Below are 143434 nucleotides of genomic sequence, written 5' to 3' on the forward strand. Positions count from 1 at the left end.
AGAAGCCTTCTTGCTCGTTTCCTTGTTTGTTTCTCTAATTTCGGCGCTGGAATTGTCTCCCAGCCGTCATTTAGTTCAGGTCACTGAGTACGCTTCAAATATGGCGAACAATATCAACATAGTTGCTCCTTGAAATAGCCCTTGGTCAGAAGTGAGTGTACTTAGAGGAATATTTAGAGACAGGAAAAATGCAGAGGCCGACTGAAGGGGCACACAAGTATGCTCTTTGTATGATGTCAGAAGAGGTAAAAAAAAAGGGGGGGGGGGGGGGGGCGGGGTAGTGCTACAAGCGACGGTAAAACATAGGGAGCGAGGATATTGCAATGAATTGGTACGGTGAGCTGCATGCAATACAAGTAATTGTCATTGCAATATCGTCACTCTCATGGGTACTTCAGCGATATTTACTTGTAAGTAAATATCGCTCCTTCAGCACGTCTTCCCTGGACTTAACTTTGTTCAGTAAAACACCGCCAAAGAGTAGCACATTCGCGTATGCATGAATATCCAACGCTGAACGTTCATGCCATTTAGCATTGCACCACAGGCGGCGTTGACGCACCAGTTGCCAGCACGATTATGTAGCAGTGCAGACACTGGATCACACACGTCCACGTATACTCTTATCTCCATACCTATACTCGCAGTCATCATCACCCGCTGCTCTGACACATTCCCTACTCTATTACTACGCCCGGTTACACAGCCACGGAGACCTCGAGACCTGCTGTCGGTCGGTTGTTAACTCCCTTAACAACCGGTCATCAACAGATTGCGATGTCACCGGCAGTGTTTATAACGGTGTTTGCAGTTCTGCAAGCCCTCGGAAACCTCGATGCCGACTCGCCCGAAACAAAGAGAGCAAGAGCATTCGCTAAGAAGGACAATGCTTTTCCAGGCTTTGCGCAACCGCTCTTACGCCATGCGCTCAACTGCATGCCCCAGCGGAAGTATGTATATAGAACGGCGTCTCGAAGCCAAAGAACTACTGCCTGCTACCATTGCTGCCCGGGCGGGTCTGAACGCGCATTCATTAGGGAGTGCCGGGGGCCCATAAATAAACGACGTTAGCGTGCACACAGTATCCTCGCTCCGCGCAGGACCGACAAGGGCCGTACACATGCGGTCCACCCGCACACCACGCCTGAACGGGCAAGGCGGGAGCGGTTTCCGGCAGCGGTCTTCCTCTTGTTTCAAGCGGCTACCTACACGGCGCATCCGTTGCGAATTGCGGCCGTTTTGTTGCCTCGATCCCTCAGTGGTTCTTACGCGGAATCTCTGTGTACCGGACGTCTTTATCTGTGCGGCCGCGAAGTGACCTTTTCCTGACCCATTAATCTTATGAACACGAAGTGCGTTACACCATCGCAGGAACAGCAGCAGGGCTCATCGTAGACAGTATAGCAGGTGCGGAGAAAGGCCTGGGAAAAACCACTATGTTGTAGCGCGCAGGCATTGTCTGAGCCTTGGACGCGGGAAGGATGTGGCGATTATTATGCTTTTTTTTTTTAGGCGCGCGATGAGAGGCCGATACAGTGGCCATGTTCGGCCCTCGAACGGCTCGCTGAAGTGGGTCACGCCGATTCCGAACTTGACACGGCCTTCTCTGTCGTTGTGCGCCTTGCGTCGGATGGAATACGCTGATGCGGAGGCGTAACCTGGCGATGGACAAAAACGTTGCCGGGAAGCTGTTACCTCGATTTGACTTACCATAACAAAACAAAAAAAAAGCGGCGGTTTTTATTATTTGTGACATGTCCTTTGTTGTTTGCTGCATTAAGCAGCATAAGGCCTGTCATGCCGGTGCCAGTATGAGAAAGGGCAGATTAACCTCCTTAGTACAGTTCAGAACAGGCTTATTGGAGAGATATACAAAGACAAAAGCGTTTTTGTGTTAACCGGGAGGTGCTTTTTTTGATAGACAACAAGATTATCAGTTCGCGTTAAATGTGCAATAGAGAAATGAGGTTATGGAGACGTAAGCATGAGGGTTGCATCGGTGCAACGTGCACTTGTGCCAGAAGTAAGATGATATCTGAGCATCCGTGAACAGCTTCTGGAAACATGCTTTGTTTCTTTCTATGCAAACCTTCGTAGTACAAAGTATAGTCGCAAGATTGCCGACTCTGGGGCTGCGTGCGCCTATGCGCCCCAACTGGGCGTGCGCGCGCGCTCTGCGTTCGCGCGACCGGTCCCGCTCATTGTTCGGCCGACTTTTGCGCAGTGGCGATGGCGAAAGTAGATCTAAGACCTTCGATATTGGCGCGAACCGCGTTCTTGCGTGCGTGCAGGAATCGGATACGGGGCTGGGCGTACGCACTGCGTCACTCGGTGAATTATGATGGGAGCGTAGAAGCAGGAACAGCCCTCTTAAAAGCGAAACTATACGGCGTATAGACAGTCACTTGCAAAAAGGGGGCGAATAAGCAGCAAAATACGATGACAGAAACAGTAGTCAGTAGTGGTTAGGATAAAAGCGTTGCTTTATTTACACCTGCGATACCGCATTGCTGCTTACCTTCACGGTGTTAAGAAGTAGAGCGTTATTAAAAAACGTATACATTTTTGCGGGTGAGCTCGCTGAGGCGAGTGAATCTATAATGCGCCTCATTACGCCAATCTGCCTTTCCTTTATAGCTTCTGCCCTCTGTTGGTAAGGTTTCAAATCTTAGCACTTTATTCTGTTGCAGCTAAACCTAGCGAACATTTTTATTCATCAGACAGTATCTGGTGCCCTGCGCTGATGCTCAGAATTTGACTCATTCCTCCAGTAGTTTTGCTATAGTATATAATGCATGGGCATTGGATTGCGTGACCATAAAATATTATTGAAGTGAATGCAACATTGACAAAAAAAAATTTCTACGAATATGGAGAGGAAGCAACATAGACGTCGACACAGGAGTCTACAGCTATATTCCTTCTTACTTTCCTCATTTCTTAAGACGATGTGGACTCCCCCTTACTCAGGAAGAAAGCCACTTTTGTGGCAAAACTGAGCCCCAGGGTCGGCGGAGTGCTTGGAGCAGCCGCTTGAAAACAGTGATGCGTCAACCCGGGTGCAACGCACGCAGCTAAAAGGATTACACGGGAGAAGCGCTACGCACAAAAGGCGAACCCACCTACCCAACCGTTCGCGACACTACTTACAACGGCGCCGCGCAAAGACGCGAAACTACCGGCGGCATGAAACGCGGTTCGCAACAGCAAGGCGTGGGTATATGTGCGTGTCCGTCAAGCCCTAAGCGCCAGCCCTGTTTCCAACTTCTGGAAGCTCACCACCGCCGCGCGTCGAGCTTAGCAAGAAACTCTGCGAGAACCCTGCGGTCGCATCTGCAGATAGCGGACGCGAAGGCCGCTTCTATTCTCCAAGTTGCATGCAATCCGCTTCCAATTACGCAACGAGACCCACCAGCTTGACGCGGTGCACTGTGCGTGCTTTAACAGAGACGAGCATACAATGCGCCAGGTGTTTTTGAACGCCGCGCAGTGAAAACGCGCTGGCTTGAGAAGAGAAGAGGGAAAGAGTGCTCGGGATCCCGCCGCATGCAATAGTACGTGCAGCCGTGCGCGAGTTGCAGTACATTGAAACGGGTCGGGATTTTCTTACCCCGACTGTCGCAACTTTTTTTCTCTCGCGAGCGCAGGCGCAAAAGGCTTTGTAGCCACCACAACGACCACAGCAGTCTCAGGCGGTAAAGAGCAACACCAGATTGGCGCTGACGGTGCGCAGCTCACCGCACGCGCACCTCGTAAGCGAGAAGCAGCAGCGGCAACAACAGCAACAGCAGCGGGAACCATGAGTAAGAAGCCATGATGCCGGCATAGGAGCGCTGCCGTTGCTAATCACCCACAACAAAGCATCTTCCCCGCCGCCAACCGCTTCTGCTTGATGCTGCCACCGGCTTACGATCGCTGCGGCTGCCAACGGCGCTCTTTGTCGTTTGTGCCTGCGTACTTGGTGGAACACTCTTCCACGGCGGTGCTTGGCGGGTTGCGCGCGCGTAATGGACGGGCCGGTCGCCGCCGTAAACCCGGCGCCCGACATCCTGAAGAGAAAGCGCCGTTAATCCACTCCCCCCCACGTGTCCACTATACAGCCACGTGCGAGGGTTGCAGGCGGGCGTACTTAACCCGTTAAGGGCCTTCCGTTTAGCACTTGCTAACCCACTTCGTACGTAGGTACACCTCGGGGTGTGGCCGCTCGTACGGTCAGAGAACAATCGAAGAGTCAAGTATATAGTCAAAAGAGCATTGTTCGGAATTCTACGTCTTATTAGGAGTGCTGTTACGAGGACATGAGTAATGGGTTGTCCTATAGGTGTCCCGCTTACTCACTTTTACTGCGGAGGCAAACAAGAAAAAAACAATATGCATATTAGGGTCAGTTTTAATGGCCCAACGTATGAGGAAGAGGTTCGAAAGCAGCCGGTCTTGCGCACTTCGTTGCTTTTTTTCTTAAAGCACATGCCCTGCGGCCTTCACCGAGGGCCATTTCGTTGATGCGGTCAGCTTCTACGTCGGCGTTCTTTTCGTTTGTTCTTCCTTTACTGCGCGCATTTGATTTATATTTACCGGTAATAAACAAACTTCAATGAGTCCGGCTGCTCGTTAAGCCAATAAAAAGTTGTGTGTCGTAAATTTGCGCGTGCACATGACACGGGGCAAGGCACCGTGAAGGTAACATCGAATGCTTCACGCAGTTGTCGTCGCGCTGCTGCGAATGAAGGAGAAGTGAGAAAAAAGGTAAAATATAAGTGCAGGTTTCCAAGCTTCGCATACCTTGCAAGTTCCCGCTGTTCCGCGTAGAAATGTGCATGCATGGCGGTAACGAAGAGTCGGATTCGGTAGAACAAAAAACAAAACGACTGCCATTCCGATAAACTCCGCCGTTTCTTCCAAGTGTCGAAACCCTACCGCCGAAACAGGAAGAAATGGGCGTTTAGCAGCTGCACGAGCATCTTTCCCTATAGGGAGAGATACAACTCAAGAAATAAGTGGCAAATGCCCCTCAAAAGAGGACATCCAGCCAATGGCGTCCACCGATTGTCATGACCACGCGACGTGACGAAACTCCGTCGACGATATTGGCTGGAGAGCCTCCTTTGAAAGTTGTTTACTGCTTCGTTCTTGGGTTGTATGCGACCACAAGTGAAATCGATGCAAATGTTGCTAAACAAATGGGTTCAAGAGAACTTTGCTTGAGTGGTTTCTTCAGTGTATCATTGTACATGATTGCAGCGAATGTGGCAAGGACATCTTTGTTAACGACGGTTTCGCACTTGCGACGTGGAATGTGCTGATACGGCAGTTTTGAAACTGCTGTTTCGTAGATTTCCTCGGCGGAATTCCAGTGGCAGCGAGCAGGTCCGCACGAGAACGTGTGAAAATTCTACGTGTCACACTACAAACAAAACTAAGTAATGGCGAGCATTGCTTCCACGCCCTGAAGGTGTGGAAGCTCCATATTCCATTTAGTTACGGCTGCGCTGTTGGCGATAGAATCATGACTGAAGTGTGCCTCTGGGAAAGACAGAAAGGGGCGAAATGAAGGGGTGAGCCGGTAACCGAGCGCTGGCAAGGGGCCGCCCATTCTTGAAGAACGTTCTAATTGCTCAGTGCCATGTATTAAGTATGATCTTATTGTTATTGTTCTCGTCCCCAAAGGTCTGCTCTTCGAGGTCGTGAGTGGGCGTCGCATTGAATTAGTGCGGAGTGCTGGCCCATCTAACTCCAGGGGTCAGGTTACTGGCTGAGCAGAAAATCCGGCGTAGTCATCGTCATCCGCGTTGTGAGCAAAACTTCTCGGAGAAGCAACCTAGGTTGGACACCTAGGCCACGTGACTTCGTGGCGTCATCTCAACTTGTCCACCGTATTTTGGAAGCTAAATTAATCATTGGTAGCGAGAGGTTGCTCGGGAAGAGCGACATTGGTCGCACAAGCCCCTAAGGTGGCACCACGTGCCATCGCAAGGCAGAGGCGCATCGCTCACTGCGCCAGTTGTGATATGAGGAGTGCCAGAGATCTATGAACGTAAAGTGGATAATGACCGATTCTACGTATGCGGGCATCGACCCATTAACACTATCGCGTCATACCCTTAAGGCGGAGCTTAGGCTTGCCCTCCATTTTTTTCGTGCCGAAACCGACGAAGTCAGCAACTCCTAAAAAGATAAGGAGAATGAATGATTTAAAGAGTGAGTCCGTTTCTCCATTTATCCGTGCAGGCAAGTCAACAAAAGTCTCCAGAGGTGACAGCGACGCTTAATGTCGATCCTAAAAGAAACAAAATGCAAGATGCGAATCTGACAGACAATTGGCCCTAATTTTATGCACCGCCCACTCGCGACCTCGAGCAGCAGGCCTTTGGCTACGACAACGACAACAATGAGATCATACTTGAAACATGGCGCTGAGCAATCGACAATTATAACGTCCCGCTTGCATGGGAGGCCTCCTGTCAGTGCTCGACTACCGGCTCACCCCTTCATCTCGCCCCCCTTTGTCGTTCCCACAGGCACACCTCAGTCATGGCTCGATCGCCTACAGCGCAGCCGGATCTAAATGGCAGACGGCAATTCTGCTGGCTGTCACGGACAAGCCCCCACGCTCAATCTCATCGCCGTCCATATCTCACGCAGCGCCACGCAGAGAACAACGAGCAGAGCCGAAGTAGAACGCCAGTTCGTGACCTGCTCCGCACCGTCACGTGACCTCTACGACCTTCCCCTTGTTCTTAGCGCTGCCGGTGGGCTCAGACGCACCCGTGCAACACTCGCACAGACGCGCGGCCTCCACGACATGAGCGGTCCGCATGACCGTGCGGGGCCCGAGTAGTGACCACCTCTACCCCACGTCGCATGCATAGAGTGCGGCCGACGGAGCGGATGCGGGAGCCGAAGGGTGCGGACCGAGGCCGGTCGCATTCGGCTCGCCGAAGCTCGGTGTTCAAGGCCGCACATTATAGCCCATTGTGTCCCCTTCCCGAAGAAAGTCTCGAGCGTCGAGTGCACACTATTGTTGTCCGCCGGGCGATTTCTTTCTGGGTCTCTTTATTCTGCTGGAGCACATCGATATGTCGACCGGCATGACGCGGGTGATTGCATCGTGAGCGTGTGCGTGGAGACCCGAGTTCTTCCGAGAATGGGAATAGTTGGCAAATACGCACGAGTTGCTCGGAGAGAACAGTGTAGCGATAGTACCGAGCGTGTACGTAGCTTAGAAAGATCAACAAATCGTTTGCCGACCCTTAGAATGAACTGTTGTCCGGCGTAGCTTGGGTAGACTACACTAGTATTCCAGGTGAGCACAAAAGATAAAGAAGAGGAACAAGCGGAAGAGGAGGACGGTAGAACACAACTTTATTCGGGACGGTCTTGAAGTAGGAGAAAAAAAAAACAATAATCAACGGGGATGCTCACTCGGCACATAGGAGTAGTATTACGGGACCGATAGACTAGGCGGGCAATGCGGACCGAAGCCAACACTGAAACAGATGTGTGTTCTGATATTTGCTCAGAAAGCACTTCTTACGTGTGCGTTAATGCCCAGTCCACAATCCACTTTTACATGAGCGAACTTAACAAGAGTTAAACATTTAAAGGGAACCTGAAGTGGTTTTAGAGTTCGATAAGTTTAAAGGAATCGAATGAGTGAAACATGTCGGGAAATCAAACGAAGTCTTTCTGCGCCTGCATTTGAAATGGTCAATGGCCGATTAAGGCAACGACGGCGTTCAGGCTTCTCTGCAATGCGCTGCGCTGGGTAGGGGGCGCGTGATGACGTCATCCCAGTGGCACGGAACATTTCCAAGGCAGGAGCGCAGGAGCGCTTGCTCGGAATGAAGTGAACGCCATCGCAGTCGACGAGGTGCGGAAATGGGTAGGCGAAGGCACCGGAAGTCTGAAAACCATCCTTAATATGACATAATTACCGAGCTTCTCCGCACGACAAAAAGCTGTCAGGAGAAGCCTGCACATCGTCGCGGTTTTGGTCGACGTTTGCGTCACCGTTTTAAATGCTACCGCGAAAAAAATAATTCGCATGCGTTAGCTACGAGCTACATACATTCCAATCGTTCAACCTCTTCTAATTCTTTAAAAAAAAAGAAAAACGCTTCGGCTTTCCTTCAATGCCTTTGGAACATTCCAGAGGGGCAGCTCTTCTATTTTCTTTTTCCTTCACTTTAATCAGTACACATAAATCACAACAAAAATCCTGTCGCAACGATGAGTTTACTGAAGCTTAAATGTTTAAAAATGCGGACATCACAGCAAGAATGATTGTATACGCATCCAGCTATAAGTTAATATATTTGAGAGATCAAGGCTGCAGTTATTAAGGTACGTTAGCGTCAGGGAGACAGTAAACGTTCTTCAAAGATCGTTTTTATGGCACGTGATATGAACAGTCGATCACGATCCCGAAAACGAGATGTTTTCGCGTTAATTATTACACATGTTTTCACCACTAAACAGCAAAATATTACCCAGACAACCTACGTAACCGATTCGAAAACAACGTAGTATACGAATCCGCGCATACAAGTAACTCGCGCTTATTTAATTGTTGCCCAGATTAAGTGGTCACTGAAGAATAGGGAACTCAGCCGTAAAACGCCATAGGTGCATAAATACTAGTAGATTTAAAACTGCCCCTGGTGCAGATGCTTGAGGCGAACTTGCGTATGATAGACAGGTTACGAAGCAACCAACTTATTTTGCGAGCAAATGAAAGCATTCTTTGCAGAGCGTTTTGCCGACTGCTAGACAAAAGAAAATTGCGAATGTCTTTGGAAGAGCGCTTCTGTATGAAGGGCACCTTGGAGTCCAGGTACCTCGGCTGCGCGTAAAGGACGCCTGTCTAAGAGATCTTGATGGCCACACTGGCGCCCTTGCTGTCCGTAATAACACACGCATTCAATGAGAAGGTGTTCCAAGCAAACGTCCGGGGCGTAACAATGACACAGAAGTTCGAACACGTCCTCGCCCACAGCCTGTGAAAGAAGCGAAAAGCGGAGGTCAGATGAGAGCGGAAGAGGCAAGGTAGTGGGGCCAAGGTAGGGGCGGCCATTCCGGCAGCCCGATGAAAGTCCAGCTGCTTCTGTTTCAACGGTGGAAACAACCGCTGTTGTCAGAGTTCCTGCAGGCTGCGAAGAATGTATCTCGGGCCAGATCGCCAATATTGAAAATGAAAATTGGTTCTTGAGGAAAGGAAATGGCACAGTACCTTTTACATGACGGCGGACACCTGAACCGCGCCGTAAGGGAAGGGATAAAGGAGGGAGTGAAAGAAGAAAGGAAGAGGTGCCGTAGTGGAGGGCACCGGAATATTTCGACCACCTGGGGATCTTTAACGTGCACTGACATCTCACAGCACACAGGCACTTTTTGCGTTTCACCTCAGTCGAAACGCGGCCGCCGTGGTCGGGTTCGAACCCGGGTACTCTGGCTCAGTAAACGAGCCAATATTGAGCATAGAATATTTCAGCGCTGTCATCTTATCGCGCCATTACCGACAGCTAACAAGGTAATCACCATTAAATCCTATTTGCGTTAAATCCTGAAGAATAGTAAATTTGATTATGTCACTATTAGATCATGGTCAAGCATTGCCGTCTACATGCCTCGAACGTTTTGAAGGGGACTGCATTGTCTCCATCACCGTTAAAACCTTTGACCGACTACGACGACGACGCATTAAATGCGAAGTTCATAAACTGTTTCCACTACGTTCGCCCTCATCTTTTCGCCTGCCCTGCGTGTCGAGATAGCATCGAGGCGCTATGCGCGAGTGCCAAAAGCCGAACACGAAGCGAACGAGGCTGACGCAACAACGGACACCGCGTTACCTAAGCCCACTCGACGCCGGAAGGCATCAGTCAGACATTTGAATAACAAGTGAGCCACGTAATGGACCTTCGCAAAGAAGTACAGGCAACCCCCATCGCTTGTTGGCTACACAAAGGGCGTCCCCTCTAATGATAAGCATCGATCGCGTGTTTACAGACCGAGGATCCACCGTCGAGCACCTACGGTCGACGCCAACACGGGTAGAACCACCTCCCTTCGTGACGCCGGTCTTTCGAGCCGCAGGGGGGCGCCGCGTGACGAACAGTGCCCGCACCCGCGCCGCCCTGCCCGACCAGCAGCTGCTGCCGCCTCGCACGCATTAGAATGAACGGAACGGGTCGCCTTGGGGTTTCACGCTGGCGCTTTCTAAACGGGCCAGGCAAGGCGCGCGCTCCTTTGCGCGAATAAGTGGCGCGAATGTAATACATATAAGTATGGTAAAAGTCAGCCGAGGAGACCGGCCGCACCTATGCAGCGCCCCTACCCTACATCTCCTTTGCTCCCTCTCGCCACTCCACTCACCTTTCTTTATTTCACCTGTGGGAACCACAAGGAAGCGTCTTCGGGGCTGTGGAACCTATGCACGCGCCTTCCCTTCTGCCTGGCTGCCAGCTCGTGATCGACGACGATGTGTCCCGCAGCTCGCGAAATGTGCCGCGTGTGTCTGCGGGCGCGTAAAGAGGATTTGTATGGTTGGTACGTCTCGTCGTTATTTGTGCGTGGCGAAGGCCACACGTCTGCGAACATTGTTTTAAATGAGTGCTGGTCGCACCAGCGATGACAACACGCGCCGAAAGCGATTACACGCCAGCTTATCTATGCGGAACTGCAGAGAATAATTAGTAGCAGCATATTCGCGTCCTAAATGCCCAAGACCCTTCATGTATACCTGCTATTGAATTATACATTTAAGGTACTCGTGTGTTCCTGATGTGGCAGGAGATCAGCAGCGGCAGGTAGCAGCTTCAGGTGGATAAATAGATGCCATTCAGCGTCCAGTAGATAGCGAGAACAGATTGCGGTCAAGATAGCAACGGAATTCAGAACATGCGAGCCTAGAGGCACGAAAAGCTCAAAGAGATCAAATTGAACTTTGAAGCCGTGTACAAAAACGTCGACTGAAAACAGAGCAGCAGGCACGGCGTATTCGTAATAACGGTATGTTTCGAGGTCGTTCCTTTTCTGGGCAAAAGATACTAGGCTCCTTCTGCGGAGTATATCTACCCGCTGCGGTGTCCGTGGGTTCAACTCCCGAGCTAGTGTGCAAGGGTTAGATCACGGATTTCGATAGCAGCTTAAATGCAAAAAAAAAATCGTCTGCAGCAAGATTTAGAAAGGGTTCGAAATTAAACTAATCCGGCTTCACAGCCCATATTTATTGCTTAATTAAGCCCGTAAAAGTCCATTGGTTTGGTTTACATTTACGCTCGCCAAGCGAATGCAAGCACACCCTAGACACAAAGGAGTAAAAAAAGGGAGTAAGCTGTTCCCTAGTGCACTCGCTTTGGCGCTAAAGGGCAGCGTACTCCCTTTTTACGCCCATACAGGCGTATTCACGTTTAGAGTGTATAGTCTTGACACGAGGAGAATGCACATAGGCAGACCACTTTCACACCTTTCTTTTCTTTTTATCGTCTAGCGACGGCTAATTTCTGATTGTCTTTTCTCTTGCCAGTGCTGCCTCTATTTCTTATCCACAATAAATTCTGAAGTAATGCTGGTTAACGGCTTCTTCGTAGTAATTAATTTTTTTTTTGCTTGAGAAGCCTTCGTAACTTGGGATTACTAAAGACGTTATCTTGAGTGTCGTTTATTTCTTATTTTCAGTATGTTTAGGACAAATCTGAATTCGCACCCCACGCATTGTTTCGATATCATGCTCGTAAGATTATGCGGTCTGTGCACACGCAACTCGCCTCAAAAACAAAGTAAAAAACAAACCCAAAAACTTCCCTATGGAGAAAATCGGTTCGCGCCAAGATCCATTACCTGTCTTTCGAAACACCGTCTGCAGAAAGCTACCAATAAAAAAACAGCGAAGACAAGAACAACAGGCTTCCCACCGACATTCACGTCTCAACGTCGAGCGACACGCCCTCAGTGCCAAGACTCCACTGTTAAGGTGAATGAAAGCCAGCGATCAGCATACTGTAACAAACACGCGGCCGGAGCCAATTCCAGCATCCTGTGGCGACAGCGCCGACAGCAGCGACCAGGTTATCTGTAACCGGAAATACGTGCCTACCCACCGCATTGCGCAACCGGCCAGGCTACCCAGCAAACGGGGCCCGGCAGTGCGTTCTTTTAACTCGCTTCCAGATCTCAGCGCGCTCGCTGACAAGCCCCAGCACTTCCTCGTTATTAAAGCGAGGCTCGTTATTTCTGCGTCTCAAGAAGAAGAGCGCTATACTTACACGCGACACGTTTTCTTAGTTTCTTTTTATGGCTCCCCATACGCAGAAAGTGTGGGAACATACGTGTACCTCCCCTGATGGCGGGAAAGCGGGCATCATTAAACGGAACTGTTCCTAGGAAACCTCGCGGCCTTAGCCCTCGGCTATTACGCGAAGATGTGTGCGAGCGTACCTGCGCGCGTATAACTATAAGGTTGAGTCTGAGATTACGCCCTTCAGAAGGAGCGCATAGGTCTACGTGTAACCAAGGAGTAGTGGGCGTTTGACTAGCCGGAAAATGCATTGCTGCAGCAGTTAATTATGATTGTAGTTATGAATCAGTTTTCACGCCTGAGAGCCAGGCGATCACCATCTGGCGGAAGCCACAGATCATAGGTAAGCGAAAGGCTTAAGCATTGATTTCGAAAAAAAATCAGTAAATAGGAGCTTCTGTGCATGTTTCTTCAACCGAAATACCTAAGCGCAGCTTCAGAAGTTAAAGACTCGAGCTTATGGCATCAGAAACGGTGGTCAGTGTGTTCCAAAGAGAAGGCACATTTCATAAAATTATTCTATGTTTATGCAGCCCTGTTGGTATACACAATCGAAAAGGGAAATCTGTTACCGTTTTTCATCACGAGCTTAGGGCTAACCGTACAAGGAGCACAATCATCATATTATTTTGTGTCACATCCCTAACGGCTGAAGGCAGATGCGCAGCTCTCAACTTTTGAAACATATCGGGCCGGGAACTCAATGTTGAAAAGTTTGGTTTAGGTTTGGTTTATAGGGGTTTAGCGTCCCAAAGCAACTCAGGCTATGAGAGACGTCGTAGTGAAGGGCTCCGGAAATTTCTACCACCTGGGGTTCTTTAACGTGCACCGACATCGCACAGTACACGGGCCTCTAGAATTTCGCCTCCATCGAAATTCGACCGCCGCGGCTGGGATCGAACCCGCGTCTTTCAGGCCGGCAGCCGAGTGTCATAACCACTCAGCCACCGCGGCGGCTGCAATGTTGAAAATTCATCCCAGTCCTCAAAGCATTATAAAGCCCGCTATGCATCAAGGTTGTGCGGCACACACCTCATGAGAGAGGAATGTTCACTACTGACTGTGGTTCAACCTTAAACAATGCACACAATTCATTACCAGTCAAAAAAAATAAAAATCACTCCCTACAGCATAAACACTGTTCTGCATGAAAGCAACACTGTCGCCATTCTCTCGTGAGACGGTCTGTGTTGTCACTTTCCATCAAGGCATACGCGCTTCCATCGAGACTGATGTAGGGCGTTTACGAACGCTCAGCGTGTTATGTATCGCAAGGACTTTGGAACCGGAACGTTGTACGCTGTCTCTGCCCAGTCGCGGTGACATGCAATCGGGTGTTTCCCCGAGTCCAAGGGCGCGGTTGTTGACGAGACAGGTTTGCCGTCAATCACCTGCCTATGGCTGCAACGCAAAGCTCAACTCGCCCCGCCACACGCAGTGACTTCTCGTGACCGCTTAAGCGAGAACCGCGAGCTTTATTTCAACTCCATGCACGCAATATTCGCTGTCGTGTCTTTCGTTCGCTGTGAAAACTCCGGCAAGCGATGGTGAGCAGATGGTCACAGCGAGGCAGTGGCCAATAGGGCCAGCGTCCTGCTTCCCACCTATGATCCGTTAACCCAATTCGAACCTTTCAAAAATTAAAAAGTGCTGGCACTTTTATATGATACTGGGAACAATTCTGTAGTTATTAAATTGTATCACTTTTGTTTCTCTGACTCTGGAAGCTTTGCTTATATCGAGCGGTTAAAGGGCTAACAAAACATTGTAAGAAATGAAATTTATTGCTGTGAAGAAAAGCATATGTCGCTTTCCTCTGGACGACCGCCAGCAATACATTTTAGGCTCCATTCCTGTAGTATGCAGCCTGTTTTCTAGAACATTTTTCTCATGCTACGCGGAATTCTGAGGCAACCAACAAACATGTATGCCCGCTCGCCGTAATTTACCGGCTTTAAATTTACCAGCATGACCAGCACGAGTAGCATGTTCACATGTGCACTTGAGTTGCATTTAACATTTGCATTGTACAATGACTGGGCACTTCAAGGCGCCTTATAACCCCTGACTTAGCCACGCAGAACGCAAGCTTAAAAGACATTCATGTTGTGCTTCTGAATGCGAAAGTTTGCCGGCTTGTTCGCTCAAACGATTCGCTCTGCTTCTGATAAACTGGCTGGTTTATTCTTGCGATAACCCAACTTTTTGTTGTTTAGTGTCGCCGTGAAGATTATAAGTCCATGAGCACGTGCTCTTCGTGTACCTGCCTCAGGGGCGAAACACATTTAAAACGTGTGTATTTTAAATCGACAGGAGGGAAGGGAGAAATCGGATCCGACACTGCGCTTTCAAATCAATATTCGAGGGATAAAACGAATTTGCATGCACTGCGGTACAGCCTCCCTCTCATCCCAGACTTTATCTCACTGCCGCTTGCAGGAATGTGGTTTATTCATTAGACAAGTCATTAGACTAAACATACGCTGCAGTGGTCCTTTCAGCAGTGTCCCAATCAGGAATATCTCTTTAATATGCATATATAATTTGCATCAGCCGTGCGTTCGGTACACTCTTATTCGCTACTCACACAAAACTTGCGCCTTCTATCCCCAGTCTTAGACCTAAGCAGTATAATTCGAAAACAACCCAGCCCTGGCCTTGGAAGCTCCATTTAGGCCCGATCAAAAAGGAAAAAAAAATCAGTAGCGTGCTAGTTTCTCCATGAGCGCTTAGGGACCGATGCGAGTCGACCAAGATCAATTCGGTGTCCTCCATGCCTCATAGAGCGTGGTGTTCTGTTCTTCTGCAACCTCAACGGGCAAGAATTCAGCTAATTTTTCCACAAGTACGGCGTAAAGGGTCGTTAGAAGCTGTTAAGTTTTTATTGGCACTCATTATTAACTGCGACCATAATTCGATCAGACAGTTGCCATTCTATTAGAAGCAAATAAGTGCGAGTTAGAAGCGTCTTACGATGGAGTGAAAGCGTGTCCTATATCTCACTCCATCGATAAAAATTAAAAGTGTAGGCGAGCGCCCGCCGCGGTGGCTCAGTGGTTAGAGCGCTCGGCTACTGTGTCGGAGTTCCCGTGTTCGAACCCGACCGCGGCGGCCGCGTTTCGATGGAGGCGAAACGGTAAGGCACCCGTGTGCTGTGCGATGTCAGTGCACGTTAAAGATCCCTAGGTGGTCGAAACTATTCCGGAGCCCTCCATTACGGCACATCTTTGTTCTTTCACTTCCTCCTTTATCTCTTCCCTTATGATGCGCTTCGGGTGTCCGCATGGATATGTGAGACAGTTACTGCGCCATTTCCTTTCCCCAAAAACCAATTTTCATTTTTTAGGCAATGGGAGAATTGAACCCGTAATATTCAGCCGAGGCCAAAAGCGTCAGCTCTCGATTGTTGCTTGAAAATAACCATTCTTTTTTTAGTTTTTTTCGTTACTTTCATGGTGTCTGTTTTGAACAGATGTACAAAAACGGGGATGGCACCCACGAAGGGCATAGAATTCTTTTACTGGAATCATAAAATTCTTTCACAGAGATTACGGCTGCCGGTTTACTCTGTTTGAGAGTGTTTCAGTTTTTGTAGCTATGCAGATGCACACCCATTAGTGTTTATTTCAAGAAGTCAGTATAAATTAAGCTCTTTTTTTTTTTCGTTTGGCGAGGTATGTGAGGTTTAACTCCCCAATACTGGACGTGGGCTTTGAGAGATGCATGCCGTAGTGGCTTGATCCGGATCAATTTCGACCTCCTAGGGCTTCTTTAAGTACACTGATATGACACAGCGCACGGACGTGCGTGCGTTTCGCCTATATAAAGGTGGGAGCTTTGCAGCCAGGATTAAACCTCGCGACCTCGTGCGCCGCAGCAGAATGTCTTAGCCGCTGAGTCATCGCAAACGACCATCTTCTTGTTAGGTTCGTTTCAAGACTACGCAGTTTTATTCATAAAGCTAGCTGTTTTCTTTGTTTTTTCTTTCTTTTTTCTGCCTCGTTTTTCAAGAGAACAGATGTATGTAAAAGTATGAGTAGATGAGGATAAAATGATTCTCAGCATAACGACAGGGTGGGGCAGTGTTACTGACGCAACTTTTTCATATAGTGGAATCGATAACGAGAGGGGAGAGAGAGAGAGAGAGAGAGAGAGAAAGAAAGAAAGAGAGAGAGAGAACAGACTTTATTTTAGGCACGGTATTGACCGCTTAGCAGATTTAAAAATACAGGGAGAAAGACATGTCTTATGATTCACAGTGCTGCTGTGCAGACCAGTCTCTTGATTACATTTGTTAAAGGACTCAATGCGAAGCAATTAAAATAGTACTCGTGCAAGCGGTGAAAAATATATTGCGACGGTTTTTACGAGCTAAATCTGCCCTGCAGGCTAAGGTCACCGCGGTAGAGGAGTGCCTCGGGTTAATTTCGACAACGTTGGTCTCTCTAACGCGCGAAATCGCATGACATGAAAGTTCTTGGCCTCGACTCCATTGGAAGTGTGGCCGCTTTGGCCGGATTTGAACCTGCGACCTCGAGTTTAACGCTGCGTGTAGGCAAAATTCGTCACGAGCCTCGCCAAAAACCACATGCTTCGCTCACATCCACTGTTAACCACTGCTTATCGTCCAGGGTCAAAACAAGATGCAGCATTTTTTTTACCTCCCGTGATCCAACGCTCATAGTGCACACAGTTCGTTGGTAGAATTAATCGCATTACCGCGGGCTTGCCGATAGAGTACTGCACCTGTTGAGGCCTGAGTAAGCGAGCGCCTCAGACTGCAAGGAATGTGGGCAGGATAACGCGAGATATATAGAGATTTCTCACGTATGAGCCGTAAAATTTGGGTTGCTTTATGTGGGTTTAACATCCCAAAGAAACTCCGGCTATGAGGGACGCCGTAGTGAAGGGTTCCGGAGATTTCGGCACTCTGGGGTTCTTTAACGTGCACTTACATCGATAGCACACGGGCCTCTAGAATTTCTCCTCCACCAAAATTCGACCGCCGTGGTTTGGATCAGACCCGCGTCTTTCGGGTCTTCAGCCGAACGCCATAACCATGCACTGAGCCATCGCGGCGGAAAGCTGTATAGCTTTCCTTTGTAGCCGTATGGCTGCGTTCGGGTGGATGCCACTGAGTAATTACTCCGATAGTACACAAGTTTGTCTTTGACAATTTTTGTCCAGCATGTTAAGTTATCTAAAAAAAGATTTCTTTATTAACATTAAGAGTACATGCAAGTTCGAAAACAGGAGCATATGATCGCCTACGATTGCTTATTAGCGTGTCATGGCCCATCACAGTAAGTGAAATTTTGGTTTGACGCTGATTTTTTTTTCGAGACTAATTACCTCAGTTCCTATCGAAACTTCACCTTGCTGCGATGTTTGCCAAGTGTGTTGCTGTGTCGAATAGGCTGAGTTTAAAGACTCAGAAGAGAGGTGTGCGAGAGTGAACTTGCCGGACTTTCAGGTTGCGTCTCTTGGAAAAACGATATGACTTTTGCGGCGTCGTGAATACTGCCGCAAGAGCCGCCTCACATAGGCGAAACAGCACGTATGCACCGGGCTACCGGCGTTGCCCGCGTGACGCGCGTCACGCTTACTTCACGCGTAGCGCGTACCCCTCAAGCATGCAAATCGTTTTCCCTCTACCTCCCCCTGCAAGAGGTTTGATACGCGCACATAGCCACACCCCCTCCCCTTCAAAGTTCGCACGCCACCACTCAGCGAACGAACAAAAGAACGCCTACATCTTCCTGCCCGGTGCGTGTTTCGCAAATCAAGGAACGTTGTCCCAATTCCGTTGTAACCGCCTCTGGTATAATTCGCGTGCTGTCTGGCACCTCAGAAGCGCCCCACAGGACGTGCATTTACTGTGGTTCTTGTCTGAAGGCACTTGCGAGATGCGATCATCATCGCAGTGTCGTGGCTAAGCAGCTTGCTTCACTGCTAAGTCATCTTCGCCGCTGCACACCCCAAAAATCGGGGCGTTCAATAGCGGAGCCATGAAATTCGTCGAGAAACGCCGGCTGCTCCTGCTAACCGTGGCTTGAAAGCGTTCCACTGGCTTCCGCGCTTGGAAAAATAAATAAAACTGTCGACGGCCAGTAGACCTGAGGAGCTACTTGCGTCCAGTGGACGGGTTTCGCAGCCTCCGCATATCCTCCACCGCTAAACGTGTCGCGTTATTCCGGTTTCCGTTAAGTATAACCTGCCTCGGCGGCACGTGTCGAGCGCGTCTCGATCTCGTGGCGATTACGCGAGCACGATAGTGCGCATGTCCGCGCGTCCCGACCTTGCTATGCAAAACAATAGAGATTAGAATGCCACCTTTCCATTGTGCGCATAGCAAAGTCAAAACTCGTGACCTTTGCACTGTTGCAGAACAGGGAGAACGAAGTGGTTGAAGGCAATCAGAAGGCTGGCTGAGCCACTCGTGCGCTGGCAGCAATATAGCGTTCACGGCTGCGACACGCAGGTAGGCTCGTTTTGATGTCCGAATTTATGCGTATTGTCAACTCATGGACATCTCATTAGCTCCTTCAGTCATACATAGAGTCTACGTATGGAGCAGCCAATTGCTTTGTCTTTTTGTTTCTTTGAACGACAGCAAGAAAGCCGGTTGCAGAAAGGTGTGGCTGGTTGCTCATGTTCCCTAATAACATCCGGCTGCGATATAGCAGGGTTATGTTATGAGCTCATGTGCATATATATCGTCCCAAATTAATGCTACCGCGAGCATTGTGTTAACCTCGTTCTTTAGTTGCCAACTCCAACAACGCAGCGGTTACCAGGTCAAATAGCATAACTCATGGACAGGAAGTTTCTCTTATTATACTGTGACAGCAACGTTACAAACTTATACCTGTGCCACACGCGCACAAAAAAATACAGTAAATGCGCAACGTCTTTAGTTTGTTAATGCCATTATTTTCGGCCTTGGCACTGCATGCTTAGACTTAATGTCATTATGCAAAGTCACGATGACGACAACACCTGCAAGGCAGTCAGGAATTTGACCTTGAGTATAAACAGCGCTAATGTGCACAAAACCTCGGTGATATATAATATTGCAGAAAATAGCATGTTCTTGCGTGAGAAGCCGAAAAAGATAGCCACAAATTCACATGACCGCATACGAAGCGAGAGTATCTGGCAGAAGTGCTGGTAAAAATCGCGCCTTTCGCATCGAAAATGCAGTAGAGGTGCGTTATCTGACTGAAAGTAATGAATAAACGTATGATGCTAAAAAACGTTGGTTTTCTGCAGTTGGAACGGAGATGAGAGTAGGCATATCGGGCGAAGGAGTTCCGGCTAACTCAGTAAGCAGGGAATGGCAAGCAGTAAGGATATAATGTTATTAAATCTGAGAGTGGCACCGTGCGAATATGGCATTAAAACTTAAGGCAGTAAGCACTTAATGGCATTCAATTTGTCCATGCAACACGGGTATTAATCTACTAAGTGAAATCCAATAATGACAAGCGTGTGAAATCATACATAATGTACCCTAACAAGTCCTCTTCATATCAAGGTTGTAATTGGGCTGAATTATCATTTTCGGTCTTGCAAATTCGTCCGTGGTGATGTTTGCTTGAGGTCAGCGAAAGGGCGAAATATTGGCAGCAGAAAAAATTTTTGTACCAGTTAGCAGTGGAACAAACACAATGACTACACAGTACCGAAAAGTGGAAAAATACTTGTGTTTCTTCACCGGTGTTTCTTCACCGCAATTTCAAAACCGTTCCCCATTATCTGGAAGAAAGAATTGACTTCTCAAACGTTTGCTCCATTTTGGAGTACGCGTGCACTCTATGGCATCCTGACAGCACAACATTAAGAACGAAACTTGAACTTACCCAAAACCGTGCTGCCCGCTTTGTGTGAAGTAAATATAATAGGAAAGTGAGCATTACTCGTGCTAAGCAAAGCTTGGGATGGCGATAGCTGAGCCACATAAAAAAATGTCTCCGTTTTAAGTTACTACACAATATATTTCATGATTCCACTGGCATCACAAAAGTAAACTACCTTCAACCCCCAAGCTATTTATCCCAAATAAGGGACCACGAAAATAAGGATAAACCATTTCAATGTAAAACTAATTGTTTTAAAAATTCTTTATTTCTGAAAATGGTGGAAGACTGGAATAATTTGCCAGTTTCCGTGGCTTCTATTTTATCCAATGACGCTTCTTTTTATCATTGAGCCCTGAGGACTTTATTTCCCTTGCAGTGCCCTTTCTTTGTATTATCCTTTTAAAACAGTCTGTAAAGTCAATGGCTGCCCTGTTTTGTCGAGTTTTTAGTTGAAAAATTGTGTACTGCAATCGTGCAGTCGTGTATTGTCAAGAGGCACTGTGATACTTGCTACATTTGTGATTGTATCTTGCTTTGTAATATATCCTCACTACTGTAATGCCTAACGGCGCTGTAGGACCATGCATAAATAACAAGAGACAGTGCTCCACGCTGTGTGAACATTTTGTCCGCGTAAGATATTTCATTCCGCCACTTAGGCACTGTCTATGAGGTCCCTCTGCCTACCGGGTTGTAGGCCACCTGCCCTAGGTGGCCCTCCAGGTGGCAGGTGGACCACCTATGTCAGGTGGTCTTGTGACGTCGTCACAACCTGCCCACCGCATTGGGAGCAAACTGTCCACCGTGGAAGGTGGCAGTTCAATTAATGATTTGTCACGAGCTAGGTTGCTCGGGCAGAGCAACCTGGGTTTCGCAAGCCTCACCGATGGCAGCACCAGCCATCGCAGGGCAATGGCGCCTCGCTAAACCACTGCACCACTGCGCCAAGGGTATTAGGACTCCCATCAATCTATGAATGTTGTAGAGTAGAGAATGACCAATTCCGAACATACGGTCCCACTAACGCTATCGCGTCATACCCTTAAGGCGGAGCTTAAGTCCGATTTTGCCGATTTTTGTCTGAAGCCTGCTTGACCTTGAAAACCGAGCCTTGAAACGAAACCAAAGTCCTAAACACCTGACTGGCATTTGACCTAACCACGCTGAATCGTCCGCCATTTTTTTAATATACGTCGTATCAGCACATTTCAAAAAATCTGATCCCTGCTTTCTCAGCACCCTTATCTTCACTAGTTGACAGGGAAAGAAAAATCTCGCAAGCGCTTTTTGCTAACAGCCACGCAGATTGTATTGAGGGTCAAAATGAATCGGTCCGATTGCTAACTTTGTCGAGGTACCTAAACGCAGTTTCTCCAGTCTGCAAGAACAGCCAAATCATGCGTTTTTTGATGGTAAGGAACACGTCCCAATGGATGCAATCGCCGTTTTCACAAAGTTGTACACGCAAGAAATTAGTTTGTAGAAGCAGATGGTGCTTCCGTATAACTGACGCGCTCTTCTACATTCTGATAGTAAGTTTGTTTTCCTCACTACGCATCAAGACAGGCTGCAATGTGAGGCTGTCACTGTGACTAAATAGCTTTGTTAGCTTTGTACGAGGACCTAAAATCGTTAAGTACGCAAAAGCGGCATTAATTACCAGTAACGCCTCAGAACCGGCATAATATAAATTCCAGGAGAGGTAGAACCGTTGTATTTTCGCTATATAAACATCTAAAATATAATAACATAGGTATTGCGTACACACGAACAAGGACGTAGAGGATACACAACAAGCGCACAAGTGCACAGTCCTTTCACGTCCTTGCTGGTGTGTGCGCAATTACGTATGTGATAATGAACGACCGACTCGACCGACCATGTGCTCCCTTAATCGACGATATATCTAGTCCTGTTTCAGATACGGTTTTGCTCAAAGTCTACGAGTTCTTTCCGCTCTTTTCGCTTAGTCTACTTTACAAATATGAAATACGAACAAGTCCAGAAATGCATGCATTGTTCCGATCATAATTCATGCCTTTAGGGCCCTCTTCCAGCCGTTGAAGCGTGGAACTCAAAACGAAGAGGAATTGAAGCAGGGCGGCATGTTACATCACAAAGGAGAAATATCATCACGAACGTGTTTCTACAAGTTGCCATGGACAGATAAATTCTTCTTCGCTCTAACCAAGTGGCTGCTCATGGCCACACCATGGCATCTTTTTTTTTCGCCGGACACTTGTGCGCCGGTCGTCTCACTGTTGAGCATCATTGAGAAAAGAGCCCGCGGTACACGTCTCTGCAGTGAGATAACAATCCATCTATTTACTTTCCTAGGCTGCTTGAGCAGCGATTGTCCGAGTGCCCGAACCCGAAGACCCAGCGAGATAACATCATTAGGAGTAATAAAGTGCTCGACGGCCAACTCGTGAGTTCTCGCAATTCGCGCGACGTCGCGGTGCGTGCACCGTTCTTTAAAGCCTTGTTCGGCAACGAGGGAAGACTCCGCGTACGCGGATGCGGTTGGCGTCTCGGGGCCAGCTAGGAAGAAGGTGCACTGGCGGCGTCTCTGGCTGTGTGTGTATGCATCGTGCCCCGGGCGGAACACAATGCGGTTCGCGACCCCGGCGTGATGATGAAGTCGGGCCAGCAAAGGTCAGGCGTTGCGCTATAGCTGCGGCCCTTTCGATGACTGCAGTGGTCCGCGATCTGCAAGACACCCGGATGAGGCCTGTTCCGGCCCGGTGCCGCTGGACAAAGACGCTCCCGTTGGAAGCGTGCGCTCCGCCTCAATAATTCTGGGCTGTAATCCGGATGTTTTGCTCGGCTACGCCGTCACGTGGTCGCAATGCAACACGTGGCACTTGTCCACTTTGCTTCCTGCGGGGTTATTTTGTACACCCCTCTGTCAAAAGTTTGTGGAAACCGTGGGTACTAAAGAAAAAGCCTACTTTCTCACCATCTTTGCCAGAGCCTCGAATAAATACATACAGCCTAATCCTCAACATGTCAGTCCTACAGAGCACTATCAAACCTCTAGTCATGAGCCCTGGATGCAAAAGGAATCAATTTTTTTTCTCGGCAAAATCACGTTCCATAAAATTTCGATGGCGGGCGTATATGAACGATTGCATTATTTACAGCATTAACTCCTCTTTTTTGGGCTAGTTGGTGCATACTTGAATTAGAGAAAAACTAGCCCCAAACCATGCGAACCACAAGAGAAGAGCGAAGACCAGACACAAGCATGGTTTGGCGCTAGTTTTTCTCTAATTCATGCATTATTTACCGCACCACGAGCAACCACCGATACGACTCGTAGAACTTTCAGCGTCTGAAACGCTGTGTGGGAATTGTGGAGCGTTAATACAAAAATAAACAAGAACAAGGAAACAAAATGCTTGACAAACAATGGCAAGAAAGTACGGACGCGAATAGCGGTACAGCTGCCTCCGCCTACGGTCAGTTTTGTTTTTGTTGTTTTCCTTGGCTGAATTTTCTAGTTAGGACAACGATCAACACTAACCAAACTGTAAACATGAATTACCCTATAAGGAAGAAACAGGGAGTAAGCCTTCCTCTAGCGTAATCCCTTTTAGGGCCAGAGGGTGTGCTGCACAGGTTCCACGGTCGATTTCGATCAGTAAATATAGGGAACGTTTACCGTTGGCAACAGAGGCACGTTCCCACCCCAAAGCACAGTAACTTGAAGCAATTAGCAATAAAACGAGACTTTTAAATGTGGCACCGGAGGTCTTGAGGTTCTCAAATAGAAAAGGTCGAAACCTCGGTTAAAATCTCAGTAACTAATAGCGCTACTCATGTTTTGAAGAGGGAATCTGCTTCCGTTGCCGACCGTAATTATTCCGTATTTTTAGTGATAAAAATCTACCGCGTGGCATGGCCAGTATACCGTGCCCCTATTAAGGAGTGCGCTAGAGGGTTGCTTACTCCTCTTGTATTCAGTTTACAGGTAATTCCCGTTTAGAATGCATCCTCACATGCTCTGAAAATCTGTTTCAGTTAGCTTTATTTATTACCTGTGTGCGTTCACTTTAAAGCACACAAAAAAAATTAGGTGGATACCCACCCGCCGGCCGTATTTTTGCATAGATAACGCGTGACTGGACAAACGCAGCTAACAGATTAGAAGAGGAGGTCTCTTTGCGTGCATAGGTTCTCCGGGATATTTTTTTATTCTCCTGCGTAAACACTCAGATTAAAAAAAATGGACCATCGCCTGATGTTCCTCCCGTGTTCAGTTCTGTTTTGTCTGCCGAAATTTTCTAGATTTACTTCAGCAACTAATACATTTGACCGTGCTGTACTGTGAGGACGCCTGAATCGAAGATAATTTACAAGCCGGTCAAGTACTGCCTACAGCAGTTCACCTTGCGACAACACTGGCTACGAGTTGCGTAGAAAAGATGTATCACACAACCTGAAAACTGGAACTCGTCTGTTTTCGCAGTGGTGATGAGAACACATTTATTTCAATGAGCCCTCGTGCAGAAAAGTATTGCAGCAGTAACTCCACCGACGTGTGCGGGCCTCACGCTTTCGAGCGTTTTTTTTTTTTTTCAGTCAACTTTTTTTTTGTCGTTCCAGCCACTTCTAAGTGCTCGGCGTATCAGGATAAGTCAGCGCGGCTTCTTGTCACAAATGCGAACAGACGACAAGGTTTCTCGGCAGCTACGGCAACTGCGGTGATGATCAAACGTGACCCACATTGGTGTATCGAGGCACGCTAGCGTGACTGAAAACAAAAAAAGCAATACCGCCAAATAAAAAGAAATGACGGATTTACAGCGCTCGACACAAATACGGTCATTCCGCACTTATAAGTAAGCTAGCGGCAGACGGAAAACCTATAGGACATGAGGGTGCCTAAAAAAAGAAAGAGACTGACCGCTGATCCGCTGCTGCTTTATCGGAAACCTGCTTTCGCCAGCAACTTGAGCGGCCAATTAATAGCCGATAACAGCTGGGACGAATAGAACGGAGAAAATCACAAAAAAAAAAATAACTGCGAGAAGTGAGAAATGAGACTCGCGTTGGGACAAACATAGCGCATGTCGCTACAAGGACGCCCTCTTTTCCGCATATATATGCGCGCGCCCTACAGGCTGATGTTGACGACCTACTGACCGATCCTACGTCACTCGATCGAGAAACGATCACGCGAACATTTCTGCAGTTTGACCGCACTGTCGATACGGAGCGCATACGGGACTGGATCGAGAGTCTGGAGGCTTTTGTCGTCTATATCGCCGTGTCTGGGAGAGAAAGCAGCTAGGCGCTGAGCGGGAGTCCGAACGTTTAAACGACACAGAACAGCCAGGCGGCACGGTTGTCCTCGACTGAATATCACCGCTTCGGGCGTGAATCGTGCCTGCTGTATACAGCGCTCCATAGCATGCGTGCAGTTGGACAGGAAAAAGAAAACAGTAAACTGAAAACAAAGTGAGTGAGAGAGAGAGAGGGAAGAAGATTGAGAAGTGACGACGTAGCGGCCAGCAGCAACGCCACGCCCTTGAGGTGCAAATATCGTGCCGGCTGGAAGTGGGGAGGTCTGCACTGGCCATTACGGAGAGCACGACGAAGGCTGTGTGTGTGTGTGTGCGGGCCCCGGCCGTTTCCGAAGGTGCCCGCGCCCCTTTGTGGTGGAAAAATATAGAGGACAAACGAAGTCAACGCGCGTACACACAATTCGGAGCGCGTGGCCGTTCATTTCCTGTCGACAATTATTGAGGAGCAGTTGTGGTGACGATGGTGGTGGTATTTAGGCAAAGGGGTCTAGGTCCCGTGACCCATGCGGTAGCCAGGCTGGCCCACTTTGATCGCCACCTGGCACTATTTATTGAGACGCTGTCGCCGTAGCCTCCGGCTGTTTCTGTTTTGGTTTGTTGATTGACTCTCGCGCCCGTCCTTGCTGCAGTGGAAGGCGAAATGTCATTGTCGTCGTCGGAAGATGCTCCATCATGAACTAATAACGCGCGCAACCTGTACATATTTATTATTGCGTAAGTAGTTTTTGTGTACATTACCTCTACAGCCTATCCTCTCTTCCTGTCCCCTCGCCTCTTTCATTTCATTTCTCCCTTCTGCCTGCTATCCTCTATTTCTGCTGCCTCAGCTCAGGTGCTTCAGTATGGATGGAAGATGCCGGGGCTAGCAAAAATCTTTTCCTTCTTTTTATTATTATGTTAATAAACCACTTACTACGACTATGTTGCAAGCCTTGTATAGTAACTCATATGAGGGAAGGAACCGTTATTTATTGCGTCGACCATGTCACAAAAAACGAACAAACGGTGTTGTGATGGACCATAAATGAATGTTTTTTTTTTATTCTTATTCATGTTGTGACGATACTGTTATAGCGATGGCATTACGGAGTTATTTACTTGGAGTTATTTTAAATACTTGGAGTTATTATCACACAGAATATGCTTTGAGACATGCACATAGAATCGATATTGGGAAAATTATCTCGTGTAGTTGGCATGATGGTGCGGCTGAGACCACTATTACCTTCCAGAATCAAGGTTCTTGTTTATAACACCCTATTTTTCTCTACACTTTATTACTGTCTGCTCATGTGGGGTACCACATCACGTACGAATCTAGAAAAGATACATATACTTCAGAAAGAGTTTTTGCGAGTACTATTTAACATGCCTTACAATGCCCACACATCAGACTAATTTCCGAAAGCAAATATAATACCCGTGTTTAACCTTTATCATTACAAGTTAAGTCAAGCTTTCAAACGGGAGGTAAAAGAGAATTTACAGTTCCTTCATGAGTTATCTAATCTCACCAGGAACACACATTCTTACATCACAAGGTGTACGGAACAGTGGAAGGTAGTCACTCCGCGTGCCAATTATTCTACACAAAAGATATCATACACACTACCAACACTTTTAAATTTGTTTCTGAAATCAAGTCTTGATATTTATATAACTGATGTACGAGCTTTACGTCAACACTTTGTCACTCATTCTTTCTTAAATAATTGAAGAGCGTTTTTCAGGTAATCTGTGTTTTTGTGTTTATTTTTTGTGCAAATTTCACATGTGGTCAATTGCTATGTATATCTCCTGCTCTATCGCTGTGTGCCTTGTAAAGGAGGCTGCGGGCTCTAGTCAAGTCGCTTGCCTCTAAAGCGACTTTTACTCGCTGTCTCCTCCATCACTGATGGAAATAAAGAAGTTTATTATTATTATTATTATTATTATTATTATTATTATTATTATTATTATTATTATTATTATTATTATTATTATTATTATTATTATAAATTAACGGTCGGCTGGTCCAAAGCGAGCGCTCCGCTCCGCGCCACAGCACGCGTCGCCGACTGCTGGCTTTTAGCACGAACCCAGGGCACCGACTGATCGGCCTGATCAATGGTCGGAGATGAAACGGATGGCATTACGGCACAATGTGACAACGGCTGCCATATTTATTACAGGTTGCGAGGCGGGCGCTGGAGACGCCACGTCCGCTGAGTCCCATAGCCAGATGCGTTCCCCTTTAGGCTACAAAAGCACACCAAGCAAAAATTAAAAAAAAGGACGACGTTTCAGAATCTACTCTGTTCCTTCATCAGGCGTGACGGCGGGCGAGTTGCATCTTGCCTTTTCAAGTCCTCGTTTTGTCAGCGTCCGGTACACTAGCCATAGACCGCGGATGTAAGAGGGCGGAAGGGTTCCCATGGAGCCGTTAACAATTCTGCCGTGTTCACTGAATATGCCAAGACTCGAGTAAGAACATCTGCGCGCTCTTTTCAAACTACAATTAAAGTCCTTTTCCAACCAGAGAGACCTCTATAAAATGTTTTCTTTTGAATTTCGCCACAGCCTGTTCGTCGTCTTCGCGAGCCCAAGCGGTGGCGGTAAGAGCTAATATGATCGAGAGGGGGCGGACGGCTTGCCACTGCGATGGGGGGTGAACTGGATGATGCGGATGCTAGGCCACGGAGCTTCAGGTTCATCGGTCACCAAGAACAAAACGCCAATGCTCGCGGATGTCTGGAGCTGCGCGGGAGAGGTAATGTGTTTTTCTTGGTGCATCCGTCTTGACAGGAGCATTTTTCATCGTGTCGCTTTGGTCCGTACGTCGCGCCTAGCAGTATGGGGAACTTGCGCTGAAGTTTGTGGTGCCGATTGCAGCGCCATAACACACAGCCTAGAGAGAAGAGCAAGCAGTTTTGGGTAGTACTCTTAGCACTTTTCCGCGCCACCTTCAGGCGCTTATTGGCGTGAGCCTCCGCGCTCTGTCGAAGGCGTACGTGCCGTGCGTCAGCTATCTGGGCTACGCCGAGAGAAGCTAGGCAATGAATGCTGTCAGCCAAACGCGGGTATCTAATCGCACAGAATGTGTTCTCGCGTTTGCAGCGGCCCAAGCGGCTGACAACAGCAGTTTTGTGTCACCGAATGGAACAATTGCAGTGCCACCTTGGCAGCGCAGGTTCCCCATAGGCTGGCGACAAGGTGGGGAAAAGCCTAGGTATACATTCAGCTGTAGTTCGGCATGATCCACACGGCCGGTTCAGACCGAAAGCGCTCGGCCAATGACCGCGATGCGAAATGCACCGAACCTCATGGGCCTGGATGGCGGTGAACCGCCAACGCCTTCGCCAAATGTTGCGCGATGGCAAGTCGAATGACATGATAACATGAGAGATAATTATGACGTATATTTTGTAAGTAGTTGTCGCTCTTGCTGTTCGACAGATCAGCAGATCTGTTGAACGGCGGTGGGGATTTTGTGCTAGAAAAGCTACCCATCCTGTGTACTCAATGTCTTATGACCTCGAGCGTATACCCGAAGCTAGGAAAAACGCTAACATCATCTTAATCCATACGATGGGGGATGTTGTTACGTTCTTCTGCCAATAACACCCTCTGTCACGCGGAACATCTTGTTGTGTTTTCTTGCTCATGATGACGCGCATGAAAAACGCTGATATGGGGCGCAATATAACCGCCATGGCGGAGCGCTGCGGATGTTTTTCCTGCCCGGCTGCCGAGATGGAATAAAGGCATTCCTGACAAGCTCAGTGTCGCCGCTTGCTCTTCGTTCGTCGAATCGGCCGGAAACGTAACAATGTCAAGAACTTGAAAAATTACAGAGCAATCGGCTTACTGTCCATTTCCTGCAAAGTATTTACTAAGGTAATCGCTAATAGAGCCAGGACAGCCTTACACTTCAATCGGACTAAATGATCAGGCAGGCCTTCGTAACGGCTACTCGGCAATATACCATGTTCACACTGTCAGTCAGGTGATAGAAAAATGCGCAGACTGTAACCAACCCCAATAAATAGCCTTCATTGATTACGAGACCGCACTTGACTCAGAAGAAACATCAGCAATCATGCAGGCATTACGGAATCAGGGTGTAGATGAGCCTTATGCAAACACACTGGAAAATAACTATAACGGCTGCACAGCCCCTATAGTCCTTCATAAGGTCAGCAATAAAATTTCAATAAGGAAACGTGTTCGGCAGGGAAACACGATCTCGCCAATGCTATTCACGCCTGTCTAAAGGAGGCATTCAGAGGCCTGGAGTGGGAACAGTCGGAGATATGAGTTTGTGGAGAATGCCTTAGTAATCTGCGATTCTTTGATGGTATTGCCTTCCTGAGTCACTCAGGGGATGAATCGTGATCAGGCAGAGCAGAACGGTGGGTCTAAAATTTAATATGCAGAAAACCAAAGTAATGTTCAACAGCCTCGGGAGGGAAAAGCAACTTTTGATTGGTAGCGAGGAGCTGGGTGGGGTGAGGGAACACTTCTTAGAGCAGGTAGTGTCCGCAGATCCGGATCACGACAGTGAAATAACTGGAAGAATAAGAAAGGGCGGAGCGCATTTCGCAGATTCTGTAAGAAATAAGATTAGAAAGATCGCATTAAGATTTTGAAGGAATTTTGAACGGAGCTAAAGGTAATCTCCTTGGCAAAAATACAGATCTAAAGACGCGGGCGCGTGGTAGCAGATCACGGCTTCGAAAAGGGCGAACAAGCCATCTCGGACGAGGTTCGTGCTAGGAAGGTGGTGCAGCTGTGTTAGTGCAGAAAGCGCCAGTGCTAAGCAGCCGCCGCCCCCGAGTACGATTAGAGACTGGATATCGGCTCTCTCCGGTTCTTTTAACTAAGTTGTAGTCTATTTTCTCCGTTTTTTTTTCGATCATACCACTGAAGGCACTGTGGAGGATAGAGGTAGGTGCGATGGTGGTGGGTGGCGCTTCTGGAGGGTGAAAGTGTAAGGCGGAGGCTTCTCGCTTGGGCTGGAGGCTTCACTTCAGCAGACTCGAGATTTCAGGGGGAGGTACAATAGCACTGCTCTCTCAGTAATAAATACGTAATTATGTATGGAACCCTGCACCATAAGATTGTCATTGACCTGGCCTATTGCCCCTAGCCACACGAACGAACATTCCACGGGAAATAGATAAACGCCCTATTTAGGGCGTAGTAGGGAGTCACTCCTTGTGGCGTGAAGCTGCTGGTAACGTAGAGGATGCATCACTGTCGATCGTCGAAAATAACAACGCGAACGGACGAAAGAGGAATGCAATCAAATGCAAGCTGCATTCTACTTCTGTTAAACAATGTTTTCTGTTTTGCGCCAGTTGTACGTTTACCTCTTTGTAAAACTAAACGGGGGCACGCTATTCATCTATGGTATGTGCATGTTGGGAGTGGACACTAGTGCGTTTTATCATGGACAATGTCTCTTCATTTCAAACAGGGAAGGAGTGATTGCACTTAGAACGAAATTGCATGCTCCATTTACTTATGGCCGCCCATGTACATCGCAGTTCGTGTGTTAGCCATGCACCACTTACTAGCCCTGAATAAGCGCATTATGGCAATGTAATAATTTCATTCATATCATTATTTAATTATATCGTGCAATTGTGCATCAGTGTACGCTAAAGTTGTTGCAGTCAGCATCTAGCCATGACATAAAGGTCCATGCCGTAATATAGTGGCGCCACCTTTACGCGGTACTATGAACTGCCCACGAAAGCGCGCTCGTTTCAAAGATAGTATAGTGTCCGCAGAATCCGACATGGTCAGACCTCTCTATAACGAAAGGTTTATAACGAAATAACGGATATAACGAATGAAGAGGCGTTCCCAATTTGAAGCTTCCATAGAAGCCCACGTATCTGATACCTCATTTTCACGAAATAATTTTTTCTTGCAGCGGAATGCAACGAACTTCCCGTGATCCCCGATGACCATTTCGCGCTAAGTACGCCGATTTGTAACGCTGCTCTAGCGGTTCGATGTGGCAGACTGAAAGCACTGCGCATACCTACCCTGTCGAGCACCGCGAAGAACACGAGGAAAACATGCCGCCCCAAGCGGGGCCTGCACGGAGCGTGTCTCTAGACGATTCGTCAGCGTGGTTTGACGTTAGGTTGGACGCTGGCTTGCCGAAAATTGGGTACGTGGCCCTCTGAACAATGCAACGCTGCTCAGTGCGCACGGCCCGCTGCGACATGCTGCACCTTTATAGAGCTGCCAAGGTCAGTGGAATTCGCGTTCTCTGACCTCCTCACTGCACATAGCCCACTGCGAGCGCATTCTGCTTCCGTGGTCCATGTGGAGCTTAGTTTAAGTCGTAAATTTTGGGGTGTAACGTCCCGATGCGAGATGCGGGCTATGAGGGATGCCGTAGTAGAAGGCTCCGCATAAATTTAGACCGCCTGGTGTTATTTGACGTGCGCTGGCACCGCACAGCACACGAGCGTTTTAGAGCCAGAGTTCCATTCCACAACCAAAGCTCAAAAGCCGGCCCATCGATGAAGCTTTGACCTTGACCTTGAATAAATAAATAAATAAATAAATAAATAAATAAATACTGCCGCAACTGGGATTCGAATCCACGAACATATCAGCTTCGCTGGCCACTGCACGACAGCACTATGTCATTGCCCATGGCTAGAACCCTTTGGCAGTGCGCTTAGCGCATTTGCCGGTATCAACGTCCTGCTGATTTCGAGGATCGATTCGGAACAGTCGACGTGCAGCCAACGGCAGCGGTTGGTTACTACTGTAGTGTACTACTATATTAGTTGCTGACATGATCTATCCGCGATTCGGATGCTTAGCGGTCTCTCCAGATGCTTAGCGGACTCCCAAACAACCAAAATGTACACCAAAATTGCGGCCACTGAAGTCTGAGTAGGTACTAACGTGTTTTCACGGGCGCTGTTTTGTTGTACAGCATGCATCTTCAGCGGTGCAGGCCGATAAGACACGTGCGACAGGCTTTCGCCGTGCTCCATGCATGAACAACAAAATGGCGGCCACTGTGACATCGGCGCTTACTCCCTATTGATGGCGCGCTCCTGCATATACATATGGGCCGCCGCCTTCAACACAAAGGGCTGTATAAAGCAGGCTGACCATGAAAATCGCTCATTAGTGTCATTTAAGCTTGATGGAAGAGTACTGGGCTCCCAACACTAAAGGTTCCAAAGTGAACAAAGAGAAAAGTCCGAAAACTATAGCCTTCCTTCAGAACGTTGGCCGCACTTGTAGGAGGCTTTCCGGCATGGATTTTGCAATGAGATCACAGGGTATACCGTCTGTAGACCTGCTCTGCGCAGCTTAATCGGAACGCGAAAGCTTACTGCCTTATGCAGTAAGCGTCTTGCTTGGTGCAGTAGTTGGCGAGGCTTCTTTCGTCCTGCACAAGCCTCGTGATAAAACGTCACGCAAGGCGGTCACACTCCACGGGTTCGCGATTTTTTGGAGAACTTTTCCCGATCGCTGTATAAATACACATCTTTTCTTTTGCATAGTGCTTATGGTGCGAATCACGGAAAACGCTCGTTAGCTTACTCTGACGGTGGCGAAATTTTTCGCTCCAGGCGTCAACTGAATTTAGCCTCCGTACTTGCAAGTTCTGAATGCTTTTTACGTACGTTTTATTTCCTTGAGGCCAGGCATCCTGTTGCACGTCACTGCCGGGAATGAAGCCTGAAAACGAACAGTTCAAAAAGGTCAGCCGTGCCGTTCACATTCGCTGGCCCATAAAGCTCTAACTATGCCATAGCAGCATAAAACTTGTCGGTCACCATCTGCGCGAGTCGGACGAAGCAGTAGAGAGTGTGGCCAGACATGCTTGTGGAAATCCACTCATGGCTGTCACACTTCACGAATTCGATGCTATATATGGGGTCGCGCTTGCTGAAGCATTTCTTTCCCTGGTAGCTGCAGAGGTGGCCGTTTTTTGCGCGCTGCTTTTGATGCTAATCACAGTGAACACTTGCACGTCGGCTTTGCCAGTGGTAACAGTTTTCGTGCCAAGAGCTAGCCCATGTGAATATTATTTCTGCAATTCGCAAGTGCACAGTACTATCTTCTTGCAAGTCACTGGCGGGAATGAAGTCGGAAAACGCACCGAACTTCGGTCTCGCTACTATTTCACCCGTTCGTCCTGGAAACATGAATTGTGCCATCGCAGCATAAAATTCCTCAGTCGTCTGCGCGAGCTGATCGGAAAACTTGAGCGACTGGACATACGTGCCCGCGTCGACTGTCACTTTCAAGCTTGCACCGTGCCTCTGCATAGCCACCGGGGCAGACGGAAATTCCACCCGAGACTATCATACTTCACTGATAAGAATGCTAAAGTAAGAAGAATGAACAAGATTAACAGCTGGCTCAGAGCTGTCGCCGTTTCAGTGTTGTTGTTGTTCTCAGATAATAAATGGCGCATGCCCCACTGTAGGGGGATTTGACAAGACAGAGGCGGCAACGGAAACCACACCCAACAATTCTGGACGAGGAAAAGTTTATGAACGCGATTTTTTCATATATTGTAAGATTTTACTATGACAATCAATATATCCGAAGATCTCCCGTAGGCAGGCTTACATTCTTTCTTTTTTTGATATTCAAAAGAGAGAAACCCTTTAATGAAAAAGCAGAGAATTTTAGCCGGCGGTTAAAAATCGCTGGAATGCTACTCTGCGTGGGAAGGGTATTTGGGAGGTAAAGACGGAAGAAGAGGAGTGCGGGAAAGGTTAAATTAGAGAAAGAAAAAAAGAAGGAGAACATAAGATGCGGCCATTAAGTGCCTACTAATCGGCATCGACGAGTAATGATGTAACATATGAAATGGTGAGGTGCAAAGTCTGATAAATGGCCTAACAAAGTTCTACGAAAAAAATGCATGAGATCAACATACTAGATGAAATTAGAGCTTGTCTAGATGTCCAATTTCCTTTAAGTACGAAAAACAAACAGTTCATTGCATATCTCTGTTGCCTATGGTTGCCATTGGTTTTATATGGCAGTCTTAACTGCTCCATGCGAGCGAAGGAAAAACTTAGAGAGATTGTGCTACACAGCGGTAGAATATGGGCTATTATATATACCTTCGATATTTCCTAAAAGTACCTTACAATTTTTCAATATTCAAAACTTTTGCCAAGAATGTTGGACATGATGGGCCTGTCGGAATATCTCAGTCTTTCAGAAGTTTGATCTATTTAAGCAGGGGGCTATGGAACTTAACAGTTAATCGTTAGCACGAATCGCATTCCTTAAGCGCCAACGCCTTCGTGAGCTTATATTAAATGACCTGCACATGTTAGAACGAATTAATCCAGGAGCTTATATTGATGACACACAATATTAAAGCATAGTCTCAAGAGTTAACCGAACAATATCGGGGGCTTCAATTAGACCTCGGGCGCTTAGATTCATTCTCGCCGTGCATTGGGTGACGAAAGGCAGGCTGCCCTTGCAAAATGGTATTGGAGATTCCGTACGGTGGAAGTACCTACAGTGATACCAGGAGAATTCTCATGGCTTTCTATGACTATTCTGCGCATCTTTTTGGAGGCTGTTGCTAGACTGGCGGGTCAGACTTTAGCAGTTTATGCATTTCCTCGACTTTCCTCGTAGTCGAGAGTCCTCTCTCCTTGGACGCGCCATAAAATTTGGCGCTCAAATGGCAGTAGACCATCAAGAGGCGTTGCATATAATCGCTACTACCACGTTAGCAAAAGTGTGGAAAGGGTGTGCAGGGGAGCCCGGCTGCCACTTGTGAGCCAGGTTCAGTATATTAACTCCGTGGCTGGTAGAGGCCTTTGTCCTTCCAACGCCTCTTGCATTTTTCAATGCCTGTCACATGAACCAGAAATAACGAATCAACCCCTTTTCCGCCCCTTTCTTCTTTCCTTCCTCGATCGCAAGCTTCTCTGCATATCCCGGCTCAGACTGGGCACGTAGGATCTTACGCCTCAGCCTTATAGGGTCTCGTTAGACTGCGCCACGCAGCGGATTCTACAGGAAGCACCGCGCGGCACTGTAGCCCGCGTGATGTAACGCGGGGCTACTATAGCCAATGGAAAATTTTGAAAAAATTGTAATTTTCCGGTAACTGTGGGGGATACCGCTGGACAGCTCCACATCGCGGATGACCATTGAACGAGGTCACGCTCCTCCCATTGTAAACCGGATGATCTGACAGACGTTGAGGATACAAGAGGCGTTGGTCCTGCAGTTGACTCAACTTGGCCAATGAGTATGAAGCGTCTGCAGCAGAAACTCCTTTACAGCCTCAGCTGCGGCGTTAGCGTAACCGAGCCGCGGCGATTGATGATGTTGCGATGATGATGATTTTTTTGGTGCAAGGGGGCATCTGTTGCCAAAGACTGCCATGGCACAGGGTATATTCTTCTACTCGATGTGGGGTCAACGACCCATTTCCCAAGCATTTCCCCTAAATAAGCCGAGCACTAGACCAGGGGAAAGCTGACGGTGATTGGTCAGCATGCAGTGGCATCACGCGTGGCGCCACTTCAACGCGCCACGCTGAGCGGTTAGAACACAATGACGCCACGAGTGACAGCTTGTTAGGTCAAGCTCACTCTACGACAGAAGTGATTGGGAATAAATTATACTGCATTCACCAACGCAAACAGCTGTCACTGAATCTCGCGTTAAGCAGTGGTAATCACCTTGCGAGTTTTTTTGTTTTCCTGTCACGCTACAGCGCAGCTTCTCGCGATGGTCGTGAGGAGACCACGCATTGCGTCTCAAGCGAAGGATTGAACCGCCGACCTCTCGATTGCATGAAGGCCGCTCTCCGTACAGCTACGACTCCTTCAGTGTCAGTAGAAGTTAAACGCTTTAAAAGAAGCAAATGGTTCTGGTGTGTACTCGGCTGTTACACTCTGCACATGCCGGGCAACATCTGTACAAAAACGGCATATGGCTGCGTGATCCAACTTTTTTTTTTTTTTTTTCGTCTTGGGAACATGGCCGGAATTCAGGGCTACGTGGTGCCGAGGTGCACACACACAAAAAAAGCGGCTAGACAGTTGCGCCAGCCGCAGATAAGCGCGTCTAGTCTTTTTGCACCTCTTCGGAGCTGCTATTTTCAACTCTGAAAGCGCTCCAAAGGGACAGCAACGTTTCCCCGTTGCCACGAACAGTTAGTCTAAGCACCGCGTCGTTAACGGCGAGCGAAAGCAGGTGAGGCTCCAAAGCAGCGCGCTATCCCTCAGCCTGCTGTCTCGCAGCCCTTCGAACCGATTTGGCCTTGGTAAGCTATTGGGATATGGTGGTGGTGGTAGTGGTTTATTTAAAATAACATAAAAGGAAGGTAAAAGATTTTTGCTAGCCCCGGCATCTGCCATCACGTGCGGCGGCACCTGAGCTGGGGCAGCGGAAAGAAAGGATAGCAGGCAGGTGGGAGAAATGAAATAAAAGAGGTGAGGGGACAGAAGCAAGACATGGGGGGGGGGGAGGTAAATAGTACACTACATAAAATAGATATACACTGCATAAAAACATTAAAAGTGAACACTATTGGGATATAGCACGCTCCGCGCTTTGGAGATAGATATGCTTTACGCCGTTTATTCGCGGCCTCGTTCTCATCGCAGTTTCCCCATGTCGGGTTCAAGTTCTCTTTAGGTTTTGTAGTCTAAATCGAGCTTGCAATACCATGTCGGGGCTTCAAAGTAGCCTCCCAGGCTCATTATTGTCATCACAGCTCGAAGTTTTTGTTTCAAACTTGCCCGCTCATTGTGATTCGGATTGCACCGGAAATGGGCACTGTCTTTAAGCTGCTATAGCACCGGGCATTGAACCGCGAAAGTGTACTAGAGGCATTCAAGAAGCGCAGCTCATAGTATGCGGCCAGGAAACTATACGCGTCTCTCTTGTACACGTTGAGCCTGGCTGACTTGCACAACGAGAATTATTGCAGCCTACTGCGCGCCGTGTTCCGCGGAAGTCTGAAGCAAGGCTTCTCATTTCGCAACCGGAAAAATTCGTGGCAATACATCCCCTCCCCCTTTTCCTTCCCCCTCACTTGCGCATGCCATTCCACACGGAAAGGCTGTTCGAGCGAAGTTGCTTCAGAGCGCCGCATGCACGACTGCCAGCTCGGTCTGTCGAAATGATTCCGGTGGGCTTGAAGCCTGTATAGCTCTGTATTAGATTGTGGGCGGCTAATATCTCGTATTCTTAAGCGCACCCCGGGCAAGAGTAGACTAGAGGAGAGAAGGCGTAGCAGCGGCGCCCTCTGAAGTTCAATTTACTCAAGCATATGAGGATAACTGCGAGCATAACTGCCCCTTGTTCGGCCCTCAGTTACTTGCTTCGAGATAATGAAGAAAGCGAGACAGAAGAGGCGGAGTTTCGCAAGCAGCGGCAGGTAGTATCCACGCAGTCTCCGCGACCTTTTTTCCTCCAGGCTCCGTCAGAGAAACTACGAAACGACGGCGACACGGGGAGTACCCGAGTCGCGACTTCGAGGAAAAAAAGAAAAATCGCATAGTCACCCGCGGACGCCCAGAATACACGCGCTCTCGTGACGAACCCTCTTTCGTTTTCTGCCTTCGTTTTCGTGAACTGGACGCCAGCCAGCCTGGAGGGTTCCGACCCGACATGCACTTGACGCTGAACCACGAGCACGTCGCGAGGGTTGCGTAGTTCGCCCCCCCCCCCCCTTTTTTTTTGTATTGTTAGACCTGCGGCGGACTTCCAGAGCGTGGAGCCGACAGCTCACTGTGCCAACCCGGAGGGAAATCGGCAGACAACAAAGGCTGGATCTCCGCGAGACACCGCGAGGGCATGGCGCGGCGCGCCCATGTCTCGTCATGCGCGCACGACCACAGCGTGACGTCACGCGTGTTGCGTCATGCGCCCTTTGCGCACCGCCCGTATGTCGTGCAAAGCTCGCATTCACGGCCGCTTCCTGAGAATAGCTTTGCGGCAACGTGTACAACAGCGCAAACTGGAACGTCAGTCCGTGTAGTCGGAACGACCATTTAGACGAGGCCTTATTCTCAGCCGAAATTGTCGTCTAGTGCCAACAGGAACTCGCTTCACCCGCGAGAGCGCTTCCCTCTTACGTCTTCACAAACTGTTCTTTCCTGTGACCTTCCTGAATATTCGACGTGGGCGCCGACGCCCTCCGCGTACACAAATGACGACACATTCAACCGCGCGATCCTCAATTAAAGAGCGTGACGGGCTGGCGCCTCCTCCACCCCCAGCTGGAGTTAGCCACGGGGCTCTACGTCGTCAACCGGGGCAGGGGCACGTGACCTGCGGCGCCGTTGCGAACGAGCTGCTGCTGTCGGTTGCGCTAATGCAATGACTGGCGCGTGTCATCTCTGCCTCGCAGAAGCCAAGGAACCCACCGGGCCACTTGGAGCTCGCGCCGTCCAGGCTTTGCACGGAACGCTCCGTAGCACGGCGCGGCCTTAGCCTGTTTCCCGGAAACACACTGTGTGTGCGCGAGGATTGTTTCGGAGCTGTACCCGGAGGTGTGTGCGCCGATTGCGATACCCGGAACGAGAAGCTGAACGCAGCGACGCCACGATGAATATGAATATAGATCGGATGCGCTTCTGCGTCGGCGGCAGCGTCTTCGCCCACGGACTCTACTGGGTGCTCCGGTGAGTATCGGCCGTTGGTCCTATGTGCAGCGTGATAGACTGAGAGCAGGGGAGGGCGATGTAAGGCGGGGGGAGGGGGGGGGGGGAGTAAAGAAAAACAGAAGAGAGAGAATTTGGGAACCGCGTCTGTTGCCAACTGAAACAAACAAAGACTTATCCGAAGTGGCAGTCATGGCTTCTGGATGGACAAGTGTTGGCGCCTTGCTGGATAAGCTGGGCGAACGTTATGCGAACTTCGCTGTTCTTGAAACGTACTATTAGCTACACTGTCGAGAATGTCAAACAGTTATGGCACCAGTGCTGAACTGCCGGTCTGCGTTCCTTTTTTTTCTCTCTCTTCTGTTCTGCACTCCAGCCTCTGTCTTGAGTTCGACGTGTGAACTCCACGAATATAGTCGGTGATACGCAGTCCTTCGCGCGTTATTTTTACGCCTAGGCGGGAACGGTGCGCTAGCAATGGATCGCTGCCACCGCGATCTTCAGACCCCGCTCCTCAAGCGCTAAGTGATAAAGCAGAGCGCAGACTTCAACAGAGGAATGTTTATTTCACGTCAGTGCTATTTCTCTTTGGTCGACTGTTTTCTCCTCTTTATACAACTGCAATCCCAGAAATATGCTCGCGATTTTAACGGTAATTATAGATTAACAAGCGAACATGTGCCGTGGTATAACGTGGAACATATGACGCTACGCTGACTCGCAACTGAGCAGTCCAATGAGAGATAAAAGAAAGGAACGCGGAAACGACATTGCACTGAGCACTTGAAACCGTATGCCACAATTAATAAACTAAGGGAGCAAAAAACACAAATCCTCATATCAGCTGGTATTGTAAACAGCCGCGTCTGCTCGGAGCTTCTATTTGCTATCCCTAAGGGGAACGGTTGCACATCTCGGGTGTTTTCTCACAGGGAACGTGTGAGCGCCTCCGCCTATAATTTAATCAAAACGCGCACGTATACCTATAAAGCGGAACGTCAGGTGCCTTCGGGCCCTGGAAGTGCAGGTCCCTGCAAGATGAAAGTATACAACCAGTTTGCATAAAAAGACAAATTTTTCGGTTATTTCTCCACTAAAGTTGAAAATTACTTTCGCCATTTTATGCCAATCGGAAAACTAGTTAGAAAACATGAAAAATTGTGCCTGTCGCGCATAATTATAGAGTAATCATTTTTTAATGCTCTAACTTTTTTACCTTTTCAGCTTCTCTGCGATCCGTTTATGGGGCAGAAATACAGTTCAGAATAGTAAATATTTGACGAGAACTATTCTCAAAATACAGAATACTATGTGAAGGCGGCTACGAGCTTAAAAGAGACCCGCTGATTAGAGCCGACTGCGTGGTCAGAGTACTGTTGATATGTGGCTATGTGGCGTTTAACGTCCAAAAGTTGCACGTGGTCTACGGGAGATGTCGTACGACTAATTTAGACCAGGCGGGGCTCTTTAGCATGCACTAACATTGCACAGCGCATTATGCCCCCAAGGAAATAAGGAAATGCGGCTGCCACGGTCGGTATTCTTACACGCGACCTTGAGTTAGTAGCCGAACGCCATAATTAAGCCACCGCAGCGGGTCTCTGGTGATAGTGAGCCCCCCTCCCCACCCCATTCCTTCAGCAAAGAGAAATAAAAACACAGGCCCATTCTTCTTTTCGTTCTGCGTTGTTTGCGATTCGCAACATCAACGAGAGAGGGTTTGGCATTTGCTTTCGCGCGACATCTGTCACCATGCATACACGGAACGTAGACGGTAGACACGCATATACAACGACTGACTCATTCGCCGGAAATGCAGTCGGTACTGGTGCGGACGTATACAGGCGATAGCATGGCGCAGGCATCCCCTTCCAACGTCCCTTGTTTTCGCTGTGACCAAAATGCGGGTATGCATGATGGAGCCACCTGCACGCCTTCCTGCACTGTACGCATTTGCTCATGCCTGACGGCCAATGAGCCGCGGCGTGCATAAGTACAAAACAAGGCCGAATAACGAAAGCGAGCAGCGGAAAACAATCTCAAAGCGAACGACTATTGTAAGGCAGCTAGTATTACATATACTCAAGGATTGTTTGGAAGGAGAACGAGGGAGAATTAAGAATAATGTAATGTTTTAAGATAAAATATAGGGTGTACCGTTTTTAGCTTCTTTAGGCTCTTTCACTGTACAGTAATAGCTGAAGTTTTGTTATGTTTCGAAACGATGACTCATCGGCACAGTTGTCCTAAGGGTGCGCCGAAAGGAGCGCTTCACCAAATGCTCGCAGCCCGTCACGATTTCTTGGTGCATGTCAGTAGTGAGCACAAGTATACGGCCAGCTGCGACACCATGATCTCGACCACAAGCAGGTTAGGCCCGCTCACGGAGCTCCTCGATAGCTAATTCTCAGGTAACCAAGGATCACCAGCCTAGCATGACTGCGAGGAGGCATTTTTTTTGTTTCATTCTAAATAGTCTTCCTCCGAAAGAATGACCCCTCCCTCCTTTTCTTTAATGCGGATTCCGCACAGAAGTAAATATACACCTGCCTCTTGGGTGTCATACTGCCGCTACCTGTCCCCGCGCACTTCCGCCTCATCCCCCGTTTCCCTCAACTCATCCTTTCCTCGCACCTCCTCGCCTGTCTGGCGCGACGGTGCTGCATGTGACTCCGATCGAGTGCGGTATGCGACGACGTAGTACTCATTCGCCGGAAATACTGGTGCGAATGTATACAGGCGATAGCATGGCGTAAGCATCCCCTTTCATCGCCCCTTGTTTTCGCTGTGACCAAAATGCGGGTATGCATGAGCCGGCTGCATGCCGTCCTGCAAAGGGCACGCGTGTCGTGGGGCTCTTGCAGCATGCGTGAAGTATTTCTGAGAGGTGCGGACGAGAGTTACTTTCACACGAGATTTGGAATGGTGAAGGATGCGTAACCCACGTGACCAGTAAAATAAAGACAAAATTTCTACCGAAGGGGCAGGGAATTTAAATCGGGACTCAAACAGCGAACACGTAACTCATAGGCCACAAAACCGCGTTGCTTCTTTGCGAACAAAGGTGAGTCTAGTATTGCGTTTCCTTGCGACTGTATGCTAATGTGTACGTGTGTCATTATAAAGGAGGGGAGAAATAATTAAATAATAACTAAAAGTAAACAAAAAAAAACAAAACCAATGCTTTCGCATTCAAAGCACGTAGTCTCAAGTGCCCTCCTTAATTTTCAGTTTTTACTTGCCTATTCTACTCTGTTTTCATGCATGCCCGTCGTATTTTTTTTATTTAGGCTGCCCCAGTCTAGAGTTTGTTTCCAGTGCGGCAAGTACAGCTTTTGTGAGAAGGAATTATCTGACTGTCTCTGCGCGTAGAGGCGTTTTGCGGCGCATGCATTTACGCGTTCCTGTATGAGAAACTGCTGTTGTGCCTAAACCTTATGCATTAGCAGCTGTTGTATAATCTAATTGCAGCAAGACTCACTCAAGAAGCAATGCAGTGTTCGGTATCGCGGCCAACGTAACAAATTATTCCGGGAATATATCGGTCTATGTGGGAATGGTTCGGCGTGTCCACTAATCTTATGGCGCATTCCAATTGGTGCGAAACTAAACAGCGTGCTGCAATGGACGATTTGGATTCAGGTCCTGATTGGACCGCGACGGACCTTGCACTTTCGCGGATTCGGAAAGCTGCTCCGGATCGCCGGTTGGAACAGGCCATTAAAGGAATACGAAACTTCCGGGGCTGCGACGCGTCTTCGCCGCTGCGCTTAGTCGGAACACCAAGCTCATGTCACGCTCGAGCTTTCGGTTGTGTACGAAAAGCGCAATGTAATATAGTTAGGGGTTGGACTTTTCGGTTTGAACCACGGTGTCAGAGTAGGTTGTTTGAACCGGAAAAGAAAAGAAAACGACAAACGTACGCCGAATTCAGTTCTTGAAACTCGGTTTTAACCGAAAGATGTCAGTATTCTTTAATATACACGCCACTGCCAGCTGGCTATCGATTGGAGTTACACACAGACACAGGTGAAAATTAGCAAGTCAAGTGGCGCAGTTGTGCATTTAGAGGTATCATAGTACTTGGCTACTTAACAGCCTCTGCCAACTGGGAGGCTCCAGCAGTCAAGTTGGCGGGCCGTTGTGCAGAGGTTCATAAAGCAGCCAATACCCAGACGCCGTCAGCTCAGTGCTTTCTTTACCTGTTGTGTTAAACCGGTTCGTGCACAATAACTGAGTCCCAGAAGCGTTTGCCACAGTCCATAGGCCACACCTGTAAAGAAGTGAAATGGGCTTCTTCTAATCTGCACCCTCCGCAACAAGCCGCTTGAAACAATACTAGAATGGTCACTCTAATCTAAAGCTAATGGCCGGGAAAGCGACAGCGCGATAAAGGATGCGCCGAATGCATGCGGACAGACAGCAGTATGCTTTTGAACAGAAAGCGCGCAAGTAGGAAAAAAAGTTTAAATTTGTTTCTGTTTTCTCTTGAGAGCACACTGACGTGGCTGAAAAGGTAGTACGGCAACCCCCGTCTTTTTTTTTTTTTCTGTATGCATCCAGGAAACAAAACAAGAAATTTGTAGTTTTACCGGTAGCGTTGGGGTTGGTCGCCAAAAGAAAGCAACCCGCCGCTGAGGTATGCCAGGCAGTGCGCGCGCCATTATTCATTCCACGGCCCAGTTCCTTGGGCAACGTCTCCGTAACCTAACGACAGAGTACAAAGCGGGCACAAAGCTCGTGCTCTGCAGTTCAGATCCCGAGCGAGGCGCCAATTCAGCGCGTCTGGTCTTCCCTTCAACGATGAGCCGAAGTGGCGGGGCGCCGCGCGACGGCCTGTCGATCGGAACATGCAATGGACATAACCTGTAATCAATCCGGCGGCCGGCGCATAATCAGCAAAATACGGAGTGCTGGAATGACGAAGCAGATGAGCGCACTTTGCTGGCTTGCTCGTCGGCATCGCCTATACGAGTGTGTGTGTGCCAGTTTCCACGAAATTAACGGTTTGATGGAAAGACCGCCGGGACGGCGCACAAGTCGGCACGGGAGAATATACGCGCGGAACAGTTACGCAGAGTTCGCGTGCCACAGAAAAAAATCTTTACTGCAGAAAAACTAAAAAATTCTCAGGTGAAATATTTCAAATGTGCCAAATATTATTTCTGCGATTCAGTCACCGCATCGCCGGTCCTTTATCGAACCTAATCAACTTATTTTTGGCGGCATTATCACACACTGATCTGGTCTTGTGACTTTGGATGCGAAGTCATACGAAGTTGTTCGCTAAGTCCCCTACAGTACGAGTTAGTCGTTAAATATGTTATTAGCTGTAGTTTTTCGTGAGCAGCTGGATCTAGACTGCAAGGTCTGCACTCGAAAGAAAAAGAAAAAAAAATCGGCACAGACTGCTAAGACTGCTTACTACGCCCGTGGGAATTCGAAAGCATTACAGTCACTGGGTGCACTGAATGCCACCCACAGACACGCGCGCTCGTATGACACCACCCGGAACGCTGTACGACGAACAGTTGCGTCACAGTTTCGATACAAAAGTCTGGGAATACATATAATTGAAGGTGCGTATGTCGTACGTTCGGATCCCTTCTAGCCTCCAATTTGACTAGCACATTTAAGCTTTAAGCTACGTGGAACCGTATGACATATTCCTGCTTGGCTTGCTCTGCGCGTCTGTCTTATGGCCGCTTGATGACGTCACCATATTTTTCTTGCCATTGCTCGGACTTTTTTGCGCCGTCTGCGAGTACACACACAAGCACACACCGCGGGCCGGCAATTTTCGTAATGGGACAGACAAGTAATGCTTCCGCACTAGAAAAACGCTACTCAGAACGGTGGCCCAAACCGACCAGGAAGATGCCTTGACATCGGCACCTGCTGAGTGTGCATGTTGTGTAATGTTGTCCGCCGCTAGAGGCCACGCTGGAGCCACTTATCGCCATGTGTATATATCTTATCTGAGGTTACAAGGAAGCAATCGCACCGACAGCATTCGCGGCAGTGCTTCCACGGTCAAAGTGTCGAGATGACTTGCGCCCGTCTCTGTGCGATCCTGTGCTTGTACTCCGTCGCTTTGTGGCATGCTACGTGGTATGTGTATACGCTCTGTCTTCATCAATTTTCGTCAGTAAGCAGCGCAAATGAGCGCTCCGTATTTTGGCGTTTTCATCGTGTATGATCGGCTGAATATTTCTGAGCAAAATACCTTTCTTTTCTCGCTTATTTAAGGTTTGTAATAAATTTAAGGACACTGCGGAACAGCCGTTATCTGCTCGTAGATGTTCCATGCATTATATTTTGGCGTTCACTCGCAACGAAACGGTGAATTTGAAGTGGGTAGCGCTAAATCGCATGTTGCTTATGGAAATAGCTTGCCACCGCGAGAGTCAATACTTGGCGCGATTTTTTTCGCCCGTATATGTATACGGCTCAGTAATCGTTAACAATTAATGTGCACTTAATTCTTATTCACTCGGTATTTATTCGCCATTGTATCACGTTCGACAGCCGGTTCCGCATAGCACTTTAGATTTGTCGACTTACTTTCACGGCACGCGTGTAGTACTCCAAGTGCGTTTCGTCGGGCCGTCATCCATAACAATGTTGGACACCAGCCTCGGATTACGCAATGACATCGCTTCTTGCGCGCGTTCGCACGCGCCATGGAAGGTTGCGCGTCAGGGCGGTTGCCAAAATGAAACCGGACCGACACCCATTCCCGAGGCACGTCCGCAGCGGTGCCTGCGTTTGGCTGCGGTTTACCGGTTGGTGAGCGAAAGGCACCACACTCACACGCATTTCATCCAGGCTGCCAGAAAAATTTGGTGCAGGTGTCGGGCAGAGATGTTCTCGCTATCGGGGAGGGGCGTTGGTGTTTATTTTTGTAGGGAGACGGGTATTACAGCGTCATTAGCCATCCGTCCCTGACTGGTGAAACTATGTCAACACTGCCTTCGGTTGAGTTACCCCATAATGAACCGCACACTTATCGGTGAGCGCAGTTTGATAAAACTGCATGCTCCCGCGCGAGTTAGAAAAAAAAAAAGATGCAAAAGGCTATGCCGCGAGGACTAGACTGGCCGAGCGGAAACGGGGTGCTTATTTATTCGGCATTTTCATGGTCGTTACAAAAGCAGCCTCATTCGTACTCAGTTATAAAAGCGCGCGCCAACTCGCGGATAGGAATGCCATCGTCGAAACAGCGCGAAAATGCACAGAACGTTGTACCCCATCGTCGATGATGTATTGCGATCAGCAAACAACGTCTCCGGAACCGTAACAAATAGCAGTAGCAGGTATTCTGTGGCACAAGAGGTGCGTACCGCTGTTGGTAGCGTTCCAAGTTCGTTCCAAGCCCCCACCGCCTGGCTGCTCCTATCCGCGGTGGTGGCGACACACGCGGTCAGGTGACTCCATCATATGTTTCGTGACGTCACGGGGGTTCAAAGAAAATAAACATGGCTGCCGCGCAGAAGCGGGTGCTCGAACTCCTCGCTTGGTCGAGAGAACTTGTGCGCAGTGGATTCGAAAAGCAGTTTTCCACAGTTCATCGAAGCGAGGATGAGCGAGACACTTTGCTTTTGCGTGTGCTGGGACCATTTGAGGCCCATCTGGTCTCGCTCCAGAGCCTTCTTATCTGGGAGAGACCCTACGTGAGCGCCGCTGCCTTTGTCGCAGTCAACTGCCTGTTTTGGTGAGTAGGCTCCCGAGATGCAATCAACGAGTTACCGCTGCATTCGGGTATACATACTCACAGCGTTAGACGGGAAAATTTTGTTAACTGTACGTGTGTGGCCGTTCGGTGTTTGATGAGTTTACCCCACGGCAACAACGGCTGCGCCCATACAAGCCGCGTTGTTTTGTCCAAATTCGGTACTAAAATCGATTAAAGCCCATATACATTCATACTAGTGTACTTATCTCCAGGATTCCTGGATTAATTGTTGATTTGTGACTCAAGAGTGTTCAGATCACTGAACAACCTAGTCCCATTCAAACTCGAGGCATGCTTCCCAACATAACAAAGGCGGTTGTCTTTCGAGTGGAAACATATTCTTTTTTTTTTTTTTTGTGAGAAGAGTGTTGAAAAACACAAGTTTGGGCATAGATATAGGGACATGTGAAATAATCTTGGAAGTCGCCTTGTAAATGACTCGATCACTGGTCGTATAAATAACTATCGATTGCTTTTCGGATGTTATTTTTGTGACAGCCTTGAGTGACACCATGACCTTTGTTCGGTTGCTTCGACCTCGATCTTCTTCATCCTGGCTCGTTGTTTTCTTTCTGCGTTCGTTTAGCTGCGCGCATAATTTCATTACCACTGCTGACGTTTTTAAGCATTGTCCCTGCACGGCTAACCATGCTGTTGTCTTTTCAGGTAAAAACGTTGATTTTGTAGCTCGCTTCTGCGGTAATCTGACTGATACGAACTGCGGAGATGTGGTGGATTTGTTTGCAGCCCCTCTCCGGTTTATCTGAATCTCTGGCATTCTTTATCTTATCTGCGTGGGTGGTCTTGCATTTTGACGTTTGCTGACCTGTGCTCTCACTCTAAGGCTTCACATACTGCAACCGCTTCGTCAGACCTGTTTCCAATCCTGCTTCTTTGGTGGTGAAGGTTCAGATGTGCGTACCTGCCAAAGTAAAAATTCAAAGTGCTCAAATTGAGTTGATGCCCGATTCAAAATCGGAGAGGGACTCTGAATACAAATTTTAGTTGCTCTTTATCAATTAATCACAGCATTCTGATAACACAGGCCACTCTATTGGCTTGAAAAGACCGAGAAACAAAATACCGGTATAACTGCCACTGTCTATTTTCACTAGTAAAGTGCGATGAGATCAAATGCTTTGTTTGCAAATATGAGGCAAGACCACACCGCTAACCACTTCCATTCAGCAAACCCTGAATCCATAATGCATGCCATGTCATCTTCAGAAGTCTGAATCAAGTGGCGCGACATAATATTCGACAAACACCATCCGAGCCACAGCAATGCAAACAATTACAAGAATTAGATGGAGCAGTCCTCGGTGTCTCTTGAATTTCATACTGTGTAGAAGGTATAGTTCGAATTAAGTGCAAACAGAGACAGATGGAACTAAGGAAGGGAACAGAAGAAATCTTTCGTCTGTACCTATTTCTGCAGAATGTGCCTTTTTGCCACCGTTATGGCGCTCAGCTGCTGACTCGAAAGACACGGGTTCGATCTCAACTGCAGCGGTCGCATTTCGATGGAGACAAGATGCTAGAGGCCCATGTACTGCATGATGCCAATGCATATTAAAGAACCCCCGATGGTCGAAACTTTCCGGAGCCCTCCACTAAGGTGTCCTCAATAGCCTGAGTCACTTTGGAACGTTTGGAAGCCCTATAAACCATAAACCAAAATCTGCTTTTTTCACACGGCTGTTTTGAGCATGCGCCTCTTCTCCTCCAGCTCCTGTGGTTGAAAACAAATCGCCAGCTACTACTGCGCATGGGCAGGTTATGTCGGCTACAGGCGTAAGCGATAGGTGGTGGCAGCTGTCAAGCACACACTCGCCACTTGTAGGCACAGTACACACCTCGTGGAACTGGATTGCGCCTGCATCTCCCGCATGTGTTTGTTTTCAAACACTTTTCATCCACTCCTCAGAAGGCACCATATCTTTCGATAAAGGCAGATTCTAATTATGGATAACTCCAACTCGTCCAGTTTAGCATCCTCTTGCATGTTAATGCCTTACACCTTGAAACTGCTTGAAGCTGTTGTTTTTAGGGCTAAATGGTGAAAATGACCTGATGTATCACCATCTAAATTGTATTTATTTTTTTCTCGCAAGCTACAATCTTCTGACAAATTTGATTTGGAAACAGCCTGATAATTCATATCAATGCTTTCATAAGTGTAGATGTATTACTCGCAGATCAGTGTTCAGTAGTTTTTAATATAGGATGTATATGTCCTGCTTTGAAATTCCCCCACATATGTAGTCAGTCATTTAGGTGTGCAGTGTTCTATTGCTATGGGTAGTGGGTCGTTTTTTCTGGCATTAGGTTGCCTATCTGATAGTTGGGACTGGCGCAGTAGTTGAGAGGCATAGCCAGGGCCGGTAAGTGCTAGGTAACCACTCCTTGATTTAGCCAAGGTAGTAAGCAAGTGCAATGGTGGTCTAAGTTTCTCAATGCTTTACAAGTGCTTCACTAAACAATTTCTGTGGCGTTGCAATCAGCACAGCTGGCCTTTGTCAAGAAATTGTTTGTCTGTTTGTCTAGTGTTTCATGCATCGTCTGGTTCTCTCTCCTAGGTTGGTGGTGTCTTGCAGCAGAAGATTCTACTCTTTCGTGGCGCTGGTAGCAGCCGTGGTGTTTATGTACAAGACGTGGGTGGACAGCATCTGGCCAGAGATCCGCGTGCCACCTCCTGAAGGAGAGGACAATGAACTGTAAGTATCACTGCCCAAGTGCTTGTCCGGTTCCATGTTATGGTTCCTTTTATCTACCACTGAAGCGATACTATTAACTTTAGATTTATAGGCATGATATGTTTGGCTAGGTGGTGCGCAGGTTTTGAGGAGTGTGTTGAGCAAATTTAATTCAACTTTGCTACAGAATTAAACGCTTGGTCATCCCTCTGGCGACTTCAGTTACTCCAAAGATGGTTCTGTTTGGTAGTGTTAAACTATTCTGCTGCAGTGTTTAAACTTGTCAGTACAGAGTTTGCACTGGGGCTCTCTTCACAATGTTCAAATGAAACAAGTTGCTTTGTGCACCACTTGGATGTCTCAAAGCCACCCACTACAACGAATCTTATTCTTGCCTGTTCTCTTAAGAGGTGAAGCAAATCTGAATATGTTCGAGTGGCTGGCTGTGGCATATTTTGTACCAATAAAGCGGGATTCCTCTGCCTCAAACAATTTAGGTTTATTTTTCAGGGTCAGTGAATCTTGTGGTAGGATGCCAGATGTCTAGTATTCTTGCAGTTCTAGCTGCTGATGAAGGTTACCATCTAGTTGGTTTCCTTAGCCGACTGTTGGCCTGCCAATTCTGGACCAAAATTGCTGCCTATAGAATTCATGCTATTTTGCTGTACATATACGTGCATATCACTTATATGTAGAGCCCTTCGTTTTTGGGTAAAACCCGATTTTACTCTATTCTTGCACCTTGGAACACGTTTCTTAACAATCGGGTTGAATTCGATTTCTTTCCTAAAATGCGCCTTTTAGAGTACACACAAGGGCAAGGAAATGAGCTGCTTGTTAAGATAAACGTATTTATGAAAGGGCATAGAGAACATACATTTTCCTGAACAAAGCTGAAGACATGGCACGAAAAATTCTGTGCTCATTCCAGAGGAGTGTTCATTGAACTGGTGACCTTAAACTTCTTAACGCTTGTCATTCATGATGTGACTTAATTTGAGGCTATATTTGAAAAGTAACTTCTAGAAGCCTCACGCAAAACATAGGTATACTGACCAGGCATTTGTTCGACATCATGCATAAAGTGCTATCCACAGTAACGGCTTCCTGCTCCAGGGCTCTTGCCTGTTTAAAATGGCCTTTTGTGATGTTTTTTTTTTTCATGTTTATTGAGCAAAAAATAGGGCATTTTGTGCCGTGCACATAAGCAAAGCGCCATAAGAATCTATTTTGCTGCAAAAAAAAAAAAGACCCAGAAAAACCGAAACTGTGGAAATTCTTTCTGAATAACCCATTTGTGCGAGCTTGAACTAAAAAATATGTTGCTGGATTTTTTAATTCCAATTTCTGGAAAAAATAAAACCCAAAACGAAGTAACCCACTTATATGGAGCAGTATATATGGGGTTCAGTTCAGCTTGATGTGCTGCTTGGCTCTATTATTTAACACAGGGCATATTCCTTTCTTTTTGATGGACCTTTACAACTGCAATATTTCTTTTAAGGTGGACTCCCATACATCCACAAGTCTTTAGTGTCCCAGAGCTGAGCCGCTACATCACTGACTGGTCAGGGAGTGTTCGGAAGTGGATTGGGAACGTTGTCCTTTTGCGGAAGACAAATCCAGGACTGGTAAGGTGCACCTTGTTCGTCTTGCTTTGTTAACATATGTTGGAGCCATTTATGTGGTTTTTGGTGCCGTATACTTTTTAATGGGAAAGCGTTATGGCTCATCAGCAATGAAATCCGGTGTTGACGTTGACTGACCAGCAGCAGTAGTCCCAAAAATCCCAGGCGTCATTGTGGTATTAAAGAAAAATGAAACTCCTTCCGAAGGCGTTGGGGAATTGAACCAAGGTCTTTCAGATTGTGAGGCAAGCATGCAACCCATAAGCCTCAAAACCTCATTTCTTGGAACAAAGGTGAACCTTGTGTATATATATGCGTCGCCTTGCGAATGTATGCTAATGTGTAGATGTCATTAGAAAAGAAGATAATTTTTTTTAATAAATAAAAATCAAAAGGAAATGAAAGATTATGCTTTTGCATTAACAGCATGCAAGTAGTCCTATGTGCCCTCCGTAATTTTGAGCTTTCACTTGTGCAGTTGCATTTACTGATAGGGCAAAAAGGCATGCTGCCTTAGGCAGCCTAGTGAGGTGCCCTGGCTTCGACCAGACCGCCTGTTGTTTATATCACCTTGGCGTACACAATGGAGATGGGAAAAACTGTAGTGTTAATTGATATCAGAGACATCTCGGAGGTCCTGGAAAAGCTGCAGAATGCATGGGATTGTTTTGGGAGCTAAATGGTTCAAGTCGTGCACTTCTTCACATCTTTTCCTAGCTAAGGACATAAGTTTAGCTTCCCTTAACCTCCCTGCCTTTCGTTCTTCTGTTTCTCTCGCTCTCTCTTTCCCTCTTGCTTTCTTAAATTGTCTAAACCTACTTCAAGAAACTTTCCCTGCATGTTATATTCAAGTGAGTTTCCAGTGAGACTTGGGAATGCAAATGATGTGACGAAATGACGTAATGCACAGCACTTATAGAAATTCAAACGAACTAGAAACTGAAGCGAGAGCACTTGCTTGTTCACATTGGAAAATGAACAGCCCATTGGAAGAGAAGAACGGGTGCAGCACACACAGGTTTCCATGTGCTGGAGAGGCACATCAACTCTCAATCATCGACCAACTCAGCGGTTGGTGCTTGAAAGCTGTTTGAGTGGTTGAACTAAAGGATTGGTTTGCACAACCTCCCGTAAAACCACCTCAGGCTCCCTTGAACTAAAGGGACACAAGGCTTCTAAGAGAACTTCCTTTCAAGGGAAAGGAGATTGCTGTCACAAACCCGGCAAGACAGCTCTCTGCAGTTCCCTTCTGTGGCTGTTGGATGCTTGATACAGTTAAAACTCGATTTAACGAAGTTGAGGGGAGCCGTGAATTATTTCGTTAAATAGAGAACTTCGTTAAATTGAATGAGGCATTTCTTGGGCACATAATTCAGTACATTCGATTACAGTAAAACCTCGTTAAAACGTACCCGCTTAAACAGTACTTTCGTTTTAAAAGTAGTAAAGTCAAGTCCCCGACTGAGCACCCATTGAACATAATGCATTTTGCATCCGCATAAACCGTACCAGCTTATTGCGGTCGTATCGGTTAGCACGTACCATTTTCACTTTTCGTCGCACTCGCGCGTGACGAATTCACGCCGGTAGCACCGACCCAAAGGACGGTTCGGCTAGCGGCGCAACAATCTTCCCTAAATACCGCCGACGGGACGGCAAGCCACACAGCTAATGACAAATTGGCGCCAAAGTTGGTAATCATACAACTAGCGCAATCTTTGGGGGTCCGTATGGTCATCGTCATGACCCCCCGCGCTACTTTCGAGTGGGTAGCGCCAACACCACGACCGGCGCCGCTAGCGCGTATGAAAAGAAACAACAAAAATTCTTACTCGACAAGAAAGGCCCGAGGGGACTACAAATTTATTTTCCGCCAAAGAAGTCGGTGATCTTTGCCTGCGTGCGCTTTGTGAGCAACGGCCGCACCGATTTCTCGTAGGTCTGAAGTGCGTCCAGCGCGTCTTCCGTCCCCTCGTGTGCGCCGGCAAAATGTCGCAGCAGATCGAGAGCATCCATCACCTGACCTGGTGTCGGCACGGGAGCTTCGGCACCTGCAGGGTCGTCGGCAGCGTCTTCAGCAGTCACTCCCTCCACGCTTCCTACAAGCCGCAACATATCGGCATCAGTCAAAACTTCCGTTGTGACTGCGTTTGCGTCGGCGTTCACGTAGTCTGAGAAACTTATGCCTGTGGGCACTTCATCCACTGAGCTAAGGTGTTCCCAGGCATCTTCATCCTCGTGCACGGCGCTCGCGCAGTCCGGAGGGTTAGCGGCGCGCTTGCTCGCACACACCACGTCCGCGTTCACGATAGCAAGGCTAGACTGATGGAGGCCTAACAAGCTGAGCTTGACAAAGACGTGCGTTCAAAGGCACGGGGAAATCCGCACAAGAGCGAACACAGAGCACAACACACAAACACACACACAAAAAAAAACATGGATGGATGGATGGATACGGCTGAACCCTTTACATCGGGCGGTGGCTCAAGCCACCTAGCCATGTCTTGTGAAATTTTACTCCTGTCTTGCTTTTAGCCACCAATCAGATAACCTTTGCTTGGTTACTTCTAACCTCTTAAAATCCACTTTCCCTTCACTATCCCTAAACCCCAATGCCTTGGGTAAGTCAGCCCCGCTGCCTTCCACTGTAGGGTGAAGCCCTTTACAGAAAAGTATCAAGTGTTCAGCTGTTTCCTCCTCCTCTCCGCACGCAATGCACAAAGTGTCTATCTCCTGGTACCTGACTCTATACGTCTTAGTCCGCAAAACTCCAGTCCTGGCCTCAAACAACAAAGAACTTCCCCTACAATTATCATAGATATTTTCTTTGACAATTTCCTGTTTAAAGGTCCGGTATGTTTCCAGTGCCGATTTCGTCAGCATCCCTGTTTTCCACAAAGCTCTCTCTGTTCCTTTAACCTTTTTCTTAACCGATAATTGCTGATTTGCCCCCTTACTGCTGTCCAGATATTTGCTTGTCAATTTTCTAGTTCGCTTTCTCCATTTCGTGTCAACATTCTTTATATACAGGTATCTGAAAACTTTCCTAGCCCACCGCTTTTCCTCCATCCTTCTCAATCGTTCCTCAAATGCTATCTTACTGCTAGCCTCTCTGCTCTCGAAAGACGCCCATCCCATATCACCCTGTACCCCCTGATTTGGTGTATTGCCATGTGCTCCCAAAGCTAACCTCCCTACTCCCCGTTGCCTAATTTCCAGCCTTGCTTGAACATCTGGCCTCATACACAGGACCGCATTCCCGAAGGTTAGGCTAGGGACCATCACCCCTTTCCAGATCCCTCTTACCACCTCATACCTATTGTAATTCCACAGTGCCCTATTTTTCATGACAGCTGCATTCCTACTAGCTTTATTCATTACATATTTTTCATGCTCTGTCAGATACTCAACACTGTTATTTATCCACACCCCAAGATACTTGTACTCATTCATTACTTTTAGCACGAACTGCTGTATTCTATGCTCGCCGCCCTCTTCATTAAATATCATGACTGCAGATTTTTCCTTACTATACTTGAAGCCTAATCTATCTCCCTCTGTACTGCATATGTCTAACAACTTCTGCAGGTCTTCCTTGTTGTCAGCCATTATCACTATATCGTCCGCATATATTAGTCCCGGTAATGTCTGTTTAATCAATTCCCCTTGCTTGAAAAAAGATAGGTTGAAGCCTAGTCCGCTCCCCTCTAGCTTGGCCTCCAAACCTTGCAGGTACAACATGAACAACAAAGGGGACAGAGGACATCCTTGTCTAAGCCCCCGCTGTATCTCTACAGGCCCTGATACATTTTTTTCCCATTTTATGAGCACTCTGTTACCTCTATATATATCTTTTAAAAGATTAATTACTCCATTTTCCACATCCAATGTGCCCAATATGTCCCACAAATGCTCCTGAGTAACGTTGCCATAGGCTCCCCTAATATCCAGAAATGCTAGCAATAAGGGCCTATGTTCCTTTTCCGCAATTTCTATACACTGTGTCAATGAAAATAGATTGTCCTCCAACCTCCTTTGTTTCCGGAACCCATTCTGTAGTTCCCCTAAGACCCCCTCGTTCTCCACCCAAGCCTGCAGTCTATCCTTTATAATTTGCATCACCACCCTGTAAACCACAGATGTCACTGTTATGGGGCGATAGTTACGTCTGCTAACTGCACACGCGAACTGCAACAGCGCCATCTATGAAATGTGGCACGAAACTTTTTTACTGCTGGCGCCATCTCGTGAGCTCGACCCAAAATTAAAACTCGTTTTGCGCCGCGCAGTTTGAAAAAAGCGACGGGATGAAGATGCTCCGCGCTGTTACCGCTGACTCGCAATCAATAAATTTTGGGGTGCTGTCTACAAAATAGACCAAAAATTAACACTTTTTCACCTTTATTTCTCGAAAAAAGGTTCGTTAAATCGGGACAGATCACGGAATCGGTTTCGTTATTTCGGGTTAGTCAAAGCATTGAACCCTATGGGCGTCTGAAGGGGAATTAGGATACCTTCGTTAAATCGAGATTTTCGTTAAATCGGGTTTCGTTAAATCGAGTTTTGACTGTAGTTTAAAGGGCCTCAGAAAGGGGCTCTCAATAAAATTGCAGCATATCTGGGATGTTCAAAGGCACTCCTTCACAAATATCCTGCAGCAAGAATTTTTTAACGTGTTTTATAGAAGATGAGTTATATGCCGTCAAAATTTGAACTTCCACGTCTTCGCGCCTTTTCCTCTCCTCTCTCGTCAAAACGTCTGCGCTCCTCCGCCGCCCCCACCCACTCAGCCCCTCCCGTACCTCTGCCTGCTGCGGCCGTTGTAGCGTATGTCATCTGAAAGAATTTGCCGCGGTGAACTGATGATAATCCCCGACTGCTGACGTCACTTGCACGACCAGATGTCATATGCCAGGTTTCACTCGAAATCCTGGCACCGTGCATCGCCGTGAGGCGTGAAAGCGGGTATTTTTAAAAATGTATTGTGAATGTCTTGCTCGCTTTTGAGGTCTCGTACGCGGCATGGCCGCTCGGTGGCCTGCATAGTGCAAGCATATTAAAGCCAAGCTCACAGTTTTCTGTGGCCCTTTAAGCAGAGGTGACGAAGTTCAGAAATGAAAAAATATATTTACCTATAGCTTCCATCTGGACAGAGCAAAATTAATGGAGAGGCTTGTGATCAAATGCAGTATTGAGACACACTCCTAAATGCAGCAGTGGTGGCTTTTGTAGGCATTGGGCTGTTTGACCCGAAGGTAGTGACAAACTCGTGAACTGCCTTTTCTTCTGGTTGGTGTTTTTGTTTGCAAACCAGAGCAGTGAGTCTGGTGAAGCAAGGACAAGTAAGGTTAGACTGTTGATGCCATCGATTTATTCAGTGGAGGTTTCTAGTCTTGGCACCAGTCACTTTGCTCTTGCCAAAGCTGCTTAAATTAGTCGTCCATCATTCTGCAGGACCTCGTTCACTGCCACCCGTTTAGGGCCGAGATGCACACCCTGCATAAGAATCTTTGGTCACTAAAGAAATATATTTAAAAGAAACTTGTACATCACAGCCTAAACGGTGCATGCAAGTGAGTAGCTGGTATATAAGCACAGCTCCAAATGTGTAGGAACATCAGCAGAAATTGTAGAGATTGCTGTGATGTGAGCATTGCTAGAAAATATACTTTGAATGTTGCCTAATTAATAAAACAGTAGTTGGTTTTTATACAATTCACAGATTACCATTCACTAACAGTGCATGCTTTCTGTGAAGTAGGGTACTCCCCTGAAGGGAGATCAGTGGGATCGCTTTGCTAACAGCTGCATCAAACCCCCCTTGTGGAGGACTATCATGTAATGCAGGGCACTCCTGGCTATAGACTACCTTCAATGAAGGCAGTGTGATTAAGGCCCCTAGCTTCCCGTGATTCCGTGAGAAATCGCGGATTTTAGAATTTTGCGTGGAATTGTGCACTAGCTTTCACATTCTAATTTTTTTATGCCATTGCTGTATGGACACCAGCAGCAACAGCAGTATGACGGGAAAAATGGCTATTTTACCTTATTTATGTGAATATAACACGAGATGGAGGCTTTCGAACTGTAGTTGTTATAACGCAAACTCAAACCATTCACGCCAACCATAGGCCAAGGGTTGTCCAAAAAAACTTAGATGGCACACTAAGACACAGGAGCGGCAGATACATCGGCATTATTTACGAGGCAGTACTTCAGATGCGCGTGCCACAATAGAGGGAACCAAACACTCCAATACTTTAATGCACGCAGCCTCCCATGCAGCAGCACCACCATCACCGCTACACTCGGTGCTTCAAGCTACCCAGTCCTGCGTCTGTTTGCCCTTTATTGCTTTCCATATGCCACTCAACTCTTTCAGCGCTTTCTCTCTCTCAACAACCCACACCGACTTCTTTCCATATCCATAGCCACCTTCTACTTCACGCTGTGTGCTTTGCTTCAAGGTCATTAAAAAGCTGGCTTTCCCCGGCGGCTTTCAAAGCCCAATGGCGAAGGTTGCTGTCCCTACCTTGAAAAGTTTGGGGGGGGGGGGGGGGGGGGGGGAGTGGAATTTACACTATACTCATACCTTGGTTCAGAATATGCAGCGAAGAGTGTTTTGAAGCACTATTTGATGTCTCCTGCAGAATTTCGCAGATTATTTTTTCTCAGTACGCGGAGTCTAAAATTTTCCACCGCAGAAAATTAGGGGTCGTAAGTGTGATTTGGCCATGTGGTATAGATGTAAATTGTCAATAATGGCGCGGCCACTTTGGTCAGTGCATTGTCCAATACAAACTGCAAAATATAGAGAGTGGTGAACTTTGGTTGTAATGGTAGTTTTAAAAGTGCCCGAAAAAATTGCTTTTTGAATGCCACTGAATCTTCCCCACAGTGTTTTGTACAATGATCATACTGAATGCATAAATCGTCTCTGCTGTCTTGTATTGGTGGCCCCTCATTTTATCCTTCACTTACCCAAATAAGTGGAAGTCTGAAGGAGCCAGATCAGGGCTGTAAGGCGGGTGCAGAAGAACTTCCCTCCCTGTTCTGCCACTTTTCTCCTAGGTTAAGCAAGCACTGTGAGGGCATTGATTGTTGTGCTGCAAAATCATTTTTCTTTTAGGTCGCTTATTGTGCAGCGCGTGACGGAGCTTGTGCAGTGTTTCAGCATATCGAGCAGCATTTATTGTTTGCTCAAGGTAATCAACCGGAAGCACTCCTTCCGCATCCCAGAATACCATGGCCCTAACCTTGGCAGCTGACGGCACAATTTTTTTTTTCTTTGTGGCCAGGAAGTATGAGTGGTGCCAATCTGTGCTTTGCCATTTGGTTTCAGGCACAGTGCTGCAACCAGCTTTTATCACCTGAAGTTGCAAAATGACTGCTTTCCACTGAACTTTGTGATCCTCGGTCAGTAAGCGTTGTACACGGCGGGCACAAACTTTCCGGTAACCTAAGGTTTCATGCATCTCCTAGACTGCATTATGCCCTATTTCAAGCATACTCACTATTTCATACATTGTTACTCAGCTGTCTTCTTGATGAGTGCATCGGCAGCCTCCTTGTTGGCTTGCACCAAGGCTGTCTAAGGGCTGCCACTTTGAGGCTGATCATCATTGCTCGTCTGGCCTTCCTTAAAATGTCTGACCCATTGTCGCACACTGCGCAAGCTCCTGCATAAGTCGCCATATGCTTCATGAAGCCTCTCATGAATTTCCGCTGCTGAAAGTTCCTCCTTCATGACGAATTCTTGTCACTGCTCGTTGACAAAACAAGACATCATGGATTGCCATTTTGCTTAGCATACTGGTGGATAGATAACGCAACCTTTTGATGCCGAATGACATTTTTTTGAGTGCCCAAGAGATAGTGCCACATACCACTAAACACCCATTCCTGTGCACTTCTTAGACTTGAGTACAAAAAATTTTTATTACTTTCAGTCCTACCTATGCAAGTTTGACAAAGTTGTCTCTGAACATTCTAAATCAGTCTAGTTGTCCATGATGTCTGTTCAGCTGTGGCCATAGTGAGCTGCTCTGCTCGCGAAATGTTCCTGTAGCTTCAATTAATATAGCCTGCTTAACGTTGTTCGACCGCATATTAGGAGGCAGTTAGTGACTTCATATTCTTTTTTTACCTTCATTAATGTTTTTGTAGGATGACAGAAGGGATTTAGGATTTGCTGCGCTACCTCAGTGGCTTTAAGCTTGGCTGCTGATCCCAAGGTCACGGGATCGAAGTTGCATTTCGATGGAGGTGAAAACGCAGAAATGCCCATGTACTATGCAATGTCAGTCCACGTTAAAAAACACCAGGTGGTCTCAATACGAAACCCTCCACTGCAGTGTCCCTCATAGCCCCCCAGGCAATGAGCATGCTATTGCAGTGTCTGAGAGTGCGTGAAGTCTTGCATTGATGGAAATCAGTGTTTACTTGTGTGCTATCTCTGCTTTGGCTTTCTCCTGCAGTTCTGCATCCTGGCGTCATCGACTTTTGCTATGACGGCTGTACTTGGAAGGATGGTGTCTGGTGTTCTTATCCTTTATGGCTTGCGTAAGTTTGTTAGGGTCCCGATTCTGCATACTAAACTGTAAAAAAATAAAATTCATCTTGTAATTTTGGGGTATTTGTATGTTTCAGTGATGACTGTGACACTTGGTCCTGGCATTGTGCTGTATGTGATACCAGCCACATGGTATGAACAGGCCGACGCACTTATGAGAATAGCATCTGGGAAACCACCTAGGAGGAAGCCACGAAGTGAGTATAAGCAGTTTTGTCATGTAAGTAGTTGCACAAAACTTTCGTCTACTTGTCCCCAAGCTTCGATACCGGTAATTCTTGAGAAAGATGCCATATTTTTGCATGTGCAGTCAAGCCCACTTAGTGCATATGACTGTCACATGCCATTTGTTCGTTATACCGGATGTTTGCAGTGAGTGGGCTGGTCATAACATGTTTGTAGACTTTACTTTCTTGGTGTTCTGGCAGTGCTGTATCCGAAAGTTGTCATTGGCCTGACCAAGTTTTGACACGTTTTCTGGCATCGCGTTTAGGCCTAGTGGGTCGCACAGTGAAAGGCCGCTTTTAATTATAGGGCATATATCTGCTAGACATGAAATATGTACAGGGTCGGTCAAAAGTTCCCAGGCCATAGAGTCTGCTTTTCAGTGGCATATCCTGCCACATATGATAGTAATAAAAGTATCAAGATTCTCAGAGGTGAGAATGATTCTTCTCCTATCCTCTATAGAGATTTGGAGCTTCGGGTGTGTCGTAACTGCCCGACTGTAGCGCTCGAAAGCAGACCCTGTGGCCGGGGAACTTTTGACTGACCCTGTACCTGCACATGTGGTTATATATCTGTCTAAAACGTTTCGGTTTTGTAAGGATGCTGTCTTTGCTGAACGCCAACCAGGGTTTCGCAAAAGATACGGCTGACGTGCTGAATGCAGGACAGGAGCGACGGCGACCAGTTTTCACGCACAGGAAATGTTTCATACCATCCAAGCTTTAGTTTTTCATCCAGGCTTTAGCTTTCGTCCAAACATTAGTTTTAGCGCAAGCTTTTTTTGGGGGGGTCGAATAAAGTGCAGATACACTTGGCGATCTTAGCACAGACGCAGTACAAAAGAAAGCGCCTTGTTGAGAAGCCCGTATGCAGCGCTCGTATGCAAGGCACGGCTGCCTACCAGTTCTTAGCCGGGAGCTATACAAGCACACAGATTTGACTAAGTAGGCGCTCAAGATCTTTTAGCTCGTAACGGTTAATCGGGCTTCTAAGGAATCTCTGATCAATGCACACAGTGCAAGCGATAACTTGCCCGACTGATGAACGCGCCCCAGTGCAGGATGAGGTCATGCCTCTTTCCGTAGTTCTGTAAAACATAAGATGTTTTTCTAATTCTGCAAGCCCACAGTTAAGTTCACGGAAGCTAAGATGATCGCTCGATCCAGGTCACCACGCAAAAAACCAAAGTAGTACAGATGCTCATACAGGACGACGATGACAGCGGCGCACCCTGGCACACAAGTTCCTGACGCTTGCATGTTGGCTATAACCGAATCTCGTGTCCACGGTTATTCTGTCCAAATATAAATTTTGATGGTTGCAGCGTCATTGTTCATGCTAAGCAAGTGCTCACTACAGTTGGGGCTGTCGTGAGTGGGTTTGACTATATTATTTATGCCAAAATATTACTTGATAATTAGAGAGTTATAGCATATCGTTACCATGTTTACGCTGCCGTTTACCGTGTTACCGGACGTTGGACTTTCCGGTTAGCGCTGCGCACGCCAGAGGACGTTTTAGCATACTGTTTCTCCCGTAACAAATTACCGTAAGGTTAAAACGACTGTTGGTGATGGTAGATGCCCCAGTCTTTATTGCAAACAAAAATACAGATGCATTGAAGGCATTTCAATGAAGTGAGATGCTACATGCACTTTAATCATCCTTTTATCTGCATATAAAAGCAGAAAAGGCATATGAAGAGAAATGCGTACGACAGCTGTATCTTACCGATACTCACCTACTGGGCAGAAACATGGAGGCTAACGAAAAGAGTTCAGCTTAAGTTAAGGACAACACAGCGAGCCATGGAAAGGAGAATGATAGGTGTAACGTTAAGAGACCTGAAGCGGGCAGAGTGGGTGAGGGAACAAGCGTGTGTTAATGACATCCTAGTCGAAATAAAGAGGAAGAAATGGGCTTGGGCAGGGCATGTACTGTGAAGGCAAGATAACCACAGGTCCTTAAGGGTAACGGAGTGGATTCCAAGGGAAGGCAAGCATAGCAGAGGGCGGCAGAAGCTTAGGTGGGCGGATGAGGTTAAGAAATTTGCGGGGATACGATGGCCGCAGCTGGCAAAGGACAAGGTTAATTGGAGAGACATGGGAGAGGCCTTTGCACTGCAGTGGGTGTAGTCAGGCTGATGATGATGATGATGATGAAAGTCGTACCACTACACTTCAGCTAACAGCCGAATCAGCGGCTTTTCAAATGCACCCGTGAAGCTGGCCACCTTGCCTACCCTAGACAGTAAACAATTTTACTACGTAGAGCTTGCTCACTGCGTTGCGAACGCTGTAAAAAGCTCAACTACGACAGATTCTGTTTACCGCGACGCATCGTCGCTTCTTTAGATGTTTGGATGCAAACATAGTGGCGCCATCTAGTGACCGTACGTCAAAGTGCGTCAACTTGACTAGAGAAACTTTTTCTGCAATTGCTGATGAATATATTAAGGGAATTACGTATTTTTTATTTCAAGGAAAATAACTATGAAAATATTTGAAAATGTTCAATCGGGCAAAAAACTGAAGAGCTGCAGTTTAGTCGTTGCTATTTTGGCTATGTGCGCCGTCATGTTTGTTTACGAGCGAACTCTAACTCTCCGTAATTAATTAATTGGTTTTTGGGGAACGGAAATGACGCAGTATCTGTCTCATATATCATTGGACACCTGAACCGCGCCGTAAGAGAAGGGATAAAGGAGGGAGTGAAAGAAGAAAGGAAGAAAGAGGTGCCGTAGTGGAGGGCTCCGGAATAATTTCGACCACATGGGGATCTTTAACGTGCACTGACATCGCACAGCACACGGGCGCCTTAGCGTTTTTGCTCCATAAAAACGCAGCCGCCGCGGTCGGGTTTGAACCCGGGAACTCCGGATCAGTAATCGAGCGCCCTAACCACTGAGCCACCGCGGCGGGTAACGCTAAAAGAGATCCCGTAAAGTGCAAGCGGCCCCCCGGTAAGTGGCAGTGCATGCACAGATGTCGCTAGTCGGGCCCGGAAAACGGTAACATAAACACAGTAACGATATGCTGTATAACTCTTTATTGTGTTAGTGGTTAAATGGTTGTGCATGCTACGTTAGTTGCTCCACTGCTAATGGGTATTAGTGTGAATTTATGTGTGAACCTTGTAACTGTGAGCCTCCCTTCACTGAGTTTGAGAAGTTAGATTTGGGTTATGGCACTGAATGTAGAACTAAATGAATGCCTATAGAGCAGGGATTTGGTTACAGCAGACAAACAGGTAACACAAGTTCATAGTTAGAGCAGCGATATGCTGCTGCGATCTTTATTGCTTTGAAGGTTTCGGTGTGCAGAGTGCGAGGACGATGCGAATGGCATGAGTCTTTGTATGAACTCGGCAGCAAGTTTTTGCGGCTTATTTCATTGCTGGGCTTTCCCACACTCATTTAAGCAGTCTGGAAGGGACATGGGAGTGAATTCTTCACATGACTTCTCTTGTCTTAACATCCAAGTCTCGGCGCTGATAAAAACAGGTGAAGTAGTTGGGCAGCGACTTAGAGACATTGTTTTCATTTGGGCAACTTGACTTCACGTGACAAGGGCAGATAGCACTGCACTAGACATCAGCTGATTTTTGCTGAGAGAGACCATATGTATACAGTTAACTCTGCATATTTTGAATTGGTGTCTATGTTGAACAGTCAAAACATCCAATTCAATTCACAAATATAGCACTGTTGTGCATTTATATCAAACACAGGTTCAGGGTAACCTGCTATGTATGAAGTGGTGTGCTGCACCCCTACCAGTGGTGGTTGTCCTAGTCGTGCTCGTGTGACATATTTCATGCTTACAGCGAAGTCATGTGGTCTCTGAGAGGGGGAAGTGCAGCCATGCTGTTCACGCAGCAATGGACATCTGCTGGCAGTGCTAGCCATGCAAAGACTCTAAAACCACACAATGAGGGAAGCACGGAGTGTGACTGGGTATGAAAGGCATCTGAGGAGGAAGGGGAAAGTGTGTCTGAGTTGGTGCAGAGTGGCTTGTGACTAGAGCAATGTGGTGCATCTTCCTGCTTCATTTTTGGTGCTGCGTTTTATGACTGCCAGAGCTATAGGCTCAAAGAAAAGAACTTGGATCTAGCAACAAAGGCAGACATCACCTGCAGCCATTGGCACGAGGCGGCTCTTGACTGGCATGCTTGTCTGCAAGCTTCACTGCTGAAAACTTTTCAGAAGCCAAATGTACCTTCAATGTAATGTTAAATTGTTACAGTTCAAGTTCAATAGATCTAGAATCGACTGTATACATGTGCATACACAAGTGCACTTGCAAACATTTTCTCTATTTTTATCCAATGTTTAGCTCTGGCCATGAACTGAGGTTATCTGACCCTTGTCGCACTGGAGCATGGCAAGGATCAGCAGCAGAAGCTTTGGCTTGTGGCAGCATCTGCTGTTGCATGGGTTGTGATGGGCTGGATGCAATGTCTCATTTGTGGATGGCTGTCATGATGTTCTACTACCCAAAGCTTCTTGAATTCTTAAAAACGTCTTCAGTTCCATTTGACTTAGCGTTGAAATTCAATTCAGCCTCACCGGCTGATGTGCAGTTTAGGGGGCAGATCCAAAGTGGGGAAACCAGTGAAGCACAGTCTAATTAGGGGAACAAAACAATGAGTCGCTACGGTGGCTCAGTGGTTACGGTGCTCGGCTGCTGACCCAGAAGACACGGGTGCAACCACGGCTGCGGCGGTCCCATTTCGATGGAGTTTAAATGCTAGAGGCTTGTGTACTGTGCGGGGTCATTACACATTAAAGAACCCCAGGTGGTCAAAATTATCCAGAGCCCTTCACTACGGTGTCCTTCATTGCCCGAGTCGCTTTCGGACGTTAAACCTTGTAAACCAAACCAATAAAACAATGAAACTTTGTTAGTTTGTTATTGCATCAGCCTTTTCCTGCTTCCTAATGATGGCCTTCTTGCTGTATGTGACATCAGATTAACTCCATTGGTGCAAGAAGTATATTCATTTTTCATGTTGCAAGTTTCTCTGAAGAGAAAGTAGATATTTTCTTTTTTGTACAGAACAAGTATGATTCTGACGTGACTTGTGTTGCCTTAGCCTATTTCCTATGCACAAATGCACATCCAGAAGCATGTGGCTACCAAAGAGCAAGTTTCACTTACTAACTAGGCTGGCACGCACATCAACTGCTGTGCTACTAGTATAGCCTTTCATTTGCACTTGCTTTGAGTATAACTGTGTGTTAACCATTGCTAACCAGGATCACCAGCAGAGTCCAACAAGCTGTTGCAGTCGTGCAGCCTTCCCATACTAACAGAAACAGTGTGAATTGCTTTGCTAATGCGTGTTTCAGTGTTTTAACACTGGTGTGCTTTGTACAAACACTAAAAAGGTCCGTCCTCATTTAATTCAGGAGAAGTTGCGATCACTTCCAGACTAGCCTGCCTTCAGTCTTCCCATTTCTTACACACTTTAAAACTCCTGTGGCTCACACCACTGTTTCCTTTGCACACTTTTCATAGGTGATGGTGGCGGGGAGGGTTTTAACCCCACTAACAGTGATGAAGAGCCGGATGAGCTGGAGGAATTTCTGCCGAAGATGGATGAAAAACTTCTGGCGAAGCAGCTCAGCCTATCTCTGGAATCTGACACCAAGTCGAGCACGCACAGTGAAACATCGCTTCTGCCTCGGGAGCTTGCCGCTGCACCGCCTCTAGATTCCTTGGGTTGGTGTGCTATACTGTCTTCCTCCTTCAGCCCTCATGTGCTTGGGCAGACACAGGAAACCTTTGCTTGCAGCCATTGCATGCTAGTTGTATCAGAAGTTGCAGAGTTTATCGATTTTAAGTTGTAGACAGTGCCGTGGGTGACTAGAGAATAAGTATCGTACTTTCCGGTGTATAAGTTGCACCCTCCATCAGATGGCAGTTTTTCGAAAAATAAATTGCACATAAGTTGCACCAGTGTGTATGACGCACCTGTTCATGTGGTAAGTGCTATTGATAAGCATTGCAAAAGAGAACGCGATGAAAATACATGCTTGCAGCAGTTGCTGTGCGGAGACTGTTCCCGAGCTCTGGCTAACGTGCCTTCTTCCTGTGGGCGGCCTTTTCTGTTGGCTCCATCAACTGTAGCGCTCTTGTGGCTTTGTGCCAGTCTTGGATAATTTTTCGCACGCGTCAGACTGCCTCTCTGCTGCCTGGTTCCCAATCTCCAGCATATAGTCAGTGGCACACGACTTCAATTTTGCATCATAGCTACTTCGCCTCGCCGATGGTGTTGCATTGCGCAAGAAGACATGGTGCTAAAATTGGAAGTTGAGAATATGGCTGGACTGTGCTGTGGGCACTTCTTGCATCCATGGCATTCAATCTAGTTGTGCTAGATTGTGATCCTAGCCATATGATAACACATCTCTATCCTTTTCAAACATAGTTACAGGGCATGTCAATGATGGTGTGCGGTGGCACTTCAATTTTCGGTGTGCATAAGTTGCACTGTTGTATAACAGTTCTCAGACAAAGAATTAAGAACAAGGACTATTATACATTGGAAAATACAGTACACAAGACAAACATTGGCACACCCGTCAAGTGTTCTGTCTAGCATGCAGTTATATGGTGTTTATCCTGGGATTGAGGGCAGGCTTCATATGCTGCCCTCGTGTACTGTAAGCGTTGCTCAGCACATGTTAATTGACTGTAGTAGCGGAAGTTCTTGGTGGGCTAGATATATTTGACAAAATGCACCGCAGACATATGGCTGTGCAGTTGAGTGCCCTAGCTGTTGCAGAGTACTTTCTGATCAGAAGAAACTTCTGCTGAATGTGTCCGAGATTGAAGTCTGTTTTTAATGGTGGCTGCAGTATGCAACCCCTGTTCTATAATCTGTTTCTTGCAAAAGCCTATATGTCTTTATACAGTGGAATCAATGTAACTGGTGTTCTGATACAGAGGAATTCTTATAGGTTAGCCTTTCTTAATTGGAATTGGCTGCTAATTGAAATTTACACTCTGGGCCCAAACAGTCACGTGTATTTTAAAAGTAAATGTGCAGAGTAATTAATTCAAGCTTTTTAAGACACAAGTTGATGAGAATTAGGCTGCCAGTGGCTTTGACTGGCAAAAGTAATAACTTGTCTCTAGCTACTCTACTTGCCATGTGCTAGTGTTGGCAGTTTCGGTAAACCACTGCACACAACCACCAAACTCTGCAAAGCATTTGCAAAGCATTTGTCACCCAGATTACGCACTCGTCAGGTAAGCCAGGCCATTCTGTGAACAGGTGTGACCTCGAAAGAAGTGTAGGTACAGTAGAATCTCGATCATACAAATCTCAAGGGGGCACGAAAAATATTAACATCTGACATTTGTATCATTCAAAATGAACAAAAATTCGTATGCAGAATTTAAACTGAGCTGTTTTCAGCTGATGGGGTTTACTTACGGCCGCACGCCGCCACTCTCTGCTCGCGGCACAGTTCATGGCATCGGCAATTTGCAGCGTGCTGCTGCTCACCATTCGCGGAGTGCACCCCACGACTGCCGATTGCGGCATTGGCAGTGTATGGGTCGCGCACCGCCTCTCACTGCTCGCGGCACGCACTGCGCAACTGGTGATCCCGGTGTCAGCATTGTACGGGCAGCTAATATACTTGGTGCTCATGCATTCATATCATCTGGAATTCGCAGTGGCCAGGATCATATCATCGAGATTCTGCTGTAGGTGAAGTCCAGCTGTTAACTAGTGATGCATTTGTAAACAAGCAGCAGTGACAAATCTGCAACAAGGCATACAACAGTTGCAGCAATTGCAAAACATGGAGCATTAAGTGATGAATATTTCAATTTTTTATGATGTATTGCAGTCACCCAGAAACATGCCACACATGACAGCGGTGTGACAAAGAAAGCTGTTGAGAATGAGGAGAGCGTCACATTTGAACGTGGATGTTGTGATTGCACTTGGGTGGTTTCAGAACATAACCTATCTAGGACATCTCAATGTTTTGTCCTAAATGTAGCTGCTCTGACGATTATCAGAAGTGGTGGCAGCGTCTATGTAGTGGTGGGATCAGCTTTACAGACGGTCACCAATTGCTCTGCCTGAGTCATTTAAGGGGAGATGAGGGTCTTAAAAACGTGTTTTTTATTTATTAACATATCTTGCTGAAACTTAGCATGCTGGTATATCAGATTGCTGATTTTAAACATATATTTAGATTTTGTATTTCTCACCTGGAAGGAAATATGTGGGAAAATAACATCCAAATTAGGTCATTTTTATGGGCATTTATGGTAATTTTTCAGTTAAAAAACGAATTTTAAGAATATGTTGACGGTTCAAAAGGTGCATCGCACATCCTTTTTCTCTTAAGCATAATAAATTAACCCTAATTACTGCCACGTTTCTTTTTATTTCAGATGTCGTTACTTCCTTATGATTAACAAAATGAATTTATAGGCTTTTTCTTAGCTTTACGATGTGTAGCGGGCCTTTGCAAATGTCTGCGTATTGTTAAACTTTTTTTAGCTGAAGATATGTGGACTAATAAGAAATGGTTTAAAGACCCTCGTCCTCCCTTAATTGAATGAATGTGTCTCTAGCACTGTATATGGTCAGTGTCCTCTAAAAACCAGTATTTTTGCTGCTTTTTCCGCTAAGTCCTTGAACTCTCCGTGCACACGATGTGCGATCTATCCGACTGAACGTATTTTGCTGGTAGCCTATCTATATGTCGAAGGTCATAGCCATGTACAAACTAGGGGTAACCTTAAAATCTACATGCCCGTGCACGTTCCTGTTATTTTGTGCTTGCTTTTTAAAGATGATGAGACTTGCTTCGCTGAAGTTTCATGTTATCTCTTAATATCTAAAGGTTGCATGGCAGTGGGCATGTGGATGATGCCACGAGGACCATCAGACCCGTATTTTAAATTTAGAAGTGCTGCCTTTGGTTTGGACTTCACCTCTTTAAAGAGGTTCTCACCCTTTTTGAGTGTGGATTGGCAGGATAGTGCTCAGTAGCATTTTCATTCTTCAAATAGTCCATTTTCTTCTGCATCTACATCAGGCACATAGCCAGAAATTTTTTTCGGGAGGGGCCCAAGGCAGTTGTATAGGGCGAAGCCTGGAGGGGCAGGGCCAATGCTTAACAAGAACACTGCTGGGGGGGGTGAGGGGCCATTGAGCCCCCCCCCCCCCCCCCCCCCCCCCCGGATATGTCCCTGATGTACACTCAACAATGAACTTTTGTCACATCTCACTGTTTGGTTGATTTTAGGCAACCATGACTTAGTTCCTGCAGCGCTCTTTTCTGCCAATCAGTGCCCTTTCTCTCTCATTTACAAAAAGCCAGGGACTTAAAGTAGGATGCATGCATTTGTGTATCTGACATTGATACCTCTACAATTCAAAACACTACTTTGGTGTCATACACACATTTCCAACTGTAACATTGCTGTAGTCTGTAGTCAAATCAGGGAAGAGGTTTAGAATTTTACTTTTCTGTGAATGTCACAACTGTTCTGCAACAAGTGGTTGGTACAACTCCACTTAGCATCATTGTGTACCACTGCTGTCCACATGGGCATGCTATGCATCTCATTAGGCTAACCGAAATGGCCTGCCATTATGATAAAAGCATCAAAAAGGAGTTATAGAATGTCACTCCTACGGAGTGCATTATTCCTGTATTATGTGCTAGCCTAAATGGGTGTTTAGCTTTCCAGTTTTTAGAAGTGTAAGTGCATCTGGGCAGGGCCATATGTTGGCAAACTGTTTTTGCAACTGCTGTGGCTTTTTCTTGCAGACGAAGAGACACAGTTCTGTGAAGGCATGGGGAGCATGCCCGACTATGATGAAGAGACTGATTTAGACAGCTTCCTCCCTGACATGACCACCATGCCCTCGCTCAGCGAGGTGTGCGACTCTGAAGACGTCCCCTCCACTGCTGCCACCACCACCGTGTCCCCACCAGCACCCATGCATTTTGCATCCTCCCACTTCAGGCAGGAGAGCTCCGATTCAGAAGCTGATGAGGCACTCATCAGAGGCCTGACATCACGCAGACCGGTGCGACAGCCCGAAGCATCCAAGTCGCGCCCACTTGCTGTGGGACCCCGCACCTCCCGGCACAGCTCCCAAGGTAGTGACATTGACATCGACGAATACGAGGTGGTGGATAAGCGGGAGCTTTCTCACTCGTGATAACAAACCCACTACTGTGCGTGTGTGTTTGTGCACCCTTGTGATGACACCAAGTGCACGCTGTGGGGGATTTCTTTCTCTCAGCTGCCACTGTTCTTATTCGTTTGTACAATACATCCTGGTCTTTCTTTTCATCTATCTGTATTTCTTTATTACTTTATTATTAGTCTTTGAAACACACATTTTACTGTGCTTGTGAACAAATGCATGGCAACTTTGGTGCCATAAGTATGTAGGCATCTCAACTGCATGTGAAAGCAGCTGCACCCGGCACAAATTAATGGATTTGAATGGGAAGAGACAGCCAGCCAAGTATGTGCCTTTGCTGGCAGTGGATCTAACTTTGTACCGTGCACCCCCTGATAATTCAAGGGACTGTAAACCTTAAAAGGGCTATGAAATATGTCCGGAGAAAAGTGCATAAACTCGCTTAATCGCTACATTGTGTTGTCATGAACACCTGAGCCAAATAATACACTTCTACAGGCAGCAGAGAACCCACAGTCGTGCGCGAAAGTTGACAAGCCCCTTCCGGCGACTACATATTGTGCCCTCCTCCGTCTCACATCTGCATATGTTGGTTAAGAGACTGCAGTCGGTTAGATTTTTTTAGATGTCAAGCGGCTACCATGGCCACGGCCAGTCAGCCGCATAGCTCCGACAGGTCGGAAAGCTCCGCTCCCCATGTAATTCCTGTGCAAATTGGCAGCCAATGGCGGGGCCAGCAGAGGAGCGCTGACTTTGAGTGTGCAAAAAGTGACTAGAGGAGAGGGAAAGGAGCGAAGATGCTGAAATCCAAACTTTGTAGAAGATGAGTTATCTGTAGTCCAAGCGCATTAAAAAATTCTTGCTGGAGCATATTCATCAAGCGACATCTTTTAACATCCCAGCCACACTGAGCCTTTATTGAGAGCCCCTTTCAGAGCCTCTTTCAGAGCCCCTTTAATGTAAAATGGGTCCAGACCAAAAAATTATTCTTAGAAGAGAGCAAATATACATATTTCACCCCCAAAAAATTATGCCAAACTAGTATGCAGTTGTAAGTGCCCCACTGTTTGGCTCTATAGAACTATTGAAGTGTTCAAGAATTAGTTATGGTCCCTTTCAGTTCTTGAGTACAGCTGTCAGGTGGTGCTGCTGACTTAGTAAGCATAGTAAAATCTGTGCTCGTTTCCTTTTTTTTAATGTTCATTCTAGTGCTCCAGTAGTGCTTTCTTAGATGACTTTATGCAACTGAGGTATTCATTGGCAGCTTTTAGTGTGCTCTTCCCATCTGTTTTTGTTGGATATAGTCTCTATCCAAACACTCCATGCTTTGAGTAGCTATCATATCATCCCTTTATGTCCTATGTTTTTATCTGGCACTAAGCTGGGGTACACTGTGCATAGTTGTTTTAGCGAGTAAAATTTTTATGCCTGACTGAACAGCTGTGCTGGAAAGGGTTTTTACAGTACCTGCATGTGTAATCAAGAATTACTTGATTCCATTATATGAACACATGTGGATTTGTGATAGGCATCATATATTAGCATGTCGTTTAGAAGCAGTTCACAACAGCGTAAAATCAGTTCCAGTGCTTTGCAGATTTCTACCTGAAACTATCCCATAGCATTCATTTTAGCCATCATCTTTGACTGTTGCTGTCTGGCATTGTAATTCTAGCAGGTGCCATAATCGGACCTTCAACAATGAAATTGGAATTTAAGGGACCCCTGGCCTGCCTTGACCATTTAAAATAAGCAAGTGCAGTTCTTACATTAGGCAGTTGCAATCGTCCTTACAAATTAGAGCCATTTGCACTGCGAAAAGTGGCAAACAATTCAAATTAAAGCCTGCTTGCATTCTCTTTGATGTGGCCAATCTTCCTTGCACTGCCGACAAAAAAGATTCACTATCTTTGTAAATGACCTGCAGCACTTCATTGTTATTGGCAGGTGGCGTGCTTCCCCAGTGCCTGGACACTTGCTGTCATTATCTTCTGCTAGTGCAGTGCCAGCCTAAATTTGCTGCTTGCATCTTAGTGCCATTTACACAGCTGCACTGTTCAACAGGATTTATGCTGTGTTATTGTGACATGCTGTGTGCGGCTGACGGATGAAAACATGCAACTGATGCAGCTGAAATCAGGCACCATATATATGTTGATCTGACTCTATGCAGCACTCTCTTAGAGAGGAAATCCTTTTATAGAAGCTAGTTGTCTGGTATTCAAAAAATCTTGTCTTGGAAGGAACACAGCTGAGATATGTGACTGAATCCATTGGCTGAGATGGCCGTCTGTTTACTAACTGTTCTATACCTAACTTTTCCAAAAATCTTTGTGATAAGTTCATTAGGCAGTGCCATACACCACTCATCAGAATATAACCATTTGACTTGAAAAGGTAGATCTGGGGCTCTTTAGAATGTTTCCAGTATGTATGCTCTGCTGTGGTTTGCAGTTGCTCGTGGAATTTTTACACAGGTCACGCAGTTTATCAATTTAATGTTCCTGGTTTTGCTGATGCTCCACAAATTTAGATTCATAAAGGATAATGGCTGCCATGGGCATCAGCGTGCACTCCACAGAAACCAGCATACATTCTTTGTGTGTGTAAATGTTTATGCCTGGTGGTGGTTTTTGTATACTAGCACGAACTAACTTAGTGATGAAATTATGGAATGCGGTTGTGAACTAAAATGTTGACTGCAATATTTGTCTTATGGCATTGCATGCACTGTCACACACATTTCATTGTATTTAGTGGCGTGAATGTTGGCAGCCTTGTGGTGCATGTAAACTGCACTAACAACATCACGAGGTATTCTTTTTGTTGCCTTGTTGACAAACTGATGCATGATTCATACCTTGCATGTCATCAGTGCCTTTTGTAGTTTGTTTTGTTGTTATTGAGCTAAATGGGTAGTTTATAAATGTGCCCTATTTAGAGCCTTTAGTGCTTGCTTTTTTACATCCACTATGAGATTAAGATCAACTTATTGTGTTACTGTGTTTGAGACCACATGTGTGTGGAATTCCATTGATATGTGGGGCCTTCCTCCACTTTCACATCAGTATTCATGATGGAGCCGTTATCATCATCAGTTGCAGTAGCATTTTAAGGAGACAAGCTTGCTTTCATCTCTAGAGAAAGATGCCCATGTTATCACGCTTTTACTAAGTTTTTGTTTAACAAAAGCCTAGTGCTCACTGGCACGGTCGAAGATCTGGCTACTGATGGGTTTGCATTTCTCTGTTTATATCCGTGACATGCACATAGGACTGCTAGGTATAGATGGAACTACACTGGGTGACTGGAATTGTTGCGTTTATATTTAGGTGCAAGGAAACGCAGCGTCATAAGCCCCACTTCGAATGGTTGGTCTAGCCTTGCATCACGCCTTGCCTCAATTTACTAGGTATAGCAGTTGCGCAGATGTTTTTCAGGCAGTGAAAGCTTTTGGTTTTGAGCAGTAGAAGACTGTGTGGGTAGGCATTAGCTTTCCTTATGAATACAGGCAGCCGTATAGCATGCTGCAGGCCTTCTTAGCTGCTTTGTCACAGTGAGCTTGCAACATCACTCTCATCAGGCTTCATTTTGTTAACTGTTGCTGTTAATGCTACGGTAATCCAGCTCCTGTCGGGCTGTAGCACTGTGGCAATGCTGGCCTGGCTACGATACATATCGTATACACGTAGCTGAAATTGGTAATGGAGCCTGTAAGTGCCGTGACACAGCATGGCTTGCAGGGTAGTATTTAATGATGTACAGTAGCTTTTATTTGTTATTGTTTACGAATTTTCTTTCTTTTTTTGTAAGCAACTGTGATTTTATATATATTTGCTTTTGTGTCACTTGCATTGAAAATTGTATTGCATTCGTTACTGAAATTATGAAGACAGCCGCAAAGCAGTTTATATATATGATTTAAGAATTCATTTTCTTCTAAATGTCGCAATATCACTACTACTTTGTTTGCTGAGCGTGTATGTGCAGGCCATGCCCATCTGCGGGTCTTAGGTGTTGTGCTAACAGTGCCATTGTCTCATAAAAGCCTCATAGTTACCTCTTGTGCATCCAGTATTGAACACTCCTTTAGCACAACCTGTTATTACAGCTAACACTGCTGCCAGTTCAGTTCAGGTGCCTTGTTCCTTTTATAATTCGCATTGATCAAACCTTGCCCTTGGAAGTTAAGTTCCTCTGGAAGTTCCAAAATCCATTACCTCTGCCCTCAAGCAGAACATATGTCCAGTAAGGTCACTCACCTGCTCAAAATTTGAATGTTCTGCACACATTGGAACTAGAAATAGTCTTGTTTTGAAAACTATTTGAGAGGCAGTGGCACGGTGAACAAAAACTCATTGTGGGCAAAACATTATGTTGAAAGCCCCAGATTTTACTACAGAAGGGCAATTCACACAGTACGCTTTTCACAAAAAGGAGGTTTTTGTTTCTTTGCCTTGTGACACTGGTAGCTAGTACCTGTGAGCAAAAGTTTTGATGGATACTGCAGCAGGACTTTGGAAAGCATTTGCCTGCAGTCACATTCCATATTTTTGTCATTTAGCTTGAAGTAGAAAACAAGCACTGCTTTAGGCAAGACTGTTCAAAGGCTCAGTTTAGATTCTATAGTTTTATTAACTCTGTGTAGTATACGAAAGTATTCGAAAAAGTGTTTTTGCAAAAGGCCACTTTAACAGCGCATGACTTGCGATTTCTGCACAGATTTTTCAATGTAGAGTAGAGAGTGCGTGTGTGTGTGCATGTTGAGTGAACTTGTAAAGTTTTGTGATGCATTTTGTGTGAGTGTTGTGGCATGACAGCTGTTTATTTGGTGTGTAGCTGTAATGTGGCCTTTGTATTCTGCTGTCTTTTTCAAAGTGTCACAAAATGAAAGCGTTCCGTCATGCACGAGAACTGGCGCTGTGCGGGACCTTCAGTAACCCAAAGAAACAGATTGTGAGTTGCCTTGATACCTTTATGTGCAACATTTTTTCTTATTAATGATGATTTGCATGTCGAGCTGCTGCACTTGTTTTAGTGTCAGTGCAAGACACGTTCTTTTTGTCTGGTTGTTCCTTCATGCACTTGTTGTGATGAGTTGTCAGACCTCAAGCCTGCACAATTGTCCCCCTTCTCCTCTTATTTTTATGTTTTTTTTTTGGTAAAATCTTTGTGCTAGTCGCAACTTGGGCATGCATGCATGTGCACTGACTTGCACATGGTAAAGCATCACATTAGTCCTGCCATGTTCACTTTTTAGACTTCCACAAAAGAGTGAATACTGTCACAAAAGCAGTGTTCCCTAAGAATCTCATTTGACTCTTTTGTGCAATAGCTCCCAACACACCTGGTCAAAGGCATAGCGGCCCATGTTACCTGCAGGATTCTCGGACAGAATGCAGGCGTCCAGCGATTTTTGCAGTGGTATTTGGTTGCGATTTTCGATGATACATCGATGTTCATGATTACAGCAAACCAGGTGTCATAGTGATACCTGCACAGACCTATTTTTGAGTGCCTTGTACATAAATTGACAATAAAAGAAAAAGTTTCAGTTGTTCCTATGTTGCTTCCTGGAACACTTGCTGCAGCATTTGCTTGGTATGGCTTGAATTCAGAACATGTGTTTTTTTTTCTAAGAAAATTTCAGTTATATTATGTGAAGGCAAGTTGTGGCAGCTTTTTAAAAACCCTGATGTTTGAAAATTAATCCGCAGGGCTCCACTTCGGTGTCTCTCATAGCCAGTGTGCAACTTTAAAACATTGAAGACCACAAGCCACCACTTACCAAACACTGCTTACCCTTTTTTTTTTTTTGAGGAAAGGAAAATGACACTAACTGTCGCATATCTCGTGGACTCATGAACTGTGCCTTAGGGGAAGGGGTAAAAGAAGGATAGTTTAGTTTAAATCTCGGAAGCCTCAGGAGCCCAAATAAACTTAAGTGTATTGCTGAAAAGGATGGGTTGTCACCGTTTTGGAGTGAATGGCATTGTAGCGTATCCTCTGAGATCCACACCCAAGAATTGGTGTCTACAAACACATTCTATTTAGTCTGGTGATAGCAACGCCTGTATTTCATTTTTTGGTCTTTTCGAGCCTATGAACGCTCAATTTTTGGTGAGAGTGGTGTCTCTGATTAGAACATGGTAGCCTGTCCATATAGGACAACCTTTATTTGTCCTTGGGGTCCCTTGGAGACAATTCGGCCATCTTAGCGCCAAGATATTCATGCGTTGAGGAAGGAAAATTTTTTGAAGCCGGACGTGAGGGCTCTTCCTTGCTAGTTGACCACCGTCTCAGTGTGCTTGCGCTTGCACAGAAGCCGAGGATGCAGACAATGACGCTGTGCCCAATGTTACTTTTAACTGTGCCATCAGCCAAAGACTCCCTATAGTCCTTGCGAGAACGCATAACTCCCGGCACACTTGTCATTCAGCTTGGACTGCGAAGGCCACTCCTAAGCTTTCCTTCCTTCATGGAGTCATGCGTACTATCTTTAGGTACCGTATTTATTGTGTTTCCATGCTGCTATAGCCATCTTTCTCATACCCACTACTAGCCAATCTTGTGCTGAATTGAAAGGCCGCCCAAGCACCTTGACCTTGTAGTACTTTTCTGCTATGCCAAACCCATTTTCAAGATGCTGCTCCCACATATAGTCAGTTGTGATGTAGTTTGCAGTGCTACAGTTGGCTACGAAAGTTTATGGGATCTCTGTATTTGGGAACAAATTTAATGCAGTGCTGTGTGCTGTGCAGTGGAGTGCTTTGCAGTGCTGGAGCATGTTTGTCCCCTCACAATTTTGGGCATTTTAGGTGTTTGGCTTGCATGTGGCAGCGAAATGTTTTAACGCAGTAGTGTTAAGGGTCCCGTGTCATGGAAAAGCCGGTGTTGGCATTGTTGACCGAGAATGAAAAATCCTGATGGAAACAGAGTTAATAAAATTTAGCTGAAAAAAAGGGATTAACTTGGGTTTGGGTGGGAATCAAACCCAGGACCTTCAGATTGCAAAACTGGCATGCTATCCATAGTCCACAAAGGCTGTTTCTTTTTCTTTATTGCATGGAAATATTAAAAGGAAAAATCTGAGTATGTTCATGCCACAAAATACCAGGCTGCGTAATATGGTCCCACCATGCCCCCGCACGTACCCACATTCCGAAACATAAAAATTCTGGGACGCACACACATACATCTAGATGGGGGAGCCAGCTAGGCGGCTCTTCCACGAAAGCATATACTCTCCACACCACAGTGTACTGCTCACGGAAAGATTTCAATGACCGTGGTGATTCGGCATGGCGATCCATGATCCATCATACAGCTCTTCCAGAGAGTAAACAGTCCCATCAACATAACAGACAAAAAACGGATACTTAGAGAGTGATTACAGTGTCCTTCTTAAGTGTTCGCTGTAATATGTTCCAGAAGAACACAGCATCATTGCACAGAATATAACAATGGTCAGTGGCCTCTGGCGTGTTGCGCAGGTGGCAATTCACTGTCCATGGCATAAGCATCTTAACATAAAGCCATGCCTTGACAGGCAGCGTCAATGTGTGCAGTTTAAAGGCGAACTTTTTGCACCAGATGAAATGCAAATTTGCTTAACATGTTTTAATACACTGGTGTCAAGAAACTCCAGAAAAGATTTCCAATGCAACAGCATAGAAAACAAATACTAGGCCATAAAGGGTTCTTGGTTCAAGCTGAATGAAGGTAGAGTAGTGAATGCATTGTGGTCTTTGACTTGGTGTCTTAGAGAGTTAGAAATCACGTAATTGGGTAGATGATGCAAACAGGACCTGATAACGCTATCGTGTTCCACTGTCAAATGTGAAGCTTCAGCTTCCCCCAAATTTTCTGCACACTTGGATCTGAAATTTTTGCTCCTGACTGTACTTCTATATACTATCCTGTAACATGAAACAACCATGGTCCTGCTGCTAAGCATCAAAGACATGTATGGCTAAGAGACGAGTTCATCAAGCTTCATGCTGTTTAACTTAGTGGATTCATGTTTTCCTTGGTTCAGTTACTTTTATCTAACGAATGTCTCTTTGGCCTCAGCAAGGCTGGCCCAATGTTTCCCCGCTGCACCTGACATGATATACTCTAAGGTGGCGTGTCAAACATATAAATGGTTGTGATTTTTAATAGCCAAGCATATTCCTCTCAAGGGGATGTGCCGCATTCTTTGCATGCTTGAATGGGGCATGTTTCGGCATTTCAATGTCGAGTACATGAAGGTTGCAATCCTCCCTATTCTGCCACTTGGAAAGAAGTTGTGGGGTGTATTTGTGGCATCAATGCTCACAGAAATAAAGTTCACTGTTCTTCAGTTTTCTGCTTTACAGTTGGCCTGCGCTTGGGAAGATCGCTAATCAAACATTCATGTGCTTCGGAGTTGGCAAGCAAAAACCGTCTAGACATCTATGGATTCCAATATGCGCAGGGGAAATGAAAAAAAATTCGAACAGGGCGGAACCTATCCGTTCCGCTGTTCGTATTTCTTTTCATTATGCTTTTAGTTTGGTGGTAGCAAAAAGATGCTAGAGTCGTCCATGATACATTCTATGATGACTCTATGGTCTTTTTCTTATCACTCAGGCAAAAGCGTGATGAAAAGAAATTCAAACAGCGGAGTGCATAGGTACCGCTCTGTTCGTTTCTTTTAAATGCAATTGTATGTCTGCAGTGGCATTTGTTACTTGCAGGCATCCAGCAGCTATGTATTACTGGGGACAAAAGTTTCCGGGATGTGAGTTCTAGGAAAAACGTTTATTGCAGCTCCACCTCGCTACCCAGTCGCCTGATATTGTGACGAAAAGAAGGAGCATTTAGGCCTTTAATGCCTTCATACAATATCAGGCGACTGGGTAGGTAGGTGAAGCTGCAATAAACGTTTTTCCTATAACTCGCATCCAGGAAACTTTTGTCCCCAGTTGTGCATTCCTGCCGACACTCCAGTTCGTATCTCCAGCAGCCTCTGCTTGTGGCTATGCGTTGTACAGCTTTCACAAACATCCTTGCTACTCATTGTGCATTCTTGCCGTCATAATTCACAACTGTTTCAAGGCCATGATCTTTTTCACATAGCCTTCATCTTAAGCTACATATTTCAAAACCTCCATTGCATCAAGAGGAAAGGCGACATGCCATGAGCAGCTCTAAAGTGGCCATATTACTTTCTGCAAGTAGTCCACAGTAACGTTTAGAGTTTTTATACCAATGGCTTTCTCACGAGCTTATCAGGTGGTTGGTATTCCTGCAACCTCCTTAGTGGATGCGTCTTGCCCCGTTCAACATGTGGAGTTTGCAGTTAATGCTGCTGCAAGACCTCCGTCCTCTGCCAAAGATCGCTTCAAGCAAGGCAGCAATTGGGGCTACTTGGTTGTCCCTACTGATGGAGTTGACTTGCTACCACTAGAAAACTACACAGGACAAAAACTGAAAATATTTGTCAAAATTTGAGATTTACAAAACTACTAGAAACACGACCACCAGCAATTGATGGGAACTGTTTGTGGACCACGGCTACTGTGCTTGATGGGCTTGAATGCTTTTCAAATGCCAAGATAGAGGCATGCTTCCTTTGATTCGTACACATTATGTACCTCTTCTCCTTCCAGCGTCCAGGCAAACCAGAATCTTTCAGGTCAACCTTTATGCTTTTTTGTTCCCAATGGCTTGGTTCAGTTTATCATCAGTTTACTGCCCTGTGCAAAGAGTGTCATTATGCCAATGCCCATGTACTAATGCAACAATCGGGTTCGCATGCATGGATTTCCTTTTGTTATAGCCAAGTAAAAAGACCTACAGTTTACCATAGTTATTTCTCAGGGCTTTCGAACACTATACAAGTGCATCAAGTAAGGGATGCTTTGCAAATCCATACGAAATCTGCACTGTGCGCCCACAAAACGTGCAATCCGAGGACCTTCAGTTCCGTTTGTCACAGGGGGTTCCGGATGGTGCCAAACGATTGGTCACATGACGAGAAGCCCACATTTATAAAATTGGTTAGCTGATATAAAGAGGAAATACCATTGCACTGAACATTTAAAATCCACACTCTTCCTATTGGTTCAGACTCCTTTTAAATTGTACTTCACAGCAAAACTGACCACATTTAATGTTTCATATATTGCATGGAACACACAAGCTTATGAATTTCATCAGATTATCCAAAAAATCATGCTGCTTCATAATTTTCGAGCCATGGCTGCATGCACTACGGCCAAAAATTGCAGTAAGGTTTTAACATCGTTGAACCGAGTAAACGTCCGATCTACTACAGAGAAGCTGGTTCGCACTGCAGATGGAGATGACGATGTGCAATGCACAAAGAATGTGTTGCAGTTTGACACTGTGCGAGATTGGCTGCAGCAATAGTGTAGTGCTCTCATGCAGTGGCCAGCAAAGCTGATCTGTTCGCACTGTCACGGGTTCGACAGGATTTTATTTTTGCACCCTCAAAGTCGGGAATGCCACAAGGTTCTTGGTTAGGTTTGGCCCCATGAAGCAGTGCGTTCACACTGAAACAAGTGCTACAGATTCTCCAATATTCTCCCTTCTGAAACAAGGTGCAGTGTCCACAATTTTGAAGGGAGTAGAAACAAACGAGCCTAGTCATACGGAATTACTCCCAAGAGGTCATATGATCACTTTTTTCTCTTGGGAGATTTGTTTCCGCAACGTGCCATAGGCTTGTATGTACCAAGGTAGTCCAATTTATGGCAGGCTGCCTCACCTTGAAATTTACAGCGACTACTGTTAGGCGCCTGTCCATAGCTTTCTCGTTGCCGACGGTGTAACCGGTGCGGTTGCGCGGTCAACCTGGGTCACATAAGCCTATGAGTGATTAACAGCTGCCTGCCAGTGCAGGGGTGCATCACGTGACCAAATGCCCAAACAGCTATCGCTGAATCTCGCGTTACACGGTCCGAACCGTCCCACGAGATTTTTTTAAGCTGCTTAAAGTGCACACATTAAATTATGCATCAGAACTACCAGATTAAAATTTGAAACAATCTTTAACCTCCATGTATTTGTGTGCACAATGCCACACTAAAGACCACAAAGCTAGCAATGGTTATTGCTGCAATATTTCCTGCCAACAGTGATGCACTTCATTTAATAAAAGCATTTTTTTTTCAACCTCTTTGGCTTTGTTCTTGTATTGTCCTACGTACGTTGCCCACCTCCCCCCATGTAATACCCTGTGAAGGGTCCTTAAGGGATCAATAAATGATGACAATAAGCTGTGCACCATGACTGATTACAGCACGAGACAAAATTGGTCAAGGCTTGAGGCTTTTTTCAGTGTTTATTTACACATCTGTATTTACTGCTGCCTTGTCTCCCGCAGGCGACGCACAGAACTCCTCACAGTGGCAGCAGCTGTGGTGCTGCAAATAAAAAGCAAGCAAAAATTGAGAAAGTGAAAAACAGCTACAATGGCAAAGCTACAGCAAACAAAAACATGAAGCAATAACACCAGATTTGTTCCTTCATAATGGAACACCACGACAAACACAAAGAATACAGAGGAGTAAAAAGAAAAAAAATGCACATAAGCACAGCGTATGGCATTCTATGAAATAAACCATGCCAGTTTAAGCAGACACTTTAGTTACGATACATTAAAACAGCATACTGTGCTAGGTCCAGAAAAAGGATTTAAGGGAATGCTCAAGCTTTTGAAGCAAACTGGTTCATGATGAATGAGGGAAGTAGCAAGTTGTTGTTAGTGGCTATCTATTAATAAAATAACAATGGAAGGAAAAGATGTTGCTCTCCCATCGAAACCTGAGCTGTGACTAGCAGGAATAAAAGAACAGGGAGAGAAAAAAAAAGGGGGCAGCGATAGTAAGAAAGGATAGGGGGTAATATAAACTATGTACAAATACAGAATATGCATATGAATGTGGGATGCTGCGCCGCGCATGACGAGTGAAAGTAGCATCACAAAACAGGCAAAAAAAAAGCTTGAGAGAAATTGCAAATGTGCCACACACCTTCTAATGTTTTTTTCCTATCATTTGAGCAGATTTCCATTTGAAAAATATAATTTCAAGTACGTCTACAATCAATACAGTAAAATTTGACATGGTTATACATAAATCTCCTCCGAAACCTCATTCCACATGCGTGCCAACACTTGGGGCATTCAAGGTGGGGTCGATGACATGGTTATACATACATCTCCACTGAAACCTCATTCCACATGCCTGCCAACACTTGAGGCATTCAAGGTGGGGTCAACCGTGAATGTACAGGAAAAACTAGGTATTGGGCATTTAGACCACCTGGGGGTCTTTTACAGTCAGCTGTGCACTGACATCACATGACACACGTTGTGTTTCGCCTCCATCCAAATGCGGTCACTGCGACCAGGAATGAACCCAGGTCCTCCGTCTGAGCAGCCGAGCACCCTAACCGCTGAACCATATTGAAAGCTTTTGAACATCCAAATCACGCAAGTGTCCTTAAAAGCAAGATTAATATTTTTTAATTCCTCCTTCCAACGCTTTAGGTGACATCTGCTGCCAGTTTCTCGAGGCAGCCCTGTGTTAAGGTGTCAGGAGTAAAGGCCTGCAATTGCCTAGCTATGAAACATCACACTAAAAAACTGCAGTCCAACTTTGGTGAAGGAGCAAGCGCACCACTGAAGTAAACAATCACAGAGAGAGAGAGGGAGAGTGTGTGTGTGTGTGTGTGCAAGTGCTGTGTGTTCTGGCTCACTCTGACAAACCAGTTGAGAGAGAAAACGGAGAGGGTTGCTTTTAAGTGCCAATATCTCTGGTCCTATAAGCTAGACAGAAAATTTTTGCGGAAGGACGACGAATGATTCAATACCTATTTAGGCTTTTGCTTTTCTTACCCTCAGTGAAAACTACTAGGAAGCCTTCTAATTCACACTTTGGATGCACTTTCCTTGCGACACAGGCACCTTTCAGTGGCTGTTTGTTTCCTGCACTCTGACTGATGATGTCAACCATGCAGTTATTGGGTGGTTCAGCCTGGGTAGTATCCACTGTAACACAAGCCACCTGCTCAGTTTGGCAAGGTAGAGTTGACTTGGCTAAAGGCATGGGCCACACTTATGCCTACTTGACCAGAACTGCGCACGACTGACATGTGTACAAATGGATCCACCAAGCTGTACCTCCATATCTGCAACTGATAAACATACGATAGTTCTAAAGAAGGGTTGAATACACCCTGCAATAGTCAGCCAATATTCACTTCCTGTGTCAGTTCAAAAATTAGGACATGGTTTTTTTGCTCAAAATTTGGTATGGGATAGCTAATTATGCAACCTAATGTGCTTCCAAGCATATTTCATTCAGATTTTCTTAAATTAAGGGCGTCTTATGGAGCGGTTCAGATTTTCATTTCCATGAGGCCAGCAATCACTGAGCTATCAGAGCAGAGTGATCATGCCAGCAGACATGACATCTACGGTATGTGGTATGAATGCAATGATGTCTCTCGCATGTGAATATTGTGGGTGCTATGATGGGGCGGGCATCGTGCAGGTTCAGCTTCACTTGGCCATATGCGTGTTTACCAGTGCTCTGCTTCCACAACAAAGGATCGAAACTATCTACTGGTTGCGGCGATAAATGAAACATTACCGCCAGGGATTGTTAGTGTCACAGGATCATTATCGTTTCAAGCACAGCCAGAAAACATACATCACAGCACTTGAAGTATTGTGGCAAAGGTAGCTTTAAAACTGAAAAAAAAAAGAAGCTACATTCTTACCTTAGTTTCTAAACAGAAAAGTTTTACAATGCTTAACCTATCCTACATTTACATTGGCTACTTTGCACCACCAAGAAAATGTGGTGTGCATGGACAATATGAGTATGTTTATCTTTTCGGAGAAAATGCATATTTAGGGTGGGCCTGGAAATGAAATGAGAAAAAAAAAGCATAAGAGAGTACCAGCAGTGCCGTGCAAGTGCCCTCGTAGTTCTATACATAAGACAATGCACTACAAAGCTGCCCATGAATACCAGCAATGATGCCATTGTCGGTAAGATGGTGAGAGAACCGGCAAGTCCTATTCAGGTGCCTAACATTTGAAAAGATTGACGCACTTCTGGTTCACCACTGCTTCAAAGCAAGCACCATTGATAACCTCGCTGGAAATGCAGGTTGCTATCCTGTGGAAGTGTCTCAGATTTTCCTCTCCCCTTTGTCAGCTTCCTTCCTGTCCTCGCTGCCCAGCGATCCAGGCAACATACATGGAATATCTTTTTAACCTTTTCTTTATTGTTAGCCACATGCAGCCCCGTCTAAGCCGAAACGCACAGTGATAACTCTCTCAAATGTAACTATTTTTCGTTTTGTTCGCGTCCCAAAACAAAAATTACTTGCATAAATTAAAAAAAACCTGTTAACAAAATGTCAATTCTTTGTGATCGCTTTTTGACTAAAATCGTTAAACCTGTTCGAACCTCCCACGCTTTCAGACGTCAGACGACGCAGACTTGCCATGCCTAGCAGCTCTGTAAACACAGAAGCAATCTGAAAATTCGGCATGTTTTATGGCTAAAATTTCGTGGTGACCGCATCTTCTGAGAAAGCGAAAGCTTTGTCCGTCTTTCGTTTGCTGTGAACGTGAAAGAGAGTGGCGGCAAGGATGAATCGGTGGTGAAGCGAGAGGCGCCGTTCCGACAGGCACCACCATGTTGCCTGAACGTAGAACTGTGCAATGCCCCGCGGGAGCACATGCATTCCATTTGCAGAATGGGAGAGAGCAATCTCCACCAGAGCTACATGCTCCGATCGTAATTTGGCAGAGTGCTTGCAATCTGCCACTGGAATTCAACACACATTTCCCACCTGGCACGGCATCCTGATTTGCACCACACAACACAAGGCATAGAGGCAAAACAATCAATGACATCATGGCCAGCGTCAGTAGTGTTGAAAATAGGAGAGCGCCTCTCAGAGAGAACAGTGGAAGAAAGGGTGAGGATTGGGAAAATGAGCAGCCGGCCGCGCGAAAGTTCAGCAAGGAAATGACGAGTTCGCTTTGAGATCAATTTGTTCACAACAGGTTGTTCGTACATGAGAAGAACATTCTAGGGAAACAAGGAAACATATACAGGAAAAAGAAAAGATGGGAAAGGGTGTAGGATAAGCATCTTTAAGGACTTTAAGGACTCGTGCCCTTGGTCCAGCCACTCATCTCCCTGTCTTCCACTGTTCTCTGAGGAGCGTTATTCGTCATGTAGCATTGCCTTTTAGAGATAAACTAGACTTGTACAATTTTTCAAGAAATTTAAACAATACATCACAATTTAAGGAGCTTCAAGGGCCATTCAAGCAGTTTGCAGAAAATCAAAGGTATTCAAGGATTTCAGACATGTGCCAACCCTGACAATTTAATGCCTTACTTAGTAGAAGCTGCATGGGGTAGAAGTACTTGATCAAAACCTCGTGAATAGCGTAGGCTTACTGCCAGCACCTCACTGATGTGAAAGAACGGTACACAAAACAAGACCTGTGTGAGAGACGAACTTTGTACAAGGATTGATACACTGAACACTTTAAATTCCACAGTGTTCTTAAATCCACAAGCACATTTTTGTCACAGATACAACAATGCAACTGCAATACACTGATGATACATAAAGCCGATCAGTACGGTGCTCTTGCAAACCGCTAAGACGGACGTGCGTGCTAGGATAGACACAGCAGGCCCAGCATGCACTTGTAACAGGCAAGTTGAAAACGTTCAGGTGTATGGTAATGAGCCATGGCCGAGTAGAGCTTTGAAGCAGCTTACGAAATGAAGTAGAAAGGTCAGCACTACTGAAAGTTGCGATCAGTATGTTTGACAAATGAGGCCTTCACAAATGTTTTTTGTATACTATCTGCAAGTCAACAGCAGTTTGTGGTCACCAAGCTCAAGCTCTCTGCGTGGGTCGTACCCCCTATTCTAACACCATGGTCTTGTCTTATGGATAATTGATATGAACGCATCACGGATTTCCGAACGACAATTCAAACAGAAGTATACGAGTACTGCCTGTCGAAAACAAATTAAAATGAACAAGGTTTCTCAAATACTCAAGTCTACAATGCAAATAGCATAATAATCAAGGAATCAGGTTCCGTAGAACACATTCGACGAAAAAGGTTATGTCACGACCGGTGCGTGTTTCCAAACTGCATAATCCCCTGGCATGTGATATGTCACGTAATGACAGCTATTATCATTAAAGGCGATGGGAGCAGCATCGATTTCACACAAAACTCAACGCGTAATCACGAGTACCATTGTTAACGAAGGTGGCAGGGCACAATCACGCTGGCCGGTACAGTGCCGAAAAACTCACCTGAAAACGTAGGCGCCGCCAGCAACAGTCTTGCGGCAGGACCGACACTTCCAAATCCCCACACAGGTGCGCTTCATCGTGTCCTACAAAGCAAACACAACACGAAGCACGTCAGTGCGAACTATGCACAAGGGATGAACACAAGCACCTTACTCTTTCTTTCTGCTCACCTTGCCACAGAATGTGCAAGTATACTTGGCATGCTGGGTTATTTCGATCTTCTTCGCCATTTTACGAAGAGAGGCACCATATCTGGTTCCATATTTGCCGACGATTCCGACCTTCTTAGTCCTCTTTGCCTGTGCAATGAAAGTGCCGGGGTTACTTGCCAGCGAAATGTAAACAAAAACCACAACACACAGAAAATCACTGAGCTTAAAAGAAGCTTGTATCCCTCTTAGTCTATTTCATACAAATTTCTAGCAAAGAGATAGTAACAGGATGGATTAATTGCGATTTAATTCAGACTTACCATGTTTCCTTTGCCTGTCGGAAACGACGCTAGCCGTAGAAAAGGGTGGATAAGGTACGCTGTTGCTAGACGCTGAGCTATTTTACGTCAAAGGCATCAAAGGTAGTACATGTAGCTGATGTAGCTATGTCGTTTCAAAGTGCCACTGCAAAACAAAATTTAGTTTTATTTTTACAAAATATTTTCATTCAAACCAAAAAGAATATTTTTGATGTCTTGAGGCGAAACAGGTCAGAGCGAGCGTGAAAGTCATATGCAGCAGCCGAATCGAGGTAAACAGCACGGACATCGTCTACTGCTATAAAGGACGGAGCCGGTTTGTGCTTACCTGAATTTACTTCCTGGAGTTTATTCGCTCTTTGGATTACAAGAGAAGCATCATGAGTCTCGACGAGGTGAGGTGCTAAAGCGACGCTTAGTACAGTTAGTTTCAAGTACAATCGAAAGTACCGTCGTTGGATTATTGAGATGTGTGATCCGGACTATGTCCCCTGCATTCAAACGGGATTACATATTCGGCGTCCTGCCGCACGAGTTTCAGGAAAATGTGTAGCACCAATGCTTTATTCATATATGTTGGTTGACTAATGGTCCCCTTGTACAAGTTCATATGTGGGTGCAAATGTACAGCTGCACGAGGTTTAGTGCATGGAGCCGGAGACAGATAGAGATTTTTATTTATCGTGTGAGCGGGGCGTTGATTCAACGCTTTCTGGGGTCAACAGGAGGAAGAAATACACGGCTACTAGAGTCGAAATGAAGGTTTTTATGCTGTGAATTTCCTCTTGCATCTCTGGCTAGGCCTGCTAGCAAATGCGTGGAAATTATACTCCTCATTTCAGAGCACCCACAGCGAAATAAAAAGCGAAATAATTCCGAAGTGAGTAGAACAGGGTTTTATCGGCTTATTTTACTTTTAAACCTTCCCATTCATCGATGACGGACTGGATCAGCTGAAATTTGCATCAATGTTTTGTTTTCAATTTCAGGAGAGCCTTGACGTTGTAAGTGCAAAGAGGTTTCAATGCCTCAGCCTCTACTGGATGTTCTTATCCCCACCATTCATCAGCGCGCAGTAGCCGGGTTTTATCTACGACTAAAAGCACGCGTTGTGGTATATCTAGCGATTGCGGTGCTATTTTAACGATGTGCATGCATTCTCTACGATTTTTCTCGTGCGTTCCCCTTCTAAACATCCAGTTTTCTGTTTTTTGCATGCCCAATTTTTTCCTTGCCACCGCTACACGTTCCACGTTTTTTCTTTCGTTTCGTTTTTTTACTCTCGGCTTTCTATAAATAGTGCTGGTGGGTTAGTGCCAATTATGTCCTTACAATGAGACACTGGTTCGGAGTTAGAGCTTCACTTCACTTCACTTCACTTTAATACCTTAAAAACCCTCGTTAGAGGGTATTACATAAGGGGTGGGGCACACAGAAATGAAAAACAGAAAGACTAAACAGATAAGTTGAAAGTTATACAAATATAAGATTATCACTAAGCAAGTACACGCGTGATTTCTTCGATGAACAATGATTGGCATGCGATTTTTTTTTTTTTCCCCATTGCAGTGAGGGGTTGAAAGTCGCTGTTTACTTGTGCTGGCAACTTAGTGGTTTGCCCTGGAGCATGATACGCGGCACTAAAGTGGTTTTTCTTGGAGAAAAAGAACAGCATCAGGAAATAATCCGCTTTTGCGCACGCGCCTTTTAAACGCACTTCGTTGCGATTTGAAGACCCCTTCTCGGTCTGCATGGCGTACGAAGGAAGTATGAATCTTGCTTCTCTGACCCCGCCTTTTCGGCGCCGCAAAATGGAGCGCGTAATGGAGAGCTGCTTGCCGAGCTTAATGTTAGGGTGACGATCCTCCTCGCAGAGGTTCAACAAGGCCGCCGAGGACGTGAAGAACCTCAAGGAGCGCCCGTCTGACGAGGAGCTCCTCGAACTCTACGGCCTCTTCAAGCAGGGCAGCATTGGCGACTGCAACATCAGTAAGTCTAATTCTTGTTTCTTTCCCTTAATTTCTTCATTAACAGTCGATCGACAGCTGCAAGGATAGCACTGTCACGGACGTGAACGTTTTCCTCGGTAATTAAAGCACACAGTTTTTCGTCTGCTTCCCCTCCATCTTTTTTTTTTTCTTTTTCGAACTGACACGTACTAGCCACAAGGTTTCTTCCGGAGTTTCTGGTTAATGGAGATCGGCTTGTCTAGGTCCCAAAATGCTTTTTATTCACACCACTCCTCGCTCTCTTCATGGCATCTAAGGCACGAAGGATAAGCTTGTTGAAGGGGACAGCCAGCGGGGTGACGCCTACTGCCCCCTTTCCTGCCTTGCTTAAATGAGAAGGGGGCTCAGGGGACGGAAGAAGAGCGGTAGGAGGGGCAATACCGTAAAGTCTGCCCGTCGCGACGAATAAGAATCGTCTGCGCACCCGAGGCTCCGCTCTGCCGGCGCCGGGAAATGGCGTATTAGATCGGTTCGGCCTGGATTTTGAATCGACACGCGTTCTTTTGCCTCTTTCGGCTTTTGCAGCTGTCGATCAAGAAAGAAAAAAGTAAACGTGTTGCCTGACACAAATGACGGGATGAATGGAGAACGGCTCTGCAGAACGTTCGCGGCACCGTGCAGCACTATAACCGTGCGCGTTTCTCAAATCTTGACTTTTCTGTTTTCTTCTTTTTTTTTTGCACGTTTCGTTATGCCGAAGACCCGATGTTACTTACGAGCAGGTTTTCAAACAAGATTCAAACGAGTCGTCTTTCGTACCTACAGAATACTTGCACAGCTGGCCCTGGCCTGATGTATGTGACATACAGACGGCGGGAATGGATACCTGTTTTTCCGTTCTTGTTCTCACTTATTTTTTGCTGGTTCTTTAGTGCTATTTTAGCCCTGCACGCTTTGCGCCCTTTCTACATTACTCTGTTATTTTCTTTGTCCTTGTCTCCTAACTTTCTCGTATTCGAAAAGCTGACATTTCGAGTTTTATACCCTGCTTTTTGTGCGCTGTAGGAAGTCGGCTTTTTTGTTATTATTTATTCTTTCCAAAATCGCACATTTCGTTTTGCCCTTGCTCTTGCTGAGTTGGGTGTGAATTTCTACACGCAACAGATACAGTTGGTGCGTATTTAGAAAATAGCGCATTGCAGCCTCTGCTGATTATGCGCTTTATTTTGCGCATAGTTGTTGAAAACAAAAAAATAAAAGAAAAGAGACGCGAGGAAGCACGAACTTCATATCCAGGCCAGTGTCAAATAGAGCAGCGCACGAAAGTCTGCACAGACGTTGTGGCGCGAAGCATCAAGCATGCGCCGGCGTTCGTAGTTTGCTAAGCACGACACGTATAGGTGTTAGCTGTATCAAAGGAACACATAGTTGGAACTGTAAGGACCAAATTTGTTCATAATTCTGCACTGAACTTGAGAAGGCATTCGACAGACAATGCGTCCAGATGAAACTTGTTCAAAAAAGGAAGAAAAAAAACTAACAAAAACTATGCTTCTCTTTCATCAGCATAATCCTCCTCATTGACCAGCTGCAGCAGAAGGGCTTCTCCTAATGTCATACCAATCATATCCTATTCTTCGCTTTGAATCCATTGGAAGTATCTCATTCATACCTGGAAAGCGATCGTTGACTGCGCACGTATAGTGTGTTCCGTTTCGTAAAGCTACCTGCACCGTCGGGTACAGGAAGCTGCGAAATATGCGCCCGTATTTAAATTATTGTGTCGGAGTTAGATTACCACCGCCGCCACCCTGCAATAGTACCCCCGGAACACGTGTTCAACGCTGTCCTCCGAGCTCAGCCTCTGATAGTCCGCGGCCCATCAGGCGTGATTACATCGCGCGGTCGCTTATCGGCAACCCCCCCCCCCCCCCCCCCTCTCCTCTCCTCTCCTCTCGGAGGCATCATCCTCGTTCTTGAGGCTCGCTGGGCACTCTGCCGTAGATGCCAGCCTCTGTGCACATCGAGATACACGCAGCACCCATTCGGGCATGCTTCGGTTTGAGCCAGGGATTGTACATTAGCATAACAGTTCCATCTGACTCTTCTGTTTTTCAGTCCCCCCCCCCCTTTTTTTTTGGGGGGGGGGGGGATTGGCCACAGTGACACCACGCGGCCATTCCTCTTGCCATCGCTGGCCTTCAGCCAGGGGCGGAGAGGTAACACAAAGCGTGGAGTCGCATGAGCCAATCACAAAAAGCGAAAAACAACGTAATAGAGTCGAAGTGGAACCGTTATATCATAACGATCCAATACACGAGACAACAGCGCTTGTGTGGTATCCTGCTTTATGTTGCGTGCTGCGTCTTTTTGGAGCTTTTTTTTTTCTTGTCCTGTAAGATATGGGCCTAATTTAGTGTACAGGCTCTACACAAAGGTGGAAGGCCGGTACTTCATGGCGTCCCTCTTTCTTCTCTGCAGGCCAGCCCGGCATGTTCGACCCCAAGGGCCGCGCCAAGTGGACCTTCTGGAACAAGAAGAAGGGTCAGTCCTTCCTTCCCTCACGCTCTGCTATATCTCCGCCCTTTGATCCTTCGATTCGGCCGTTGCTTATCACTCGTCTTCAAGTGAGAGTGCGCTGCTCTGCTGAGCCGGCACTGGGCAGTACTTGAGCAGCGCTACTTGGCTGCTTCCGTCGCACTTTCGGTCTCCGTGCTTCTTTTTTTTTTCTTTTATCCTTTGTGCCCAGTGAATGTCGGCGATCAATGTCCTGAGATTTCGGCCGCGGCGCGTTTCAGGTATTGGCAAAGGCTCTACCCGGGCTTCACAGCGAAATGACTACTGTAGGGCTCTGTCAGTAGGCACAGTATATATCCTGAAGCACGCCACGTCGCTCCGCGTGTTTGGGCTCTGCAGCACTCGGGGGTCAGAGATCTGGCGCCGAGCAATCTAATCTTTGGCACGCGGTGTACGCGTGGAGTTTCCCTCTTTCACCGGAACGTGATAATCCGTGTAGGAGATGCGGAAATGAGAAACTGGAAACCTTGAGTAACGCAGTGCGTTTGATGAGAAACGACTGTGCTTATGATATTGAAAGCATCTGAAAATCGTCTTTCGTGCGCAAGATGTTGGCGCTGAGGATCAATCTCTTCTGGGGAGTCGGTGGAAACGCGTGTTAGTATGTGCGAGCAGTCGCGAAAGGTTGTACCTTAGTTACGTGTACTCTCCAAATGCCGAAACGTCGCACCTTTTCAGGAGTAAGTGGTGACCTTGTTCTCGCCAACCTCAAGTCAGCAGTACGCGCAAGTCGTGCAGCGCTTATGGCATCCTTACAAGAGCACTTGCAGGCATTACCGAGTGGCGCACTGCGGTGATGTATCTTTTCCGCTGGTGGGAAAGGCGAAGAAGAAACATGTGTTCCTTTGAATGCCGAGCCGAAAGGAAAGATCTAAAGGATTTGATCCAGCGCCCGAAGCTTTGACGAAAATGGCGCGGCGATGAAGCGTATACAGATAGCGCACGTGTCTACCGCCGCCCCGTCCGCGGGTGAGCGGACTCTATTCACCGCGCTGATTGTGCGTGGAATGAGGATGCCGGGCTTTCAGCGCCCGACCTCGCTCGAGTTTATTCCCTTGTATAGATCGATACGGTTGTCCGCGGCGACGCATTCTTTACTGTGCGAACAATACCAGGCCTTCTTTGATTTCTATTTTTTTTTTTGCTGTTTTCATGGGTTTCGAGTGAGTACGTTAGCAGGGAGTATACGCAATCTAATTTTCCCCGAAATGTCGACGGCGCCTGGGCCGCGCTGCGCAAATATCGGTACTCACCCTCGTGCGTATAGCGGAACGAAATGCAGTCTAGGAGTTTCACTCATCCTTTGGAGGTGAGCTTAATTCTGCAACCTTAATGCACTGCATAAGACTTTGTTGCAGAAACCAATAGTATTCTTGTGATATTTTAAGATGGTGCATCACATCGAGTGTCGTCGGGCGGTGACACTTGGGGTGTTGGCAGGAGTCTTTAAATATGTGGGCAAATGTCGAAAAGAAAAACAAATACGATGTCTGGATTCTCTCCCCCCCCCCCCCCCCCCCCCTTTCCAGAACAGATCACGCATAGCGTAGCTATTGTTAGTTATCTATATACTTGGCATAACGTCGCTGTCCGCTTCAAATTCCCCCAGATCATGGAGATGAAAAATAAACTAAAAATTATCCGCCCATATCTCGGCAGATGCGTAAATAAAGTGCCTAATCATGTCCGATTCGTATATACCGTGCGCCTAAGGTGAGCAATTGGAGACTTTACAGTGAGCCTTGGAGCACATGTGCAATGCAGAACTTGGCTGTGAAGTGCGCTTCGCTCAGGGCATGTGCGTCCTGTTCTCCTTTCGTGCTGTCTTTTCCGCGCTATGACCACGTTACCTTGAACAACCAGCTAGCCCGTACTTCCACTCTCGTTAGGCTCTTTACAGCTTTTTTCCCCCTTTTTAACAGGCCGCGCGGGTCTAATTATCTCCGCTCCCAGCGTAGCTCCTATGCAAACAAACATGAACGGTTGCCAAGGCTGTCCGATTGGCAGACTGACGGACCGACGTTTTCGTTTACAAACTTTGCACTTTAGTCTCGTAAAGGCAGCGTCGCCGTCGGCGTGGTATATTTCCACCGCAAACTTCCGCCTACTCGGGCTAGCCAATGACAGGGTTTCTGAAGTGAGTTCTGGCCGCAGGTGGGCCATGTTGGGCGTCGGGCAGGGAATGATGGGTGGTACGGATAATGCATTATCTGTGGTCACGCTATCAAAGTGGGCGGTCTTGTATACGGTGCGATGCAACTATCTTCGTCGCTTCACCGCTGCAGGAAAGGCGAAGGCGGCTTGCGCATGCGCAAGCTCTCGCTTCAGAAAATCGTTTCGAAGGAGGCGTCTGTGCACACGCCCACTCTGTTGGGCGGACCGTGCGGCCGCGTATCTCTTGACAGCGATGGCAAGCCGGTGTAGACACTTGGGCTATAACGTAATACACTTTCCTGCCGTGCATGCAGAAGCTTGCACTTGTCTTTCTTTCCCTCTTCAGTACGATCTTTGTCCCCGTCTGTGTTTACTTTCGAAACTGTGTGCACCCACGTATATGTCTTGCAAATGTGTGCGCCCGGATGTCGAACAAGCGTATGTCGGCCACGCCGTTTTCATAACGCGGAAACTTGGCGCCGCATATGCGCGCGCTTTTCCTCCTAAACTTATAGCTGTGCCAGTGCGCTGTCGCCTTGCCCTTCTTTTATGTACACAGGCAACGAAAGCTCGCCACTCCGGTGATCGTTTTGGCACCGGCAGTCTCTTTTTCGAAGGAGGAAGTATTTTTGAACTGTGACGACACAGGTGTGCTAAGCGGTTCGTTGCGTTCAGCGCCGGTGTTGAAGGAAGCTGTACGCAGCCGGAATAGACGCGGCTAACTTCCTTTTGTCCACATGTGAATTAACGGTCGATGACCTTCGTCGCGTGAGTAATACAAGTGGTGCAGTGGGTTTGCCCTGCCCCGTTTCATTTAGCCATTCCAAATTTCTGCTGTATGACGTGGCCTCGACCGGGGGGGGGGGGGGGGGGGGGGGGGGCAGAATTATAAGGATAACTTCACAACTCTGTGCCCTAGTGAAATTTTTCGCTGTCTACTCGTCGTCTTGGTAGCCATTTCTAAGTTGCTTCAAAGAAGCGTTTTGCCATCGTGAGCTCTGCGAACCGCATGGTGCAGAAACCGGTGGCAAATTATGCCGCGGCCTCGCGATTTCGCGAACTGCTGCGCTTTTCCGCCAAAAATTCCGCGCGCTTTTAAAAGCGCGCAACCCTCGTTAAATGGAACGGCGGCGGACGTGCGCGCGCACATAAAAGGCATTCGCGGGGCGCGGGTACGCAGGTGCTCTCGGATTGTTCTCTTTGAGCGCACAATGCGCCCGTAGAGAGCTTCCTCAGCCTCCACGCAACGGGCCACATCTCCGCGTTCCACGACGGCGTGGAGCAGTCCGCTTGGAAGGGGAAGGCACCGTTGCGGGCTTCTTTCTTTCCTCCGACCCAAATAGCGGCAGCCGTTGACCCCCCACCCCCCCTCGTTCCCCTTGGCGGGCTGCCCGAAGTTGTTTCCTTCCGCTTCGCTTCCACGCGGCCGCCGCCCGAAATGCCTCTCTCGCTGGACCGACGGTCCATACGACACGCTTCTCGGACTGTGATCGACTCTTCTTAAAGGAGTGTAGACACCTAACTTTTCGGTGTGTGTTTTCTTCTATGCAATGACGCGTAAAGCGCGTATCACCACGTGGTAGTATTCTCCTACGACCGCTAAATAAGTTATGATCGAATTTCTTTCTCGTGCTGTTCCGGTTTCGATTTTAACAGCCGAACGATGACTGTGACGTCAAGGTGTGGTTATAGGTCACGTGAGGCATGAAAAGACTGCTATATAATCGCTGCTTCTACATTCGTTGTCATACTGGCTCTTGAGGAAGGCTGGCTTCAGCACTGTGGTGAATTAAAAGGATGAAGCAGCGATTATATCGCAGATCTTCCATGCCTCACGTGACGTATAACCGCACTTTTGATGTCAAAGCCTTCGTTCGGCTGTTGAAACCGAAACTGCATGAAAGAAAAATCCGATTATAAAGTATTTAGCGGTCGCAGGCGAATACCACATGGTGATTCATGCATAGTAGTGTCTTTCGCATCATTGTAGAAAAGAAAACGTGCCACAAAAATGAGATGTTTATACCCCTTAAACTCACGGCGCATTGACGACGGTGTTACCTTCGTCTTGAAAAGATGTAACGGCTCACTCCCCCCCCCCCCCGCCCCCCCCCTTTTTTTTTTGTTCACCTGGAAGAGGTGACGTTGGAACTCGCGTAGCTGTGAAAGTTTCCCTGCTGTGTGTGTGTGTGTACGCTTATAGTTTGTGAGCCCAGAAAACACACACACAAGAAAATAGAGGTCCGTTTAGATTCGTTTCTTTCGTGCTTATTTTCGTTTTGAAAAAAAAAAAAGAAAGTGGGAGACAAGACGAAAGGCGACAGGCCTGCCGTCAACTCGATTTCCCTGATACGCGGACCGTGGTGTACAACTAGTGTATATACAACCGAAATACCTTCATTAATGTTAATCGTAGCGCAGTAGTTGCATTAACTCATGTAAAAGAAAGCGCTCGGACAAAGGGCAGCGATACATACGCGCTAATTTGTTTAAACGAGTGATATAACAAACAAAGAAAAGAATGAAATCTGCAGTTAGCTACAGATCGATGTTACTAGGATACAGACAACCCCCGGTAATCTCGTGTGCAGCCACTTTTGCTGTCGAGGCTTGTTGAGAGAACAAGAAACAAATTTGGTTTTCAGTGTTTCGACCGGCTCTCTAGGGCGTGTATCTTGCTGTGTTTTTCAGGCATACCTACAAACGGATAGGCTTCGGCGCTTTAGCTGTTCGCATCGTTTCTCGTAGCTTTAGGGCACCACACATCCCTCCCTTTTATATTTTTTATGCTGTGTATAAAAAACAACAACAACAAAGAAATGAGCTGATTTCGCTCAACTGTTACGCGCATAACATTAGCTTTAGTTGTCGAGGCAAGCAGGGTTGTTATCATAGACGTGCCTTTTGTTTGACAGTCGTGCATGTTCGGTTTCAATTTTTCGAAGGTGTACGTCTTCCAGGGGCGGATCTTAACATGAACGTTTTTATATAAACCGAGATCGGTTTGCACGTCGCCGTCGTTGAGGAACTGCTGTGTCCAAAGGGATCAGTTTCACCGTCCTGCTACGAGACTACAGAGTGGCATTAGCCGTGACTGCTCCGGCGTCTGGCCCTCTCTCAACGCAGGGGACAGTCCCGTGCGGGCTTACTCAAACGAGTCGACTGCACGCTTTCGTATGCAAAGCCCGTGATCACGTAGAATTGTCGTCGCCTTATCTTGCTGGCCTGGATTTTCTCGAAGAGCATCTGGTTTTTCCGGCACGCGGTGTATGTTCTACCTGCGTACTGACTATAACTAGTGGCAAAAAGCGGTCTAGATTTTCCACGAACTGACTTCCTCGTTTGACGGCGACTTCGTCTATTCTCACGGAATCTCGTCACTTCCGCAGTGGTGCGTGAAGGCCATCGGTCGGGTTAGAGCTCTCTTCTTTCTTTTTGCTTGCGGGTTTCTTTGCCGTATCCGCGCTGATTGCCCGAAGACGTGCCCCCTGCGGCAGTCGCAGCAGCCACATGACGTCTGTGCGTCTGGCTTGCTTTTCCCGCTGTTTTAACGAAGCGCTCGACTGAACTTGCTGCGAACAGTCAACTGATCGGACGACAAAAAGTGGGTCATCGTTTCCTTTTCTGTATATTCGCCCCCTTCTTTGCCTTTGACGACATTCTACCCATATAATACATTCAGTGCACGCCGCGCACAGGTTAAGCATTGTCGGCGGCGTAATTGCTGGATGCACAGGCCGCACGGGTTTCGCTTTGTGACGTCATATCGTCACGCAGTCTTCTTTCTTTCCTTAATTTTTTAGGTGGGGGAGGGGGGGCGAAAGAGTTTTCGTTTTTTTAATTGGTTTTTGGGGAAAGGAAATGGCACAGTATCTGTCTCATATATCTTTGGACACCTGAACCGCGCCGTAAGGCAGGGGATAAAGGAGGGAGTGAAAGAAGAAAGGAAGAAGGAGGTGCCGTAGTGGAGGGCTGCGGAATAATTTGGACCACCTGGGGATCTTTAACGTGCACTGACATCGCAGAGCACACGGGCGCCTTAGCGTTTTGCCTCCATAAAAACGCAGCCGCCGCGGTCGGGTTCGAACCCGGGAACTCCGGATCAGTACCCGAGTGCCCTATCCACTGAGCCACCGCGGCGGGTAAGAGGTTTCGTTTGTGGCTGGTTTTTACATCTCGCCTTTCCTGCAATTCACTCGCGCAGTGGCGAACGGGTAAGCCCGTCGTCACTCTCTCTATATATATCTCTGAATGTAACCCCTTCGCATTGTGTAAGGCTCGTCACCCTTTCCGCCGATAAGACTCCTTCCCCGGGTACTTTTCCACATTTCGATCCTCTTCTTTGGCGGCACGCGCAAGAAGCCGTTGTTAGCCTTGGCCAACGACGAAGACGTCGTGTCCACTTTGCAGAGACAGGGAGGCGGCGATTCCCCGCTATAACCGGTCCGGCTTGTATAATAATGCGTCCTCCTGGGCCGTTGGCGGCGGCGGCGCCAATAAATTGTGCCGCCTTTCCTTGTCGGGAATTCCTCGTGCGCATCCCTCCTAGGACTTTGACGTGAGCGCTCGATTTTACGCGTTTTTTCCCCCTCCCGCGTGTCTTCATTGCAAAGCAATGACGGAGCCGTCTCTCCTCGCCGGCTGGACCGTTGAAGATTCCGGTCATACACACGTATTCCGTGCGTGTATTCGTATAGATAGGGTGCGCTGATCTTTTTTTTTTTTCTCTGCGCTGCTGTACGCGCAGGACACGCGAGCGAGCTTCACGTCACGTAAGGTTTCCCGTGAAGGCTGTGATACAGCACAGAGAAACGAGCGACTTGTCCAGTGTGGGCTGCTTGGTATAGACTCATTAACACTGCCACAGAAGTGCAGGGCTTTGTGGAGGAAGCTATGATCGAACCGCTTGTAGCTCGGAAGCGCGGCTCTGTATCGAGCAACGAATGCGCTGTTCCCTGCTTCTGGACAGCTGTGAATGATCGCGGTGCAGCAAGGAACGGTCAAGATGGCATTTCGCATAAAAGCTGTTTAAGACTATGCGACTAATTGTAGCACTCTCCTATTGAAAGGTGCTTAATTTTTTTTTAATGGAATAAAATCAGTGAGAAACATGGACTGTACGCCTTCTTACCTGCGAACTTGAGCGAGTGGAATTCCCCAAAATGAATGACCCTCCAAGTGCGATACATGAATTTTCTTTCTTAATACGTTTGCGAGAAGCTCGTGCGATCTGTGTGCTTGTCCTGCGTCCTTACTCAAAATCAAAGCCGTTTTCATCTTGTTTTTTCTGCGCTCAAACCTCTGGATCATATATGGGAGAGCTGAAGGAAAGGACAGTCGCAGTGTACTTCGCAATGGGAAACACAGGACGAGCGCGAATGAATAACATGTTACGTAGTTTGAAAACTCAGGTACCGAGAACGGAATGTAGTGGGTATTCTACGGGCCTTTTCTTGTGGTATTGTACGTGCGAAACAGTATACGTCACGACCCGAAGTGTGTTCCGGTGTTTGTTGGAGCTTTTTTTCCCCGCCGTTAAAGCTAAGCCGCGCCATGTTCGCTTAATTGTTGACCTCCCTTTTTGCAGGAACCAGCCAGGACGAGGCCAAGGAAGCCTACGTCAAGTACGCCACCACGCTCATCGAGAAGTACAACAAGTGAACTGGAGGCGACTCTGCAGCCGCGGCGGCTTCGCGCTCGATCCGCGCGTGTCCGCCGTGATATCAACGTTCCTCGTGTTAGTCCGAGGTCGGGCACACTCTCCCTACCTTAGAGTGACGACGCGTTGTCATGCTGCCGCGGTCTTTGAGCACATATCTTCGTCACTTACACACATCTGGGAACGCGTGTCGTCTCTCTATATTTTTAAACTGTCACTTGTCACCAAGGCAATAACACTGTCTGTCCATTTTTCCTAAGTTATCTGATCTTTCGTGATGTGCACATCATTTCCTGCCCAAATTTTAATGGGACTCGCCTCCTGCGGTGACCATGAGATGTTTTGTACATACGGAGGTTCGAATAAAATTGGTCTTTTTAAAGAAAAGAAAATGGTTGTCATTTGTAAACTGCGCGAGAGGAGTTGCGTGTGAAAGCAGTAGCTAACGGGGGCTGGTTGCATCAGCCGTCCCAACTGTCTACTACACTGCGTGTACTCTCGGCATGTTGCTGTGGCGTCTGCATGCAAAGATGCGAATTCAAATAGTATTAACGCGATAGTGTTAAAGGCCCCGTTCCGTTCTGTACAAATTTTGGTGTCGGCGTTGTGACCGAAAGACCACGGGCATGGCTCTGGCAGGTGGTTCCCACAGAGCAACCTACGAGGCAGGTGGGCCACCTAGGTCGCGCCGTCATCACGACCTGTCCACCGTGGCAGGTGGCGGTTAAATTAATGATTGGTCGCGCGGGACGAGCAACCTGTGTCGCACAAGGTCCACCGCTGGGAGCACCTGTCATCGCAGGGCCATCGCTTAACCGCTGCAACAGGAGGGGTGTGAGGACCGCCAGGGATCTATGAACGTAAACTCGAGAATGACCAATTCTGCATATATGGGAATTAACCCATTATGCTATCGCGTCATACTCTTAAGGCAGAGCTTAAGTGTACCCTCCAATTTTTGTTTTACAAAACCTGCATACGCCACTATCGACATTACCTTTAACCTTTGGGTTGCCTGCCGCTCCACAGCCATTTGGATGAGACGTCTGACAGCTGTACAGTGGACGTGCATTGAAGAAAAAAAGTGGCTAGGGTTCAACGTGACCTGAACCTAGACATACGAGCGAAAGCTCTGTTAAGCACAATCTCCACTGTGTCAAATCAAATGTCAAGGTCAAGAGTTAAGGTCAGGTACCCAATGGTCATACTACCATAGCTTGGCCCATACTACCACGCAGTTAAGTTCGGTTAGACCTTGCGAGGTATTGAAGGTCATTGTCGATGCGGTGCCACTGTGTCAAATCAAGGGTCGAGGTCAGGTTACCAATGATCATAGCCACATGATCGCGTGGCTATACTACCATAGCTTGGGCAATACCTCCACGTAGTTAAGTTCGATTTGATTTTGTGAAACACTGAAGGTCATCGTCTCATCCACTTCTAAATCCGAAGTTGTACACCGAGGGGTACAGCTCTAGCTCTAAATAAAAAAAAAGTCCACAGGTAATGGGCCCCATCCGAGCCAGCAATGCTCCCGTGTGGCCAACGTGTGCCACTCCTTTTGCTTTTCTACTGCTTCTTTGCTTGACTGCTTCTCCTGGAGAAGCGCGTTGCCTTCGTGCTGCATTAAGCCGCTGACATATGCAAAACAGAGAAGCAATCTGCAGCTTGCGTCAAGTTGAGATATTATTTTGCGTGCTCGATTTCACTCGAGCTACACTGTCACACAGTTACCAGAGTTCGCTGCGATTAGGAAAGCGCAGGAAACGTAATCTGTCGCACAAATGAGCGTTGTCATGTGGCTCTGTGGTATTAAACTACTAAAATTGAATCAAAGCTACAAATGAACCCACTGATGAGCCAGATTAAACGCCCTGCAAGCGGAAGCACGTGCTCTGACTGGTTAACAGCTCTTGCGCTTCGGCATAAGAGGACAGAGAAATCAGTCTATTTCAATATCTTGCAGCGTTTCACTAGTCTCGATTGGTGCATTTAGTGCGATGCAAGTTACGTAGACCGACCGCGTGGAGAGCAGGAGCCGGAGAATTATGTACAGCGTACCGCCGGCATCAATATGATGGTCGTGAAAACGAGGCGACCACCAGAAATGGCAGATACAAAAAGCAGAGGTACGTTTTTAGCTTTATTTCCTTTCCTTTGCTGGAACATAAAGCTCTTCTGCAGCGTTGTGGCGCCCGACCTGCTCTCAGCGTGGCGTTTCCTTTTCAGCTCCCTTAGACGAACCTGTTGACATAAAAAATGAACAGTACGTAAATTTTCATTTTCGGCAGTTCTTTAATGAAGAACCAGGTGCACGAAAAAAAAAAAAGCAAATGATGCAATGAGAGACTGACATCGCAACGACTTCGTCACCAGGAAAGCAGTTCAAAGAATTCTCTGTCAAATTGGGTGCTTAACAGAGTATGTCAAGAATCACAACATAGAAAACCTTGACTGCGGAACACCTTGAATGTGAGCGGCGCGTATCCTAACTGACGCCGGTTATCGCTTATTAAATTACTCAGCACGACGACTTTCACCTGGTAAAGTAAATCTTTCAGCACACCTGTTCTAATCGAAGGAGGTATGCAGTCAGCGTGCTGGAACCAAGGTAAACCCTCGGGTACCATGCCCAGAAATGATGGCACGCTGAGCGGAGGTCTGCTGACAGTTTTCGTACAGCGTGAATCAACTGTAAGGTTAGCTGTCATGTCTGTAGAGTCCGTATACGGCATGCTCGGTTTCGAACGCACCGAAATTGCCACCCGAAATCGCTACTGTTCCTTGGTCTTAAAGCGTACTCACGAAATCTAAACGCTTTCAAAGACTTATAACATACACTTCACGTAGATAAAAGACGCCAGTGTTTCATCTCGCCATGTCACGCATCTCGGAGTATTAACTGCATGTTAATAACAGTAATAATTGGTTTTGGGGGAAACTAAATGGCACAGTATAAAGAAGAGAGGAAGAAAGAGGTGCCGTAGTGGAGGGCTCCGGAATAATTTACACCACCTGGGGATCTTTAACGTGCACTGACATCGCACAGCACACGGGCGCCTTGGCGTTTTTCCTCCATAAAAACGCAGCCGCCGGCGCTCGGCTACTGATCCGGCGTTCCCGGGTTAGAACCCGACCGCGGCGGCTGCCTTTTTATGGGGGAAAAACGCTAAGGCGCCCGTGTGCTGTGCGATGTCAGTGCACGTTAAAGATCCCCAGGTGGTCGAAATTATTCCGGAGCCCTCCACTACGGCACCTCTTTCTTCCTTTCTTCTTTCACTCCTTCCTTTATCCCTTCCCTTACGGCGCGGTTCAGGTGTCCAACGATATATGAGACAGATACTGCGCCATTTCCTTTCCACACACAAAACAACAATTAACGTGCACTGACATCGCACAGCACACGGGCGCCTTAGCGTTTTTCCTCTATGAAAACGCAGCCGCCGCAGTCGCGTTCAAACCCGGGAACTCCGGGTCAGTAGCCGAGCTCCTAAGCACTGAGCCACCGCGGCGGGTAACTACATGTTGGCCAAAAAACACACAAAAAAATCATCTGAGTCCCACACGCAGTTTTTAAATCGACCATCGCTGCATCCTTTCCCATCAAGTTACAAGTCCGCTGTCAGCAAAAAAAAAAAGGGGGGGGGTGGTGGTGAAATTGAGCAATTACACCACGAGAGAATCTTATCCTTCGAATTTGATCTTATTTACAATAAACCCGTTCTAATTCACAAGAAAAACTACGTTACCGCAAGTGGCACGAAGTCTTTCCCGGCCTGCGTTCTCGCGACCAGGAACAACATGCTCGTACCGAAGGTAAAGGCTGTGCATACCTTGTCCAATGAGGCAGTCGTCGGCCTGGCTGCCGGAGCGTGACACCTCCTTCCGCTCGCTTACTGCCTTAGCCTGGTTGTCAGGGCCAGAACATGGCTCACCCGCGCCGCTCTCTTTTTTACGTTGGCCAAGCACGTCGCTTTCACACAACGGCGTGCATTCCTGCCGCTGCCAGTCGTCGAGCGAGTTGAAATCGAACCTGCAGCGCAGTTCGGGACACGGGAGGAACCCCTCTTCAAAGATGTCCGCTGCGTCATGTCTTCCGTCGCCCCAGCTGCATCCGCCTGATGTGGCTGCCTGTTGCTGTTGAGCACTCTGTTCACCGTGGCTGGCGGCGGCATCAGGAAGTGGCTTCTTGCTGGCCATCACGGTGAAGATCCACAGCTAGATTGCCTGCAACAAAAACAACAGGATTCATTGAGCCAGCCTCTTCGATCGAGGTGTAAGCCTCGGTGAATGATTGTCCTCGCCGCAACCTTGTCTAACTGTTGAGCCGAAGTACGCGGTTAAATGAGGTGAACATGCTTGGTTACAGGTGCGAAAACAGACGCAACACAGGTGCTGTGTCTGTTTTCGCGCCTGTAACCAAACATGTGCAGTTACCAACTTGCCCCCGCAAGACGTTCTTTTAAAATGAGGTGAAGGGTGGTACTAAAATGTTCTCCGCACCATGCTCTGCTGATGGTCGAGGATTTTGCGCCTGGCGTTTCCTTAGCCAGGATAGAGCCTCAAACCGCTTCAAGGTTAAGTACGCCGACATTTTAGTGCAACAAGATACAAACCCAAAGGTTGGCAGGGATATTCGTATACGGTGCCTGCGGAGATTTCTGCGACACGCACGAGGTTCTCATCTTACTGTATCACACAGAAAGGTTTATGATTTATGGGGTTTAACGTCCGAAAGCGACTCAGGCTATGAGGGACGCCGTAGTAAAGGGCTCCGGAAATTTCGGCCACCTGGAGTTTTTTAACGTACACTGACGTCGCACAGTACACGGGCCTCTATAATTTCGCCTTCATCGAAATTCGACCGCCGCGGCCGGGTCAGCAGCCGAGTGCCATAACCACTGAGCCACCACGGCGGCTCACACAGAAAGGAACGTTGCATCAGCGAAGTGCAGGCCGCGGCAGGTAGGTAGATGGGAGATGTTCGCCACAAATCTAAACTATTAACCAGCAGCTTCCGCGCACAGGCTAGACGTTTCCAGAAGCGCTATCTCGAGTGCCTCTCAAACATACAGCGCGTATTAGGCATAAGTAACATTCGCGCGCCCCTTCCTAAAAGCGGCGAATGAAATTATTAACCTATCTTCTGTAAATCTCGATCAAGGATTTCTGACTGACGATTACAAGAAAGCAGAGAGCATAAGTGCGACTTACAAGGCGCAGTCGAGTTCCGCGAAGCCCGAAATTGAAGCAACGGAGAGAGCTAAGCCCGTTGCCTCTGCCGCGAGCTCACTGTGCAGCGAAGAAGTTCACGCGCCGCGAGCGCTAACGTTGGTGCTGCATAAAATCATAGTGCAAGACGTTTTACAGCTGAGCCTTCGGCATCATATATAAGTCGCACCCTGCAGTGAGAAAATTGAACCACCGCCGGAATGTCTTGTTGTCATTGGCCTCTGTCAGCCCGGAATACTGAAAATTTTCGCGCGGTCCCCTTCGTCTATCTGGAGTCCAAGGAAGAAGAGGACATCATCATCACCATCATCATCATTTGCGGAGAGAGAATAAATGCGAAAATCATTGTCTGTCACCTTTGTAGATGGGCAGGCATTTCACCTTTTTCTAGTGGAAAATTCCAGCCCTCTTATTTTTTGTTTCTTGTGCACATCTTCGTGTTAGTGAACAAAATAATAACAACAATTACAAGCTGGCCGAGCGGAAATATCCAAAATTTGTCTGCTAACTGTATCAGGAGGCTTGACGGTAAATATAATTACCAGAAATTGGGGACAAGCGCTTCTGGTTCCTTTGGCGGCCATCACGTGGTACGTGGATTTGAACATTAAAAATAGCTCGCTGAGGTGACCCATGACGTAACAAAGAAAGAGAATGACAGAGGGGCTGCAGAACAGAACGCGTTAGGCGGCTATACGCTTATAGCGGTCCTGGCTGGCCGCTATCCCTGGTAATGCTGTGCTTGAGCGATACAGGGAGGAATATAAAACCGGCGTTTCAAGAGCGTGCAACTTTCGAAAATTCCTTAGACGAGCTTATTATGCTCAAAGCATGACGGCACACACACTTACTTGCAGTTCAGAGACGTTTATTTAGAGCTAAATTCGGATCATGCTAAGCACGAGAACCACGGAAAGCGAGTGACAACGACGAAAAAATGCGACGACGCTGAGGCAGCGATCGAATGCCGAGTGTTAACACATTTGACATAGGTCGCCGGTTCGAATGCCGCGAGCTAGACTTAACTAGCAAGTTTATGTTGCAAGAAACGCGAAATTGTATGCCACCACCCCGAACGCTCTGCGACAATCGTAAAGACGAGGAATTGAGGGTACATATAGGTCGCCGTTTCGAGTCCCTGTTGAGAGCTAGGCTTCAGCGTAACTAGCAAGTTTATGATGCACGAAACGCTGAATAGTATGACATGATCGGGGTCATTCTGCGGCAAGTGGTTGGGCCACAAATTTTACACGAATGTCGCGACTTTGACACCTACCAAACACGGATATGTACGGATAATAATAGTAGTAATAATAATAATTGGTTTTGGGGGAAAGGAAGTGGCGCAGTATGTCTTTACAAAAGAAACCTGTCTTTACAAGAAGACACCTGTCTTTACAAAAGAAACACCCAACTTGTACGCCTGAGTGCGACCATTATGAATTGCATAGTAGGCCTAAGGAAACCATGGCGCCAGCCTCCCCTTATAGCTACTTGTTAGAGGAAATAGTGCACAACTGTAGTGATGTCCCGGAAGATTTTGTCGGAGGGGACGATGCAAAAGAAAGCGTACACACAAAATGAAACCGAACGCCACTCACCCAGAAAGATGTAGTCCCACTCGAGAGACTGCACTGCGAGCACGGGAAGCAGCTCGATGCAGCACGACCTTGCAGTGGAACGAAAGAAGCACGCAACGTCAGTGCTAATGTTGCCAGCGTGGATATGTGCTACGTAACGTGCATTTATTTTTCCATTATTTCTTTGTGTTATGGCGTCGTCACCCTCTATTCGCATACTGACTCTTTTACAGTTGTAGCCAACATAGTGCCGTGCGCGTTTTAATTCCTCCAACCGGAACTAATCACGCGCACAACCTGGACACATTTATTATTGTGTAAATAGTTTATATATATATGTATATTACTTCTCCCCTTATCCTCTATTTCTGTCCCCTCACCTCTTTCACTTCATTTCTCCATTCTGCCTATCCTTTATTTCCGCTGCCCCAGCTCAGGTGCTTCAGTATCGATGGTAGATGCCGGGGATAGCAAGAATCTCTTCCTTTTTGTTATTATTTTAATAAACAACCACTACCACCACCACACTTACTTTCTCCTTTCCCTCTCCCCAGAGTGGAGTAGCAGGTCACCGCTCCACCTTTCCTTTAAATAAATTATTGTCTCTCTCTCCCTATTTTTCGCTTCCTCCAGATCGCTGCGCAATGTTTTTTTTACGGACAAAAATAGTTGTTGTTAGTATAATAATAATAATAATAATAATAATAATAATAATAATAATAATAATAATAATAATAATAATAATAATTGGGGAAAGGAAATAGCGCAGTGTCTGCCTCATATATGGTTGGACACCTGAACCGCGCCGTAAGGGAAGGGATAAAGGAGGGAGTGAAAGAAGAAAGGAAGAAACAGGTGCCGAAGTGGAGAGCTCCGGAATAATCTCGGCCACCTGGGGATCTTTAACGTGCACTGACATCTTACAGCACACGCGCGCCTTAGAGAGAGAGAAAGTTGTCGCCAGGAAGAAAGAAAAGGAAAGTGCACAGACCTGCCCACTGGCTCAAGCCGAGCCACAATCGCTACCACGTGCAAACAGTGGGAGAGTTGAAAGATGGGATAGAAAGACAGGATGATAATAATAATAATAATAATAATAATAATAATAATAATAATAATAATAATAATAATAATAATAATAATAATAATAATAATAATAATAATAATAATAACAATAATAATAATAATAATAATAATAATAATAATAATAATAATAATAATAATAATAATAATAATAATTGGTTTTTGGGGAAAGGAAATGGCGCAGTATCTGTCTCATATATCGTTGGACACCTGAACCGCGCCGTAAGGGAAGGAATAAAGGAGGGAGTGAAAGAAGAAAGGAAGAACTTTTCGTCACCGTTTCGTGTGGTTCTGAGCCTAGCCTGGTTGATGATCTGCAAGCACTCGTTGTACAACTCGGCACTCGGATTCAAGTCGAAGTGGATAGTAAAGACGCGCTAAAGATATGGCCGATCCCGGAGGGAGTGCAATACCGGGTCAACCGGTGGAGGGAGTGAACCATCCTTCAAACTCTCCGCCACATTTCCAAAAATAAATCCAATTGGACCCGTAACAAATACTCTACGGGGTCCAGACACGGTTTGCCTCCATGAGGATGCAGCCGCCGCGGTCGGGTTCGAACCCGGGAACTCCGGATCAGTAGTCGAGCGCCCTAACCACTGAGCCACCGCGGCGAGTATACCGGATCGAAATAATTTGGTTTCAAGTTGTGGGGCTGGGGTATCACGCTGCCACCTGCTGTTATTTTATTCCATTATGTAACCACCGCGGTTACCGTGGCAATCACTTGTACACCGCCATCTTGGATGCTATCCGTGGAAGCAGCATAACCGGGAGGCTCGAAACGCGACTAGTAGGGCTAACGTTCTAAAAGAAGCCCCTCATTAAAGATGCCATAAAAAGTTGGCATAGCCTCCGTTTCAGCTTCGGTGAGGCGTACATTTTTGGTAGTCCCGCTGTTCGGTTAACGCGGTTTTCACAAAATGAACCAAACACAAATAGTTCTAGAAGTATGAAGGAAGAAAAACTCTTTCGCGACATTGGTGGGCAACATCACATGTTTCGCCGCTTCTTTATAACATGTACTATCTGATTAAATGGTTTAAAGTATAATACAACGCAGTGTACTTCAGAAAGAAATGCCGGGCTTAAAATAAGTTGTGCTGTGCAGTATTTTCGGGCATAATTTTCGTACAGAGGCGTTCCTAGAAAAAATATAATTTGTAGCTCAGTTGATAGCTAGTTGCACTAAAATTTTGCTCAGCGATTTTTATCGGAGCCTTTTTTGTTTTAGACAAGAAAAAAAATGAACTTCAGAGCTGCACCTCGAGCCTTGGTTGCCCCGTACCGTCGCGCACTGCTCGGCACGCTTTTGCCGCTTTCCGAGAGTCACACGTACGCTGCCCGCGAAGCGCGCTGCAGCAAACATTGAAGAGATAAGAGCGCTCCAGAAGACTCTGTCTCGTCGACGAAGCCTGTGTGTCGGCCGGCTGGAAAATCAGGATCGGTCCACGGCGCCATGACTACTGAATGTCGCGACGGCCTAATCGCAATGACTGAGTAAGCATGACGTAAAGAAACGACAATCTGTCGTCACCACTGCTACATGGGCCGATCGCTAGGCAGCGCAAAAGCGGCGTTGTGATAGCGGCAGCAAGGCGGCTTTACTAGGCTGCACGCTGTACGTTAGACATCAGCCACTTCGTGACTTCGGCAGCGGTTATGCAGACAACACAGGGACCTATGCGATCAAGGCAATCTGCGGCCTTTGAAAATCGTCATGAAGGTGAGCCGCCATAGTCCAGTTATTCTCCGGCTATAAGCGTAATTTATACCATATATTAAGTCAGTAAACGAGAACTGCATGAGTCTATGCTCCTCGTGACGCGACGTAAGATTGTGGGCGTGTGCCAGCGAAGAGCCTTGGCTGCAGAACAGCGCGTTTTCATCGTAGCATCCGTTGCTACAGCTTCAACATTCAGTCGCCTGGCGTTATCTAGAATGTATGACCCCACTAGTATCCTATCAGGACAGATAAAAATCAATGATGAAAATCCCTCTTTGATAATACGCAAGCGCAGAGGCGCTGGCTATATTTTAAGGCGTTGATACTATTAATAACTGATCGAGATATAGGCCACATCTTTTGTCTTTCTACCAGCCGCCGCGTTGGTTTAGTGGTTATGATGCTCAGCTGCTGACAGAAGCGCGGGTTCTATCCTGGCCGCGGCGGCCACGGCCGTCTTCTGTAGTGCTATGGTGGTACCGGGATTGAAGTGCAGCGCTGAACTTTAAATTTTTTTCTCGCTTGAAACAACGAAGGCTGCGATGAAAAACGCTGAGCAAAATTTAGTGCAACTAGCTATCAATTGAGCTACAATTTATATTTCTACAAGCAACACTTCTCTACGAAATTTGTGCCCGAATGCGCTGCGCAGCGTACCTTTTTAAGTTCGACATTTTTTTCTGAAATATATTGTTTAGTACCATACTTTAAACCATTTAATGAGATAATCATATTATAGAGAAGCGGCGAAACGTGATGTTGCTCGCCAATGTCGCGAAAGAATATAAATATAGCAGAATCGGCGCTTTTTTGGGGAAAATAATGACATACAGCAACACAAAATCTTTGAGCTACAAATTTTTTGGCTGTGCGATCAAAGCCCACAATGCATATTCACTATCTCTAAAAAATTTTCATGCGCAACAGTAGAACTATTTGATTTTTTGCAAATTCTATAGTGAATCCAACTTTCTCGATCCCCTGAGAAATTCGAAGGGCTGTCATAGGACCCGGAAATTTTTGCAACCAAGGTTATTAAGGATAAGTACTTTAGCTGATCCGAGGTCCGAGGGCAAACTCTGGTACGTTTGACATGGAATGACCCATATGCGGAAAACTAAAGTAATGCTCAGCATCCTTGGAAGAAAACGGCAGTGCACGATTGCTAGCAAAGCGCCGGAATCGACAAGGGAAGGCGTCTACTTTCGGCATCTAGTGACCGCACATCCGGGTCACGAGAGTTAAATAACTAGAAAAATGTGAATAAGGTGCAACACATTTGTCAGGTACTCGATAATAAACAAACTTTTCAATATCACTCAAGAGTAAAGTATACCGATAACAGCTGTATCTTACCAGTACTCACCTATGGGGCAGGAACCTGGAGGCCAGAGAAAAGGGTTCATCCTAAATTGAGGACAACGCAACGAGCTATACGGAAAGGAAAATGAAAGGTGTATCATTAAGAGAGGAATAGAGCAGAGTGGGTAAGGAAACAAACGCGGGTTAATGACATCTTAGTCAGAAATAAAGACGAAGAAATGGGCTTGGGCAAGGCATGCGATGCGAAGTCAAGATGCCGGTGGTCTTTAAGGGTAACGGGGTGGATACCAAGAGAAGACAAGCGGAGCAGGTGGGTGGCAGAAAGTTAGGAGGGCGGACAAAGATTAAGAAGTTTGCGGGGATAGGGTGGCCGCTGTTGGCACAGGACAGGGTAAATTCGAAAGATATGGATGAGGTTTTGTCCTGCAGAATGGGCGTAGTTGGGCTGCTGCTGCTGATGATGATGACGAGTACTTCTTAGTGTGGCGTCTTCCTCCTCTTCCCTACAAATGGAGAGGACGGAGGTGAGAGGAGCGTAGGGGAGAGAGAAGGACGGTTGACAGGTGGCAAGTGTGGCCACCTGGACGACGGTGGTCGCCGGGCGTTCGCTCCGACGAGGCTTCTATGCTGTCGCATAAAAATTTGTAGAGCTATAGGCTTGCCGGCTTAGCGCATGAATCAGCGAAAGCTGCTATAGTTTGGTTTAACGATATAAACTTGTATTCTGCTGGGGAACCACACTCATGCTGCGCATTCCTCCACCCTCGTCATAACGTCCCTAGCCACGTACCGAGCCCACCCGTTCAATTAAACTAAATTCTTTAATTACTATCAAATTTAACACATCACTGAGTATTCCACGGTAGATTGCAGAGCTATAGAACTAAACCAAAGCTGTAACTGCTTTCCCTGTAAAAGGCAGGGCGATGGTTATTGGAGATATCCATTCGATGGCTTGAGACTATGAAGAGTGAGGAAAAGCGTGGGGGAGCTTTGCTTTAAATGAAAATTGTTCAGAGAGTAGGAGCCGGTCCCCAAACAGGGGTTTGTCCCTCGTTTTACAATGTCTTTCTTCAGCTTTTTATATGTTCTGAAGGTTCAAATTAATGCGTCCTCGTACCTTTCCGCGTCTCAGACAGCCTTTACTATAGTATCTGGTTCCACAGGCATATGAGGGTCGATGAAGATGTGAGAAGTTATTTTTATTTATTCAAGGTATCCTCCGAAACTAAAGTATTGAGAAATCAACTTGTGAAAAAGTCGAAAGCAAACGTTACATTGAGAGGCTGACGCAATTCCGACGTCGTCACATCAAAATAATCAATGACCTGTATCGTACTAATATAATCTTTCGTCAGATCAAAAATTCAACAGAATAATCAACGGCAGGGGAAATAGACACACGGCCATGAAACAGAGGAGGTATTCCGTTAGATCAGCGGTAGAAACATGAAGCACCGCGGTGATGCTGAGCTGGTATACCATCTTAGAGGTGAGAACTTGGACGACGATCGGATTTAAGAATACCACGATTGACTCACGGTTGCGGTAGCATAATCTTCCGCATCTAGTCTGCCACATATCGAGAAAGTAACTATTGCGTTTGTTTTATCCTCTGCACTTGCGCGATGCTATACTGTGCAGTCTAGCACTGACCTCAACTTCCATAACAATGAATGAAATGCACTTACGCTGCTTTAACAGACGCACAAAACTGATATGCTTCATTTTTTTTTGTCTTCCTGCCACGCACGGGGACAATGCGGAGTGCTTTATTCTTAAACCATGTCCTGCAGGCGTTGGTTGAGTTCGCGTTGTCGTCGTGCCTGCGCGCGTCACGATGGATTTGGGGCACTTCTCATATTAGCGTCAATTTGTCCTCAGGCTGTTGGTTGGTCCTGAACGAATCTGTACAGCACCACACTGGCTTTTGCACTGCATGTAATTTCACGTCAAGGGCTCTCCAGTTCAACACACTGTGCATGTCAGCTTTCAGGCACAGAAACTGCGTGTGGGTCCGAAAACAATATCAGTAATCTCGTTTAGCTATTCCAAACGCAGTAACTTAATGAGGCTGCTCGTAATTGATCTTCTCATCACGCGTAACAGTTGTTGCCTGAAAAAAAAATTGAATAAACCTGTCATATCCGAGCCTCGCCCTTCAGCTCTGATTTCCGGGAAGAAAGTGGCTCTCACATTTCTTCACAGCTTGCCAGATTCCAGCGCTACGTTGTCGCAAGCTAAGTCTTACGTTCTCTTCTTCGTGCTGGAAAGTTTCAGGGAAGAGTTAGCCGGCCTTGACTGTCGAAGCCCGCTCTCTGGCTACCGTTCCTGACGATGAAACCGTCCTCGTTCGAAGAAAGCCTTCGCTGACCCATCCTGACGAAGAAGTACTTGGTAGGATCGCAGGTCAGGGCAATTTTCACGTGCGCAGTGGTCACCGACACGCTTCCTGCAGTGGGCGACGTCCACATTACCCTCCTTCCTGAGTCGCAAGACACCTGTACGTCGCCCCAGGGAGTCTGCTTGATGCGGACACCGCCCAACACCCAAATTTCGTCACCGTTTCGTGTGGTTCTGAGCCTAGCCTGGTTGATGATCTGCAAGCACTCGTTGTACAACTCGGCACTCGGATTCAAGTCGAAGTGGAACACGCTGGAAGCAAGGTCGTAGGAGAGGTTCTGGAACCTCTCCGTCGTCGACTTGGTTCCGGAGGCGTCCACGAGGTACACTAAGCCGTGGTTGAGGGCTGTGAAGGTGATACCGCGGCCCGAGATCTTGGCCACCCGGGTTCCCGTGGCGATGTCGACGTTGTCACCCTCCTGGAGCACGCGACCGCCCGGGTGGCACACGCAGGTGCGGTCTCCCGAGCTGCTCATGGCCGCCATGCAGTGCGTGGCGAAGTTCACCACACGCACTGAGTGGTCCAGGGAGAAGTCAACGCGGACGTGGTGCTTCATGATGACTGTCACCGTGGCGTAATTTGTAACTAGGGGACCGTAGTAGGAGTCCAGCAGGCCCTGCCACGGGTTCTCCTCGTGTGCCACAGGCACTATCTGGGCGTCGCCGCAGCCCTCAGTGCCCATCACGTGCGGTGACGACTCGTCGCTGGCCACGCTGCCGTGAGGCTCTCCCGTTCCGCTGTCGTCTTCCTCTGGGGCGTCTGCACTTGGTCCTTGAAGCGCAGAGGCCTGCAGGAGCTGAACATACTGTAGCTGTCGGACCTGATCCAAGTCATGCTCGTAAAAGACCAATTCATCTTGATGCTCGAAATTACTGCCTTCGGGATATTCAATGGCATAGGAAGCATACTGTTCGCCTGCTCTCGTGTACTCTCGCGTCGCATATTCTTCGCCTTCTTCGACAGAAACGTACGGGCCAAATGGAAACTCTTCATCCGGGAATTCAGTTGGAGGAGGAGGAAGGAAGTGAAACGGGGGCTGCCCCATGGACAGCCATGGCACGAAGGCTGCGTCGAAAGTGTCGTCCGTTTCGTCTGAGGCCTGATCGTCCAGTTCTTCATCCCCGTGATCACGTTCATGTATTGCCCATTGCTCCTCGTGATGCTGCTGCGCCAGTTGCTGGTAGCGGTGTCCTCCGTGGCTGGCGGTGGCAGGGTGACGCTGACGGGTGCCCATTGCTGTGCGGTCACCCCACGGGTCCGTCGCCTGCGGCAAGGACAACAGATTGCACTGAGTGCGGTGCAGTTTCATTTCAGGCGCGTAGTGCGAAATATTGCTTGCTGCGTGCAGGGATAATCATAGACATAAGGACCCATCGAGAATGTGAAGCAAGATATGGACCGTGCATAAAGGAAGGAAAGGATTAAGGAGGAGCCGTTACGTCACATTTTTTTTAAGACAGATGTTACCCCCCCCCCCCCCCCCCCCCCGCTAGTTGTCCGCCGTCTCAGCACGTTTACACATGCGGAATAAACATACACTGAAGCTGACGACGCCGCTGCGCCCAACGTTACTATTGGCTGCGTCATCGTCGGCCAAAGATTCCCATAGCGCTTGCGAAAACACGTGACTTCCGACAGAGTCTTTGTCAAGCAGCTCGGATGGCGATGGCCCCACCTTGGCTTTCGTTCCTCCATGGGATCGGGTATTAACTGTTGACCACTCCTTCCTGTGAAAGCATCGGGGGAGGGGGGGGGGGGCTGCTACATTTGTTTACTTAAGTCACAGGGACGACTAGGTAGCGGCATGATTTCTGACGAGTCTGAATTTCTATAAAATGCGCGAAGTCGTTAACGGAAGTTTAGTGGTCGCCACCTTTCGGCTGACTAGTGGCGCCCTCAGGGCTCAAGCTCAGCTGAGGAGTGTTGCGAATAAATCGCTTGGAGTTCTGTTCTAGAGCTGTGTGGTAGGTCTCGCTCTGTTAGCTGTACGTCGCGGCCTCACAGTATGAACACACAAAAGCACCACGCAATAGAAAAGGTGCCAGGGACACAGTCAGCGACTCCGGAACTGTCACTTTCGATGCCAGTCAATGATAATTATTTATTGCCAATCGCGCCTGAAGGAAGCCGGTGCATCAGCTGTACGCATTACCTCTTATCGCAGTTGAGAACAAGATGGACATGAACAACTTCGCTCACAGCTATTTATGGTGATCGAGAGACGAAAACGCAAGTGGGGTGTACAGAAACGCTACTTACTAGGCACAGTGAAGCTCCATCGAGAAGCTTGAACTGGTAGCAACGGAGCGAGCTATGCGTCTGGCACGAGATGGCCGTGACACAAAAGAAGTTCGCGAGGCATCAGTGCGAAGCTCGGTAGTGTCACGATTTATTTCGTGCTATTTCTAATATATGTTATTTGGAAATAATGTTTCTTATACTGGCACCGACTTTTCGGAGGTTCAAGAAGAGAATTTATGCACAAAGAAAAAAGCGAACTTTATGTCCATCCAGCCACTGATCTCTTAGTGGCCCCCTAGTGGATATCAGGGGCCCAAGCTCGTGGTTATTGCACCTATAGGAAGAAGGGAACTGTACCAACTGATACGAATGGCTGGTGTTTTGGAGTGAGCACTGAAACGAAAGAAAGCGGAGGGTAATGTGTTTCTATCGTCTTGTTTTTAATTTGTGGTGTCGATAAATTGTAAATTAATACCGGAATTATTTTATTGCCGCAATATAATTTATCAGAGGAGAGAAAAGCAACCATATGCCGCCGGTGGAATCCGAACCCACGACCACCAAATTTCAGATGCATTTGTGTTGCGCCTAACTTAACCTTCAGAGTGCTCACTAGCGCTGACCTCGTCCGAAACGGCGTACGTAATAACAGCCTGTATTACAGCGAGTGCCACGTGGAACGTGATCGGATGCTAGCGCTATCTCATTCTAGCCTCCATAGCTGATGCTGCGTTCTCAAAGAGAAAATTTTCAGATTGGAAGTTGAAAAAGTGCCGCGAAATTTCAAACAGAAGTAACGTAACACTGTATCACATTTGCCAGACGTCAAGCTGAAGTTTAAAATCTCTTACGCTGTGATATGAGACTCTGGACTAAAGTCTCTTCCGGCACTGATGTGATAACAAACTTGCCTTGTTTTTTCAAAGACAGTCGCGAAATGATATATCCAGTTTTCTTATGGCACTTAACGTCTACTACACACTGCTGCATGCACACTCATCTACATAGGACCGGTAGTGATCGCAGATCCGGGCTACGAGAGTGGAATAAACAAAAAAATAAGATTGGGGTGCAGAGCATTTGACAGATACTCTCAGGTCACGAATAGCAGTTTACCAGTATTTCTAAAGAGAAAAGTACAAAACAGATGTATTCACCGGTATTCACTTATGGGCCATTATGGGCCAGAAACGTGGGGGCTAACGTGGAGGCTTAGTCGACATCAAGAAGAATAAATGGGCTTGGACAGGGCATACAATGCGAGGGCAAGATAGCCGTTGGTCGTTAAGGGCAACGGACCAGACTCCATGACAAGGCAAGCGTAGCAGGGGGCGGCAGAAAGTTCAGTGGGCGGATGAGATGAGGAAGTTTGCCGAGATAAGGTGGCCCCAGCTGGCAGAGGACCGGGTTAATTTGGAAGATATTGGAGAGGCCTTTGCCCTGCAGAGGGCGATGATGATGGTGGTCATGACGATGATGCTGTAAGAATGCAACGCTGTTTAAGATCGTATTATTTTGGCACTGTAGTTTTTTTCGTGCTTTGCGAAGGTACGGTGTTCACCTCTGGAAAGAGGAAATATCCCTTTCTGTGGCGTGAACTCTGGCGTTTATTTGTACCGTACAGGAACCGTTACCGTTCCTATAGGGACCGTTCTTAGAGGAACCGGGAGTGTACGAAATGCATATTTATTGTGCTGAAACTTACATTAACTCGAATTTTCATAAGTCGTGATGATTAAGGAGTACTAAGTAAATAACTAGTTCCTCTAAGTTCCTTTACCTGCGATAAGTTCTGCATGCGCTGCCGGGCTCCCTTTCTGACTGTGAGACCCTGTACTTTTATTGTGGTAATAAAACGTGTAATGCAGTAAACATGTGTGCACAATTTTTTATCTCCTGGTTGTACACCTGGCCTCAGTGGGTGCGAACAAGGCTAGTAATTCACGCGTCAGAATAACGCATGGGCAGTCCAAGATCATATAGACACTTCTAAATTTATCTCTGTTATACGAGAGTCGCTTTGGGACGTTAAACCCCCACAAACCATAAACCTCTGTCATACGAGCGTGTTTAACTCAGGCAGCGGCATCACGCAACTTCAATTTTTCACTTTTCCCTCTTATCATCAACTACGCTACTTTGTACGCGGACATGAAATGCCACATATAGATAATTTTTTAGGCAGTTCGCTGCGCATATGGAAGGTAGACTGCCGCCCACCCACCCACCGACACAGATGACAAAACTGAACGCGAGCACTGTGCGGTCGACAAGCACGGCCGAGGCGGAGCCGTCGTTGGAATACAGACCCGTATCACACCGTCTCTACATTGGGCCAAGAACAATTGAAATCAATAATGATCAAACGTTGTTACGGTTACAGTTGTTTCCGTAAAATGAAGGTTGTTTCGAATGTAGTCGGCCGGACGGAGGTCCTTGGAGCGCCGCAGAAGTGCTGCAGAAGAAGTGCGCAGAAGAAGGTGTGGGGCCATGTTCCAGGGACTTGGTACCCTGTTCCTGCTCTGTAGCAAATGTCTTGACCTACCAACCTCTCAACGAACATTTAATATAGCTCCGTAAGAGCGGTACACAGCGAAGAAGTTGACGGAATTCGAAGGTTTCAGCGCTCGTTGGCTCAACGACCGAGGTAGGTATCGTATTTATTTCTTGGCTACAACGGACAGCGCCGATAGCGCCGCTACAATCGAGCATTCGCATGGTTTGCTCGTAACACTAAAAGCCACTTACTAACAGGGACAGTTCAATATACTGGGGGAAGGAGAATGCAGAGTACGGAAGGAGAGGAACGATGTATTTTATAGTGGTCTTTTATTAGCACCAGAGGGGTAAGGAAACACCTTGTTGAGCTGCGCTCAACTGCGTCAGTGTCTGGGAGCTCCAAATGAACAGCTGCGTTTGTTCGCAGAGACCGGCGTGCAAGAAATTCTCGGGATGGCATCGAAGCGATAACATGAATTAAGGGGCATCCCGCGGCTGCATAGTTCGTTGTAATTTACTGACTTCGATATGCGTCAAAACAAAAATGTGTAGGGAGAAGTCAGCTCATCCTTGCAATACCTCACATACGTCGAACGTTCTCCACCATACTGTGCCTCAAGTAACTGTGCCTTAGGTACTGTGATGGAGCCAGACATTTAGTTACGTCAAAAAAACATACATGAATAAACTCGCCTGCCCAAGCAAAAGCATCGATCTGCAAACCACACTCGTTACGTCAGCTTTCTTCGAGTGTTGACGCAAGACCTGTGCAATGAGCGCCTCCTGGTGGGCGCCTCGCCCCAGGAAAAGTCCTATCTGAGATCTATACGGCAAGCGCCTCCGCATGGCCATCAACGCACGCGCCCTGGCGCGAGGCTCCGCCGCTGCAGAAGAAGAAGCCTTACCTGCCGGTCCGCCATGGTCCTGAAGCGCTACCGCACCGCCCTGACCATTGGAGTCATCGCAGCCCTATCAGTAGTGGGCACTGTGCTCTTCTCGCTCACTGTGGCACGTGATAAGCCGCGCTCTCCGCCCTCTGACTGCAACTCAACGTCCTGTCGGACGGGGACCAGCCGCCCGGACGACACAGGCGCCGTGTGCCGCGGCTTCTACGACTTCGTGTGCTCTCGGCACCGCCACGGGCGACCGCTGCTGCACCAGCACGCGACGCTGGCACTTTCCTCTCGGCTGAACGCGTCGCTGTCCAGCTTCCCGGCCCTCACCGAGGCCTTCCTGCGCGGTTCGTGCCCGGGACACTACGCCCTCCTGGGCCTCGACTTGTACCGCGCATGCATGGGCAAGGGCGTCGACTGGAGCGAGGTGGTCCGGCTCATGGAGCGAGTGGGACTAGCCGGGTGGCCGGTGCCGCCGGCCGCGCAACCGGACAAGTCGCCCTTGGATATTGCCGGCCTCATGGACCTACGGCTGGGCGTTTTCTCATTGGCGCGGCTCTCACTGCGTCGCCACTACGGTCGCGTCGTGATGCAGCTGGACCGCACCCCACTGCCTCTGCGGTTGCAGCAGCTGTCAGTGCCGTTGCGCGATATGGGCAGCTACGTGCGCGTCGTCGAGAAGACGCTAGGTTTGCTGCAGCCTGGGGCCGACGGCTACTGGGGTCCCGCGGCCACCGCGATTGTCGAGCTCGAACAGGCGCTGGAACGCACGCAGCCCCGCGACGCTTTCGTCTATGGACCGAGGCTCATCCGTTTCGGCGACCTGCCGCGGTCGCGCCACTGGAACTGGGCCGAGTACGTGGCCATCGTCCGCGACGACGCGTCGCTACTGACGCAGCCCAACCTCACTGTGCTCGTGCACGAGCCCGAGCAACTGGCGCTGGCCACCCAGGTGCTGAGCAACGCCAGCTCGGACGTGCTTTTCAACTACCTGGGCTACCGCGTCCTCTTGCACCTTGCACCACTGCTTCCCTCCGAGGCTCACTTCCTGCTGCCGCTGGCTCCGTGGGCCGACGTGGCGGCGCCGCGCCTGGCTGGCTGCCTGCGACTGCTGGCGCACGTGCACCCTTTCGCGCTGCGCTTCTTCGCCGGCCTGCAGCAGGGACAGCAGTACGCGCCGCCCATTCCGGGAGGCCGCGCCGACGAGCTATTCGCCGCCGCACAGCGCGCCACGGCAGCGGTGATCGAGGCGCTGCCCTTTCGAGAGAACGGAGCCGGAATGCGTCGCGGCCGCACGCTGCTAATGGCGCGTCTCGAGCAGGGCCAGACCTCGCTGGCGGCGCGACTGCCGCCCCCACAGGGCCCAGCTCTGTGGCCGGCCAAAGGCGGCTTCCTCGATGCTCTAGTGGAAGTGCTGAATGTGCGGCACAACGCCTTCTGGCTGGCGACCGCTCCCGACGACGGCCTCGACTCTCGTCACCAGGTAGAGCCGTTCTCGATGCGAGCCGATTACGTCGACGAACCGAACGTGGTGTACGTGTCGCCCGCGCTGTCGCTGGCGTTGCAAGAGCTCGAGGCCCTGGGGAATGTCCTGGTGGCCGCGCCTCTGGTGGACGCCCTCTTGCGTGCCGCGTTGCCGGGCGAACCTCAGGAGTTGCTGAGAACATCGCCGGCCCAGATGAGGTGCCTGTCTCGGCGCCTGGGCACCTCGCTGTACGACGGCCACATGCCGGACCAGCTGCGCGAGCTACTGCATCCTTCGGCTCTGCTGGAAGTATTCGAACGCAGCAAGCCGCCTCCCGAGCTGGGCCGGTTCTCGGCGCGCCAGTTCTTCTTCGTGCACTGGGCCATGACGCTGTGCGACGCGCCGCAGCTGCAGAAGCGACTGCGCCGCTACAAGATGGTGCCCACGCGCACTCGCGTCGACGTCACCCTGGCCAACCACGCGGCCTTCCACGGCGCCTGGACCTGTCCCTCCGGCACGGCCATGCATCGCTCCAAGGCGTGCCCGCCGCTTACGCGCTGAAGAGTCTCCGGGGCATGCAATCGAAAAAACGCGACAGCGCGTGCGTCGCGGACATGCACAGAAGCTGCTGTTGAGAGAAAAATAAAATAAGAAACGCAGCAGCAGAAATTAGTTTTGTCTTTTTCATATCGTATGGAATGGCTGAGCAGACCTGCTCCACTGTCTCCTTCAGTAACCGCGGTCGCCAGGAAGGAGAAGAGCCTGCTATACCAGCAGACAAGATAGTAGCGGAATCCGCACCAACTTCAATGTATAACCTGCCAACAAGGCGTAGCTGCTTACAATTCTGAGCATTGCTATGCGACGAGTGATAAAGAACACAGCGATCATGCACAGATGTCAGAAGATACCACCGCCCTTCTCAGGTGGCTAGAGCTCCGACATGTGCCCAAGGAGCTGCGTACTTTCTCATGCGTTGTCCTAGCGGAGCTATGGCTAGTTGTCGAGGATGCAGTGATGCGCCTCTTATTGGCCGGTGGCATCCGTGTTGCTGCATTGCATAACTGCAACAACCTGAAATACAGGACGAGAAGTCTCCTCCTGCTTAAGAAATTATCTCGTCAGCGTCGATGTTTTGAAGAACCGGGGTCATTGGCTCTTCGGTAACAGGTCAACCACAATTGCAAAGGACGTACTGAAGCGTGGAATAGCGTGGAATGAAACGTGTGATGCCGCGAAGGGTCAAACGGTGCACGTCCCTCGACGAGTCCGTATGATGCGCATGGAAACGTTTCCAGGCAGTTCGTCGGAGCTGTTGGAAAGAAAAAAAAAAGCATTAAAAACGGACGGGACAGTGCACTCATAGGGGAAGAAATCAGTTCACGAGCCTCATCCTTAGCTTATTCAATATCAACGACAACCTCATCAAGTTAACGTAATTTCGCTGATGTCAAGTCTTTCAGGAACTAAACCATCCTGGCGCGAAGCTGTATCTGCAGGGAACAGAGCTGCAAGACAGGCAGCTATTGTTTCATGTGTGATGTGATAGGACACCCGCATTGACATCACTGGCAGATCGAACGCTGACGAAGTAACTGTGTGCCGTGTGAACATAGGCAAAAGCACCGTTAACTGCCCAAGACTACGCATTCTGGGTATGGTCATCAGGCTAGCTATGCAAAGGCGACTGCTCGCAACTCCTTAGATGTTGTGTGATCAGCGCACCCGTCCTTATTTGGCTGGAACGCGGGACTCCTGTGGAAAATCTTCTATGTGCAGCTTTCAAAGGGTCCTGAAGTGCCTTTGTCGACCACGAGAAACTCATTGACACAAGTAGGCTGCCTTACAATCGATAATGCTTCAAAGTTTGTTTTTTGTTTTGTTTTCTGAGCGTGTGAAGAGGACGTGAGAGAGTGTGCCAGGATATGTATGCCCTGTCTCCCAATTTCTGAAAACTGAGGCGGAAGCTGCCAAGAAGTTATGCACTGAATGCTTCAGTGACAGCTCGGTCCGGTTTACTGCAAGAGAATAGTTTCATGGACGAAACATAGTTTGTCACGTGAACCTGCACTTTCAAATTTTTTTTATCTTTTTTGTCGGCGTCGTTGCTTACGCGCATGTGCTCCTGGCCCTCTAGGGATAATTTTCACGATCGAGTCGAATTCTGTTGTGTTCGTAGCGTCGTCCTGTCTACTTCTCTTTGTGAACGCGTCCTTTTCTGTTGGTTTCTTTTTTCGTAACCGCGCACCAACTGGACCAACAAGCTACGCTTCTTCAATACAGGGAGTTGATTTCATATTCTGCACTTTTCAGAAGAGACGAGTGTCCTATACCAACACTGAATCGTTCAGCCGTACCGAGTGCAGAGCTCGCACGGTTTAAACCCACGCACGAGGATGAGGTCATAATCACTAGCCATACTCAAATCCCTTCAGCAAGCCACCGCTTTTCCTTACACTTTTTCGCATGCCTGGTGCCTAAGGTCCAGTGAGGATGAGTGTCACCTTGTACAGTCGAAACCTCATGAGGTTACCCACTTTTGATCGTAATTGTCCCCGCACCAGCTTCCCTTATTTTCCTTCACCATGTCTTGCAGAACGCACTCACAACCTCACAAAATTCTCCGTCCAATGGAGGCGGCTTTCTGGTGCCATCTGCAACGGCGCACTCCCCCCGTCTTCCGCTTAGGCACACCTTTTATCCCACACGTTACCCCGCAAAATGACCATTCTGTAGCGCACATCCCACAACCTACTATTCCGTATGGAAATGCCCCAATCCTCGTTCAGTACCCCCCCCCCCCCCCCACCCCCACCTCATCCCTTCCCGTTCCAGAATGAAGTCGCCCTGTCTAGCACAGCCCTGAATGACCAGCGTGACCTGATCGCCCGGGCCATCCGTATAGCTATGGCAAATGGGGCCCTAAACTAAGGGGTCCTCCTCCTGGCACCTCTGTCCAACCTCAGTTGATAATAAGACTTCCTTATGCGATACCATAGAAGCCTCGTTGAAGTGAAAACCCGGTGATTACCGTTGTCGTCACACCTGGCAGGTGGCCAACCGTCCTCCTCTTCCCCTCCATCACCTCTCTGCTCTCCTCCACTCTCTCCCTCTCTAGTTCTAGAGGAGAGGAGGGAGACGCTGAACTAAGAATGACTGAGCTCATATGATAAACAACTGACGCAGCAAGAATTGATAAAAGAGGCGGTCAGAGTCCGAGCATAATCAGAATTTGAAGAGAATCGCTTTTGATTTTATTAGAAGTGATTCTTTTCCAATTCTAACAGAAATGAAATTGTAATATAATCAGAGTTGGAATTGATTGGCGAGGAGAAGAAAAATGCTGTCGCGTGTCATTCGCATCAATCCAATTGATCGGCCCTCTCGGAGGATTTGATCCTCGGCGCTTGGCCAGATAGTTTGAAAACTGTACAGGCAACGCGAGCGCTCTCACGCTTCTTAAGCGACACGGACCTTGCCTCGCGTTTATGATGTTAGGTGTGCATTTTTTATGTATTTTTTCATCTGCCTCCTCCCATCATCACCACCCCCTATCGTGACCTTTTTTCTCCTCTTCCTGTTCCCCAGTGCAGAGTAGCAGGCAAGATATCTTTCAGGCCAACGTTTATGCCTTTCAATTCAATAAGCCCTCTCACTCTTCTTTCTCTCCGCAGTTACCAAATAAAGGGTGAAAGGTGACGAGGCAAGAAGCACTGCATAACTTTAAAATAACATATGACTCTATGTGATATGACACGTGCGGTCATCTCTTTAGGGCCAAAATATAAAACTACGGTATAATTCTATAGCGTTTTCATACTTATTTGGAACTCATTTCAAATGATTACCGCTCTTAATATAGGCACTTATCAAACAAAAAAGAAAATAGGAGGATGGAGGGCAAGGTGAGAGAGCTTATCAGAACCCATTGTCGATGCTCTAGCTACTGAACGCGTATGACGGTTATGCTTGACGGAAATGCTTGAATAATAATTACTTCCTATTGTAGTATTTTACATTTTTCTTGTTCAATGCGGAGTTGTGTTCCTCATGACGACGTCGCTGTCTAATTGAACGCAATAAATATCGAATAAAACGAAACGAAATAAAATCTAAAATACTATGGTGACTCCGTAAATTAGATCAAATATCGACAAAAAAATGGTCACGTTTGCGAAAGCGAAAAAGGGAATCTAATCTTACACAGTGCTTTCGTGCCGCGTACCGTGAAAAGGCTTTATTGGCATGGCTGCAACTCGAATCGATGATCTCGAGTAGGTTTCGGTTAACTCGGACTGCCAAGCGTCGTCGCGATGCTCATTTGTCACGTTGGTTTTTGAATTGTCCACACATCACCACCTCTTATTCTGGTTCACCTTTGGTTTTGCAGTACGTTGTTCACATCTGTCTTTGAGTGTCTGGCTTTTGGAAAGTTTTCCCATTACACGCTGTTAAATAGCACGGATGTTTCGGTGTAGAGCATGCCGCGTGCGCTGGTGTCCAAGTAGAGAAAGAAGGTCGTAAATAACCGATGAAAGTCACCGTCTCAAGTTCGTGTATACGTAAAGGCCATTGAGAGATGCCTCTATCCTGTTCTTCCCAACACGCATCTGTCGCCGTTTGCTTGAATTTTGGACAACTAAGCCGTAACGCTCGGGAGCTTTCCGTCGGGTTCGACCTCCCTGCGGATTAATGCTCAATTTTTTTTTCATCTTGCCAAATAAAAGAGCACAAAACGGCATGTTAGAATAATCATGGAGAGATGGCGTGCTTGAGTGCAAATGCATTACCATGCACAGCCTCAGGGCAGTATCAGCTGGCCGAAACAGTCGAAGCCCGCTCTTTGGCTGCCGTTTCTGACAACGAACCCGTCCTCGTTTGCGCAAATTCTTTTCTGGCCCATCCTGACGAAAAAGAACTTGCTCGGGTCGCAGCTCATGGCAACCTTGATAAGCGAAGTGTTCACAGACATGGTTCCTGCAGTAGGCGAGGTCCAAATCACCCGCCTCACTGAGCCGCAGGCCACCTGGACGTCACCCCATGGTGTTTGCTTGACGCGGACACCGCCGACCGTCCAGATTTCGTCTCCGTGTCGTGTGGTTCTGTGCCTCGCCTGAATGACCATCCCGAAGCACTCGTTGAAAGAATCACTGCTCGGCTCTTGGTCGATGTCGAGCACGCTCAAAGGCAGGTCATAGCCGAGGTTGAGGAATCTTTCTGTCGTAGACTTGGTTCCAGAGGCATCCACAAGGTAGACGAGGCCGTGGTTGAGAGCCGTGAAGGTGACTCCGCGGCAAGATACCTTAGCCAGCCGAATGCCCGTAGCCATGTGAACGTCGTCAGGTTCCTGCAACACGCGGCCGCACGGGTGGCACACGCAGCTACGCTCGCCCGAACTGCCGAGGGCTGCCGTGCACTGCATGGCAAAATTCACCACCCGCACGGCGCGGTCCACAGAGATGTCGACGCGAACGCGATGCTTCATGAGGACGGACACCGTGGAGTAGCTTGACAACACGGGCCCGTAGTAGTCGTCGAGCAGGCTCTGCCTCGGGTCTTGGTCAGCGGGAGCCCATTCTGTGTTGGCGTCGCCGCAGCCCACTGTGCTCATCACGTGCGGCGGTGAGCCCTCGTCGTCGGAGTCGGCATGTGGCTCCCCCATGCCACTGTCTTCTTCCTCTTGGTCATCCGCGTACAGTCCTGGCAGATCCGAGGGCTCGAGGGACCGAGCATACTCCATGCGCTGGAGCATGTCCAAGTCGTAGTCGTAGAGGACGAGTTCATCTTGTGGGTCAAAATCGCTGCTGTCAGCGGGGTCTAGCCCGCACGAAGGGTCGAAGTATTCATCATGCTCGTAAGTACCCAACGGGAGCACATCTTCCGGGAAGTCAGCCGGCGGCTGCGGCCAGTAGTAGAAGGGAGGCACTATGGCCGGCCAGGGCAGGACTGCCTCGTAGTTACCACAGCGGGTCTCGGCCCGGAAATCTTGCTCGTCGTATTCGGGGTCATATATATGTGGTGTCATTTGTTGCGCGCGTCGCCGCTGCGCCTGCTGCTGTCGGCGACGACGACGGGTGTGGCTGGCGGTGCCAGGGGGTCGCTGTCGGGTGGCCATTGCGGTGCGACCGCCACAGGTTACCGTCGCCTGCCGCAGAGATCAAAGGTTACACCGAGCCGTAGCGCTTCGTTTCAGGCATGCAAACAAATGCTTCTTCGAGCGTGCTGATTGGACCCTACACAATCAAAAATAGAGTAAGAGTGCGGAAATCTTCTGATTACGAGATGCTTAACAGATTCGTGACAAGTAGGGTCTTTAAAGAGACACTGACGACAACTACGTGTAGTCGAGAAACGGTGTCCGGGATCGTAGTAATAGAAGTGAATAGGAGTGTAGCCTAGCCTCAGGGATCAGTGCCAGGGTTGGGACTATCGGTATTTTTTTTCTCCGGCTTAAAACAGCTCCGTTTTCAATGAAGGTCGCCTCTCAGTCATTACGAGGCAATAATCCACCGACACAGGCCAACTTCAAATAGTCATCAGTGTCCCTTTGGGCCACAGCGAATACCTTTATATCGAGAGCTCCTGGAGTACTGGGTCAGGCGGCAATAACTATGGCATTTGTTAGGTTGGGGCAACCAAATAAGAATGAAAATAACAGGCCCCTGCAATAACTACGGCATTGAGAACAGCAATAAAACTCGCGTTTTTAATGAGTGCAATTAATGAAAGAGAAGCGGCGATAACTGCAGGAGAATCTAGCGTAGCAGCGGCAACTTACGTCACATATAACTCACCGCACGCCAAAAAAAAAAAACGCACATATCTGCACTCCCAACAAGTGCCTCAACGGGGCGCGTTTCCCTGTCTAAGTAGGAACTCGTGAAGGAGAAACGTACGCAGCAGTTAAAACCGGCTTTCAGTAGAAACGCGCATCCTTTTTGAGCACCTCCAGCCGCACAGCAGCTGTGCCCTTAGCTGACGTATAACATGGAAACTGTAAACTTCTAACCTGTATCACCACACTGCAATTCTTTCTAATCATAACGAGTAGCCGTCGCGGTGGCTGAGTGGTTATGGCGCTCGGCTGCTGGCACGAAAGACGCCGGTTCGATACTGGCCGCGGCGGTCGAATTTCGATGAAGGCGAAATTCTAGAGGCCCGTGTACTGTGCGATGTCAGTGCACGTTAAAGAACCCTAGGTGGTCGAAATTTCCGGAGCCCTTCACTACGGCGTCTCTCATAGCCTGAGTCGCTTTGGGACGTTAAACCCATATAAACCAAACCATCATAGTGAGCCTTCTTCCGTGTACTTGCAGCGTCTAACACACAGCATGCGAGCAGTCTAAGCCTAAGCTCCCAAGCGTAAGCTCCCAAAACCATCGGAGCCTAAAAGCGCCTAGGCAGCGAACTGGAATCGCGAAAACGCGTAAACGATGCGGAATAAACGGTAGGAAATAGGACGGGACTCACTAGGCAGAGCGGTATTCCATGGAGAAGCTTGAACTGGCAGCAACGGACCGGGCTGTGCTCCTGGCGCGAGCTTCCCGCGCCAGAAAAGAAGTTCGCGCGCCATCAGTACGCATAGGTCGTCAGATCTGAAAACCATGAATATTAAAATTCGCTACTCTTAATGCAAATTATAGCGCACGTTGCTCCTTAACGGGTGCCTATCTACTCACGCTTCAAGACATGCTATACTCGAAGTAAACTCGAAAGTATAAAAGATGATGCGTACTGTTTCTTTTTTTTTAATTTGCAGAGATCAAAAAAAGGTTAATTCGTGAAAGATATGACTGTGTGGTTTGGGAAGGATTCCTCCTCTCGTGAGACATTATGCCCGTGGTATTATATAGAAAAAATTATTAACTAATAAGCTTTTTAAGTTTTGGTTTTAAGGTACAATATTATATGGCGGAATCAGAGGCGTTGAGGAGGAAGACGAGGTAAACTTTATTAAATAAAGAAGAAGTGTTAGGCGCGGGTTGGGGTGACATTCCCCTCCCCGCAAAATTTTCTTCAAGAAACGCAGCGACTCCCATTCTAATTTCTTTTTCCCGCCCTCAGTCAGTACGACTTTGAAACATTACAGGCATTGTGTACTATTATGCACATTAGGCAATTGTCCCGTCTTTGATGTCCAAGTTAACTGGACCCCTTTCCTTCCCTCTTCCAATCTATCAGATTACATACTATTACCACTCCTTTTCCCGTCAAAACTTTCCTGTATCCAGTAATTAACCGCCTGTGTCTTGGCCACTCCCCCGTAGTGGGTATGTGCCAGCAACGTCTGAGGCCTTCCTTCCTTCCTTCCTTCCCTCCCCGCGGTGGGCTGCTCTTCTAGTTCGGACGCCAGGTGGCCGACCAACGATGTCGTTCGGCGACCTCTTCGGCCCTCTCCGTCACTCGGAGTTGAACATCCGGGTCCGAGCTGAGCAGCCCGGCCTCCCACTGCGATTAGGTAGAGAGCTGCAGACTGTTCGACGGCTTGTCTTGATTACATGAGTATAGGATGTGTGGTGTGTCTGCCTTATAAGGTGTCCACAGAGGGAACAGACCGGGCTGAACTGCTCTGGGAACCATATAGAGTACATGTACGGATTAAAGAAAGTGTCTGTATGGAGCTGCCGCTTAGAGATCTATGTGGTTCTGGGAAGATTTGTCTCCCTTTCATGAAGTGGGTAGTAAGTTCTTTGTAGGTCGTCACTCGCTCCTTGGCCGACCTGAGCTCGGGGTAGCGCACCACACGGCTAACTACGGATCCTCGGGCAAATTGGTGCGCCGCCTCGTTTCCAGGATGGCCCGAACGTCCGGGGACACAGATCAATGTGCTATGGCGGGTATTGGAGATTTTTGGTAAGATTTTGATGGCTGCGGAGGGGGCACTTTCTTTGGCAAAATTTGGAATTGTAGTTTTAGAGTCACTGATGATGTATTTGGCAGTGGTAGAGGTAATGGCTAAAGCTATAGCAGCTTCTTCGGCCTCCTCCGGAAATTTTGTTTCATCGATTGTCGCCGATGCAAGGGGAGAACCTCGATGATCGACAACTGCCAGAGAAAAGGCGCCTCTGTCCGCATGTTCTGCCACGTCCACGTGGGCCGTGTAATTGCGAATTGAAAATCTTTCGTGAAGTTCTTGTGGCCTAGCCTTTCTTCTGTCCGTATCGTAGTGTGGATGCATGTTTTTGGGCAGAGGATGGACTATTAAGTGTTCGTGCATGTGTCTTGGAATTGGCAAGGTGTGCGCACGGATTCCTTCATATTGTATTCCGGCTTTCTTTAGGATGAACCGTCCCATTTCAGTGCCTGATAGTCTTTCGTATTGTGCGGTGAGGTGTGTCTCCACCATTTCCACTAAGGTGTCATGAATTCCTAACTGTAGTAGATTTTTCATTTGAGGTATGACGAGGGAAGTTGAGCGCAATCTTGTAGGACTAATTAGAGAATACAGGTCGTCTCTTAGAATATTATATGGCGGAATCAGAGACATTGAATATCGTAGCCAAGCTCACTTTTAAAAATTCCTAAATTGGCATTGCGGTTCGAGGTATCGAACGTGCGTGGGAACCGAATTGACACTGAGACCAACACACGAGATTTACCTCACGCCGGGAGGGGGGGGGGATGCGTTTTAAGGCTAAAAAAATGACTGGCGGCACAGCATTGCTAAGCACGAAATTATTGTGCGAACGCATGGTTTTTTGCAGATGTACACCACCGCCACGTACAGACTTGGTCAAAAGTCTTAAGGCTACAGTGTTCAACTGCAGTGAAATAAATGTTCATAGAATGCTCCGTGTAGCGGATCATTCAAAGCGCAAGTCAAGTAGGAAGCTTCTCTACCTCAAGAAGTAACCTGCTAGCATTTCAAGGTCATTCGGTCTTTAATAGTGCCGTAATGGCTCTGCTATGCGGCTTAAGCGAAAAGCCTTTGGCCTTAAGACTTTTGACTAAAACTGTACCTCAAAGCGTGATTGAGGTGTCCAGTGACCAAGTGAGACCGTTCCACTTGCTACTGAGAGGCTTCACACATACGCAGAAACACTCCGCTGAAAACCAGGGAGTGCGGCTAGAAGTGCTTTCGTACGAAAAGAGCAGTAGTAGTAGCAGTAGTAGTAGTAGTAGTAGTAGTAGTAGTAGTAGTAGTAGTAGTAGTAGTAGTAGTAGTAGTAGTAGTAGTAGTAGTAGTAGTAGTAGTAGTCGTAGCAGTAGTAGTAGTAGTAGTAGTAGTAGTAGTAGTAGTAGTAGTAGTAGTAGTAGTAGTAGTAGTAGTGAAAACTTTTATTATCCAACAGAGAAAGGAAACTCACCCCAACCCCGGAGCACGCGGCCTACGGGGCAGGGTGTGCCACTTTAGATGCTGGCCGGAAGGCCTTGGGTCCCGGCGGCCTCTTCAGCCAGTTGGACGAGCAGGAGGTGAAGCTCAGGGTCCGAGCTGCGTGCAAGATCTCCGAGGTTTCTCTACTACCTATATTATGCCCCGCTCCCCCATATATAGAGTACGGGACCCTCGAACACATAATATGGGAATGCCCGTAATAGAAGCAGCGTTTCTTGGGCGTCGGTCCGACCGACACCGTTCATCTCTCGGACAGTCGCCAACATGAAGAAGGCGACGCACCGAGTGCAGAGCCGCGACGCCATAGAAACGCTGATGTGTTTCAGCGCTAAATTACAAGACCGTGGCAGCTAAGTGGGATAAAATAAAACCGGCGCGGCCGTCTACCATTCACAGTCGCTCAATGCTTAGAGCGCCCGGCTACTGTGCCGGAGTACCGTGTGCCGGGTTTGTGCTTAATTCTTTCACTCCCACATTCCTCCCGTCCCTAAAGGCGCGGTTGAGGTGTCCACCGAGAAGTGGGGATGTTGCTGTGCTTATCATTTCCTCTAAAACCAATCATCGACCGACTAGATTAAACGACAAACATGCCAAAAACAAGGCTGGCAGCCATTACTGCTTTCGTTACTCTAATATTAATCGTCAGGAACGCAGCGGAAGCCCCATGTAGTATGCATCTGTATGACCATACCGCTTTAAGTAGTCAAGTCGGCAGCACCTAACCGGAATCAAGATTTCGTTTCTCATAATTAGGAATGTGGGCTTGCTTTTCTCGTTACCTAGAGACAATCTCCGCGCTGGCTCTCACGTTCATCATCATCATAATCATCATCATCATCATCATCATCAGCCTGACTACGCCCACTGAAGGGCAAACGCCTCTCCAATCTCTCTAAAGTTCACCCTGTCCTTTGCCAGCTGCGCCCACCGTATGCTCGCCAACTTCTTAATCTCATCAGCCCACCTAACTTTCTACGCTTGCCTTCTCTTGGAATCCACTCCAGTACCCTTAAGTATGACACAAAATTTATAGTGATGACGTCACACCCAAGCTGAGTCACAATTGCTGCCATGTGCAGACAGCAGAAAAGAACAATGATGGAATAAAACGCGCGGGCCGGGGGGGGGGGACCGCGTGCGCCGAAGCGACGACACTGGTTGGAGCAACAGATATCGCACGGGCAGACGAAATCCCAGCGGTCATCACTCACCTCCATGTGATGGCAGTATTCTCGAATACATTCACCGAAATTTTGAGCAACCGTTCGTCGTACAGCATTCTGGGTGGTGTTATAGCATTTCTCTTTACATATAGCTCACATATTTTAGTCATGCGCCAGCTTACGACTTTAGTGCCCTCAGAATTTTTTTACACGGGTGCTGACATTGTAGACTCCGTTGAGTCTGAGGAAAGGGCGCATAACTGGCTCCCTAGGTCACTGCACCCTTAATCGCGCTTTCGGATACGAGGTGGTGGTGTCCAGCTGCAAAACCCTGCTTCCGCGCAGTATTTCGTGCTTAGCAATATTTAACCACCAACAACTAAGCATTCCTAGAACTATTAGCAATATTCGGGAGTGGGACAGGTTGGACAGCAAGGAGAAAAAGCACTATGCAGGAACTATCAACTGGAATCGCACGCTCATTCGGGGCTCAAGCTGAGCCACAATCGCTACCACATGTCGAGAGACCGCTAGGGGGCCGGCCAGTGCGAACGCGCTTCGCATCGGCTCTGTACAAGCACAGCGATTTCGTCCGAATTTCGACCCACGCAGTGCCCATCTTTTCTCTGCACCACTCGTAAAGGTGAGCGTTACCATCTGCTCGAATTTGGTGGCCGTCGGTCCCCCTAAGTGGGCACACGGGCCGAAAACCGCCCTTTGCCCATCAGCTGCCGCACTAGGCCTCGAGCCACTGTGCGCCAAGACCATCAACCCAAAGGACTATGATCCCAGGGACTGGAACCATATGCTGAGCTTACCCGCCCGTCAGAAAGGAGCACCGAAAATCCATGAACAGGCGAACGCCACCACCGGCTCACGACCTGCGAATTCCGTACACCAAGCGTCCCAGCTGCGCGCGACGCGTATCGCGGCGCAAAGGTCGCAACACCAGCCGCGGTTGCCTGAGGATGCCTACAAGATAGTGTTTCGTTCAAACGGGGGACTTAACTTAAACGACCTTCATCCACGCCACCTTCGCCTAGCCCTGATAACTGCAGCCAAGGACCCCCAAGCCCCAGACGCCACCAACTTGCGTATCCACCCCATAAACACCTGCACTAGCGGTACCCCGCATCAAGCCGACACGCTACGCCTGGTCGCCATGAAACAAATCTCCATTCGAGCCCAAGCCTACACCGTCACCGCCTACATCGCCCCCCCCCACCTCCCCAGCACAGATTCTGGAAGACCTCATCACGGGCAACCCTGGCGTCCCGATCATTGATGCACGCCGCATGGGACAGACCCGTTCGATCCTCATCACGTTCTAGACGGGTCCAGTGCCCCAAACCACCTCCTACGGAGGTGGACTCCACAGCTGCACTTTATATAGAGGACACCTGGACGCTTGCACAAACTGTAGCAAACCAGGGCATCGCGCGGATGTGTGTACCCTTCAGCGTACGCACAAGTGTTCAAGATGCGGTATCCCGCACCCCCCGAGAGGACACCTGCATACTCTCTGGAGGCGGCCACATGACTGGCACTAAAGGTTGCAAAGCGAGGGGACGCCGCTCACCGCCCGCTTCACCGCAACAGCACATCTCCCGCACACCGCAGTCAGACGCGGACCACGCCAGCGTTCGTCGCTCCAGCAAGTCTCGCTCATCGCCTCGTCGCCGCCAGGACCAACAGCCTTCACAACTTTCCTGGGCGGACAGAGTAGCAGGCAACAGACTCAAAGCTACCAGCAAGCCGTCAACCTCGCCCACACAGGTGGACCCCCGTGACCGGGAGCTCCAGGCCCTGCGAGAGGAGGTTTAGTCGTCTTACCTCTCTCATCAAGACCCCCACCTCCACCTCCTCCCATGCATCCCACGCTGCTACCTTAAACATCTACTGAAAGCATGGAACAATCGGACTCCCAAACCCCACTTCATCCCCACTCAAGAAAAAACGCACAACAGAGCAACCACCCGTCACCCAGACCGACCTTCAATCCCTAGAGGCCCGCATGGACGCTAATCTCGCCGAAATTCACGCGCGTCTAGAGGCAAAATTCAATCACCTAATCGACCACCTGTCCAAACGCTTTGAGCAACCAATTGAAGCGGCATTTACGCGCATGGTGCACACCCTTGAGATGAGACTTGCGCGGTACGACACCCGCCTCCAAACAATAGAGCAGGCCCTTCCCTCGCTGCACCTACCTCATCCCCCCCCCCCATCAATCCCGCCCACCTACCCCACAGAACCCCCCAACCAACCCACCTACCCTCACACCAGCCAAGCTACAGTATGGCGGGGCGACCACCTAATTCCTTATCAGTTCTGTAATGAAACTGCCGCCGCTTCCGGGGCAAGCGTGCACCCCTACAACTCCACCTCGCCACGTTTCCCACGCCCCACATCCTCGTCCTTCAGGGACACACATGCCCCTGCCACACTTCCCAGCAACACATCCACTCACTCGGACGCAACGAATACACCCAGGGCTTCCACACTCATACATCGCTCCATTGCACACCAAACGCATCAGATCACCTCCGAGACATCCTGCGTGATCACAGAAATCATACCAGATGCACACTTCACACCATCTATTATTATTGCAAATATATACCACCCACCGTCTCATCCGATGGCTTCAGTGGAAACGCTACTACGCAATCTCCATCGTATTGCAGGCAAGCACCCATTGATTATCGGAGGGGACTTCAACAGTCAGCATACTGACTGGGGCTACCGCACCACCACGGGACGAGGAAGGCGACTCTGGTCATTGGTACAAGAGCTCCGCCTCGCAATGCACAACTTTAACACTCCCACGAGAATTGGCAACAGTGTAAGCGCGGACACCAGCCCGGACTTGACACTGAGCCGCAACCTGGAGGGTATTACGTGGAACACAACACATCACACATTAGGGAGCGATCATTTCATCCTCTCCGTTACAGTACCGTACAAACAAAGAACGATCTTTCGCCTAACACACAAACTCACCAACTGGGATGTGGTCCGCGCCGTACGGGCGGCCCTTCCTGACACTCCCATTACAGACATCGACCAGTGGGTGGCATGACTCATGAACGATGTATCCGCACACACTAGAACTTTTGACACCGCACCAGATACGCCCACCCTCTACACTCGCCTGGCCTACCTATGGGAGACCCACCATAGCATCACAGAGCGCTGGAAAGGGAAAAAGCTCAATAGGATCCTTAAAAACGGCTAGCCGCACTGCAAACACAAATTACTGAGCACTCTGAGGAGCTCTGCCGATCCTACTGGGGACAGATTTGCGATAGTATGGCTAACAATCTGTTCTCCAAACGCAGTTGGCAACTCCTTCGTCACTTAACTGACCCCACGCAATCCAAAATAGCCACACAACACCACGTCGCACACGCCTTATACACAGGACCGACCTTTCTCCCGACGCACTCATTGACATACTTAGGAACACACACACAACTCCGGGTACCTCAAACCCCCTACCCCCCTATGCCGGCACCCCGAAGGCCAATCTCGACGCGGAGATTACGGAAGCAGAAGACAGAGCGGCCCTCGTGACTCTCCGCTCTAACTCCACTCCAGGAGTTGACCGTATCTCCAATAGCGTGTTCAGCAATTTGGACGATCAGTCGACTGCCCAGCTCACGGGGTCCGTTAACACATGCTTGCAGGAGGGCACCCTTCCGCAATCCTGGCGTCACGCCAAAATCTTATTCATACGCAAGCCCCCAAAACCCCTTACACCTGCAAATCTTCGTCCCATCTCACTAACGTCATGCCTGGGCAAGCTTTTGGAGCATGTCGCACTCGCCCGACTCACCCAACACATGACGGCGCGAGACCTCTATCCGCACAGCATGGTGGGCTTCCGTCCCCACCTGTCGGCACAGGACGCCATGCTCCAGCTCACACAGGATATTTTTGACCCCCTCATACCGGGCCACACAAAAGCTGTGCTCGCCTTGGATCTCTCCAAGGCCTTTGATCGCCTAGACCATCAAGCGATCATGGCGGCGCCCTCCCCCTTGAACATAGGTGAACGTATGTACACCTATATTCAAGCATTCCTTACTAACCGCACGCCCAAAACTCACTCCGGTCCCCACATATCCCGCCCATACACTCTTAGTGGGGTTGGTACCCCCCAGGGATCTGTCCTCTCCCCTTTCCTCTTCAATGTCACACTCATCCCCCTTGCCTGCAAACTACAAACCACCTGTCACCTTCGGCTACACTCTATGCTGATGATATAACTCTATGGACCACCCATGGCAGTGATGGAGACATAGAGTACTCTGCAGTCGGTAGCTACCCTCACCCAAACACATGCGCGGAGTATCGAACTCTCATGCTCTCACGAGAAGTCGGAGCTCCTCATATTCCGCCCCACAACCCGAAACTGCCCCACAGCCCCCATAACCGTGACACTGGAAAACCGGTACGTCCCGGAGATACACACTCTCCCGCTACTGGGCCCCCACATCCAGAACAATGGGAAAAACACTCTCACCATCCAGAAACTCAAGCAGACGGTGGTGTCGATATCCCACCTAATCCGCCGAGTTTCTGGACACCACCGGGGCATGAAGGAGCATTACCGATGTCGTCTCATTCATGACATCGTCCTCAGCCGCTTTCTCTTCACGCTCCCCTACCTGAAACTCCAGGGCACATAAATCTCCACTCTAGATGCCATAATCCAAACAGCATTTAAGACAGCACTACGCCTACCCCTAAATACCTCAACCGAAAAACTCCTCCAGCTAGGCCTACACAACACGATCGCTGAGCTTATCGAGGCCCACCGACAGACACAATACATACGTCTCGCGAGAACCACCACTGGCAGGCACATCCTACACACCCTCGGTATCAGGATACCAACCACGGGTCCCACACAGCTCCAGGTCCCCCGCCACATTCACCGCGAACTACTTATTAAATCTCTACCCAAAAACATGCACCCCACCTACTACGAACCCCGCCGCAGAGCTCGCGCACGGGCGCTCACAAACACTATGGTATGGAAACGGATGCTGTGTGGGTGGATACCGCATGCACAGGCGAGGACGCGATTGTAACCATCACGAACCCCTCCCTACAACCGATTGCCACCCTGCCATACTAAATTTCGCCCGCGAGAGAGTTCACATCCCTGCATTTCGCATACTGAACTCCCTCGCCGCACACCCGCCCCGCCATATGCAGCTCATATGGGTGCCTGCCCACTCCAGGAATCCTGGAAACGAGGATGCCAACCCTTTAGCCCGAGGTTCTCTCAACCGGACACCGGCAGCCTGCAAACTGGGGTTCTCACGGGAGTGCATGCATTCCTTCAGTGAACTGACACAGGCCTGCAAAGCCGAGCGTAGGCTGTACCCCCCACCCCCATCCCTCCCTCAACAATTATCACCAGACACTTAGGAGGCGGCTCCAAACACGCACCTTACCCTCCCATTATATACGCTCGCGCTATCACCAAGTCCACACAAACCCCTCCTGTACCCTCTGCCGCCACCCCAAAGCCATTCTCGATCATATTCGTTTCCTCTGCCCGGCGGATCCTCTCCCGCGGGGCCTGGAGCACCTTACCTTTTGGGAGGCTTGGGAGACCCTACTGCGCTCCGACGACCCGGCCAAGCAAGCAATCGCCACAGGCCGGGCTGCCAGCGTCATGGGCCTCCGGGACATGAACGTTTGTGGGCAGTGGGGCCTATGCGGGGGCCCAAGGCATGCCCGTCCTAAACTCCCCTGTGTCTAATAAAGTTTCCACCTCCACCATCACCACGCTTATCTGCCCCGAAGCAAAGATTGGTGCAAGAGTAGTAGATGTTCTTGCCACGGCATAGCTGACATAATCGATGGCAAAGGCTAATAGGATATTAGCAGACTTGGACAAGGGCCCCTGGAACATTGTCTTGCGACCTGGAAGCCGCGAGTCTACGATCAAAAGAAAAAGAGCAGTGATCATGGAGCGCTCTGACCCCTAATGTCCTGTCTCCACCATTATCCCAAATTAAAACATTGCCTCCTAAAGACTCCATGCACGACATGGCGTTGGATGAGGTCAGGTCTACTGGCTGACCACCTAGCGTTAATTAATAGGTAGCTCGGTGCCTAATCTGACGCCGAGAAGGGAATTAAATTCTTCGTCTCTCAAGTTCAACAAAAGAGCCAGAAATTCCAATCATACGTTTAATACGCGTTAAAAGACCAGCAATTATTTTGCGGTCCACTAGGACGTCTGCTCCATCTGAGCATCGCCATCACCTTTGGCGCTACACCCCACGGGCTGTGGTATCATAGACTTAGGCGCGTCCGTGTTCTCTATTCGATGAACCTCGTCGGGCCTCTGCAGCGCCTGCGTTGGCTGGGACCGGGCGCACTGAAGTAACACCTATAGGTCGTAGCTGTGGAGAACCGAGTCTTGTGAGCCGAACGGAAAGCTCAGACACCGGAGCGTTGAGGTGCCGACAGCGGAGAGCAGAAGTGGGCGACGAAGGCCATCACCCTTGTCGCTGGAGCATCGCAGACTTGCTATGGGGCCTCAGAACCTAGCGCTCCTGCTCCGTAGACGCGTCCCCCAGGATGCTCATCGATGATGTAGCCTCCATGGAAGCGGAGAAGCAGCGATTCCCCGCATAACACTTCCGGCAAAGGAGATCCGCAGGGGAAAAGGCTGGCAGTTGCACTAAGCTCTGGTGTAAGCTGTCGACAGCTCCGACCAGGCCTCCATCATCACTCTGCCACCGCACGTGCGGTTCCCTTCGGTCCGTGTGTGGCTGCTGCGACCGGTGGCCCTTCTGGCTACGACTGCACTGGCTGGTGGTGGCAGAGTAGTGCTGGCAGGAGGCCATCGCGATGAGATCAACACAAACTACGTCGCCTGCAGGCAAAAGAAAATTTTGCGTTAAGATGAACGCCCACGTTTAGGTCGCGGAGGCTGAAATGTATTTCACCGTGCGGTGGCGTGACAACGCCCACAAATGGAGGTGGTGCCCCGTAGACGGCGTTGCAGAAACCATTCTCACGCAGTGTTCCATAACTGCTGTAAATTCAGCGTCAGTTCCTGCTTCAAACAAACGCACAAACGCGTACGGCACCGTATAAATCAAACAACATGGCCTCTAAACAACAGCAGGCACAGCGGGGAAGCATGCATGCTGTTTCGTTGAGGACATTGCATAGCATAGCTGATCGGACGCACATCGGTCGACATCCTTGAGCGTGTAATAATAATAATAATAATAATAATAATAATAATAATAATAATAATAATAATAATAATAATAATAATAATAATAATAATAATAATAATAATAATAATAACTGGGTTTTGGCGAAAGGAAATGGCGCAGTATCTGTCTCATATCTCGTTGGACATCTGAAGCGCCGTAAGGAAAGGGATAAAGGAGTTAGAAGAAAGGAAGCGCATATGAAACAAATTGGAGATTTCTGCAACTACTCTGATTTTTACCAAACATACGCCTCCCCCTCCCACCTTAGCAACAAACGCCCGGGTAGCCGCTCACTTAAACTTGGCAGCTTCGGGCGCAGTTAAGCACGCCAAATAAGACATGCGACTAACGTGCTACATACGCTTCGGTTTAGAAGGGTCACGCTAGCAAATTAGTGCATCGAGTGACTATAGAATAAGGATACGTAAAACGGCACAAACAGCAGTAAAGAATGAACGGTGGGTTCCAAGAGGCACTCGCTACATTCCACCGCTTGTTCGCTAAAAAACACGAATGTTAAACGTCACCGTTTCACGTAAATATATACTTACATGCCATGTCGAACCTTCCTAACGCGCATATATTGTCTAAGAGAACTTGGATGCAAATAATAAAGGCCACCGCTGAAAATGCTATTCGGAACCAAACAGCGTCCCAGCAGACAGGCCTCGGGAACGCTTACTGTTTTAAGGCGTTCGAAAGCATGCAGCATCGAAGTAAAAGCGCATGCGTTCAAGAGTGAAATGCCAACGCATCAGAGCCGTCGAACTGCAGACTTAGCCGCCAGCAGCGTCTGTGCCGGACGCGAGCGTGTCTGCTTTTGCAGAGGCCCAGCTAAGCATTTGAACAAGTGTTTAAATGGCTAGGACCACGAAACCTAAAGAATAATGAAAGACCAAGATTACAAAGCACTAGCCCATTCTGAAATCCTCTGTGCAGAAGGAAAGGGCAGCTAGTTCAACTGACTCCAATCTTTATGAATTCCATCTTAGGCCTAAGTTAACGCGTCAACATCAATTTAGAGCTCTTGGTTACTGAAGAATTTGGAGGACGCTTAAGCTTCGTCTTTAAGAGTGAGACGCGACAGCGTGTCGCAGCGTTGCCAAGGGGTCCACGGAACGCAATCGCCCGTTCGGCGAGACGCGTGGCCCGTTGGACAATTTAAGGAAAAGACTCCTGTCTCACATATCTCGGAGGGCACCCGGACCGGGCTGTAAGGCAAGGAAAATGAAATGCAAATTGGTTTTAAGGAAAGGAAATCACGCCTGTCTCACCATTCTCGCTGGACACCCGAACCGCGCCGCAAGGGAAGGAAGAAGAGGAGGCGGAGGAGTGCGAGGATGTTTTGTAGCCGGATCTACACTAGGCTACCAGTCGAGCATTTCGCGGTGCAGGCGAGACGCCAGTTGTGCGCATGTGCTATCATGGTACATGCGGGAGGCCAGTTGTGCGCATGCGCCGTTACCATGGCAACCGCAGAGGAGGAGTGGGTGCGCTGCGCGCTTCGTCGCTTCCCTACGTCATTTATCCTTTTCTTTACAGCGCGGTTCAAGTGTCCACCGCGATATGTGAGACGGTTACTGTGTTGTGCGCGCTCGCGACGCCATCTGTCCTGCCGTCACACCACGCGGCTCGCCGCCACCGTTTAGTATGACGTCACACCGCGTTCATCACCCGAACCGCGCGTCGTCGCATGCGCAGCATTGCGTATAAAAGGCGGAGATGTAATCGGCGGCTGTATCGCAACGCTTGATATGGATGCACAGAAGGAGAGTCCAGCCGCTGCTAAGCAGCGGTACTAGACAAGAGAATATTAACTCTTCTGATCCTGAGGTTGTCGCCTGGCAGTTGGCTACTCAACAAAGAGAGAATGAGCGTCAGAAGGCGAAGAAAGCAGCGGAGACGCCCAACAGAGAGGAACGCCTTGCCAAACGGAGACGCGAGACTGCCGAGCGTAATGGACGGCGCATAGCCGCCGAGATGGAGCCTATGGAAGGCGCCAGTAAACCAGCCGAAGAGGATGTGAAGGCCAGCCGTGTGACTGATCACACCATTCGAGTTTCCGAAAGTGCATCTGCGACCCGGACATTTCAAGCGGACATGTCTCTCATTGCTAAACACGGTGCCAACATCAAGCTCAGCCAGGGAAACGTACCTTCTGTTACGTATATCCGGCCATAGCGGAGCTAAGCCACTGCCAATTTTTTTTTCGCGGACGGCCAACGCCGCCGACGCCGACACCGGCTTTTTTGCGACACATGCTCCTGAACGCTATCGCATTAACATGGTGGACAACGGAACTCAGGTCCCGGCAATTTTTGCCGCAGGGACGATGCAACAGAAAGCATACAAAAAAAAAACGAAAACAAACTTCACTTACTCAGAAAGATGTCGATCCACTCGGGAGACTCCAGTACACTACCAGCACGGTAACCATGGATCGTTGTGTCAAGATCTGCTAGTGGAATGAAAGAAGCACGCGCCGTCAACGCTAATGTTGCTAGCATGTATACCTAACCTCCGTTTTGGTTGGTTGCTGTTTAGGGAAAGGAAATGACGCAATATTCGTCTCACATATCGCCCGACATCTGGACCGCGCCATAAGGGAAGGGATAAACGAGGAAGGAAAAGAAGAAAGAGGTGGGGGGCCATGGTGGAGGGCTCTGGAGTAATTCCGGCCTGCCAGGGATCTTTGACGTGCAATCACATCGCACTGCACACGGGCGCCTTAGCGTTTCGCCTCCATCGAAACGCAGCCGCCGCGGTCGAGTTCGAACCCGGGAACTCCGGATCAGAAGCCGAACGCTTTAACCACTGAGCCACCGCTGCTGGTCAATTTTTCGCTTCCTTCAGATCACTGGGGAATAATATTTTTTTTAACGGGCGCGAAATTTCAGGGAGATGGATTCCTATCAAGAACAGACACAACTGTGTTTTCCTGCTTATTTTCCTGTACGGCCGCTCTGAAGGCCTTTTCTCAGCAAGGAAAAGAAAATGACCACGTATGAAAACAGCTGGCGGTAGGGTTGTTTAAAAAGAAAGTGATTTATTTAGTGTTGTAGTTTGGGTGCACCATAGTATAGCACGTAGAAATTACAAGATTGTGCATAAAGGAAGGAATAAAGGAGGGAGTCAGAAGAAAGAGGCGGCCGCAGTGGAGGGCTCCGGAATAATTCCGACCACCTGGGGATCTTTAACCTGCACTAACATCTCACAGCACACGGGTGCCTGTTCCTTAATTAGGTTTTACATTTGTGTTTTATATAGCACACAACTTCCCTCGAGGTCACTAATGAGCCAAGAAAGGTTTTGACCATACTGGGTAAAATCTTGTGCACGTCTGTTTTTCCGTTTCCTTCCATAACAAGAAATACATATCTGGAACTCTTTAAAATGAAAAAAGCCTTTTTCAGGAACGAAAATCGCGCAGTAACTGTCTCACCTCGGTTGACACCAGAACCGCACCATAGGGGAATACAAGATGTGTTTGAAAGGAGAGAAAGAGGTACCGCAGTGGCTTACCCGCTGCGGTGGATCAGTGGTTAGAGCGCTCGGCTACTGATCCGGAGTTCCCGGGTTCGAACCTGACCGCGGCGGCTGCGTTTTTATGGAGGAAGAACGCTAAGGCGCCCGTGTGCAGTGCGATGTCAGTGCACGTTAAAGATCCCCAGCTGGTCGAAACTATTCCGGAGCCCTCCACTACGGCACCACTTTCTTCCTTTCTTCTTTCACCCCTTCCTTTATCCCTTCCCTTACTGCGCAGTTCAGGTGTCCAATGATATATGAGACAGATACTGCGCTATTTCCTTTCACCAAAAAGCAAATTATTATTATTAGGTGCTGCAATGCAGAGCTCCGCAACGATTTCGACCACCTGGGGATCTTCGTGCATTAAAATCTAACAGCACCCAGGAGTCTGCCAAAAGCAAAGGAGAAAAAGCACTTTATTCAGAACCATCGCAACTGGCATCGCACGCTTTATCGTCCTGAAGAAATATTAGTGCATGAGCAGTAGACATTCCTGCCGTGGAATAGACTTCGTCGAATGCGAGCACTAATGGATACCTGCACACGTGGATAAGGTTCCTTGGAGAATTGTCTTGCGACCTAGCAGCCGCGACTCTGTTCTAGATTAAAGAAAAGACGACCGGTGACCTTAAAGAGCACTGTGCGCCCTAAAGTCCTGCCTCCACCATTACGCCGAGTTAAAATACTGCCTCTTCAAATCCTCCATGCACCACATGGATTTGGATGAGATCAGGTCATCTGGCTGACCACCTAGCGTTAATAGGTAGCTCGGCGCTTAACCTGACGCCGAGAAATAAATGGCATTCTTCCTCTCTCGTGTTCATTAGGAGTCACACAGTCCAATCGAAAACGTTTATTATGCTTTAATAAACCGGCAATAATTCGCCGTCCACTAGGACGTCTGCACCACCTGAACATCGTCATCACCTTTGGCGCCCAACCCCACGGGGTGTGGTGGTCACAGACGAATACGCGCGTCCGTGTGTCCTCTGCTCGATGAGCCTCGTCGGGCCAACGCAGCGCCGACGTTATTTGGAACCCGAGCAGAGAAGCGGAATGCACTGAGGACCCGAAGTTGAGCTCCCGTCAGCGAAGAACAGGAGCGGGCGACGAAGGCCATCACCCTTGGCGATGGAGCCTCGCACGGCTGCTACTGGGCCTTAACACCGAGCGCTCTTGCTCCGTAGACGCGGCCCCCGAATGCTGGCTCATCGACAATGCAGCCCTCATGGAAGCGGACAAGCCGGTCAACCACTTCCGGTAACTCCGCTGGAAGGAAATCAGCTGGGGAAATGGCTGGCCGTTGCACGAAGCTCTGGTGTAAGCTGTCGACAGCTCCGGCAAGGCCTCCATCATCACTCTGCCTCCGCACGTGCG

The 143434-nt window shown here is 47.9% G+C and overlaps 6 protein-coding genes across 12 annotated transcripts; 2 read left to right on the top strand and 4 right to left on the bottom strand.

Moving 5' to 3' along the window:
* The first annotated feature begins 18685 nt into the window (after window positions 1–18685).
* Window positions 18686–79939, top strand: LOC144125512 (reticulophagy regulator 3-like). 7 transcript variants are annotated; one of them, XM_077658974.1, is made up of 9 exons: window positions 46540–46814; window positions 49415–49552; window positions 51036–51162; window positions 59637–59721; window positions 59809–59928; window positions 65479–65682; window positions 69768–70103; window positions 75032–75109; window positions 79789–79939. In XM_077658974.1, the coding sequence occupies exons 1-8, from the start codon at window positions 46579–46581 to the stop codon at window positions 75091–75093; spliced, it is 1308 nt and encodes a 435-aa protein (XP_077515100.1). In that variant the 5' UTR covers window positions 46540–46578; the 3' UTR covers window positions 75094–75109; window positions 79789–79939. The 7 variants fall into 7 exon arrangements, with proteins under 7 accessions (XP_077515101.1, XP_077515103.1, XP_077515102.1 ...); XM_077658973.1 differs by lacking the exon at window positions 79789–79939 and adding an exon at window positions 75489–75707; XM_077658975.1 differs by lacking the exons at window positions 46540–46814; window positions 79789–79939 and adding exons at window positions 18686–18779; window positions 38848–39121 and having other exon boundaries at window positions 69768–75707.
* A 1527-nt stretch (window positions 79940–81466) lies between these two features.
* Window positions 81467–87116, bottom strand: RpL37A (ribosomal protein L37A). The gene is made up of 4 exons (XM_077658979.1): window positions 86990–87116; window positions 86688–86816; window positions 86518–86600; window positions 81467–81567 (listed from the first exon to the last, which is right to left on the bottom strand). Exons 1-4 carry the CDS (start codon window positions 86990–86992, stop codon window positions 81504–81506), a joined length of 279 nt encoding a protein of 92 aa, XP_077515105.1. The 5' UTR covers window positions 86993–87116; the 3' UTR covers window positions 81467–81503.
* Window positions 87117–87250: 134 nt separating this feature from the next.
* LOC144125515 (acyl-CoA-binding domain-containing protein 7-like) lies at window positions 87251–99603 on the top strand. The gene is made up of 4 exons (XM_077658980.1): window positions 87251–87384; window positions 88864–88978; window positions 91420–91482; window positions 99257–99603. The coding sequence occupies exons 1-4, from the start codon at window positions 87370–87372 to the stop codon at window positions 99328–99330; spliced, it is 267 nt and encodes an 88-aa protein (XP_077515106.1). The 5' UTR covers window positions 87251–87369; the 3' UTR covers window positions 99331–99603.
* A 1889-nt stretch (window positions 99604–101492) lies between these two features.
* On the bottom strand, window positions 101493–104628 carry LOC144123496 (uncharacterized). The gene is made up of 3 exons (XM_077656312.1): window positions 104543–104628; window positions 103162–103555; window positions 101493–101572 (listed from the first exon to the last, which is right to left on the bottom strand). Exons 2-3 carry the CDS (start codon window positions 103526–103528, stop codon window positions 101535–101537), a joined length of 405 nt encoding a protein of 134 aa, XP_077512438.1. The 5' UTR covers window positions 103529–103555; window positions 104543–104628; the 3' UTR covers window positions 101493–101534.
* Window positions 104629–111667: 7039 nt separating this feature from the next.
* On the bottom strand, window positions 111668–115008 carry LOC144123497 (uncharacterized). The gene is made up of 2 exons (XM_077656313.1): window positions 114936–115008; window positions 111668–113940 (listed from the first exon to the last, which is right to left on the bottom strand). The coding sequence occupies exon 2, from the start codon at window positions 113908–113910 to the stop codon at window positions 112549–112551; it is 1362 nt and encodes a 453-aa protein (XP_077512439.1). The 5' UTR covers window positions 113911–113940; window positions 114936–115008; the 3' UTR covers window positions 111668–112548.
* An 8976-nt stretch (window positions 115009–123984) lies between these two features.
* Window positions 123985–127329, bottom strand: LOC144123498 (uncharacterized). The gene is made up of 2 exons (XM_077656314.1): window positions 127245–127329; window positions 123985–125919 (listed from the first exon to the last, which is right to left on the bottom strand). The coding sequence occupies exon 2, from the start codon at window positions 125887–125889 to the stop codon at window positions 124576–124578; it is 1314 nt and encodes a 437-aa protein (XP_077512440.1). The 5' UTR covers window positions 125890–125919; window positions 127245–127329; the 3' UTR covers window positions 123985–124575.
* Between the last annotated feature and the right edge of the window lie 16105 nt (window positions 127330–143434).

This window comes from Amblyomma americanum, chromosome 3 (assembly GCF_052857255.1).
Source record: "Amblyomma americanum isolate KBUSLIRL-KWMA chromosome 3, ASM5285725v1, whole genome shotgun sequence".
Lineage (NCBI taxonomy): Eukaryota > Metazoa > Arthropoda > Arachnida > Ixodida > Ixodidae > Amblyomma > Amblyomma americanum.

Coding starts and splice junctions, on each gene's coding strand:
- LOC144125512 (XM_077658974.1), top strand. CDS start 46,579: ATGGCTGCCGCGCAGAAGCGGGTGCTCGAACTCCTCGCTTGGTCGAGA. Junction 46,815..49,414: donor GCAGTCAACTGCCTGTTTTG/GTGAGTAGGCTC, acceptor TCTCTCTCCTAG/GTTGGTGGTGTCTTGCAGCA. Junction 70,104..75,031: donor CTCCCGGCACAGCTCCCAAG/GTAGTGACATTG, acceptor TCTTTTTCAAAG/TGTCACAAAATGAAAGCGTT.
- RpL37A (XM_077658979.1), bottom strand. Junction 86,601..86,687: donor CTTGCACATTCTGTGGCAAG/GTGAGCAGAAAG, acceptor TTTGCTTTGTAG/GACACGATGAAGCGCACCTG. Junction 81,568..86,517: donor GGCGGCGCCTACGTTTTCAG/GTGAGTTTTTCG, acceptor TTTTATTTGCAG/CACCACAGCTGCTGCCACTG.
- LOC144125515 (XM_077658980.1), top strand. Junction 88,979..91,419: donor CATTGGCGACTGCAACATCA/GTAAGTCTAATT, acceptor TCTTCTCTGCAG/GCCAGCCCGGCATGTTCGAC. Junction 91,483..99,256: donor CTTCTGGAACAAGAAGAAGG/GTCAGTCCTTCC, acceptor CCCTTTTTGCAG/GAACCAGCCAGGACGAGGCC.
- LOC144123496 (XM_077656312.1), bottom strand. CDS start 103,528: ATGGCCAGCAAGAAGCCACTTCCTGATGCCGCCGCCAGCCACGGTGAA. Junction 101,573..103,161: donor CGACTGCCTCATTGGACAAG/GTATGCACAGCC, acceptor TTATGTCAACAG/GTTCGTCTAAGGGAGCTGAA.
- LOC144123497 (XM_077656313.1), bottom strand. CDS start 113,910: ATGGGCACCCGTCAGCGTCACCCTGCCACCGCCAGCCACGGAGGACAC.
- LOC144123498 (XM_077656314.1), bottom strand. CDS start 125,889: ATGGCCACCCGACAGCGACCCCCTGGCACCGCCAGCCACACCCGTCGT.